Below are 144,179 nucleotides of genomic sequence, written 5' to 3' on the forward strand. Positions count from 1 at the left end.
GCTTTGCCATTTGTAGATCTTGGTGAGATGAATAGCGGAGTGAGGCTGATACTCTTACAGTGCCAAGCCACTATCTTATCACTTCCTTTTATCGGACTGATAAAGTAAATGACTTTGCTATAGGTGTGCAACTCTTCAAATTCATTATGAGCCTGCTCAGCCAGGCGACTATCGACATGGCTGGGACTGTGTGATGAATGCGCGACTGTGAAATGTGTGTGTAGGCCGCGGTAGTGACACACTCCAAAAAGAGAGACTGATAGGAGATAAAGATATTTCTAGGGGTGTGAAGTGGAATAGGCAGTGGTGGCTGGAGATTCCTTGAGCCCCCTCAAATTGAATGAAAATGCAAATTTTAAAGACTTGTTGAGGTTAATATAATGCTCAGGGAAGCTGGGATGTTAAACCAGTCATTTACATGTTTTTAATCAAGGAACTTGGAGGGAAATGTGCATAAATGAGCAACAGGATTTATTTGTGGAGCATCTCAGGAGGGAAAACATCACTTGCTTTTTAGTTAGAGGGAGAACAGTTGGGGGGGGGGGGGGGGGGGGGGGGGCAGATTGGTTCCAGGCTTTCTAATTCAGTACCAATACTTAGTAGCACCCATGAGGGTGTTTTGCAGGTACCAAGGGAGTGAGAGCTGTAGTCACCGTTTGGCACAAAAACGCACATGAAAACACTGACGTTGCCCCTCTTTGAAAGCGCACGCACTCACCTCAGTGTTGTTTTCAAAGGTAGTTAGATCAGCAAAACAGCTTAGTCAAAGAACAAGGTTTGGAGATGTCCCAGGAGAAGCATCCATCTCCATGGTGAGTGGCAGGTCTGTCAATGATCAGCAGGGCAGTAATGCACTGGTATTTGGAGCCCGGGAATGTGTAAGTGTGTGCATCTTCACCATGCAGACATTTGGCTCTTTAAACTGAGGGATGCTGTTATGGAGGATGTTGTTAAGTATAGCTGAATGAGACTGTGTTGCACCCCAATTAGAGCTCTGTCTCCTGTATTAACATTATGTGGAGCCTGATTGCACTTGCCTTCCCTGCCTCTCCACTTTCCCTGCTCTGCAACTTGTAGAGAAGGTATCTCTGTCTCTGTCTCCACTCTGCTGATAATGGTCCATAATCCCTGCTGAGCCGACCTGGCGGTATTGCCGAATTTACAGTAATAATGAGGACTAATAGAAGCAATATCCATCCATTTGACCACTAAATCAGAAATGTAGCTGAAGCAGGTGATTAATGTTGTGTCCCCCCCCAATTTTCTGAAGCATAGATGATGGAATAAGTCTCTCAGATCCAGATTAAGCTCCAGTATGAGCTTGAAATTCATGTCCACGTGGAATCCTTTTTGAAATACAGTCTTGAATCTTTCAGTTTGCCTCACATCTTTTGCATTTTGCTGACTCCTGCCATCACTAAGAGTAAAAAAAAAAGCAATAATGATTATAAAAACTGAATATTTGACAATTTATTTTTGCTTGGATTGTAGCAATCTCAGAGGTGGCAGGGATTCAGTGCTTTGCACAAGAACATACCAGAGGATGTTTATTAACACAAAACCTTAGGTTCAACGTGTCTTTGTGCATTTGGTAAAGTACAGTAAACGTGTTTTTTGGAACACTTCAATATTCACAAAACTATAAGCAGAAAAAATGATTAATTAAATACTTTTTAGGCATTTATATTTATACTAATACCCAGAGTAAAACTAGACATTTAAAACAGTAGACAGATGCTTGGTATTATTTAGTCAGTCATGAATTTTAATCTTCAAGTTTAGTGATAAAATATACAGTAACTTTGTTCAACTTCATAAAGCCTATGGAAGAAGGCCTCTTCAACAGAGCGCTTTGCTGTTGGTGCTGAAACATTTAGTTGAGTAGAAAATTCTGAAGTCAGGCCTTTTCTTATCTTCTTCTTCTTTTTCAGGCTCTACTTTAGAGATTATCACAGTGGATCATCTGTCTTCATCTAAGCCTATCCTCTCCATCCTCTTCTGTCACAACAACCATCTGAATGTCCTTTTTTATTACATCCATGAAGCTTCTCGGTGGTCCTGCCTGGCAGCTCCAGCTTTCTCCTATCCTTTGTCCACTATATCCACTATTATATTCAAACCATCTCAGCCTTGCTTCGGTAACCCATTTCTGTTTTTGCCCAGTCTGCTCTGCCATCTCCAAGTCCACTTTGTGTCCTGTTTCCCATCTCCGTCTCACCACCATCTTGTGACACAGATCTTTTGTTGCAATGAAGCATCTTTTACAAGGAAGAATTTGTAATTATAGATGAGTGAAGGAATGAACCCCTGCTAAGCTCTTGGCACTCATTATTACATCTTACTGCCCAAAATGAGGGTCAACAAGTCCTAATTCACATGAAAACTGCATTCCATAATGGATGCATGGTACACTTTTGTAAACCTCTGCAGGAAAGTCTGTCTTGCTGATTATTTTCTTGGCTAGCACTCAGACAGCAGAAGTGCCGTGCCTGCAGCAGAATGTGCCCTGCAGTGTAGAAATCCCAGCCAGCCTTCTGCATTAGTGGTGCCCCTCTGCCCTGTGGCTCCACTAAGGGTTAGGGAGGAGACAAACATGGCCATGGGTTTTGCACGGCTGTCTGCAGGCCGCAGCCACATGGTCGCACTGTAGACGCTGATACTTCCCAATGAGTGAGTGAATAGGAGACATTAGTGTAGAGGCAGACACATAAGTGGCACCAAGATGAAATCAATTAGACTGAGAGGAAGGTCATTAGGCTCCTATATGGCTAGTGGTCCAAGTGCGATGCTTGAATGCTGTGTTGTGTCAACTGTCAGTGTGCCAGTGTGTGCATTTGTCTTTACTGTGGCTCTAAGAGCAAATGCACATGTAAACCCCAATGATATACAGTCACTCAGCACATCCTGAAGTGAGTGTAAACTTGGCAGGGTCAAACCTGCTGTAATACCTTGTCGTGTTTGAGTCCCCGGCGCTGTGACGGTGGTGGTGAGTAATCACGCCGTGTCTGTGCATGCGTTGCCATTGATTTTGTCTCGGCTCCTAGCTCCCCCAATTACCTCCTACTCCAGGCTGCCAGTCCCTTTGCTGTCAGGGGGGAGGCTGGAGACTGGGGCCTCAGCGAGCTGTTTGTTTACACTGCTAATTGCTCCTGTTGTTTCCTTTCATTAGCCCAGGCTGAGCTATTGGGCTGCCTCACACAACCAAGTGCTCTTAGCCTTCTGGTCCCCATGTCTATAGTAAATATTGGTGATGTATACAGCGCCTCCTAACATATGGCTGTAAACTGGAAATGATAGGCTCTCCTGGTGCAGTAGAGTGTTTGAAACAAAACCCCCATGGAGCACTGTGCTGCTCCACTTGTGTCTGACTTACAGCGTGGTCTAACTGGAGAGCAGAGTTGTCTTTATTGATGTAAAAAGAGGCAGGGAAATCCTGCTTCACCATACTCTGGATGACCCTTAAAGAAATTCCACAGAGTATACCTGCAGGAAATTATGGGACACATTTGGTGTACATGCATTTATAATCACACTGTATGCGTGTTTGCATATGTGCTTGTGGGTCTGGTATAATGATGTGTCTTCCTATTTGCTTGGCCTCTGTGAATTATGAATCAAAGGGTTGCACGCAGGAGTCAGTCCCTGTGTCTGCAGTGCCCCCTCTCTACATCAACCCGCCCTTCTATCTGCACGCATTCACCCCCCGAGTGCACACACACACACACACACACACACACACACACACACACACACACACACACACACACACACACACACACACACACACACACACAAACAACCGTGCAGAAGCCCACAGCATCTTAGCACACACAGCCATGGCTCCTTAATGACTGCCATCCCTCTCTGTGCCACATTATTAATTAGCTCAATGATCCTTGCCGATGGGACCTGCACCGCAGATTAGAGCCCTCAGCATCCGCACCCCTGGCTGCTGCTGCTGCCTGTCCAGGAAAGGTGAAGAAGGGCTGGGGTGGGTTGGGAAATCTGTGCATACATGTATGTACGTGTTTCACAGTAAATCTAAAATTCTTTTGTTTGTCCCTTTGTAATATTTGCACATCTGTGTACACAGGAAGGATCAGGGAAAATAATAGGAATTGTGAGAGAGCGGGGATTAATCATGTGACCATGGAGCAGGAAGAAGGGTGGGTGCCACCTGGCCCAGCTCTGTGTGCAGCATGTTCAGCTCCCCAGTGCACCACAACTCCCAGCACCACCATACTCAGCAGCATCACAAGATTCATGGACTGGCGTAGGTTCCCAGTACCAGTGATCTTGGCTATATCCTGACTTGCTCTATGTAATCTATCTAAAAACAGTAGACTCCATTGCAGTCCTTATTCTTCTTGCCATGTGTAATTGCAGAGGAGTTTTTCCTCTGTGTGTTCCCAAAAATCCAACTGTTCATCAAGGGCTTAGTCACTGTGGCATGCAAATGTGTATTAATATTTTTGTCAGGACAGAAAAAAAGGAAAGAGGTGAGAGAGGAGGGGAAAAAAGGGATACAGCCTCTCCAGATGCTTCACAATTGCACAGAGCAAATGAACATAAATGTCACTGTCAAGCTGAAATGAAGAAAAAATGTGTCACGGCGGCAAACTGTGCTGGAGTTGGAGGACAGCAGGACATGTTTTGCATATGAAGAGGTGAATGCCCAAGGAGAGACAAGGAGGCTCTGCACCTGTAACAAATGACTGCCCACAATTACCCCCCGCCACCACACCCAAAAAGCCCATCCCCTTCAAAAAAAAAAAAAAAAAAAAAAAAAGTGGAGGGAGCAAAGAGTAGATATGATCTTCTGTATGTCAGACTGTATGACAGAGTAAGAATAAGAATACTTTTGGATTTGGGGATGGTCCAAACTCACTTATTACCCAACTCATTTAAACAGCAGGTTCTTTGGGTCCACACTCTTCACCAGTGGAGCAGAATCACCTCTTCCTCTACCTTGCATGTTTCTTACACTACTGCTTTACCTCTGGCCACAACTTCTACCTTAGCGACTGTGCACAGTGCTGGTTACGAGGCAGTAAAGTCAACGAGCAGTTTGGGCATACATGAGAATAGATATGCAGGGCATGTAGTCGCTCCAAGGTGACAGTGAGGTGTGTTGTGATTATTGACTGTGTGACCTCACACTGACCCTGGCTGTGAGCGAGTAAAGGGCAGGGAGTTAGTGTGTGCCGCACTGCCTGTCATGCCTGTCAATACGCTGATGAATGGAGCTGGCGGTTATTAAAGCAGAATTAGAACGGGGAGGGGGGAGCGGGATAAATGATGGCGCAAATGGTTGTGCAGTGGAGACTGTGGAGCCGGATGGCACAGCATCAGTGTCATCAGTCTTTATTACCCTCCAGGGAACAGAGGGGGAGAGAGACAGGGAGCGGTCAGCGCCACGCACCCCCAGCCTCCACAACACCTAGGCAGCACTTGCACATCACTGTGCTCACCAAACATCACTAGTCTTTAGCCTTATAACTGGATAAATACCTGCATGCTGACTCCAGGCCTGAACAGACTTAGTTAACCTTCATTCTTTCCAACAAGAACACATTTTACACACCTAATGAATATTTATATATATAGGCCCACATATGTACATACATGCGTACACAAATAGTGCTTCTGTTTCACTTTACCCATCACTGGCTCTCTCCAGGCTTCTTTGCTTTCTCCTGTTTTCGCTCCTCCATTTTCACTCTCACCAAGGGAGTGGAGGACCCCCACCACAATCAATCATGGTGAAGTCACAGAGCACAGCAGCACACTCAGGGCACTGTGCAGATAAGCTGGTTAAAGAGAAGAGAAGAGAAGAGAAGAGAAGAGAAGAGAAGAGAAGAGAAGAGAAGAGAAGAGAAGAGAAGAGAAGAGAAGAGAAGAGAAGAGAAGAGAAGAGAAGAGAATGTGGAAACACTGGAGCACCTGGAGGAAGCCTTGGAAGGAGGGGAGGTTGCACACTGGGTTCACTGCACAGTCAAAGAGTGGGCACGCTCTACACCAGGGCAAGATGGGAATGGATGGGTGAGCCAGTGCCATTGGTGAAGCCCCTGTGAGGCCCAGCCCCTCGTCAGAGAGCTGTGCCTGCATACAGATGTGAACGTCCCATTGATATTCTCCCCCCGTGCTGCTGCTCCTGCTTCGCTCTGCTTCTTTTTTCCTAATTAGAGGTTTATTTATTGATACCCCAGTTAATGTCTCTCCTAATTTTGTGATAGTTTTGTCTCCATTACCCAGGAGATTCATTTGCCGCAGTGTTCAGAGCAGTGCCTTCCCTAGTTGTGGGCATCTCCAAGCTAACCTTTCTCCAAAATCTGGGCCGTGCCCCATGTCATCCTTTGGGCGACTACCTCCTACATTAGTGCAGCACATGGGAGGCAGCAAATCTGTGGCCCGAGGTTGTGTGGAAATTGTAAATACAAGGAGCTTAAGTCATTAGATGGCTGCCTCCTATGTAGTAACTTCAAATTAAATGGGAGTAAAGATATTTGAATGTGTAGTTTGAATTCTGCTTTGCCTTTTAGCACTAAAAGGTTTCTGTGGTTTTTGACTGCATGTGCATGAGTTTGCATGCCCCTGTGTGTCTTTGGTAAGCTTTAAAAGCTCAGAAGTACAAATTTTAGTCAAGCCATTGCCCATTTTCTTGCAGAATGCATGATGAGAACATAATAATACTGACAGCAGACTGAAGCTTTGCATGTCAGCTTCATTGTTTTGTTCAAGCTTTTCAGAGTACCCCAGCAATGCTCGCTGAAGCAAATATTGACAAATGAGGTCCAGTGTGAGCGGTAGATGACAGTGATGCTTTTCCAAACACGCTGGATGTAATGCATTTAAGTACATACAACATTTTATCAAATGGGCTTATTGTATTACTTACCCAGAGTCAGACAAACTCATCTGTAATAATCCCATCTCTTTGGCTTCTGTAGAAAAATAGCTGTTGTGGTGCCGATAACTCCCTAGCATATTAAGAGGGGAGCTACACTGAGAGCAGCTTCATCCCTGTAGTGAGGAAATGGTCCTTCCAGCAACTTCAAGGTTGGATGGTCGGTCATTAATTTGCTTTACATAGCCTTACATGTTATGCATAAATTATGAGTTCATTATTTTCTCTTGAATAGTGATTCCTAGAGTGTAGGCTACCTTGTTGTTTTGCTGTTTTTGTTTCGTATGAGGTGTGGATGAAACACAGATCTCTGCTTGATTTTGTGCATTTTACAGCTTGTTTTGGGAAGCAATAAAAGTCCTACAGTTTGGGGATAAACAGGTTTTTCTTATGTGATGTTTACTCCTTTGGGTTTGGAGAATGACTCAGCTTGCTTAAGTTGCTGTGTGAGGCCCTAAAGTTCTAACTGAAATTTGACCTGCATTATCTGGCAAATCAATCATTGGCTCAAAGTGGCAGTCCTTTGAGTCTGCATTCTGAGGTGTTTATGTCCCACAAGGTTTAGTTTGAGGTAAACCTAACTATGGCTTGAGAAAAAGCTCCTTTGTTATCACTTGCCAGGGTCATGTTGTCTGAATAGTTTCTTTTTCTTCCTTTTATGTATTTTTATTCATAGCTATGATCCCGTACTACACTGTCAAAGAGCAGAAAATAAGGAGTGGAAGTCAAATGTCTCTTTTATTGTGGAAATAAGTTCCCAGTAAGCTGAATCCCGCTTTTCAGCCATCTTTATTTACACAAACACAGTGAGGCTGTAGACAGAGCTGCACACTGTGCCAGAAAGACACAAGACCTCTTTGTACTATTTATCTCAACTTCTTTCAATTCTGGAAAATTCCAGAAGAAGATGCCATTATTAGACTACACCATAACATCAATATTTCCCAGTGTCCTTAACTTGCACACACTTCTCAAACCATGAAAACACAGTCATACACATAATTCAATTATAAAACACACTGAAATAAATATAAATAAAGCAAGTGAGATCACAACACTTGTTTGTTTTCAGATTTGATTTATTCTTGACTTGTTTGCTTTCATGGAGTCTTGAAGCTTAACTGCATATGAATGTGTCTGAAAGGTATAGTTTATATGAATAAAGATTTGGAAAGCTGCCTTTAATATTTAAAAGATAAGCTGTGAAAAAGAAATCTACATAACTATTCCTTCCATAAAATTCACATTCCTGGTTTGAAGGGTTACATTTGTATTTTCTAATGCTGGCTACAACCCTTGCTTGTAAAAAAGCTGTCTAAAAATTTAAACCACCAACTACACCTCACCAAGCATGTCAATATGAGCTGATGGTATCATCCCTCTCAGTTTGAACCCACCCTGTGTCTCTGTACGCTGCTACTCCAAGCCCAGGTGCTGCTACACTGACTAGCTCATGGATCACAATCAGCCCCCTCGTTCAACCTAGGAACATCCCTGTCAGTCTCTTCTGTCTCCCCAGGGCTCAGTCTGATCCCATTTTAGTCATAACACTGGCTACAGCTGCCTCTGGCGCCGCACTGGAATTGGATGGTCTGATGACTAGTGCGAATGGTCGATAAATGTCCGTGCAAAGTGCACACAAGACAATGAAACGTACAACCGTGGATGTAATTTTGTGGCAGGGGCATATGGTTGCTTTTCCAAATTTGCCAATAGATTAGGAAAAGATGCTAACAAGATACAAAAACACTTCACCAGGTCTCTTTATCATAATGGTCTAATGCCCTTCAAATAGGGAGGATGAGCTTTTTGTGCACCAGGCATCGACACCAATGGGTTAACTAATGATGGCATTAGAGTGTGTGTTGGTGTGTGAATGACTGTGCCGATGTGCACATGTGGCTTTGTGCATTAGTGTCTGCGTGCTGTCATTTGTGTGTATATGTGTGCATGTGCCTTTCACAGGTGATCAGTCAAGGCTATCCACTCAGCCTTTCTCTTGCAGCCCCCTCATTACAGCTCACTATCTCCTCTAAACACCTGCAGCCCCACAGCCCACCTTCAGCTCCCGGGCCCACACGTTGCCTCTTTTTTGTCCCAGTGCAGAAAGAGCCTGCCCATCACATCAATCTACTGCACTGTTTATATTTATGTACAAGAGAGAGGCTAAAAAAGGCCCCTCTTACTGTGGGCTTTATTGACTAAGCATTAAGCGGACATTATCAGGCGATAGCCTCGTTATTTATGAGGCGGTGATAAAGGCTGCAGGACTGAGTTATGTGAGAACCAGGAGCAGGATGAAAGCTGCTCATACAGAAGCACAGATACCCGACACTTGCCTCTCTCAGTCTGGGTAGAGAGGCACTGCAAATGCGCCAAACAGAGCTGAAACTCTCAGGGATTTATGGGTGGTAAATTTATGCTCTCCATAGGTCAAACGAGGGGCTGTTTATCTGAGTTTCATTGTCACTGTCCTCGTGGCACTGCGCCGCAGGTACTGAAATTTTCATATTTGCTTTAGGCATGTAGCCAAACAAGAAATGGGAGGGAAAGGGAGGGCAGGGGGGGACCTCTAGGTGCAATATTCCACTGACCTTCTGAACTTAGCTTTAATTTTTCACCTTTGAGATGTTGTCATAAATTATGCATGACAGAACATACTCCTCGGTGACTGTGCATGCCAAACATGTGTGTATTTTAGTGTTGCATGCGGTAACCTTGCACAGGAGGTCTGTGGCTGTCTTTGGAGTTCTGTGCAAAGGTTGTAGATCTGTTGTTGACATTTTGTGGCTAAATACCGTTCCACTTTTATTTTGTGTTAAGAAGTGCATTTGTGGTACAAAACCAGTCTAAAGTGACTTTGTATCCTGCCACATTTGTATCTCCTCCTGCTCACAACTGAGGTACACGTCCTCTCTCTCCTGGCTTACATAAATCTCTACCATGCAATGACACCAAAAAATTTTGACATACATATTATTGTCACCTCTGTATACTGTACATAGCACCATCTTACCCAGCCAAAGCCATCTTTTTCCTCAATAAACCAGGTCAACAAACAAAAAGCAATTACGTTGGGCAGCTGCCGCCTGGGAGTGGGTAATTACAGTGCGGTGTGGACAGCTTCATTCTAAACAGGTACTAAAAGCATCATTAATCATCCTCCCTCTGACGCCTCACACTGGTCATGTGACACAGGCTGCCGAAGAGCTGGGGAGGGGGATCCGCCTTAGGGGGGAAGGAGCAAGATCCGATTGGCTCCTTCCAGAAGTCCTTTTAGAGGTCAGCCAGTCAGCAGAGATGACCTGCCAATGACCTTGTATCACTTGACCCCTGAGGGCCCAAGGGTCACTCTCTCGTATCAGTTGGAGAGCAGGCAGCAGAGGGGCAGAATGGAAGACGAATGACACAGAGAGGGAAGAGGAAGAGAAGAATGGTGTGAGGGTAGAGGGAAGGCACACAGAAGGTTTGTGCAGAGAAGCACTGGGAGGGGTGAAGATGAAAAATAAAACAGTGGGCGTGAGGTTTGATTGAGCACCTGGTCTTTCCCTTTTGCATAAAATGTCTGATGAAAAAATATGTTTTTACAGCACCAAGGCCAGCCCTGATGGCCGCTGCAAACCTACACCCCTTTCCTTTCACTCTCTCTTTTTTAGTTCCCTTTCTTCTCCCTTTCCTTGTCCATTGTCAAGCTGTCCTCAGGTTAGCCGAAAACATCATCCAAATCTAATTAGTGAGATGCAAAAACATCTGTATGTTTGTCTCCCTAATGCTCATTAGTCATTAGCATAAGGAACAAAACGACAAGAGACTGCAATATGCGGACACAAATTTGCAAGTCAATTTAATAATGCACATTTTGCTGCCTCCACACGTAGCCTATCATGTTTTCTTTCTTTCTTCTTTTTTTTGGGGGGGGGGGGGGGGGGGGGGGTGAAGATGCTTGAAAATCAATCCCGCCCCCTGTGAAATACAGCCAAGATGGCGTCTGGCAGAGTAAAAGTTCATGAACTGCTCCCTCGCCGAGCACAAACTGCCACGGATGGCTGATTGACAGATGAAACACAAAGACACATCTGAAAGACAGAGCGCCAGCGTCCTCAAACTGGTACCCATCCCCTTCTCCTCTGTCTTCTCTCCACCTCACCCCTTCAGCCCCACCCCTTCAGCCAAGCTCCTCTTCTCCTCTCTCTCCATATGTCTATGAATCTGTCACTATGGCAACCTCACCCCAAGGGCAGAAGAGGAGGGTGTGGTGGGGGGTTACTTTCGCTCAGACAAATAAGCATGGCAGGGCTCATTTATGATGGTTTGTTTAGGGATTATAATACACTGATGAGAGGTCAAAATGTGTCTTCTCGCATGCACAAGTAAAAGTGTATGCTTGTGTGTGTGTGTTTGAGCTAATTGTGTGCAGCATATTGACGAGCATATGCGGTAAAGCTGCACTGTAAATATTTTGGAATGGATGAAAAGGGCACAAAATATTTATTTAAGTGCAAAATAATACTGTCATTTTCATAAGCGATCTCGAGAACTTACGTTTAGTGATCTTTTGAAATAAATATAAAATGCTACTTTTCTATAGAAGGCAAACAAAAGAGAGCACGGGTAGCATACTGCCACAGGACCAGCACCTTTAAATCAATGCATTATATCGGTGGCATCATTAGCAGAACTGGTCCCATGTTGTAGCTGATGTCTTAGATGCAATATCAGCAATATTTGCGGCGACTTACTACATTGTTTCCCCCCTTTTTCCCTCCATTTTATGCTTGTCTGCAACTTTTCAAAGGGCAATCCAAACTAGTGAGCAGACAGAACTGCACTGGAGAGGTCATGTAGACACAATCAGATATGTAGCTTGATTTTCCTGATGATGTCACACAGGGGTACTAAGTATACCAGCCAGGATGCTGCCCTGCACTGCTTCGACACACAGCAGCACATGTCTCGGGAAATTGGGGGGACTTTCCTATGCAAGCCACTTGTAACCTTGACACAGTTTCACCTCTGCGTGTACCCTCCTTCTCACTCTTTTTGCCCCTCTCCACCCATCCTCATGATACCTTACAGTGACTCAAAGGCCACCCCTCCCCCCACTTCAAGAGCACATTTCCCATTGCAGCCAGAAGTGCTGAGTGCTGCTGTTTGCTTTGTACACAGAAATTCGCTGAGGCTGTAAGCTGTCCCCAAACATCTGCTCCCTGGAGTGGAGCACGAGAGGAGAGGCAAGGACTGGACTGGTGTGCATGTTGTTCAGCGCCGCTCTGTCAGAATGTATGGATTTGTATGTGCGCGTGTGTACGCATGCGAGTGAACAATTATTCAAATAGGTGCTTTGTATCTTTTTTGAGCGCATTATTAGCAGCACCTAGGAAACCAAACACATATTTGTGTAATTGTACACAGAACATCCAAACATGCATTGGCACGCGCTCGTGCACACACAGGTGCGCTTCATTTCTACTTTTCTTGATGTACAAATAGTTTGGTAGTCAAATATGTGAATAACGCCGATCAAAAAGACTAATAGTGCATGAAAGTCTTTGCAAATAAAGAAAAACAGTAAAATCAGACAAGCAGAAAAAAAAACTAAAGGGAGGAGAGCATTCAAATGGCCTATAATTAAAACAACAACCAAGCTATCTGTTCTGTAAGTGCTTCACATAAAGTTAGAAAAAGCTTAACGTGATCAATTGATTTTATTCCCTCGAGCTTGGTGAAAATATTACATGCATATTATGCATTAAGTTAATTTCAGGTTAACTTAGCATTAATTAGTGCAAGCTCAGAAAGAACCCACTTATATATGTTCATTTTAAAAAAGTAGTGTAAGGTATTCTGTAAGGCACACATTGCTCACGCCTCAGTGTTCCTCGGGAGGATTGTAACAGCTGCCCACACCAGCCAGCTTACAATAGAGAAGAGAAGAAACGAGAGACTGCCAATAGCCTCATTCATTATACACTAATACATCAGTGGATTTGCTTTATTCTCAGCTGTGTGTTTTCTGTTCAGGAATACTTTAGCAAAACAAGTGGAACTATTCATTAAACAAATGATTATACTTATTTTAAATATGAATAGCTTTCTTGCTGAATTAATGAGAAGAATAAAACTGATTTTAGATTGATTTTCATCATGAGAAATAACCACTGTATTTAAAGAGGAAAAAAATGAAGGTGAGGAAAGCTTGCTCCAAGATGATGATGATGATGCTGGTGCTACCTGTGGCAGCAATATATCTGGATTTGAGTAATTTTGGCTTTAACTTTCTTCCCACTTGCCACGTGTTTACGTGTGTCTAAGCACAGCACAGCTGTCAGTCTTCCGAACCAACCGTACATCTTCAGGAAGGAATTACAGGAGAGTACAAATTCATCAGAGCAGTCACGCTCAAATGCTTTCGAACTAAATGTCAGGTCTGAACAAACAATGCAGTTCTGCTTTCATCAATTGAGACGCAAACACTGAAGCTGCCACACAATGAAATGAAGGTGATGGTTCAAACAAAATAAAGCAGCTCTTTTTTCTACATTTACCTCTTCTTTCTAATTTACATTAGGTTTTTCCCTCTTTTCTTTCCCCTCTCCTTATTACTGAGCCCGCTGTGTGTTTTAGGTGTATCTATTATGCAGAAGAACATGTGATTAAGTAAGTTTGGATTTAAAAAAAAAAGTCAGAGTGCACACGTGCTGCAAGGGTCTGCTGTGCACATTACAACCTGCTACATGGAGCCCTGTCACTACATGATAAGATGATAAGAGTTCCTAAAAAGGTCAACATAAACAACACATTGCTGTAATAACAGTGGACATTTTTATAGTTGATGGCTTTAAACTGACATGATCCCAACATCGCTGTGCCCATCATTATCCCTGTGACCTTCACGTGCGCGCACTTTGCATTAACGAGACAAACACATTTGATGGTTTTGTTAAACATTCCAATTTGTGCTATTTTGTTTAGAGAAAGGCAGCCTTAATGGTGTGTGTTTTGTTTAAATGCAAATTCTAGATAAATTGGGCTCAACATATTTTGGCCCTGCTTGCATGTAAAATCATTCATATCAATTCCGAGAAAAGAAAAGAAAAAGAAAACTTTTAAATGTTTGTAAAGTTGGCCCCTCTTCTTTAACTTTAAACTTCTTTTCTTTTCTGGCTTTCACTAATGAGATGCACATTAAAAACATATTGTTTGGGGGTTGGAGAAAAATAGGTGTGTGTAGGGGTTTTTTGTAATTCTTCAAGCAAATATGCATAAAATATATAAACTGCAAACTTCTAATGAATAGTTGTTCCAAATATTGTTTATGCTGGCTCTGACATGGAATCATATTAACTGTTGAGCATGCTCAAGTAACTCTAATATTTCAACTTTGCTATTAAAAATAGGTCTGTAGTTTATATCCAAAAACTTATTGGGTGAAAAGACTCTTTCATCCGGTTTATAAACTGAGCCAGTAGCATATTTTTTTGGCTTATTAAAATAAGAGACGGGGCAAAAATTAGGTTACCTCTAGGTGTAGGAGAAAAAAATCCATTATCTGGCCTGGTATGGAATTATAATATGAACAATTATCATATGGCCTACTCGCCCTTCTATTCAGCTCGATGAAATATTGTTGTGTGGACACACACACCCCACACCAGAACAAAAGCATTTGGAGTTGCTTGTTGAAAAAAAGAAGAAGAGAAAACGAAAGAAAGGAAGAGAAAAGCTCAGACTTCGAGGTCACCCAAATTAATGGTGCATCTTGCTCTCTCAGAGCCGCTGACCGGGTCATCGTTGTTCCGAGGCAAGGCAAAGGTCAGGAGGTGAGAGGTGAACTCTGGTGTAACTGCATATATTAGCTTGGCCTTGCAGCCTCCATGTCTACTCTTGTGCCCTACAAAGGCGCAATTGTATTACTTTAAATGAGTATTACCAGTAGCATTTTACTTACATGATACAAATACAAATTCAAACGAGAACGCTCGTCAGAGGTTTGAAACCGACCCAATTTCTTCCTCCTCCTCCTCCTCTTCTTCTTCATCTTTTTTTTTTTTATCCTAGCACTTTATTTCTAATCTCCAACACTCAAGTTTAATTCCTTTGTTATGATTAATATCCGTTTTGGATCCAGTAACCTCCATACCCAGTGCAAACACGCTAATTGAAAGCTAAACAAAAATATTCCCTTACACAAAATTAATGTGCCTGATGGCCCATATCTTGATATTAAAGTAGACATTAACATGATAGAAACGCAGTGTGATACCGGAAACATAACAGTGTTTAAGGGCCGTGTTTACCATCATTTACTTTATATGAGATGAGATGTGAATCTGGAAGGAATATTTAGCTGCTCGAACTGCTGGGGCCACACAGTTTATTGGTTGATCTGCAAAACAGCACAGGCACCGTTTTATTGTCTCTTCTCCCGCATGAGTCTTTCAGCTAAATTATCATTTTCTGATGCATATATAGAAGCAATAAAAGACGCAACAGCTCCCGATCGCGACGTTTCTACATTCCATTAACATGCAGTTACACATGCATGCAAATGCTCACATATTTGTGCCTCAAATGGATGGATCACCACGGATCAATACTCCAATACGAGCCCGTCAATAAATCTCTCCATCAATCATGGCATTTTAATCGTTCCGTGGATAAAGGAAACAGTGGGAGTGGATAAAACACACGACACGAAGGCAGGATTCAAAGCGAAGCTAAATTAGCTTGATAAATATTTGGTAACATAACGCGTGGGCTCTGCCTACAACAGGTGTATCTCCTCCTGTCCTCAAATGTGAGCCGTCAGAAGCAAACAGCTTAAACAGAAACAATTCCACATAATTGTGGACTTTAATTTGTCTGAGACGGCAGCTATGGCATAATGTGAATAAATGCTGTAAAAATATCAGAATAAATAATAATCATAAATAGATCTTCAATAAATAGAAATAATACATTTTACATAGAAACTGGGAAGCACGAGTTAAAATGTGTTCAAGTTTGCCGAATAAATTGTCCAAAAAAAAAAGTAAAAAACAAAAACAAAAAAAAGAAACACAAAAAACACAAAAAGAAAATACGCAAATGGACTTCCACAGTTTCTATGGGCAATTAATATGAGTTTGTATCTTCGTTTACATTGTGTAGATAGGAGCGCAATGGGATGAGTTGAATTTTAATATTCAAATCAGAGCACCAGTCTGAAGCCGGAGAGAATGACAAATCGTCTGGGCCCGTTCTTGCATGAAGAAACTTGCCTTTGCGCTTCTTGCGTTAAGCATCCGTCGTTGTAAGCAAATAAAGGTGAAGCCTGATTGAAAACGATGCAAACGCCAATCAAAACATTTGCAGACTTGCCGTGTAACGCACGATGCAGTTCAGGAGTTCAGGGGCAGGTGTTTGTTTGTTTGTTTTGATTTTTTTTTTTTTTTTTGGCTAGGTCGGTCCGTGGAAGGGGCAGGTGTCCAAAGTGTCGGCGTGTGAGTGCGGAGCCGCGGGCCTTGGGTCGGAGAGTAGCCCGTCTCTCTGTAATTTCTTCTCCTTCATGCGTCTGTTCTGAAACCAAACTTTCACCTGGGTCTCGCTAAGCTGCAGGGCGCCGGCGACCTCCACCCGCCTGGCCCGCGTCAGGTACTTGTTGAAGTGAAACTCCTTCTCCAGCTCGGTCAGCTGCTTGGTGCTGTAACTGATCCTCGGGGCTCCGTTCATCGTGGGATGGCCGTCCGCGCAGATGCTGCGATTTCCAGCCTCCACCACACCGAGGCCCGAGTCAACAATACTGAACCCACAGGTCATGCGCGTCCTGACTGGGGAGAGAGAGAGGACATGAAAACCTTCTTTAGCAAGATCAATGAGGCTACTAACAAAAGAAGCACAAAACCTTTCTGAATTAAATTATCCACGCCCATATCCTCGATTTAAGCTGAACCCCAAAGCTGAAAACGTGAAAGGTTCAGTTTGTTCGGCTATACGTGAAGTCATAACTTTGTTTCCAGAAAAAAATAAATTCAGTGTTTACTGAATAAATGATATGCAGTCCAATCTCAGTGATAATGGAGAATAAATAAATAATCGTTATTATATTTTTTTACTTAAAGAGTAGTTCAGTATTGAAGCATTCACCGGGGATAAAATGATATAAAACTCATTTACAGGAATTGGCTCTGTGCCAGTCTAATGATTTAAAGTGTCCCCTGTATAATGAAGATGTTTCATCAGAGGTATCAGCTTTACCAAAAAGCCTATAGGCAGGGTGCAAAATCCTGAACTGCTGTAAAGCAGAGAGGCTTGAAATGTTGTGCTATCTACATGGGACATAACAACAGAAAGACCTGTGCAGCACATTGCAGTCCACAAGCTCACAGCTTGGAAATCAGATTTAAAGTGAAACTTCTGAGTGTGAGTTTGGATGTTTTGCAGTATTACTGGGCAGTATTATATTTTAAAAGCGTGTTCATCAAAACATTCAGCGAGTTCATTAAAAACCGTATAGAAAATAATATATGCCGTATATTCTGATATAAAGCAGTCAGATGTTTGGCGATTCAACACAACTTTGTAGCATTTACAGTCCATTAACTGTATTCATCGGAATCATTAATTATTTGCCTTCGGGTCTTTCTGTGTCAATGACAGTTTAACAGTTTACAAATCCTTTCGAACGCTGCATTAATGACAAATGTCTCCATTTTTGTCCTCTGAGGTTTCTGGGTTACACATTAAAGTATCATCTGTGCTACTTATGTGCAATGAATGACAGGAAGTGCAGCTATATCTGGATTTTTCATTGCTGACATTGTGGGTAGTCGTCAGTGTGTCTTTGCCTCTGAGAAAATGGGCTGCTGCTTCTGCATAATGGAGTCAGTGTGCCAGGTGTAGAGCAATGCCTCCCACCACAATTCATAGAGAGGAAGGTTAACAGGCCTCCAGCCACTTGGAAAAGCATAGCAGATGGAAAGGTCAGTTATAGGATAAATGTCAACATCTGTGTTTTAAGAAAATGAATGCGAAGGTGACCAAGCCTGAGAATTTGAGGCCAGTGAATATGAAGAACCAATGCAGAGAAACTGTACGTAATTAAGAACTTGAGCTTTGTGGAGTGCAAATCACATGCACATTCTGATTAATGGCTCCAAAGATAATAGAATTGATGCCGGCCAGAGGGCATAAAAGAATCAAACTAAATATTTGAGGAATGACTTGCATGCTTAAAAATAGCCAGCCAGCAAAGGGAATGGAAGGGCCTTCCAAGCCAAGGAGAGGGAAGAAGAAAAGGGATAGATCAATACACATTGCCTCAGTCATCTGGGCATCCAGCCCACAGTAATTCAGGTGCTGTCAAAGCATAATTGAAGAATGACGCACTGGGAGTATATACACTGAGCCAGGAGATCAGGTTACAGCAGGTCTATGGAGGCCTTTCAACATGGAAGAATACGCAATACTTTTTTTTTTTTTTTTTTGGGGGGGGGGGGGGGTTGCAAAACCAATACAACCTCCAGAGGAAAGCATACTTTCACTAATGACTCTTTTACAAGTTACACAGTAGTCCTAATGAGTTACTCCTACAGATGATCTCCTTCAGAGAGAAACAGAAAGAGGTTACAGAGATACAAACAATACTGGCAGGAAATGTCTTTTTGCGTGGGTGGGTGTGAGCAAATGGTTTTCCCAAGCACATGGATTTGGATCATGTGAGTGTGTCTCTAATGTGTTTGATGGATAAAATGACTTTGAGATCAATCAGCAGTGTGCCTGCCACCTTCTACCTTCCTCGCTTTGGCAATATATCCGGTCTAAAGAACATGAACTGTAGGTTTTTCTATTTGTTTGTTGGTTTGTTTGTTTCTTACACCATTTCATTTTTTATAATAAATCAGCTGTGTTTATGCCACATTTCTGTTTCTGTCACAGCGACATCTTTAAAAGAATCTGCAAATGCAGATCAGTAGCTAAGCCACTAATGTAACCAAGGATTTTTTTATTGTATTTTTTTTAAATGTAGTTGTTATTTCATTAGTTTAAGCTTGACCCATTGCCACACAGTTTTTTATTCTGCGACCGTCCGGTGGACTAATCTGAATATTGAGCAAACAGTTGGGTTCTACAGATTTTATGTTTGTTGAGTCACAAAATGATCAAAATTAAAATCAAATGTGATGTCTCTCCTCTTTTGAGAGCATACAAAGGTAGCAGAAAGATTATGACATCATTTTATGTTCAGATTGTTTGTTGCGTCCCTTAAAAGACAAGCTGGGCCCTTCTACCACAAATAGTTTTTTTGTTTGTTTCAGATTTGGTCACTGGATATTTGGGTCAGCAGCATTCTTACTGCAGACACAGACTATTAAAAAGAAAAGAAAGAAAAAACAATACTGGACCACCGCTGTTGTAAATCTTCTTCCATGTAAAATTTATGAAACCCAGCCCAAGTACAGTGGCCAGTCAATCAAGTGACATTATTGATCAAATGAAGGATCTACATAAGATACTATAACTCACATAAAATTGAGGATTGATGGGCATTTTTCACATTAGTATGCTCCTGATATATATTTTTTTAAAGTCTGGGATATGCATTCTTCTGTGGGCTCTCTGCCCAGAACTCATCAGTCAGTGAAATGGTGATCTGTGACAGCAATTATGTTAAAAAGGTGGACACATGTAAAGGTGCTGCAAACTGAAATCAATACACAAGGGCTTTCATTACAAACAGACAACTAATCAATACTCAGGGAGCACTTCAGCTTACAGGAGTAAGTTTTACTCAACTTCCTGTGAGCCTCGACAGGCAGTGGTCTGTTGCATTATTCAAAGTCTGCTGGTTAGTAAGGGCAAGGGTAAATAATTGATTGTTTTCTGGGTTGAATATACACTGAGGCTAAACAGGCTTCTCACTGTACTTCACCTTCTCCCTCTGTGCACAGTCTAAACCCGGCTTGCAACAGTAGGTGGAGCAAAAAATGTTAAATAACCTAACAGACATATTAACATGAAACCGTTAAGAAAATTGCACCCGACTCCTCATGAGCATATTCAAATGTGGCGTCGAGTAGGAACAGCTATAGCTGCCTTCGAAGCGTTTTGATTTGCTTTTTAAGGTGGGAGCATTTATCTTTGAAATTCATCTTTTGTTTGTTGGTGACGGAGGAAATCGTTCACTGTGACGCATCACACACGTCAGCCCCCCCCCCCCTCCTTTTTTTTCTTTTCCTGCTCGAATAGAAAACTTCGATCAAACTTTCTCAACTATAAAGGGAAGTTATTTAAAAGCTAAAAACCGAACAAAACAAATTTACAAATTATCCCAAATTAAATTCGCGGTCATTTCACCCCTCCCTCTCTCGCTCAGTGTCCCTGAACACACACATAAAAAACTTACCCGCCCGGTGCTGACTCCTCTTTACTCTCATCCACTCAAAAGTTTTACTCCTTTCATCCGTATCAGCTCCTTTACAGTCCGGGCTCGTGGAGCTTCCCACGGTGATGTGAATCTCGGGGATATTGTGAGGGTAAATTTGAATTTCCTCCGTAAGTGACCCAAAGCGCTGTGGCTTCTCTTTATTTGACGCGCAGTATCCACGTCCTGGAGAGCCCTGCCCCTGCACCCTGCACCGCCAGGGGACACGGGACGAGTGGGGGCAGGCCAGTGTCGAGAATCCCTCCAGAGCCTCAAACCCTGGAGGAGGAGGGCTGTCCGAAGAGGTGCACAAAGTCAGACGCGGAGAATAAAATCCCGAGGCAACTTCCACCTCCACTTTCCCCTCCTCATCACGACCACCGAGTTCAGGATGAGACCTGCTGCCCAGGTCCTGGTTTATAACCTCTTTTGCTCGGCAGCAGCCCGTTAACAGAGGGCTATTCTCCCCTTCGGCCGTTAACTCTTGATAGGAAGTCATTATCACCTTTCCCCTGCATAATCATTGGACGGGCTTGCACTTCATGCCCGGCCTCTCATGCATGGTCAGGCGGCTGGACGACCGTGGGGACATTCCTCAGAGGAGAAACAGCAGTCCCTGATTGATGGAGATGACGTGCCCTCCCCTTCTCGGCCAATAGCTGGACATCTCTGTCATCAGGCTGGACAAAACTGATTAAGCCGAGCAAGCAAGTTGCGAGACTCGCTTAAGGTCAACATTTTTAATGGTGTCCGAGCACAACAAGCAGGCCCACAGAACAAAACTACAAACATCCTTAGAAAGCAGCAGGAAAGTCAATCATCATCACACTGAGGACCTCTGTGGGCCTCTCACCTTCAGACAGGTAGGACACGACGCCAAAAAACACAGTTTTTGTCCATTTAGACAAAGTCATATTCTTCCTCACTGGTTATTTTTCAAGATAACAATAAAAAAACTTTTTGTCCAAAGTCGAATTAGCATAATATAAGTCTACACTGATGTAGTTAATGGATTATGTAAAATTTTCAAGGCTTCTTGAAAAACCCAGGGCCCTCTTTAGCAAAGGGCTTAGGTCATGTGAAAGACACACTTGACGGGTTCAGAGGTCGTGACAGCTGGTATTTAGAAGTTCAGTGGCAGCAGATTTGTAATTAGTCTCGAACAAATACAAAAAATGGCTCCGCGTGAAGATCAAGAAGCTGTAAGTGGGAGAGAAGACGTGTCCAGCTCAAGTTTGACGTGCTCCTCAGCTGGGTTAGCAGCTGCTTTTACGACTGTACTTTTCTCGTGTTTAACCGGAAATGAACTGCTGTGGGACAATTTTCGCGCATGTGTAAACAGGGTTACATGGCTGAAAGTTGAAAGAGTGACAGAAAATATATTTAGATATTAAGAAGCGCAAAAAGCTGCTGGGTCTGCACCGCCCTAAAAGGCATTTGGTGCAAAAGCAGATCTACAGGCGCACAGCTACAGCAGCTCACAGATCAAGGAGCTCCACAGTGCAGCTGTTTGGGGGTTTTTTGTTTTCATTTATATATTTATTTATGCATTTATTTCTGGTGACCTACTTTCAAATTCACGCATCACTGTGACACTCAGCTTGGCCGCATACATTTAAAACCATGGGAATTAATAGAGCTGATAATGCCCTGATGCGCCAGTGCTAACGTCTAATATTCATTTGAAAACCACATTTATTTTCGCTTTCACTTTGATCCCACTTCACAGCTTCTATATATCCAATATTTTGCGAGGGTTGAAAAAAAGAATGACAAACATTAAATAGCTAGCTTGTTATTTTTAAGTTTCAACGATCATGTGATCGTTTTATTTTTTATCTCTGTAAAAAAAATGTTGTGATCCTGCAAATAAGTTGAAGACGTGTAAAGAAATTTAATAATTTTAACTTATTTACACCTGTATTTTTGTTTCCCACGGACTCTTAGTTTAATTAGTTAAAAAACCAACCTATTAATTAGTAAATTAAATTTTTATATATGCATTTTATTACTACTTAAATATAGTAACTACACGGTTATATTACCTTTTTATTATTATCATCGCTAGTGGTAGTAGTAGCAGCATAACTGTCATTAACATTATTAATATTAGTATTATGTGCTATCTAACAGGTAACATTTAATTAAAACCCTAACCTATAAAATATCTGCCTCCGTTCTTATCGCGTTATTTTAACTATATTTTCTATGTCTTTTAAGTCTGCAGTAATTACAAAATAATTCAGCGTAATGAACAACTTCTAACTGCATTCTTACAACACAGAAATATGGTCCCAGCTGTGGGAGTTAATGGGATTCTACAGGCAGCGATGTGCTGAATGACTGAGTGCAATATATCCCTTCTCTCCATGCATTTGCATGGTGCACTGATCCATCTTCATGTCAGCTCGGAGGTTACTCAGGGTTCACGCGCTAGCTTGTTTCTCTCCTCCACACTCTAAATAAATCTCTGCAGCTTTCTGTTTACCGCCTGAATATAAATTTGTTTGCAGTCGATCGAAGACCTGTGCGGAGGTATTAGAAATTGTATTTCTGTAATGGCTTTCAGCAGAGGGAGGCGGGGGACGGGAAAGGGTTGCAGAGAGGGGAAAAGAAGAGGAAGAGGGGAAAAAAACAGGTGCGGGCAATCTCGGTTTTTACATTTGCAAATGATTTTTTTCCTTCCCCTTTTTTTTGCTGCAGCCACAGACTATTGCAGCCTTTGGATGCATTCAAATTGCATTCAAAATCAAGTAACCTTTTTTTTAATCTCATAGAACAACAACAACAACAACAACAACCCATGTTTTATTCCTAGAAGTGCCATATGCTTGATTAGCATATATGAGGTGTTGTTCCACATCACTGCCCGGTGGAACAGAAGTTGCATGATTTTGTTTAGCTCAGACTCCTTCCTCTGGACAGCTTGTGTCCCCTTAACCACAAATTTTGCACAAGATTTAGAAAGAGTATAATCTCTCTGTTTAAATGAAATGGATCCTGCAAATACAATTCTGAATTTGAATCCCCCTCAAACCAAACTCTGCAGTCTTACACACATACCAGGAATGGGAATATTCTGCCCATAAACACCTGAAATACCCTCTTAAACCTGAGTGCAGACATTTTCTTCCTTTCCATCATTATCCCCGTAGTCTCTATTGTTTTGACTGGAGGTGAGGTAAACATGGCAACACTTAGGTGGCTATGTCAGGAGCCAGGAGGAGGTGGGGGGAGAATATTGACCGATGTTAATTTGTTTTGCGTCCATGTTCTGATGTGTGTCAATAGGCAGTCAAGGCCCTGGGATCAGTGCGGCCGTGCTCGGATTACCTCCTTGGTTTTGAAGTGAACTCTCATCCTGCTGCTGCTGACATAATGCTGCAACCGCAGTTGACACCAGACCCTTGTGTAGCCCTGCAACACTGTCAAGTCTCATTATGTGTCAGCTCTTGAACCTCACAAGGCTGAGAATGTTAATGCAGTTCCAAGACGGGAAGATGGCAGCTATCTATGCCATGTTCATGGTGGGAAGGTTCATCAGACATCACGATAGAGCTGTAATATGGCAGAGGGACAAAGAGAAATAATTCAAGGTACAGAGAAAGGACTGAAGAAGAAGCACACACAGAAAGCGTGGCACACTGACCAGTTGAAAGATGGCTATCTGAGTGATTGATGGTGCCTGTCGGCTTCCCCCCCCCCCCCAAATATTGACAATTTTGAAAAATCCTTAGGTCAGAAGTAAGGTTTATCTTAGCGTATACCCAGACCACACACACAATCCAGGGAATACCAGCTGAAAACAAAATAACCCATCCGCTCAGTGTGAAATTCTAATAATTGTTCTTGCTTCATTGTTGAATAGCAGAAATCTGTCTCGGCACATGAGCCATAATCATAAATCCAGTGCAACTACTTTGCAAATGGCCAGGGACATTACAGATAACTGCATTCTGCACAGGCTCAACAGTGTGACAATGAAGCAATACCTTACTAATACCAGGACTTTTCAACTATAGCCTGTAGTATGTGCTGCAGCGCTTCACAGCTTCAGTGAGCCAGGAGGCTTCGAGTCGGCAGAATCCCAAACATCATGACAACAAGCCATCAGTCATCTTCCCCCCAAGCTGCTGTGCACACTTGTGTGTTTCCGGAGTTCTTACTGTGGGAAATGAGCAGGGTTAAACATGAAACAGGAGGAAATGTTCATCATTGCAGCACACTCTGTAATATTCTCCCTCATACAGCATTGTTTTAGCTGCAGGGAAAGAGGAGTTGCTTTTATTTATTTATTTATTTTTTACTTAAACATCCCCTGCTTGTTCACAGCACAAATCAGTAGTCTACTGTGCATGCTAAGCATGGTTAATAGCAAAATGTTGATAGAACAGCGATGCCATATTAATAAAACACTAATCCTCTGTTTAAGTTAAAGATAGATTATTCTTTTAGTCTTAAGTAGGAAAATGTCAGCAATGGAAAAAACGTAAAGCTTTGAAAGAATGCTGGGTTTTTAGAATATTCATATATTCGTTATATGTCTTTTGTGTCTTATTAAGTAGTTTTAAAGTAGTGAAAACAATTTGTGTCGCCATGTCTGCCAGTCTGTCAGCTTATTCGTGCATTTAAGAAGATTTAGGTATTCAGACCTAAATCATATTTTCGTGGCTCCAGTTTTGGATTTTCATGGATCATGTTAAACAAATTTCCTTAACAGTAACCATGAAATATGTGAAAGGTTTAATTTAAAGTTCTGTTATGAAAATTACATCAGCAACATTATTACACTGCAAAATTAATACTGCAGTGAAAATGAATGTCTGTCTTTTTGAAGTATCGAATGTTTCATTAAAATTACTTTCTGATGGTTTCATTGTCCCACAGTGCTGACGTAAAAATAATATGTTTGCAAAACTAAACAAGCTACATGTCTACTCAATTTTCCTTATCACAAGTCAGGAAATAGCCATTAAATTGGGACACCTGAAAGCCACTTTATTAGGTATTCCAAGTGAAACCCAGTTGAAATAATACAAGATAAATGAAGCTGAAAAAACCTTTGGCTCAAACTGTTTTAGAAACCTGCTGTTTGTGCTGCAGTATTTTACTGTTTACAGGACTGTGTTATTACACTATTTTAATGTATTTGCTAATGAGAGTCCAGTGAAATGGAGCTGTAAAACGTCTGGAATATCTGTTGCTATCCAGGTACTTCAGCTGAACAACCTAAAAATGAACTTTACCTTAACTTGTGTATGTCCGTATTAGGCATTATGTAATTGGGATATAGCAGCATAAAATCCCACTGTGGACACCACCTACAGATGTAGCTGATATCTGAGAATCCGAGCCGAGTCTCTCCAATCTGAAACTCCTTTCTGTGTGTGTCAAAGGTCTAAAACATTACGTCAGTTTGCAAACTGTGTGTGCAGGCTGATAGGTAACACTATAAAGTATTAAGGAAAATCAATTATGTTTATTTTCTTGTGCTGTTACAGATGGTCTCCTGTCTCCAGGGGAGACTAGACACAAAGCAGTGGGATTTGAAGCTTACATACAGTTCACATTTCCAGCAGCCTGATATCACTATTCTGATAACACTGCAAATCCTTTTATGCTGTGAATATTAAAATGCTTTTTTATGTGTGAACAAAAAAAAAAAAGTCAATTGATTAGACCCTGATGAAGTCATTGGGTATTGAATAAGTCTTGGATGATCAATAATGGTCAACATGTGACATTTAGCAGGGTGACTGTTGTGATTACAAGTTCATTCAGTTAGGCAGATCTCGTCTGGGGCTGCAGTAGGTGACTCCCTCACTGCGCTGAGTGCAGCTCACCACAGCAGAGACAGTTTCATCACCAACTTACCTTTTTATTGTCACCGATCATCCTTAACTGGGAAGCATTTAAAATGCCATTGATCTTGATAATGCTGTGCCATAATATGACAGTAACAGTTGTATGAGATTCAGGAAGTCAAATTTCCAAGATTGATGAGTCGTAGCAGTTGAGTTATAATCCATCTACCTGAGTGATGCTCAGGCACTGTTCCACAAGAAGGAGCAGACAAATAAATAAAACCCATAAAGGTGACACAGGAAATTGATACTTAACAATCATCTTGAGCAACAAGCACCTGGAGAGACTGGTGGGCAGCACTTACTACTTTGGAGGGAGAAAGCTAAGAAGGTTAGCGGGTCATAAAAAGAACAAAACCTCCTAAAGGCCAATCATAAAAGTTCCACGTTATACACCAGAACTGAGCAAAGTTGTGTTTGTGACATTCACAAGTTTTTATTTTACTGATTTACTTTAAAAATTAAAAGGAAGATTTCCCAGTTTGGTCATAAACCCTACCATTATGCTTATACAAATTATTTTATAAAAGTAGATATTAGAGTCTGACCATAAGGCTGTGAGAAAACTAGGAGAACATGCAATGCGTGCCAGAAATTTTAAAGATTTTATTTAATGAAGCAGTAATTCACAGAAACCAGTCTGTAGAACATATCCCCACCAAAGCGGAAATGACTTCTAGGCCTCTGTTGGCTTTTCTCCTGCATGCAGCAGTTTTTACGTCTCTGCTTTTTTCACCAAAACCTTTCCAATAACATCTTTGTTGCTGAGTGGCATTTTCTTACACTTAACTGTTATTCTTGAGTCTTTTATATGTTGTTAAATATGTGTCAGTTATAACACACTTCCACATTATCGACACCGAAATCTACGAAAGACATAAATGACAAAAATAAGCCTTTTGGTGATATTTCATGTCTTTAAATAGTACAGCCATCCATCTGAACTCATTTATGTAAGGAGCAAAAGCAAATTCACACAAATTCCAAAGGCGTTGTTTTGTTGTCCAATGAAAAGTGTTTTAACATGAATTTTATTTCTGCAGGATGGACATCGATGCATACACGCTTTTGCACAAACTTGGTTTCATGTTTATATTGTAAAGTTTTCTGTCAGAATAAACAGCATCAAGAACAGGACTTTGGCACATGTATTCATGTTGTTTAAGAGGCACACATACTTGTGTTGTTGTTTTCTTTTCTTTTTTCATTCTTTATTCCTTGCTCGAGCTCGCCTTATGATCTGAACTCATCGGTGATTGAATAAGGCCATAAATTCAGTACATATTGAGGGTATATGCCTACTTAGAAACTGTGCCTACAGAAATATTTTCCTAAGATACTGTGTGATAATTTCAAAAGGGGATTTGAACATTTTTGTTTAATGACTTTTAAATGTAAATAATGTCCATTGTTACTACCCCTGGAGATGTTTTTTTAATCGCTATATAATGAGGAGGTTACCTTTCTTTGTGTTCTCTGATAAAGCATTGTTTGCCAAAGCAAAAACCTCATAAATAAATCAGTGCTAAATAAATGGAGGTCATTGTACTGAAAAGACATCGTGCTTTTCGGTGGACACCAAGCCCAGCTTATGAAATTTTAAAGCAGGTTAGTCATTGGCATTAATTACTGATGTAAATAACCGCATGCATGGATCGTGGCCAAGGATGGGAAAACAAATTAGCAAATGAAGAATAAACTGAGGGGAAAACCTCCTAAATGGAGCTTAGAGGATTTTTAGTTACTTTCAGGCTTTAGGAATCTCTCTTAGGCTGCAGGCCAATCAGAAAATAAACTGTTTATGGAAATATATACTAATAAACGAAAGGGTTGACTCATAAGCATTAATTATTATCATCATCATTTATTTGCTTTGATAGAGCCCCATATAATGAATGGAATTATCACTTCTCCAATGGACAGCAGCAGCTTATGGGATGGTAAAATAAGAAGCAGCTGGCATTTGTTGATTATAGTGAAAGATACTTAAAGCAGCACATCTTTGTTAAACTTAGAGCAGTTTTGTTTTCACTGCAGCTTAAGAAAAGTCTGGATGCAGGGAGCATTTTTCAAATCTAAACCCCAAATCAGTTACACAACAGCTGCAAATTGGACAGTTGCACATCAGTCACTGTAAAGGACATAATGCAAAATTTTGAAATTAATGATGGACCGTAACCAAAGCTGGTTTCACGGTACCACGGCTGGGATCATTTGTCACTTCAAAGATCTACTTAAGGCAAAGCCCAGAATCTAGAAAAACATGTAAGGATTTTTTGGCTTTCCTGATCCTCGCCCCCTAAAAACACATCTGATCAAACGGGGCAAAGAAGTCAAGTGAGTGAAAAGGAAATAATGACTTTATGCTGCTAACTAGGAGTGACCCAGCGTGTGAACAACTGGCTAACTTAATGTTGAAATGGAAGCAGTCTGTTCGCCCTTGCACTGGGGCCCTTGGGGGAGGCTTTCTTTGACCCTTGGGGACCCCCCCTCCTCCTTGACCTCATCCACAGAATTACTGCACTTCAGTGTGTGGATCCTCCAGCTTTCAGTGGCTGGAAAAAGATCATGTAGAGGAACCAGAGGTAAAAGTCCCATTGAACCTCAGCACTGTTAAAATCATAAATCACCCAGCATATGGAAGAATTTCAGGAATCCAGCGCTGTCTGCTTCTTCTTCCTTACACTCCCCTCCCCTCTTCCTGCCTCTTTGTAAATGAACATATTTTTTCGAGGAGAACTTTTCTTGCCATGTGTCTTTCTCTCTTTTGCCCTTTATTATATTTCTCCTAAATTACCCAGCTGTCACCACCTCTTCTCTACAGATGTGGTGTGGACGTGGCTTTATTTAGATCGAAATGTTCATAGACTTATAGGTGCTATATAACTCCCCTGACACCTACTGAGGCGTGCTGCAAATGGTGTCAAATATTTACCAAATGCCAGCTGATGAAGCGATGAATTAGGAGCAGGAAGGCATTCCATCCAGAACAACTAGGGGATCAACTTCCTTGTTACCCCCCCATTTCATAGCTGTCAGTGGTCATCTGTGATAGCTCATTTACAGCAACACAACTCTTATACATCACATAGCATGCTTATAACTCGTGCGCAGTATCGACACCAGGCCTCACGTTATCAAGAATAAGACAGGAATTGCTCCTTTGGAAGTTGCAATCTATCTGATAAACTCTGGAGATTCAGGAGAACATGTGACCCACTTCTATCAAATGCGTGCATAACGCCCTCCCCCCCCCCCCCCCCCCCCCATTTTAAAATCAAAAATAGATGATTAAAAATAACCCTTCCATGACTCTGTTTACATTTCAGAATCCACATGTCACAGTGACACAGTCAACGCCATTTAAAAAAGAAGTCTTCTCATTGTTCTTTAAGATAATATGTTGTCATAAGTGACTGAATGCCACTGGTCTCTGGTGCAGCCCTATAGGATGTTGGAAGGGCTTCTACGCTACACAACTAACATGCCCCCTGAGTGGGAGGCCAGCCCCAACTTGCAGCACTACAATTTGGCTATTGAAAAGGCAAAGGCTGGGAAGGAGGAGGCAAGAGATCTTGTCATGGTGCCCAATGGGTTCAGAGCTTGTGGTTGGAGTGCTGGAAAGACTGCCTTGTCTCAGTGATTAATGGTGGGGAACTCATAGGCAGAAGTGAGGGAGAGGCTTATGTGGCGGGACTGTGCAACATGAATGCACAATACTACGTAGTTTTCAGTGAATCTAAAGCACGCCTTAATTTGATTACAGAGTCGTTCTCATTTTTTCCATTTGGGATCTAATCCAGGAATCTTTAATCATAAAAATACTGCTGGAGAAAAAAAAATGTAAGTCTAATCAGCGATGAATAGGGTAAACATTGCACAAGAGCTACAGTTTTCCCACATTCATTTATTAAGCCTGTACAGTAGGTGACATCTCAATTAATCAATAGAAGTATCAAAGACTTGCCGTATCATTTAATAGTTTTAACAAAAATATAACATCATTCAAAACGAACATTAATTTGCCCATTTAACACTTACTAATATTTCACACAACCTGCTATTTAGATGAAAACAAAAATCCTAATGTAACACTTAGAAAATGACAACCACTTAGCAATTGTCTGACAACAGGAAGGCAATGGAAAACTCACTCAAAAGTCTACATCATGCATGCATTAACCATGCGCAATACACGCGTAAGATTACAGAACAAAAACGTGTAATTATTACTTCATGTCTTGTGCATGCTGTGTGTATGTACAAAAAGCACAGCAAGTTTGAGGCCCTGCAGTCTTCAGTCACTGTGTTTGAGAAACACAAAAGATATCGCTGTAGGTTTCCTTTAATTAAGATGTGTTCATATGGTTTAATTAAAATGTTCCATGAATGCTGAAAGGGTGTGTTGAGGGAACTTCAACCCTGCTGATCAGACTCATCCTCCAGTCTTTCATAAGTAAGTGAAAGTAGATGTATCATATTGAGATTTTGATGAGCACAGGAGGAGTTGGCCATTATGGGGCCCTAGGGCCACTTTGAAATGCCAGCATGGTGATGACTATCTATGCCCGTAAAGGAGGCCGATGGACCATTTGCAACAGATGGAAGTATGCAGTTCAAATGGGCCAGGTCTGATGGCTGAATATACTGACCACTATTGCTGTTGCTGAAAGAGCCAAATAGAGAGGCGTGCAAGTCTGAGGAGGAGGAAGTTCTAACAATGTTTGCATCTGGAAAATTCAGGTGGTCTGCAAAGGAGGTTGAGCTGGGGGACAGGTTGCAGGTGGCCAACTGAGATAAACTTGTCATCTTTCCATACTTCTGCTCCTTCTTGTACCTCATCCTGCGGTTTTGAAACCAGATCTTAACCTGACGATCAGTGAGCTGGAGCCCAGCAGCCATCTCCAGCCTCCTAGGACGACACAGGTAAGGGCTGAAGTGGAACTCCTTCTCCAGCTCCAGCAGCTGGTTGTTGGTAAAGGCTGTCCTCTCCCTCTTCACACTTTGCCTTCCTCGACCTGATAGACCAGCTGCCATGCCACTGCTGACTGATGATGGAGGAAGCACATAAAGAAGAGAGGGTGTTAAAAGGAAAACATCTAACAGTTCTATCCTGAAATGTATAACCTGCACATGGAAGACTTCAAGTGCCAGGGAGGCCCGTGTTAATCCTCAGACAATCAACCTGTGACCAAGTAAGAGCCCTCAGCTCTTCCTGCACATTCAGTCACGGTTGAGACGCTATACAAGACTGGCTGTCTACTGTGTCATGTGTTCAGGGAAAGTTACCTCCCGAAGAAGCAGTCTGGGGGAAACATCTGACGCCACTACGGCTGCCTGACAGAACACATTAATCAGAGCTACACACGGAAGCAGACCTGTCAAATCCTCATCTCAGTCACTTAAAAGGTACCTTGGGACCACCACTGAAAATAACCACCATTAGGGATTCAATTTGACATGTATATGAGCAGCACCAGGCTCTGTTGATAATAATGTAACAAAGCCAGGGTTAATGGATACTTAATAAGACCTATAGTGAAAACTATATAACAATAATCTGCCGCACTGGAGGACTGCTTCCTTGTTATATGTCAGCATGTCGACACAGCAAAGTTTAACTATTTCAAAGATTTAAAAAGAAAGAAAAAAACCCAGCATGATTACAACATTAAATTAAAAAAATCAAAAAGTTTTTCTCTCTCTCTTTTTTTTTTAAATATATGGAGATTTTGCTCTCAAAATAAACACACTCGCCTCTATAGTCGTGATGTGATAGAATTAATGAACTGATACAATCCATTTTGAGACCGTGTCAAGAGATGACAGATCGCAGAGTGCTGATTTTTTCTTTTTTTTTTGTGGATTAAAAGAAGTGTTTGTGCAGCATTTGTGCTGCAGCTTGTCTGTTTGGAACATCACTTTGCCTGCAGGACTGGAAAAACAGCCCCGTATGCTGTGAGCATGACAGTGGCATTTGGTTAACTGTTCAGTAACATCAGCACTCATTCATTGACAAAGCAGAAAGAGCGCTCACATTAGAACAAAGTTCTCTTAAGTGTGATCAAGCAGATGACTTTGACCACTCTTGAAAAGTTACTTTGCTGTAGCTGTTCTGCTTCCAAAGAAAGGTAACAAAGACAGTGAGTGTTTGAGTTACATATCAGTCGAAAAAAAGAAACATTTAAAAAGAGGGAAAAACGTGTTTGTAAAGAGCCTAATGAAGCTTCTTGTGTCACAAATATTTTGAACACTCAGTGTCAGCTTTAAAAAGGCACAGATAATGAACAAAACCAGTTACCAGACTGTTCAGAGCCAGTGGTCCGTGGATTCATCCAGGGAAAAATTACTTCTGAGCGGCAGATGGTAAGTAGACTGCAGCTCCTGCTCTTGATGTCCAGCTTGCCCTTGCCATGGCAGTGAACCACGGGCTCCAGTGGGCACTCAGATTGTTCATCTGGGTTCAACCTGGAACTGACACGAGAAGAGGAGGTCATGTTTTGCTGATTAAGTTCTGCTTCTTGGCCTCCTCCTCCTCCTTCATTGTATCCCGCGCTTAATTTTGGCACCTGTCCAGAGCTCATAGCAAAACTGTTGCCATGCAGCTGCAGTGGGAGGGCAAACTGTTGGGGGTCCATGGACCCAGCTCATCAAACTGTTTCAAATAAAACCAGGAGTCCCTCAACAGCAGTAAAAGGCGAGGACGTGTGTCTATCTAATATTCGATCACAATTAACCTGAATGTAAAAAGGCACGCGGGAAAGTGCACTTTGAGTAACCATTTGGAACAATTGAATAATATTTACCAGAAGGGCGCCGTGGTCACGTGTGGCAGTCCTCCAATGACGGAGCTTTGGAGTTGGAAAGTAATCCGCCGGCAACTTGGAACCCAGAGGAAGCTTCTGCCATATTTCTTCAGACATTTCTATGAGCAGCCTGCATTTCTTTACCTAGGATATTAAAAATATATATAATGGAATATGAAAAGACGCCAAACGACTGTGTAATCAGTGTAAGAGAAAGAGGGAGATGTGTTTAAACGGAGAAACAAACATTAGGAGAAAGGGGGGGAGACAGACAAAGCTTACACGCGCGGTGAGGAGCATTTCATTAGAAACTGGGCGCAGATTTCTTGTAATATTGTTACTCTTTTGACAGGACTCATTTTCTCGTTTTATTTTTGAAGGAACCGCCGCTCGCAGCCACACATCCTGAACTTTTTGGTGGTAGGTTTGAACAAATACGATGCGAGGATTTTTTTCCTCTGCGCTACAATACGCGTCTGTGAGGTGGAATAAGAGATGGTTAATAACTGGTTATAGATCACAGCTCATTATTCTGCTGAAGCTTTTCTAGGTGTAAAATTATTAAAAAGAAATTGCGCTCCTTGTTTGCTTGTTTGTTTGTTTTTTCCCCAGTCAAACGCTATTATAAATAATGGTGCTTATTCGCGTATTTTCATTCTACTAGGGGCACTAACTGGAGTAAATCTGTTTCAAGTCTGTAAAACGAAATCATTACGCTTATTTTGGATAACTTAGTCTGAAACGCATTTAAATACCTATTATAAATCGGCGGGTTTTATAAACACACAGAGCGTGTGTTTATAACAGTGTAGCTTTGGCTTAATGGGATTCACTGGGAGTGGTCAAACAAAGACATGACAGTCATTGCCACACAAAGACAAAGGAGGCAATCGTCAAAGATGTTTTTTTTCTACAGGACAATTCAACGCATTTGCATTAATCAGGCATCACTGTACAGCATCGAGTCCACTGACGGTGGCTCCAGGAGGCAACACTCAAACACTATGGACATCTTTTGGAGGAATTAAATTCCTCCTTCTGCACGAAGGCGTGAACCCAAACATGAGATGCTCAGTTAAAGGCTCTTGCGCGCCTATTTGCAGCCACAGTGTCAAACATCCAAGACAACTGGGACTTAGCTATGAAGGCGTAAAACACCTAAATAAAATATGAATTTTTCAACTTCATTTTAAAACCCATAATAAATATTTTTTTCTAGGAGAAGTTATTTGGTATAAAAGCTACATCAATTGTGGCCTAACTGAGTTATACTGTAGGGAAAAAGAACTCATAAAACGTGTTTGTTTAATTCCAGCAATGCGCAATTTTATGCAAAACGGCCACATAACGAGAATAATGAATCTATCACAAAATTATAAATAGTGCTCCCTAAAACATGTTCTAAATGAGAAGGTTTGGGAGACTATACTGAATATTCCAAGCCAGTATTAATCTTAGCTGAACCATGTTTTGGATGTAAACTCCTTCTGGTGTTTCAGTACAAAGCTGCAAAGCTGTCGAGAAAACCCTCTTTAGATGTCTCAGAGGTGATGGATTATGCACTCAGGGTTTGCGTGGAAAGAGAGGAGCCTTCCTCCTTCTCCGTTTCACCCCTGCTGCCACTATCACCGATGTTTTACCTGAACCTTTAGAGTGGTGTCACATCCTGAGATTTTTTATTTTTATTTTATTTTATTAGTTGAATTTATTTTTACGTAATGAAATATTTTATATGAAATCAAGGACACGAAACAACTGCTGCCATAGCACAATGCTTACAACATTAATATAATTTCAATTTGACTGCTGAGGCATTAAAAATGTTTGTTGACACTAAAAACTACAGTGTTGATATTTCTTTTCCGCCCTTTTGAATTGTAGCCAGTTAAATAAAGTCTGTGGAAAGGTTTAGTACTTAAATTTAAATTGGCTAAAGGTTAAATTTGTCATTTCCACTGTGAGGTAAATGTGGGCCAGCAAAACTAAATAAACTGATAAAACCCTGACATATGTTTGTGTTTTCGTCTCACGCATAAATAAATCTATTATTAGTAGTAAAAGCAGCATTAGTGTTATTATCAGCTGAATAAGGCAGTGTACATCAGGACTGACTGAAAGTGGGGAAAGTAATTAAATTCGTTTTGTTTTCCTTACCTCACACCCTTGAACATACTCTCTGAATTGGAGATAGAATCTATGATATACTAGCTCAGCAAGACCATAATTTAGCTCCTCCGCGCCTCCACCACAATTCTCCGTGAACTCTGTTTGAACCGCCTCAGTGGCAATAAATCATTTTTCTCTCTCACACAAAAGCGCGCCGGTCGCTCTGGGTGTCAACCCTTTTACAATTCCTCCTTACCTTCTCCGCTCTCTCGCCTGCTGACACAAACAACCAAGGAAATTGTCTATAAACTTTTATTTTTCACAACAATAACGCAGACAGAAAATGGTACTGCAGAATATCCGCAGCTGCGCACAAACGGTGAAATCCGGCAGATGCAACACAATTACGTTTTTCTTTTCTGTCTTTCCCCATATATATGGGCACGCGGGAAAGTGCACACACACACGCACACACACACACACACACACACACACACACACACACACACACACACACACACACACACACACACACACACACACACACACATATATATATCTTCCATATAAGAAAAAAAATCTATAAATAGCTCACAAAGCACAAGGGAAGCACGGATCAGTTAATGTATTTCCAGGGGACAGAGCTCCGCAGATAAAGGGAGACTGAGAGAGAGCTGGGGAGAAGACGTTAATGGGCAGAGGATGCTGTCGGTTAAAACGGTGCATACAAATGGCGCTGTCTTGGCAGAGCAAGGAGAAGATTTATGGGCCCGGTGCCCTATATTGCTGTAAACAATGCAGAGTGAAATGAAAAGACTAGAGTTTGCAGACTGCACTTCATAAGTGAGTAAAAGACAGACAATGACAATTTCCCAAACTAGTCCCGACTTTCCTATAAGCATGTGCATTAACATGAAGTATTAATTTGGGCCTAACTCTGATGTAAATCGTGGCCAGTCTGGAGAATAGAGACAAACCTCAGTACCGTACTGAAAAGGTGCAATTTAAAAGTGCAATAATTAAAATAACACTCAAAATATTTTTGCTTGTTTTTGAGTGTTTAGGCCTATCTATCTATCTATCTATCTATCTATCTATCTATCTATCTATCTATCTATCTATCTATCTATCTATCTATCTATCTATCTATCTATCTATCTATCTATCTATCTATCTATCTATCTATCTATCTATCTATCTATCTATCTATCTATCTATCTATCTATCTATCTATCTATCTATCTATCTATCTATCTATCTAAACCTATATACAGAACAACCTAAAGGGGAAAACCTGAACGTTAACCCCTCCAGTAAGAAGATCAGGTGGCTTCAAGCTGTGGGGTAAATTTTACTGACATTGTTTGGATCCAGTTGTTAGCTTAGAAGGAAGTGTGCAAAAGTTGTCCTAAGTAATCATCTTTATCCTTTGATTAACAATTTCTACCCAAATGGGGTCTCTTCCAACAAGATCACTCACCCATCCACTGGGCACAAGGTCACTGAATGGTTTAGTGGGTATGAGAATGGTCTGACTCAAACTTTATCATATCAGAGCTCAAATCATCTGAAGACCTATGGGAGATTTTAGTGACCTCCACCGCACCATCATCCTCAAATCAAAAACTGGGCTTATCTTTCCAGCAGAGTTCAGGAGATTTGAAGGATCGATGCCAAGTTGCATAGAATCTGTTCCGGCGACTAGTACCTTACTAAGACATTTTATGTTGTTTTTTCCTTTAATTGATAAATATACATGCTTTACGCGGTATTTATTTGTTTACTTATTGTATAGTTTATTTTAAAGTCCTGCATCTTAGATAACAGAGGTCATATGACCCTTCGCGTTAACATCCAATCAAATACAGTACACACAAAGTTAAACTGCAGCAGCAGCAGTTGTCAAAGTGCTCAAAGTTCTGCATGATATGCAACTGGTGGTCACGCAAATACACCGGATAATCGTTTTCAGAGAACAAATCAAATAAAAACCGCATTTCGCTAAACTTCTGCATAATCATGGATCTATAGTCTCAGGATCGCATATTCAGAACACTTTTGCTAATGAAAAGCGAATAACATAATCATAACTCAATCTAGTGACTGTCTGGGCCCCTTGTGATACCTCTAACGGAAGAAAATGACTGTAATTTCGAAGGTCCTCAACGATGCAGCAAATGGGCTAATTAAATATTTCTCAGCGAGGCGTTATGATGACAGAAAGTATACTCGTAAGTTTATCCAGGCCATCATTTCCTGTGCGATGTCAACTCTACAGTGGGACACCAGTCCAAGCTGCTTCGTCGTCTCCTGCTTGAAATGTTTTCCAGCGCCGACACTAAATCATTTTTAACATTTCTGATGGCTTTTTAAAATCTAGTTTTATGTAAATTAATCAAACTCTACCTCCACCACGCATGCGCGCACACACCAGGCCGACGCATTTGCTCCCTTGAGTGAACGGATAGGAGAGAGATTTACGGATTTATGACACACCCACTGCTGGTCAATGTGAGACAGCCTCTCTATCCCTGGAAAATAGCAGCATGACCCCTGTTTCAACTCTCAGCCTTTATGCAGCTGCCATGGCTGCCGTTTAAACACACTACAGGATAACAATGCACCGGCCCGGACCTTTTATGACAAACCAAAGTGACTGAAGAAGACACTCACCTGGGACGAGTTTGAAACAGTTTGCACTTAACCCGGCGCAGACAACAAAAGCAGGCAATCAAGCGCGCAAGCGTCACAACACAGGCGCTTCCGTGTTTCATATTTGGTTTTGTTCAAACATTTCGATTGGTGTTTGTGTGCAAAGTTCTTCTTTTTTCATACATATATCTTCACAGAGAAAGTCCTCGCCCGAGGTGCTCGTAAAGCACATGCAGCCTGCAGCAGTGCAATGTGAGCTGAAATTCATGTGTGATTCAACAGTCTCAAGTCAGAGACGAAACCAGTTAGCTGAGTAGAGACTGAGGAATTTATACACTCAACTTCAAACACACAAAATGCACCAGATCCCTGAAAGGCGGTGAGTTTAACAATAACTCATATCAAATGAATTCTTCAGATTCAGCCCGGGGGGCGGGGGCAAAATAATAAAGGCAAAAAAGACCATGACCTAAAAAGCTGAATGGAGTGAAACCAAAAATACTTCATTCTAAACTTAAAGAATTAAACTGCTATCCATTCGTGTAGATCTTGTCACAGGTAAGGCCATATTACTTTGAAGTTTACGCTCTTTCTTGGATCACGTGAGAAGAGAAAACGAAAATATTTGTGTACGCGATGATTCATTTTCTATCGTTAAATTTAATGCAGTTAAACATTTGTGTTGCTATGAGGAAAAGTTTCCATTGTGTATAAGAACAAAGTTAAAAAAAACAAAAAACAAAAAGCAGCAGAGTGACACTGATTTATGACTGACTGGCCTTTTGTTTGAATAGCAATAATATTAAACCGCACGTTTTGTTTATTCCCATAATAAATCAGACAACGCCTAATACAGGTGTATTAGTTAAATCCCTGGCAACGCTAAGTCAAATTGTGCATCATACACTCTCATTCCATTTAACGCAAATCTTCAGTTACAAGAGCTCAAACAAAGAGGGACATGTCGTCATTGTTCGAAGTGTAATTCGAGCTGCACCTGTACAGACACGATGAGGAGGATGAATTATCACATAAACAACTGACAGACGGTGAGATTAGTTTGGCTTTCAGTGTCAACTGTTTATCCTGGAAGACGGGCTGTTGAATATTTTTCCATCAACGTTGAATATTTGGTTCACACCAGAAAGATCAAAGCGCTCTAACACGCTGAAATCTGCCTGCAAAACCGGATAAGAGTTTTCGAATATCATTTTTAAAAAAGCGGGTAGTGATTTGCCCCATCAATAATATCTCAAGCGTTGACATCATCGCTTATATTTTCGAGCATCTTCTACTTCTAACAAAACTTAATTAGTAATCTGTTCTGAAGTTCGCTCTCCTCTGTGTCAGGGAAAAAAATGCATGTGGCTAAAAATACAAGTTTGGGGAAGTGCCGAGCCTCCATGGGAAGTTTGAAGGTTTTTGAAGGTCTTTGTCCATAAACTAATCAAAATGACCAACTGTCCCAGTACTGTCAGAAACATCTATAATTGGCAGCTCACGTCTGAATGTAAGCGCTGACCGGAGACCAGCTATTCTCTTAAGCCACACAGGAGTCATGTGACTGCATCAAGAGACACTCTTTTTAAATGCTCCTGTTTGGGTATGGGGTCTTCAGGGAACTAAAAGGGTAGTTTTGTTTACATCTTATTTATAATTTCAATTTAAAAAATAACTTTTTAAATACGTATACAAAACAATATTTCTTCCTTTCCTTCTTTTCTCAGACAGACTTAAAAAAATATTTATATATGTATGTTGCCACTCCATTAACTGCATTACCACAAAACTTTGCCACTTTGATTTGGAAACGACTTCACGGGAGATCGAAAGATTGTTAAATTAAAGAAGAAGGTGTCTGTGTGGAAATCCTGCAATTCTGCTGGATGCAAGGAAGAGAACCGTCCGAGAGTTCAGCCCTGTCCAGTGTCGTCGCCCCCACCCCGCCAAATTAACAAAAGAAGAAACACATTGAGTGATCCCCCGCAGCAGGCCTCTCTATCGGCACAACGCAGAAAAGAAAGCCGAGGCCGAAGGGGACCAGCGAGGGCGCACACAGAAGGTACACGTATAGAGAGTGAGTTGGGTCACAGGGTTGGAGAGGTCGGCCATCCAGACTGAAATGAGCCTAATGGGACAGAAAATGTGTCCCCGAGGTGAACTCGGCCTTCTACCATTTCGCCCCCAAACTTCAATAAAGTACCTTTTCAGCTTCGCGACATGGAGGCGACAGGGCCTAGAAAGAGGCTGGAGGGATGCTGGGACTGTGGCGAGCACATTAATTTCTCTAATCTGTCCAGCAACATAAAGGCTTCTGGATTCATTTTTCAGCGCCGTCTCACCACTATTCTACTGCCTATCCAAAGCCCTGTCCAAAAAGTAGGTTTGAACCTCTTTGGTCCAGCTTAAAGTCCAACTTAACTTTCACATTTGTGGGAAAAGCAGTCAAATAAAAAGAAAAGTGGCATAGGATGCGACCCCGTCTACATAATATTTGATAAGATCAAAACTGGTTGTTGTCAGAGCTGTTTTCCAGAACAGAGCACAAAGCTCTATGGGGAAAGATTGATGATGGAAAATACCTCATCCTTTTGTGCTCTTTTGCCTCCCACTACGCGAGGCATTTTATAAGGCCTATTCATGTCACAATTTCAATAATCTATCAAATTCTTGCGCGTCTTTGGACTCAAGCCATTTTTAAACCGAAATCCTTCTTCCCAAAAAAAAAAAAAAGAAAAAGAAAAAAGGGGGGGGGGGGGGGGGGGGAGAAAATGGGAGACAAAATGAAAGCACTTCAGGCACTTCAGTTGATGATTCAGTTAAAAAGACTTTCTTCAAATTATTGCATCAGTCCAGCAGGTTTTCAGCAGCAAAGAGTCCTGCAGTGAGTTGGTCCCCCTGCCAGATGAAAGTCGCACGATGACGTTGCACAGAGACGCCTTAGCGCCGTTTTTGAAGTTTCTACAGTCTCGCGAGCTGCAGCATACTACGGAGGCAAACTGCCCACTGGGGAGTCAGCAGACAAATGAGCCAAAGTGTTTATACAAGCAAGAGTCAAAGAGTGAGCAGACAAGAAAACAACAGCATTCCTTTTTGTGGAGAGGGCACTGCTTTAGATCAATTTAAAAAAAAATGTTTAAAAAACAAAACCAAAGGTAAACTAGTGTACTTCATCAGCATCTTCACTCAGATATTTAACGAAGACCACACGACGCATTATACTGAATCTATCGGCAGATCACGACTTTATTTTTTTTATTCATTTCACATTTGAAAACCCAGTCGCATGGCGCAGAGGACTATAGAAAAGCAGGGCAACCACTATTGTTACAAAATGAATAATTTCACAACAATCTAAAATCTCTAACACATTGCAAATGTACTCTAAATTAAACGCATGCATCTTTGTGTTCAAGTCAGGACGAAGGAAGCGAGTAGCTTCTTTTGTAGCACTGGCAGAGGCAGTGCAGTGTGGACTGGAGGGCCTCAGTGGCTTGTCTAATTGAATGCCCTTCAGACTGATGAGGTTCCACGTATACTGCACAGCGCAAACTATTTCATTTTCATATTTCAGAAATAACTTCAATCCATTATGAGTGAAGCTTTAACACGCACACACACACACACACACACACACACACACACACACACACACACACACACACACACACACACACACACACACACACACACACACAGTGTCTGTACACATTGCAAATATAAACACGCAAAAAAGGGAGCTGCAGGATTGACAAACACAGTTTAAAAACACAGTGATTTTTGTTTCCCTCGTGAAATGTCCAGTATTCACACATCTGTACACTTTTAAGGATCTCCTCCAATTTGCAACAGTAGACCTCACCTTACCTAAAATGAACTTGGAACAAACGTATTTAAAACTAGTAGACACTCACTGTTTTATTGACCAATATGATTAGCACAAGTACACTAAACTCCGTTTATTGCATTTCACAATAATCTGCTTTGAACGGTCTAAAACACAACATCAACACTACAAAACTAAATTGCAAAAAATTGAAAAAGAAAAAGAAAAATCCTGTTTCTGAAATACACGAGGTAATTCACACATTGTTATTCTCCTAAACATACAAGTTCAAGATCAATGGTGTGTTCCAGCTTTCTTTTTTATATACCAAAAATAACTATTATTATAGTGATTTCCTTCCAGTGTTGTTTGAAATAAATAGATTGTGCATTTCACCTTGGGCAGCAGGGCAAAAGAATGGCCCACAATAACATTTTGATAAAATGTATATTTTTTTCTACTTTTTCATCCTTCATTCAAAACATTTTTTAATAAAAAACATCATTTTAATTGAACTTCAAATAAATTAAACCCTGTGTCACGTAAAAATAATTCATCGGTATTCGCAGTAATCCATGCTATATAACATGCATTTTATATAACTTTGGACTTAAAGGAAACCGCACAAGATAGCTACGAAAACAAAATATATAAGTGTTCTATAAATAACCAGTTCTTATTCTACCCCCAGTAATGGTTCGTGGTTTTATAACCTGGTAATATCCTCGCCATGCTGAGCTCCGGTAAGTTCGTCGGGGGCCCCGGTGTTAGTGGCCGAGGCAGCGGCAACAGCGCCGGCTGCTGAGCTTGTGTTGGACCCGGAGGAAGAGGAGGAGGATCTCACTTTGGTGTTCGGGAGCCTGTGATCCTTTTTCCATTTCATCCTGCGGTTTTGAAACCAGATTTTAATCTGCCGCTCGGAGAGAACCAGGGTGTGTGCGATCTCGATGCGCCTCCGCCGAGTTAAATATCGGTTATAGTGGAATTCCTTCTCCAATTCTAAGACTTGCTGCCGGGTGTATGCTGTCCTAGACCGCTTGGGCTCCGTCCCATTGTAACCAGAGTTCACTGGAAGAAGGAGAAGAGGAGAGAAAGGGAGACAGAGAACGGAGGAAAGGAGGGGTAAACAAGAATGGCCTCAACTGAGATATGGCTGGAAAGATTTATTGGTTATGAATGTTTAGCTGTTTGAGAAATTTAAATGGGAAGTTAAGAACTTCTCAGCGTAATGAGAGGACACTCACATCCAACTATGAGCTAAATTATTAATGCAAGATTACAAAGCTCAGATTTTTTTTCTTATTCATTTCTCCCCCTCTCTCCATCGCGCAATACATAACAGCAGAAGCCACATGGTGATACGGCTGCCCTGAGTATACCTCGGCTATAAAATTTATGGTGGGTGTAATTACCAATGCCGAGTCGTAAATCCGCCTCAATTGTGCCATTTCAAAGGCTTCCCTGCTATCGGAGCAGGGGCTGGCAACGAGATGGGAGTCAGAGGGACTGATAAAGGGAGGGAAGGGGAGAGAGGAGCATGAGGAGTGCAGGGAACATAAACACACAAGTTGCCTACCAGTGCTGACGTGAATTTTCTTCATCCATGGGTACACCACAGGCTGTTTGGAGGAGGCTGTGCTGTTTGGATGCTCCGGGGTAGCTTGGTTGCAGGCGGAGGTTGCGGCCGGTGGGGTGGCGGGGGACATGGACAACTGTGGGGTTTCACATGAAGCAGGTTGCCCTTTCCCTGTCAGTAGATGCGCAGAATGGGGTATTCCATGTCCCCTTGGCGTGTCAGGTTCAGGGATGCTTGCACAGTTAAACTGGCGCTCTTGGTAGCTCGCCCGCGGAGGATATAACTCCTGATGGTGATGCTGGTAGCCAGTGTCCCTTGCGCGGCTGTAATATTCTGGACTATGCTCGGGGATGTAGTTATTTTGCGAATATTCCTCGCATGGAGGAAATTTCGGATCAATGTAGTTAGACTCCATCAAATACGAGCTCATGATCATTAATTTCTGGAGTGGAAAATAATTTTTCTAGCTTTGTCGTTTTTCTGCTCCATAAAGCCCTCCTACTTGCGAGCAGCCCTGTAAAGTTACTTTTACCACGTGACCCAATGGCCCAATAGCAGGGTAAGAGGTAGTTCCCGGATAAGGAACCAGAGGTATTTAGCATACCTACAGTCGCCATTGTGGGCACAAATCTTTCTCTCTCGCTCTCTCTCTCTTTCTCTCTTTCTCTCTCTCTCTCTCTCTGGCTGCGTTACCAAGGCAATTGATCTTGGGGACAAAACTAGTAGCTAGTTGCTGACCAAGGAAAAAATATAACAGGCAAATACAGTGGTCTCAATTATTCAAAGGGACAAGGATGAGGTGCAACAACAAACCAGTCATTGTGTTAGTTATAACACCTGATTAACAAAGACTGTCTCTGACAACAAAGCTTCAGCTGTGACACAGCCCAGGGTTGTGTCACATAAATTCTTTCTTTCTTTCTTTCTTTCTTTCTTTCTTTCTTTCTTTCTTTCTTTCTTTCTTTCTTTCTTTCTTTCTTTCTTTCTTTCTTTCTTTCTTTCTTTCTTTCTTTCTGTCTCTCCTATGAAACATTTCAGCAGTAACATAGGTAGGTCAGTGGAGAGGTGGAGAGGTGAATGGTCTCCAGCTTTTGAGGAGATGAAGACTGATCATTTGTGGTGCTGGACAGAAGTGGACAGAGAGAAACAATCTGCCTCAGTGGCAGGTTCTTCAACAATGAGAAATTTTGGTCTATCTATTTCGAATCCATATTAATTTCTTTAAAACTACACACTTGTATGGATTTTTTCAGCTTTTAAATGAAAATTGGTAAGAATAATCAGAATCAGAATGCTTTATTAATCCCTGCGGAAATTATGTGGCCACAGTAGCTCCAAGACAGTAAGAACAGTAACTAACTAAACTAAATTAAATAATACAGTATATTACAAAATTACAAAATATAACAAAAAAGATTTAAAAGATACAAATGGCTCAGTTATGAATATCCCAGTATATAGCATTAAGACTGGGACTGAATTACAGAAGGATTCTGTATCTGAGGTTGCTGCTTTAAAGTCACAGTAGCCAAAATCTGTTGGAACAAAAGCTGCAAAATGCTTTACAACATAAAAGATTTTAAGAGTGCATCCATGGTGCTTCTATTCTATCCTACAGAAAGACAAAGCTAAACTCTTTTAATCTCTAACCTTTGCTTCCATAAGGCACAACACAACAAAGCAACCATAGAAAACAAAACATTGCATAAATCCAAATTTGAATATAAACCCTGACATGCCACAGACGAAAATGTCATAGACACAACAAAACTGCAACACAAATGTGGGCTAAGCAGGCGTCAAACATCCAACTGATCAAACTTACATAATATCACTAATATGATGTCACAGATCAGGGGCACACAACCCTGCAGAGAAGCATTCACCAGGAGCTCACAAACCAGCCAGCAGTGAAACTACATCACTATTATGTCACAGAGCAGAGGGTGTAATGAGCTGCTGATTTAACTGCAGGACCAGTATTGTGTCACTGTGAAGTTGCTGCAGACAAGAGAGTCTGCTGTACACACTCTTGACTAAGTGAACATCTGTCCTAAATGCAGGATAGCAATTCATGACACGTGTAAATAGAAATCAGCTACCAGTCCTTGTGATCTTGAGTGGTGCTAATTCCCTCTTCTTCTGACTGCAGTTTTACAGCTTGAAAAAGCCCTTATCTGTTACCTGGTGCACATGTTTCTGAGCTTTGTAATGGCCCAAATAAAAGCGCAGGAACAATCAATGAACAGCATCTATGTGAGGAAAAACAACACTGTTAGGCAGATGAGACAGGCCATTGAAACTACAAGAAGTGCTGAAGAAGAACTGCAGAATGCAACATCCCGATGATTAGTAAACAAACATGGTTACGCAATGCTTCAAACTAGAATTTAAACAGTAAAATACAAACACTGAAAGTATTACAACATTTTCTTTTGTTCAGCAGCCTTTAGGCAAATCCACCCTGAAAATGTTGCATGCTAACCCTGGCTGAAGCATGACCATGAGCCAAGGCATACAGCACTGGTGGTCTGTTGTTTTATTGTAAACTGATACTGCCTGGGTGTATAAACTTGTCATGTGCTGGAAGCTTCCCATTGTTTTCTCAGAGTCAGCTGTAGGCAGACAGAGTGAAGTTAACCTCCCTATCACCTCAACACCCCCATGTTTCACATATATGTCTTCAGGTGGAGAGTAATAATAATAATAATAATAATAATAATAATAATAATAATAATAATAATAATAATAATAATAATAATAATAATAATAATACCGTAATAATAATAATAATACAATGATATATTTCCATTCAAACCATCACATTACAAGTTAAGCATCTATTTTCACAGCAGCAGTTAAATAATACGGTTAAAAACGACGTGAAATTGCTTATCATAATTCCGGCTGTACTGTTTGTAAAGAATGCGCACGACATTTCTATTACCCCTAGTGAGGATGTTAGAGGCGTTTTATAGAGCAATAAAAGCCGTAAATCAGTCACTTTTAAACGACCCCTGGTTCCTAACGTGTTTTACAGGGTCTGACACAGTAGTAGCCGCACACTGCACGTTCTCTGTGGCCTACCTACACAATCTGTGGCTGTCTGAGCTATGAATACACTTTGTGACAGCGTTATTGCACTGCCAGAGCCCGTGGATGGGGTGGATGCAGGCTGTATGTATCATCGTTGATGCTTGTATATGCAAAAGCAGGAAGAAAAAAATGCCAGAGAGACGTGAAGGGAAGCAGATGCAGAACAATTCATCGACTGGCGTGGTATTTCAGTTGCCCATGTATTCCTGTAGAGACGTATTTGCGACTGCTTGTACTTCACACAAATTCGGTTCTACAGGGTATACATATAGACAACTAATGTGTTTTAGGTTAGACACTGTAAAAGGTCATCTGCCGGGCAAATATCTGTGGCAAGCAGGTTATCGTGCATTTCACAGTCGTGTCACAAGAAGCATCAGAGTGGAAATACCACAGAAAGCGTGCGTCAAAGCGGATTCTGTTTATCAGGATTCAAGAAGCAAAGCCACAAACAACCCCACTCCTGCTATGGATACATCTACAAGCAAGGGAAAACACACATTTTAGGTCCTTTCTCTAAAAATAAAATATCCGTGAGTGCACACACACACACACACACACACACACACACACACACACACACACACACACACACACACACACACACACACACACACACACACACACAAAGCATAAAGACGCCGTACGCAGAGAACAGAAAGGGTCTCTTTTCTCAACATTCAGCCTCTGCCTTTGAGGTGCCTCCTATATGAATATTCAGCTACAAACACGAAGGATACAAAGGGACGGCGTGACAGCACACATGAAAAATAAGTTTCTATTGTTCCCAACCATTTCTTCTGCTTGCTATTACCATACTGACCGCTCGGTAACCTTTCTTGCTGCCACTCTGGAAGCTAATGAGAAAAGCCTCGGATGAAAAATGCAATATCAGACATGTGACCTGTTTCGGGGTTATTAAAAACAGCAAACATGCTCAGATTGTGAATCAATGGAATTGATTAGAGCGGTGATGCACAGGGTGCTTCAAACACTGTCAAAAAACATCTCAATCTACATATTTCTCCGCCAGCATCCCGCGCATCAATTTGATTTTTTAAAATTGATTAACAAAGCCTCCCGCCCCAACACACACAGTGAACTCCCGAGAAGTGGTAACAAAAAAATCTAACTCATATTCATTTGGATTTTTTTCATATTCTCATCAAAAGACATGCTGTTTGTCGTGCACACAACCAGTGTGAAAGGAGCTACATACACACCACCTACTCCCTCTCGCCCCATGCGCTCTGGCGGACGCATTTTAATATTAGTTAGACAGCCTGACCCGCGTTTCACCCCTCGCGTTTGACTGGTTCCAATAGTTCACTGCCAAGGATTATTGATGGAGAGACAGCAATGAATTCTTTCTCCCCACAAATGGCTTTCAGATCGTGCACCTAGTTCAATAACTAGTTATAATGTAGAAGTACAAAAAATGAGGCCCTCAGGCAGACTAATTTGATGTTTCATTTGTTCATTTGAGAAATTAAGCTTTCCCTTTTCCTCCCCTGCAAAATAACAGCCTTACAAGCGTGTTCACACATGTACATATGTAAACAAAATAAATCTGTGCAAAACTATGTGGAGGTCGTTCTGTCCACGCAGTGCTGCTCTTTTTCTTTTTTCTTTTTTTTTAATTTGGTGGCCGAGTACCTGACCTGGATGCAGACAGTGCAGCAATATTGTGCTCCCTGATGAAAACGGTTACGATGCGCTTTTAATCAAACTCTTAACCTAATAGCCTTTCCACGTTTACTCTCCCCAGGTGTAATAACGTTAAGCTGTATCGTCCAGTTAAAATAAAAAGTTTTAATGAAGTGCAGACAGACTGGAGACTAGTTGGATATGAATACTCTTTAAAAAGCAGCAGCCAAGGGAGCAGAGGCGGTTTCAGAAACCAGATTCCTCCTATAAACAGTTGGTTGGTTTCGAAGCAATGATGTGGTTCATAAGACTCACTGCGCAGTTAAATCCGGCTAACTGGCACTGCAAGAAGTTGAGAGGATAGGATGGTAATTCCATCTTAAGTTTTTGTTTAGGCGTCCAATGTTGGAAATCGTAAGAAACGAGACACAGAACATAACGCCAGAGTGTCTGGATAAATTAAGTGGAAGTGCAGATATTAAGGTGGTTGCTGTCATTGAAAAAGCAACTCCGCCAGACAAGCTTTACTCTCAAATAAAGGTAGGCAGATAAGCGTGGGGCAATGCGTAACACTTACTATTAAATCCGCAGTCTCACTCACGTTGGCTCGTTGAAATGCCTGAAAAATAGAGAGAAAGAACGAAAAGAATTAAAAGGGTAATCATGACAAAATGGTTCATAAAGGTCCATAAAAAATTTCCTCATTAAGTGACAAAATGAATTTTTGCACCCAAACTGCAAAAATAAAATTCTCGAGGAAGAAATTAGCTTTATAATTTGTTCAATTAATATTTTATTTTTAAAACATGTATTAGACACCCCCCCCCCCCTCAAAAAAAAAAAAAAAAGAATAGAAAGAAAATGTTACTCAGTGTTCTCTAAATTAACGAAGCAACCTATTTGTCACGCATTTGAAGATGGCATAAACATATGCGGTGTCCGTACCATATTTCCGGTTTTTTGCTCCAATTTTAAAAAGCCACTGTATAATCTAAAAATAAATCTAAATATATAAATTGGCCACATACAAATATGAAAAGGAGATTATATAATACAATCGAAAGCCACAAATGTATTTCATTATAATGATTCCCTTCGTGTTTCCTACAGTAAATCACTCAAAGTTCAAATACAGAAAGAAACTGTTTGCATGTGTTTCCTTTTTTCCTAATGACCCGTCAGTCCGTCCCTTTGCCTCTCATATCCTCTGCTATCTACTTAAGCGAGGCTGTCCTAGAAAAGCTCTGACATGTGTAGGGCTGCTGCAGAACTGGGACCGAGGGCGAAAATTTAGGACGGGTCATTTTCAGACAGTAAAAGTAAATTTACAACCATTTTGGTATTTCCTTGGGCAAATTTTCTAAGAATAGAAATCCCAGGACTTCCAGAGCGCTGTGGAATTATGGCGGAGAGTCAATGATAATTCAAAAAAAACAAAACAACTAGTTTGTCTTCACATTGTAAATCAATTCTTGCTGAGTTAAACAAAACAACCGATGTAATAGGACTTTATGGTTTTTATTTGGGCTCAGACAAAAGGATGTTTGTGTTCACCCGGAAATGACCTCCGAGGTTTGAATGATGACAATGTCAGCTCCACAGGTCAAAGAAAGGAATACGACAGCTCAGAACATGGCAGTGAAAACGGATGTTTGTGCCATTTCACTTTTATTGCGATGCTATAAGAGTGTTTTTGGAAAGGTCTGTCCTAGTTTTTGTGAGGTTAAACCAGGTCTTTAATTCAAAGTGACTAAAAAGTACTGAGAGTAAAATTAGTTCGATTGTAATAAGCGCCCTGTAGCCCCATGAATGTGGCAAAACACACGTTAATATTTGTTTCTAATTTATTGTAAAAGAAAAAATATATTTACTAGTCATTTCTGCAGGAAAACAAATATTTTCCTTTTGTTTTGTTTCATTTTAGTGCGAGAGTTATGGGAGTTAATGGGATATGACAAATGTCTGTATTACGTAAAAAAGCAGCGAAATTGCTTTTGAAAAAAGGAGGAAATAAAAAATAATAATGAGAAGAAAGAGGAACTAACAATGCCCTGACTTGGACATGTTGCCCCCGCAGTGTATCACCCACACAGCAGCGTGTTATACAGTGCCCCCTATTGAAAGTGTATAATTTTTCCCTTGCACACCTGAAAGCAAACCAGGACAGACTTTACGTATTCCACATAAAGAAAATATTAAAAATAGGTTTGTAAAGCCAGGACTGGAGAGATGCGGTAAGTGGTCAGCCTTCAGTGCATTTGTGCACAACCTAAAGCCTCGAAACTCCTCATTTGGAAGAAAGCTGACTCAAATACTTTGTTTTGTGATTTTTAATTCTCACATTATGCAGCATTTACAGCCTGTAAATTCCTGATTCACCTTGTGCCTAACAGCATAGCTGAACACACCCAAAAAGTCTTACTGTTAGATTCATCCATTCGCAGTTTCACACATTGAGCAGCTTTTCTAAGCTGAACTACTTTCTAGGACGTTTTTAAAATAATGTAGCCTAAAGAAAAGCAGAAACTCGTTTAGGTTATAAGATCACATAGTTTTAAGACTGATAACACATTTCTGCAAAACATGCACATGCACGCCTCGAGCTAACACTAGTGCTGCCTTTCGTAATATTTCAGTTTGGATAATGGCATATTTGAACTGCAAAAATGCCTTTGACTCAAGCCTGTTCCTTTGGCCCAGACATGACCCTAAAACAATATGATGATGAGTGCAAACAGTAACTTCGAGTCATGGTAGTCAGGTGGTTTTGCACTAATAAGCCTCTTTTTGTGGACTAATGCATTCTTTTAACCATCAGAGCCACCTTTTAGCACAACACAGAACAGCACAGAACAAATGTCACAAAATATGCTTCGAAACGTTGTGTATATTTTCAAAAAAGCGCATTTTCTTCCATCCAAGCGTCTGAAACCACGGCGCTTTTATTTAGAATTTCCGTATGTCACATGGAGGTAAGAGTACGAGGGGGATATTGGAAATGAGAGGGAGAGAGAGGGTGTAGTGGTTAGTGAGACGGGACGCCAGATTATTTTTGATAGTTCTGCCTGAACTTTGCATTTTCCTCACAGTCACCTTTCTCTCTCTCCCTCTCTCTCTCCCTCTCTCTCCCTCTCTCTCTCTCTCTCTCTCTCTCTCTCTCTATCACACACACACACACACACACACACACACACACACACACACACACACACACACACACACACACACACACATATATATATATATATATATATTATTTTCTCACTCTGACATTAAGAAGAAAACTGTTGAATCAAATCACATCCACCGCATGAAAATGTGCGTAGGCCTATATTCTGTTATTTGCCAAGAATAAAATGCAACAGCCTTCAAATAAAAGGCTAATAATGGTTTAAAACGTGGCTCCTTAACACAAAATATCAGTGATCGATATATCCGTACGAGACACTTTTTGAATATTAAAAAAGAGCAAAGATACAATAAAACGTGTGAAAACAATCATTTTTCCGGGTGCTTAAAAATATGGCACAGTTTCATAAATACTCGCTGCGAATTAGTACATAGCGTCAATTTAGGCTCTAATCTGTTTAACAGTCACACATTCAGTTACAATATATATACAACAAAAACTACGCAGTTCAGTGAGCTAACGGCACAGCGCGCAGGCCTGTAGGCAAAGTAAAAACCAACTTACTGCAACAGCTCTCAGTCCTCCGCACCACTCGACTACACAGTCCAAAGAAAGGTACTGCATCCTCACTGCCACAAAGCCCTTTCTTCCTCCGATAAGGGGAAGCAGGCAGCTGCGATTCCGGACAGTTAAGATTATATATGATGTGTATATATCGAAGGTTTGTCAGCTCTTCCAGGCCATAAAACCCACTTAAATGACACCACGTGCTTCCTATGCACCATTCACAGGCCCTGCTTGAGGCAATTGGCATATGTAACCTTGTAAACTTTAAAATACCCTAAAAGAAAGACATACAAAAAGGGATTGAATGCGTTGTCCATGTATAGGTTAGGCCCAACACAGCGCAGAGAAAGTGGACGCTGCGCTGACCGGTTCTCATAACCGTCAAGGAAGTCAATAGGAAGCTATTAGTTTAAGAGGTGAGTTGATTTTTATTTTCTTTAAGTAGTGCTAGACAGAATTACCTCATAACCTTGGGCTATTCTGCGTCACGCCACTTCTTCTACTAAAACTGCCGCTACATTCAACAATGGCGTGATTTTATGTCCGCTATGCTACAGCGCTACCACATAGCGATGTTTTAACAGCAGTGTAATGATAGCAGGATTAAAGAGCAAGGCGACATGACAAAAGTAGCCATATGGCCTCAGCGGTGATGACGCGCCAGTGTGCGGTCACAGGAAACCAAAGTTTTGCATCCACGTTGTGTCGTGGGTGAGTGTTATCACAGGCAAGTGCGTCCCTTCCTTCCCTGACAAAACAGGAAACGGAGTGTGCGTGTGGTGGAGTGCTGGAGAAGGGGGCAATAAAGTTTTATGGGGGCTTTAGACTTCCGAGCGCGTTTGTGAGTCAATGAAAATCTGTTGATTTCGTGGCTCAAATGGGACAACGCATTTATAAATGGCTTTGATAGTGAACTGAATTCCGCCAGCCAACCCTCGAAATGTGTTTTAAATAATAATAATAATAATAATAATAATAATAATAATAATAATAATAATAATAATAATAATAATAAATAATAATAAACGTGCATGCTGACAGCAGGGAATTCCCTTACTTTTAATGAGTCTTTATTGGTTACAATCAACGAACAGGCCATCTATCAGTTATTGTAGGCCCAGTGTTAATCAGGCACCTTAAGTTTACAAAGGAGGGAAGAGAAATTGTTCCATTGCACATTACAACATTATCACAAACAGCCACTGAATTGTACATAATGATTCAAGAGTCACAAGAATATGACAGACAACAGGGATGGTGTCTTCACACGAAATCCACTCACGAGGACATTGCTTATTGAACACACATTCAACAGCATCCTAAATGCAACATGTCACAGAGTAAATTTCAAAGAAAAAGAAAAAAATGGAGAGAAGTGGTATTTGTAAGACAACTTAACTGTTGCTAAGGATTTTCAGATAAGTCAGAATTAGTATTTATTTTGACTTTATTTGATTCACTGACCCCTTTGATGCATGGTGATATAAAGATGGGAGCTATTCAGGTTACCTCTCGCTTACATAATTTAAAAACATTTTATTTTTTTTCTTCTTTTAGTGTTTGTGTGCACCTTTTCAGTGTACTGCAGACCAAAGCTTTGCAGCGGGACGGTTCCAGCTAACCCTCGACCCCCTGTTCCTCTCGTGCAGTAAAGTGAGGCTATCATCGCATGGGCAGCAAATTAATTTAGAAATGTAAACCGATTGATCAAAGTGAGCGATATTCAATACATTAGGTCCCAAACTGCAGCAAGTGACACATAATTGGTGATGAAGCACACAGAGCGGTGTCGTGATGTCATTGCTCCTAGCAGTTCATCCGAAGGTCAGGCGGCACTCCAGCATTGTGCAGTGAGGGGCTGAAAACGTGCTGCATGCACCGCGTTCGCTGATGCCATTTTTACTCCTTCACTTTGATTTTTGAGTCCTTCTTCCACTTCATTCGTCTGTTCTGGAACCAGATTTTGATCTGCCTCTCGTTTAGACACAGAGTGTGGGCGATCTCTATGCGCCTGCGGCGGCTCAGGTACCGGTTGAAGTGAAACTCTTTCTCCAGCTCCAGAGTCTGATAGCGGGTGTAACTGGTCCTGGACCGCTTACCCTCCGATTCTGAAGTGGTATTAAAATAAGTTAGCTTTCAGCAGCATTAGAGTGGAAAAAAATAAGTGGAATATAAATAATAGGCTAATAATATCATTACATTCATTACTATTACATGTTATTACAAAGCCTGGATACCCATAAGCACTACAAGCAAGGATCCATTAATTTAAATCCCCTTCAACCCCCATTTAAAAGATCAAAAATCTTTATATGACCTAATTTTAACCTGATATTACTTACTGTGGACTTGTGCAATAAAAATTTATGTTCATGCAGATAAGGATGGTTAACTAGACCCTTAATATAAATATGCTCAGTGCAGGGGAAGAGGGCCCACTTAATCCTTTCACAGCAAAACATAAAAAATACAAAATATTACTTAATGCATCTTATCATGATTTAATGCTTAGAAGTTGATAACTAAAAATATGTGGGCCTCTCGATAAAACCCTGGCCTCGGTTTAATAACGATGCACTGGAGTAGGATGTTGTGGGGGAGAAGCAGATATGTAAACTATAAAAAAAAAAAGAGGGGGGCGGGGGGGGGGGGGGGGGGGGGGGGGAGAAAAAGTGGGTTGAAGAAAGTGATGTTTTCCAGATACTTTTTTCAGATTTCCGTGGGTACATGCGTGCAAAGCAACAGAGCTGTGCTTTTGGAAAAAATAAAATAATTTCAACAACCCTGCAGTGTGTTTCTAGATATTTGCATATGGAGGCTCATAATAAAAACAGCATCTTTTGCAGCAAATGTGCTCCCTGTACGTCTCGCTGCCTCAACAGTACGCCAGTGGTTTGAAGGCATAGAGAAGAAGCATGCCTATTCAGATCTTTTAGAGGTGAAAAGTTCATGATTGGGTCAGGGCATTGGTGTTTGACAGAGTTCAATTTAAGGCTAAAGCTCCTCTCTCACAGTGTGTGTGCTGATGCAAAACACATAGCTAGACCAAGTCTATAAACGAAGCATGGCAAAAACTAATACTTAATGCTGCATTTGTAATATTATTCCATAGTTTTATCGCATTTTTGTTCTCTTATCCAATTATGCCACCATAAATCACAGCGCAGATCACATCTTCACCGTAACAGAGCAGGTTTACGAGCAATGGATGCCTTTGTCATAAAATTTATGACCGCGAGTTTTTATTATTTCCTGCGTTTGGCCTATAAAACTCAAGAGGGACACTGGAACGGGCAAAAAGAAGTGTTGTAGCGTTAAGGGTGAATAAGGGAAAGCATCTTAGCTGCACTTTAGAAAATATGCAAACTTTACCGTGGCTCATGTGCAGTTTTGTCATCCATGGATAAATCTGTGGTCGCTGCTCACTATCCTCAGGCTGGTTCACGTTTGTGTTTCGTTTCACGGACTGCGTGTTATCCGCGTTTCTGTCGCTCTCCTGGCTCATGTTGCCGCCGGATTTTGCGCTTCTCTCCGGGTCTCTGCCAGCCCCACGTCCGAGCAGCTTACTGCTGCCGTAGCTGAGCCCGCTGGCGTCCACAGACGAGCTACTGGAGACCATGGTTATTTGTGGTCCTGACGGGAGTGGAATATCCGTATTGCCACGCAGGCTAGTTTTCATCTCCTCCCGTTGAACAGAGGTCGTGGGGACGGGACAAGAGAATATCCCGTTCACATTAACACCCTCATAATGGCTGGACACGCGCCCAGATAGATCGAAACTAAACATAGTGTTAGGAGAACTTGTCTCGCTTGTTTGCCTGAGACTGGAGCTGTCAACAGAGCTCATTTCAAACTACCACTGACACTTTCTTTTTAAACTAGACAGGGCTGCGGGCTACACGTTGCGGGTATTTCCTTGTTTTTGTTGATCATTGCTTTTCTTTGTTGCCGCTTTTGGAAAATTCACAGCTGTCTGCCCTAAAAAATAATCCAGGATTTATAGGTGGAGTAGGCTTTGGTATCTTTTTTTAATTCTTGATCCGACGTGGGCTGCCCAAATATGGGGTATTTGTACGGGATCACGTGCGCATGTTGGCCAGTCATAAATTGGCTTTGATACTCAATGGGGATATTGATGAATAGGAGAAACGTGTCCGGTAAACTTTGAGCTGTTGGTTGTTGAGGACCAGGCAGGGATCTTTAGCGCAAAAAGGGCAGGACAGTAAGACAAGAGCGTCATCTGGTGTCTGGTATGGGGCAAGACGGTCAAGACCGGTCAGCTCTGTGCCCTGGACCGGCTGCCAGTCCACCATCACCAATAATAATAATAATAATAATAATAATAATAATAATAATAATAATAATAATAATAATAATAATAATAATAATAATAATAATAATAATAATAAAGCTAGGTTAAAATATATCTACGCGGATGGACTTGAAACGTGAACGTTGTTGGGAGTTTATATTACTACAGCTACGGGGATGTTATCGTGTTTAACAGTAGCTTAACAGTAGCTAATTCCTGTGCCATACCAATATCGGCGTCGAACAAACAGGTCTCATGTTTTGGAGAAACAAAAATTGCTTAAAAATATATGTTTAACGTCAAATCCTCCCTTTCTTGCCTACACAGCCTCCGGACCAAACAGGCCACGACAAAAAAATCTTTAAAATTTAAAGAAAAGCATAAGAAGAAAGAAATAGCAAACTTTCACAGTCCACGTTTAGGAAATCTCTTCGTATTTTTATTACGTATTTAAGGGATCTGTCTTCATCTGACTCATGAAACAGACAAGACAAAGGTGAAAGTTTTACAAACATTTTATTCCGTGATACACAGTTATGACAAAACATTAATGTTTGACTCTCAAACAAAGGTGAAGAATTACTAGTGTACAAATCTATCTCACGAGGAAGCATGTTGTGTCAAATGGTCAATGATCTTATGTTATGCAGCGTCTACCAAAGCGGCTAAATGCACATTACGTTTCCACGGGATTTACGTTATATACCGTTACTTTTATCATGTACAGACATTATGGTTTTTGTTTGTTTGTGTGTGTTTGCGCGCGCGTGTGTGTGCGTGTGTCTGTGCGTGTCTGTGTGTGCATGTGTGTGTTCGGACTGGAGACTACTACTTTTAGTTTGATGCAGGGCCCATTTTCCTGCGGACGATTCAAGTAATAGATTACATTGTGATCAAGTGTCCGCCCGCTCTTTTGCCTCCATGGAATGTGCATGTACAGTAATGAGTTTAGTCAGATCAACACTGTATTATAGTGAGGTGATCAAAGAGTTTCACAGTGATGGATGGGGTGTGTGAGAGGGGGGTAGGTAAATATACAGATTTCCTGGCATAGGAAGATAGGTAGAAATTAATACTTCTTTTTATTTCCACAATACAAGTGTGATATTTGCAATAAAAAACAAAACAAAAACAAAAAACCCTCAGTTCTCCACACAACACAGCGGCCAAACTGTGGCTGAAATAATTTTGGATTTCTAAGGATCAACACTCCTGTGGTCCAACACGAAATAAAATTGGTGAGAGCTGCGTGGTAGCAATCATGCGGTGAAGTCGCTCTCGAGTCCATGTAGATTTTTAGGTAGTTATGTTGGTTTGTAATGGTCATCGTGTGGTTTTTTATAATTTTTTATTATTATTATTATTTTGAGCTATTCTTTCTTCTTGTCTTCATCTTTCCCTTCTTCCATTGCGCCATTGCGTTCCTGCTCTTGAGACGCTCCTGTCTGTTCAGTTCCTGTCACCGTGGAGGTCAGGTTGCTCTCTTTCTTCCATTTCATGCGTCGGTTCTGAAACCAGATTTTGATCTGCCGCTCTGTTAAACAAAGCGCATTCGCGATCTCGATGCGTCTGCGCCTGGTCAGGTAGCGATTGAAATGAAATTCCTTCTCCAGCTCAAGCGTTTGGTAACGAGAGTATATTTGTCGTCCTCTGCGTCTGTCTGTCCCGTAGCCGACTCCTGCTGGGAGACAAAGTAAAGTCACTCATTTAAGCGTTAACAGCGCGAAGTCACGTTTGGATTTCAAATAAAACGTGCCTCTGCCTGGAGTCTGTTCATACTTGGAGGCAACTGAGCATAAGTTGGTTTTTTTTTTTTTTTGCCTCGTTGTTAGATTCATAATTGCAATCTAAATCCACAGAGAAAAATAAACGCATTTTAACTGGAAGGGGAAAATATATCTCAAAGGATATCTTTGCTGTATTATCTAAAATTATTAAAGCTTCTTAAGTAGTCTCTCTATCTCACTCTACTGATTATGGCTACTATATCATTCTTAAAATGAAAGCTGTTTGTTTGCACATGTTAAGGCCCATCTACAAGTCGAGGGGATACAGTAATGTTTTATGGGGCCATAAAAAGTAACTTGCTCTCTTGGTAAGACATATCGTAAAACTGGCCCATTTCCTTAATTTATTTGTCGTAGTAAAACTCACCGCCGTGTGAGTTCATTCGCTGCATCCACGGGTAGATCGGGATGTTACTTTTCTGCTCCTGAGCTGCTGCTCTTCCTTGATCCAGACTGTACTCTTGAGCAATGTGGCTTTGTGTATTGAGTCCCATATTTGTTTGTCTGCAGCTGGGAAGCACGTCCTTGTCTTGAAGAAACACGTTTGATCCATACTCATACTGTGCCCTGCCAGACCCAAACACCACATTATCTTGAGGAGAGTAGAAAGGTGCATATATCCGATTCTGGGTCACAGCGGCACCGTACGACGAAAAATGTCTAACTGTGTCATAGGTGGTGGAGTTTAGGGGTACGTTAGGCAAAACATCTTGACCACCGGATAAATGGCAGGAGAGCGACGGGTTCGCGAAATAAGAATTCATACCTTGCTTGTAACCCTCTCTCCAACTCTCCCCACTTCTTTATCGGTCTCTTTTCAATCTCCTTCTCAGTAAATCTCTGTGTCAACCAACCACACCTTTCTCCAAGGTCTTCTTTTTTTCCTCGACTTTCTGCCTCTGTAACTGGACGTGAGCTACTTTGAGGATTCAATATTATTAATTTCCAATCTCCGGTTAAGACGCACAAACCCGAGTGTTATAGCCGAGGCTTGGCTCGGTGAGAGACAATATGACAATGTCAGCTGACCATTCTCAACCAATTGAGAGGCAGGAGTTGAGGAGAAACTGTAGCTTTTAGCTCAGAGCTTGAACATTACGGCTAAATGTCGATAAACACAACGTAGACTTGGAGTGGCACACTATACAGCTTGGCTGAGTGAGAAGTTTTTGGCTTGAAGTTTATGAGCATGTGTCGTTTAAGCAGAAAGCAAGATGGAAAGCGTGGCCAATGTCATTCAGGACAGAGACCACATTCAGAGGAAGGAAGGAGATGGAGAATTCTAATGAAAAACACGTGAAATATTATACAAAATGCCTATTAAATAGTGACCAATAGAAAAAATAACACGGATATTAAAGCTGTTTACTAATGCAAAGCCATGAACTGTCATACTAAGTTTTCGTGTGAGTGATCTTGTGTGCGCATGTGTGTGTCCTATACCCAGTTTTAATCCATAATACAACATACACTGCTGTTTATCTCAGCCATATCAACAACTTTCCAATTTCCATGCTTTTGCAGTGACCTGGGGGAGGGTGTCGGCGGTAAGAATGCGTTTATGGTCTCTCTTCTGTGAGGGCAATAAAACAAGTGACGTTCCCCAGCTCACCAACAACTATCTCTGCAGCAAAGCCTTGAAACACAGGCAGCAATCTCTCCCGCTAAGAATCAAAAAAGCACTGCACAGCGTGTGGAGGCAAAGCAAAGACAAAATCGCGTGCAGGACAGGTATGGCACAGAAAGGGGAAAAAAGAATGAAAAAAATGCTCCTGTGAAGATGACTTCTGCCACCATCTTGAAAAAAGAATCCAATCAGTTGTGCGATCGTGCAAACCTGCTCATCAATGCTCACTGCTATTTCTCAGGTATAGTCTGTTCAAACTCACAACAAAGAACACTTTACTTCAAATTAATTAAGCAAAAAAATGTAATAGGCAACATGTTAAAATGCTTATGCAGATGTTCCAGTCTCTTTTTTCTCTCTCTCCTTGTGATCGTGCTTTGACATTCCTGTGACACACACAGAGGAAACGGGAACCGATTATTATCTCAGCACCAAATGATGGGTTTGGAAATTACTTTAGAGGCGTTTTGCAGAATTCTAGAAAAACTTGATCACGTGTTTTGACCTAAACGAGCTGCCTCCAAAATCTGCATTAGACGAGATCGCAGTGCGCTAATTTTCATTTTCATTTTAGAAAAACTTTTCAGATGAATTAAAACTAAAACGCCACACGTGCTTTCGAAGTAGTTTTCCAAATTAATGTGGCCGGTTTTTGTTTTGTTTTTTAATTTACTTTAATTAAAAAAAATTTTTAAACAAGCCGCATCAGATAGCAATATAATAATAATAACAACAACAATCAACAACGCTATTGAAAAAGTCTGTTAAACGCAGCCCCACTGGCTGCAACAGCCTATTGGTTCACCTCATTGATTTCTTCAATGGAGTGAATTCGTGCAGCCTAAACGTGCAACAGTGTTTGGTCTGTTGTTTGGGATCCTGAATAGCCCATAAAAGAGACAAGAACAAAGAGAAGGAAGTAGCTGGTGCAGTAAAAGTTTCCCTTCAACTATTTGTGACCATATGTGACATCCGCGTCGCACAGATTTGAGGCAAATAAAGCGCAAAAGTTGGAGCCTGCAGTTTTCCTAAATTTCCGTCCTGGGACTGTTCTTTTTCCCCTCTTCTTTTTGATATCCAGAAACGAAATCACTTGATGACGGAGGTTAAACCAACACTTATAGCAGGAGTAAACTACTCGGGGTCCCAGTTTGTTTAGTGAACTTCTACCCTTCAGTGTGGTGTAATTTCAAAGGAGACCAAATTGTTGCAAACATTAAAAAAGTCAGTTCCCCCACTTTGACTGGAACTTGAATCCCACCAAAGTAAATATGAACAAAACGCAAATAAAATTGAAGTTTGTGATATTATATTTTTAGTCAATCCGCCCTCATGGTGGCAGAAACGGAATGTGCAATAGATTTGTGAAAGCTTTCCTTTGTTTAACCATTTCTGCTGTCGTCACCAAGTAGTCGGCATAATTTATTCCACACTGCAAAGTGTTTCAGATTAACACAATTTTCAGCAATCTCTATTCCATCAAAATCCACTCGAATTATTTGAGTTCTCAACCACAGATTTTCCTTATTGTTATTTACAGACAGACACACACACACACACACACACACACACACACACACACACACACACACACACACACACACACACACACACACACACACACACACACGAAGAACAGAGCGGTCTGTAAACTTTGGGTTGTAAATAAAAGCTGAACAGTAAAGCCAATGTGTGGACTGGAGAGACTGGAATGCAGGAGAGCTTGTGTCAGTGTGCAGAATTAGAAAGGTCATTCTTTCCCTTGTGTTTTAGTGTTTTATTGCGGCCCGTGAGGCAAATTACACGCACGGCATTTGATGCAGGGAGGAGAGGAACCGTTTGGTGCGCGTTTCCACAATTTTTAAAAGAACATTATGTCCAGCGACGAATGCGTGAACCAGGAAAAGTAAAAATATAAAATACTATCAATACCCTAACATCCTGTTTCTAACCATGGGAATTAATAAAGATCATTCATAATTAATTCCTCAGTGTTATATGCCCTGAATTTGTAGTTTTATATGGTGATGCGCAACCAAGGCATAAACTAAGCTATTATTATTATTATTATTATTATTATTATTATTATTATTATTATTATTATTATTATTATTATTATTACTGGTTGAATTCTTACGCTTTGATGTGTTCTTGTGCTGAAGGCCTAACTTTGATAGCCCGCGCTCTGCAGCACAACATGGCCCATCAACATCTACGGTTGCTTCTATTTTTTTCTTAAACACAGCTTTCAATATCCAACATCACAACATCACTCAGCATTAGTTATACGGGACCCTTAAAATTTCTACATTATCGGCCATGATTAAAAACGCAGCAAGAGGGGCAAAGTCTGGTCATCCTCTGATGCTTTTTCCTCTCCCCCGCTTCTAACCTTACTAATAAGGAGTAATTCACATACTAACAATGTAAAGCCCTCTATAAGCACTTTACCATCGCTGGCTAGCCCAATTAATGTCCGGAAGTGTTCGACTTTATGCTCGTTAAGCACTCAGGAAGCTGTTGCCCAATGAGCGCATGTTGATCCACACATCATAAATTATGGCCATTAGTAGGCAAAATTTTGGTCCTGTCGGGATTTGTAAGTGAGGTTCTAAATGTGGTGATGCGGACAGATTCATGACTTCATGGAGTTTAATGCGAGCCTATCTCTGGGTTTAAAAAACACTGCAGGGCAAAACAATGGGCTGTGGTTTTCCCTTATTATTTCAACCAAGATTTACCTAACAACTCAAATGGCATCTATTAAATGGGCCCTCTTTCGCTCTCTCCCTCTGTCTTTCTCTCTCTCTTCTGCAGGCATAGTGCTGGGCAGCAGCGGACACGATCCATTGCAACAGCAATGTTTCATAAGGGAAAAACAAACAACGTGTTTAACAGTAGGTTATAAGAATTTAAAGGCTTTCACAACGAGGCTTTGCCAATAATTGTATTTTACAAGATTGAAACGCTGGACTGCTGAGACAGAAACAGATCACGTCGCTTTATTACATAAAAAATATTTAGTCTCTACACAGAGAAGAGAGGACAATTCCTCAAGCTAAGCTTTGATGAAACAACATCGCCAAACTTCAAATGCACAGCCTGCAGTCTCCCACACACACACACACACACACACACACACACACACACACACACACACACACACACACACACACACGCACACACACACACACACACACACACACACACACACACACACACACACACCGTGTTATTTAAGATGTCTTTGGATACTTGTGCAATGGATACACTTCGTATATATTTTGTCTTACACTGATACTCCAATTCATTATCCTTCTGTTTTTTACTGAGGCTTTCGTGGTTTCTGTCTCTCCCACACAAACACACACACGCACACACTTGACGAGTTTAAACCTCATTCTGTGCTTTTTTTCATATGAAGTCCAGAATAACGTAAAATAATTGATCTGGATTTATTTTAATCAATACATTTATTTAATTGTTTTAGTATTTTTAGACGTGTTTGAAAGAAATTTGGGGAAGTGAAATGTATATGATGCAATGTCCCACCATTCATGCACAATATGCTATAAACAATGCACTGTATACACTCATTCTGTCTCACTTATGACGACACATTTGCTACTGTTAAATGTCCACTGCTGTTGCTCTTGGTGTTGTTGATATTGTGCATATTTGATACAATTTTGAACTTATTACTTACTCGTCCTATTTTATTTTTTTTCCCGGTGGTGTAAATAAAATGAAATGTTAACTCTCACGAATGTCGTGGCGTGCTTATGTGACAAAGCAATATCTTCTACAAATCACTTCATCTCATCATGCTAAAACGAAAACAATAAAACAGACGAATCTCATTCTCCAAAGTGACAACAACAAATCAGAAACACTCCTCGGTGTCAGGTCGAGCAGTTACTCGCTGGCAGCAGTGTATCAGCTGACATCCGCAGTGAACCGCCGCCGAAAACCAGCAGCCATAAACATCAAGCCTCAACACCCGCCCACCTCCACATATAACGCCTCTTGTCGCTAGGGGGCACTGCCGGGAGACACCAGTGTGTCACTGTGTACATACTGTGAGCCTATGTGTTTCTCGTGTGTGCGTGTGACATAGGGATGTGTGAAATTGCTTATAGATGTTATGCAGGCTTCTGGCAGAAACTGGGTTAAACGTGTGGCAGCAGATGTGAAAACAAACCATAATTAGAGAACATCAGCCAGAAATTAATATCATTCGTCACTGCCTGGTGAGAAGGGCCTATGTGAGTGATGAGAAAGTTTACTATCACAAGGCAATCAATTACATCGGGTTGGCACAGCGCCTTTAAAAATACACACTGGATGTAGGCTGAAGCAGCCACTACCCACACAGGTGCTGCCACATCAGCCAGAAAGAAATAATGACAACCGCCCCGGGCTTCAGCACCCTCCCAGGCTACAGGTCAGGTCACAACTACACTGAATAGACACCTTCAGTTCTCATGATCTCACACGTTCATAATTTTCACAATCATCTCAACGCCACAAGGACCAGCCGATTGAGAAACAGATCATTAAACAGTTAAGAAAAGCAGCTAGTAAAGTGTATAATCTTACCCCCAGCAGGCTCTCCACAATTTCGAGCGTCACTGTGGTCCAACAAAGCAGCTGAAGGGTCACGATGGCGAGTGGGATATATCAACACAACGCACATCTCCTCTGTGCTGCTGGCTGTGTTCACATTCCGGCGATAAGCAGCTTATGGAGACAGGGTGTCTGCCGGGAAAAGTCTTTTCTAGCAGGCTTTCTTCTTCCATTTGCTGTCCCAGTGGTTTTATTGCCTCCGGTGGGGGAATAAACGCAGGCAGCGGCTGGTAGAGGCGGTGACTGTCCCGAAGATCTCACTGTCAGGAAGTCGGGGATCGGGTGAATAACACGCGCGGCAGTGCCAAGATGACTGTGCAGCATTTTTTTTTCTTTAAATATTACAATAAAGGGAAATAATATGTTTCTACGCCCCAGCTTAGTCTGCTGCTGATACAGGGGAAGGACCAGAGAATAGACAACAGCATAAAGTTCATGTTCATAGCGCCTGTGCCACGTGGCTCGCTTCAGCCAATGGCAGAAAGGATTCAGTCGTAAACTTTTATTACTCAGCTGTAAATTTCTCCTTTTAACAACCAGGAATGTTTGCACCCATCTTGTCTTTCCTCTCTTTTTTCTTCTTCTTTTTTTCGATTGAACAAAACTAAACCACCAATAATATAATACATGACAGCGAAATTCCCCATATGTCACATATCAGACATGTGTCAAAATATGACAGTTCCCCTGGTGGATGAGCTCTATGCCAAGATGTCCCCCAGACAAGTTGGGAACGTGGAAATAAAAGTGTGTGAGTGCGAAGGCGAGGTAGGGGAGTAAGAAAAGGACAGAAAGCGACGGAGACGCAACTAATTAAACTTCAATTAGGCTAAACTCTACTTCCATATAAGGGCCTGTGCTTCTCATACGGAAGCAAACAGATGTCAGGATAGTATGCACCTCACATCCAATATCAAATACGCAGACACACCAGGTGCAAGCATAATATCAAAAATTATGCCTGCTGCAAGTCATTTGTAACAAAATATACATTTTAAAAAGCAGTTGAGATTTGAGCTGGAAAAGAGAACACTATGTTATGAAAAGAAATATACATACACTGCAAATGTTGTGCAAACCTTTAACGAAAGCTAACATCAGCACACGCAGAAAGAAAGCAAAATATCTAATCGCTGCGCGTAAAATTCCTCACGCATAAAAAGTTAGGAGGTTAGGTGTTTTTTTCTTGACCTTCAGCAAATATACTGTATCCTAATACTTGCGTAATAACAGAGAGACACGGATCAAGATGAGAACAACAGCAGACGTATTATTTAATTTAACACTAACACGCAGCTTTGTATCTCGTAAATCCTTTTACAGGAAGTCCTCTGGCTTCGCCTTGAAATAATCACCTGATGTGTCGTTTGATGGCGAGTAAAGCGCATTCTCTACAAGCTAAATAACTAACAAAATTTCCCTCACTTACTAGTTTGAGTGGTGCATCTTGTCCTTGCAGGCCGTCATCGCCACACGGAGCTGAGGCACACAAAAGATGCAGGCCGAGCCGCGTCTTTACCACCGCCAATAAAGTTTACAGCAGGTACACTTAACTTTATTGGTAATGTCAACCCTCTGTTAAAACTACACACACACACACACACACACACACACACACACACACACACACACACACACACACACACACACACACACACACACACACACACACACACACACACAGAGAGAGAGAGAGAGAGAGAGAGAGAGAGAGAGAGAGAAACACACACACACATTCACACAAAGGGGTAATACGGGATGCTGGATAGCTGTGACTAAGGGACACTTCCGGAAATTTTCTAGAGACAAAGCGCACGTAAACAGAGAAATAAACACCCTGAATTAAAAGGTTGCGCTTTGGCGCAACACTGTTTGATCCGAGAGAGAGAGAAAAAGTCACTGTTAGGGGGAAAGCCATAAAAAGAGGAGACGTGAAAGACTCCGACATCTTTTGGTCTCAGTCTGGATTGAGATGAAATGGGAATGTTTGATTGAAAAATAAGTTTCCAGTTAATGTGGATAAGTTTGCGTTTTTGCGAATAATGTTCACATAAAAAGCCTTGAACACTGCTTTCGTTCTGTCTTCCTTCGTTAGGCTGTGTTATGTTGTTACCCTTCAACACTATTTATTTATATTTATTAATTCATTTTGTTCAAATAAAAGAGGTCTGAAGCACAACAAGAGGTTAGTTCGTTTTTTGTTTTTTCCTTTTCTTTACAAAAGAATTCTTAGATGAGGATAATTTTCCAATTACGAGTGTGGGCTTAAATATAAATAGTTTCAATCGCACATTTCAATATGGACACTTTTTAACTACACATTATAAAATCCCCTAACACTTACTCCTTGGCATTGCATTTGTGTCCACAATGTTCCATATATGCACTGAAGCTTATTTGAACCGTTTACAAGTGAGCAAATAAAAAGCAACAGACTTTGAATAATTTAGCTGCCTAACGCTGAAATTCGGCAGCTAAATTATTCAAGTCCCGGGTCATGTTACGGTGTATTTACTACTATTATTTACTTTGAAATTACGTCTAATATTGCATTAAACTTGCAATAAATGCATTTTTTAAAGAAACAATATGTTGAAAATCATTCTGTTCTCAATTTGAAAAATTCAGATCCGGTTAAAAAAAGGGGGGTGAGGGGGGAATCAAACCGAGAGAAGGGTGAGGTCGAATTTCATGTTTTGAAAAAGAGGGTTCAAATTTCTGTTGAGGGCTAATATGATAGAGCAAGTACTGGTATTTTACCCCGTTAACAGCACGTTCAGAGACCCACATTGGTGTACCGTTTGATATTTATCGCAGTTTAGTCCTACTTGAGTGTGTTACTCAGATTTCACGCTGTCTGTTCACGTCCTCTGTCTATTACAACCCGTCATCATGAAAACCAGCTGGACTGCCGAAGAGAGATGTTACCTGTTACCTGCACTTGGCCTCCCCCGTTCGCTTTGATTTCAGCGCTCTGGTGCTTTTCCGGCGGATTGTCTGGACACAAGATTCACGCAACACCTTGCAAATGTATGGCCTCTGACAGATAAAGCCTCCCTCAAGCTCTGCCATTACTTTGTTTGATTATTAACATAGCACGTCAAATGTTTGCTCATCTCATCTCTCAAACAGCAATCAGTCATCCCGAGATTCATTAAGGAAAGCTTCGTGTCCTCCCCGAAGAGAGGAAGTTTCTTATTAAGAGGATGAATCAAATACGACTCAGGCTTTGGAGAGTAGGCCTGCTGTGAATGGGATTCGCTGTCTTTCCTTAAAAGGTAAAGGGATACATCCGCAAACGCGTGTCTGGCGCTTTTTTAATCGAACTGTTCTGAAAGTTTAAATTGGGAAAACTTTATTTAGGAGGCTTCTGCACTATCTTCCCTCCTGCCGAAGCACTTTTTGGATGCACAGGCTGAAAATCGAGGCATCATCAAATCATCAGTTTTGAATTATTCAGGGGGCTTTTCTGTTGCACGTTATCTACTTACTGTTGTCCGTGCATGAAAACAGGGGTTCATATTGAACTCTTTACAGTGTGTAAAAAAGAAAATACTACCCTGCATATTTTCACTTCACCTATGTCTGCATGCATTTGTTTTGTGTACACGGAGAAAGGGTGGTGATGATGTTTGTTCTAACAACAGAGTGCACAGTCTTAATAAAACCAGAAATGATAGTGAGCCATCTTGTTTATTCGTGATTTTACATCAACAATGGCGGGGACACACAATTCCGTCTTTCACAGGAGAAACACCAGAAAACGAGCATATTGTTAACATCAATATATAACAAGACGTACATAAAGATTATATTCAGTGCAAAACAACTACGCTATGTCACCAGCACATTAAAATAAAAATTCCCTTACTTTAAAATCGTTGTAATTGTAGCTGTTGTTATCATACACAGTACATGTGCGTTATAGGCAGTTTTAGTTGTTGGGGAAATAGCTTGCGATCAAATCAGAGCGATGCCATAAATGTGGAACTGTAAATTCTGCAAAGGCAAAGCTCTGAGTTTTTAGGTAGTGCTGTGGTACAATCTCAAAAGTGTTTACTTGGCTTTGAGCTAAGTGTCTTCCCAAGACTCGCAAATTGTCTTCAACAAGTGTATACTGTTTGTTGGGTAAATGCTACATACATAACTTAATAATATAAGGTCGATATAGAACACTTTAAAATTAAAACCATATGAAATCTCTATATTCAGAAATCTCTATTGCAATTTCCCCAGGTTTAGGTAGCATCAAAGGATTCCAAACGATTGCATTTCCCTGGTAATCCTAGAGAAAGATGTCTGAGGAGCTAATGGCTGTCACATGAAAACGAGTAAAACAGTAACAGTAACAATTATAATAATAAAACTTGTGGTTTATACAGAGGCTGCTAGCCAATGCAACTGTTGCGATGATGTTTTAACACTTACTACTAAGTTATAGGCCTACATTTTTTTTACAATTTCAGAAAGGCTACTTTGAAGTGATGTCTTTTTTTATGTAGGCTATAATCTATTTACAACACAGGTCGGCGTTGGTCATGTTTTGATCTTATTTGGCTACGTTTTTGATACAATTATTATTAAAAGCAAATTTGTAAAAAATAGCTAAGCCATTTTCCATCCAACATGCGTTTTAATTTACCCTCCCTTATTTTTTTAAAACAATGGCCAGAGTTCTATGGAGAAAAAAAACGCTACAAGCGTTTGTAGCTTCTACAGAAAAATCCAAATGGTAATGCGCATCATGTTAGGATAAACGAAAGAATGGAGAATTTTGTCTATTTATGACAGCAATATTGGTGGGATTCCTGATCCCTCTTGACAAAATAGAAGGGTGGTCATAAAGTTGACGCTCTCTGCCTCCTTGTGACTCTTCGTCTGTTTATGGGACCTCTCCTTTTTTCCTCTTTTTCACCCATATAACCATAAAAGGACCATAAAATCACTCCTTGGTCTCTTCTTTCTCTTCCGCTTCTTTCTCTTCTGCCTCTTCCCCTTCACCGTCCTCGTTCCCCTCTTCTTCGGCCTCGGCTTCGGCCTCTCCTCTTTGACCCGGAAACTTGTCTTTGTTGTTCTCTTTTTTCCACTTCATCCTTCTGTTCTGAAACCAAATTTTCACCTGTCGCTCGGTGAGGCTCAGGGCGTGAGACACCTCGATCCTTCTCTTACGGGTCAGGTAAGGGTTGAACAGAAACTCCTTCTCCAGTTCAAGAGTTTGGTAGCGACTGTAGGTTTGCCTCCCATTCCGTCTTCCTGGGGCTTGAAATATGAAATAAAGCCAGAGGTTAACAGGGCTCACCACGATCTCCCCATAAAGACATTCAGATGGCTGATAATTCTTTCTGAATTTACTCATTTCCTCTGCACAATCACTAACCCATTTCAGCTCTCACACATGCCAGATCACACTCAATGAAAAGAAAGAGCGAGTAGATGTCTTCTTGCAGTGTTAAGCTGGGTAAGTTAGATTTTCCATTAGCAGGAACATATATCAGTGTACACACAGACCACCCACAATAGAGTCCGTAGTTTGCTTGGGATCTGCAAATAAATGTCTTCAAAGTAATAATAATTTACACACATGTCTGCTTCATTTATAGTTCATTCTGCAGGTCTGATGCAACTTTACAACCACATCCCCCAAGAGTTAGTGGAGTAGGATATAGTATTATTACTTTGAAGTTCAATTTTTAATCTGTACACGAAGGTAAAATTGCTCTACATCCCCCATCAATTTAATGATGTTAAAACTCTACGAACAAAATCTATATACTCCTCCATGTCAGATTGGGAGGGGTGTTTACAGAAACTACACTGTTTCCTCTTGCAGCAGAGCCCATATAAACTTGACTGACATTTTCATTCATACTCATACAGGAGGACAATAACTAGGTAGGTAAAAGTATGAGAAGACAGAGATAAAGTTGGGGACGATATTGGGATGCATGTCTCTGAGCAGAAATGAAAAATGAAGCGCACACCTGTGTGGAGCTAAAGTAGCCTTATAGCCTGGACAGAGAGATCCATGAATGGAAGGGGTAATATCTACAAAGCCCTTATGATTATGGCTGTATGTGTCTGAGCCTACAGTGGGCCTGTGGGTCAAATTACCCCCAAAACTCTAAAACCCGGATTCTGGATAATCGTGGTATGTTGTGTTTTAGCTAACCCCCCTGTCACTCTGCATGCTGCTAGTGTGCATGGTATTATCGTATTTTAGACTACGACTTATCCATCCATTCTCATAGCTCTATTAGAGTTTGTGAAATATCTTATGTGAACGATAATTGACTTCAAAGAGCGTGTCATGTGGCTGTAATCAGCAATTCAGCGTTTAAAGGCACTTTGGAAAGCAACCATTCAGCCCTGTATGGGCATGTGCTGCAGAGTAACAGCAGCCTGCACTTCAGGTTCTATGTGCCCCATCATGTTCTCTGACTTATTTCGTTTTATAGTTTAGAGACATACTCTTGTACACCCTATGTATTTAGCACACATGCACAATCACACACACATACACACACACACGCACAGACAGGCGGATACACAGTGACACGCGCGCACTACACGGCAACACTGAAAGAATAGGAAAAATTTGTATGATTCTGACCGTGGGGTCTCATCCAAGGAAACATAAGACTGGGAGAGGAGTTTTGATTTAAGTGGCCTTGTCCTTCTCCGGGGTTAGAGCTGCTCGACGATTTACAGTCTGGGTATTGCGCTAGGCTTGCGTCTTGTTGGGTACCATAAAGCGTTTGCCTTGGAAGGGCTTCATATCCATAAAATTTCGTTGCGTCTCCGTGGCAAGCCAAAGCGCAGGGGTTTTGCTGGTATCCGGGGTTGGAGATCCCCGTGGTCCCGTGGTGAAAAAAGTCCTGCACATGATGGGATGGGTGCTGAAAGCCCGGTGCGGCTGCTCCGGGTCCGTAAACTAGCGTGTGGCTGCGGGCAACGCTTTGTGGAAACCTGCAGTCGTAGTAAGTTGGCTCCAGTGACTCGCTGCCTTTGTATTTAGAAAAAAGAGGGTTAACAAAATAGGAGCTCATGTTTAGTTAGCATCAAGCAGACGGGCTCTCTCGCAGCAGAATATCTCCTTTAGGATGATGGCAGCCTTTTGTTTAGGGTCCCAACTCGCACAGCGCACACAAGCAGACAAACCGGAACTAGGAGAAACGCTGCCCCTTTGGACAATCTACGGCAGCTCACTCTCTCTGAGCCGTTCCTCTCATCGGATTTCTCCTCGCAGTCGTGAGTGGGTTTTTTTTCCAGGTTTTGCAGTCTCAAACCCGGCTCATGGCATGAGCTTTGGATGTGTGTTAGCTAAGGTTACAGCTGGCTCGCTCGACCGGCACAGTCACAGGCGCTGCTCTTTTCTTTCTTTTTCCTTTTTTTAGATTCCCACCCAACCACCCCCACCACAGGCTCCCTCACCCTCCTCCAACCTCACCCCCCCCCCCCCCCCCCCCCCCCCCCACCCCTTCATCTTTCCATGACCGGTCAGACGTGGGCCCTACGTATATCCACCTTGAGAAAGGCTTCACTAATCATAACCAACAATCTAAGAGGCTGTAAATATGATCAATGTTAAGTTTATCACACAAAAAAACCTTTCTAACAAGCTGAACAATTCAGTTGTGAAATGGTTACGATATAAAGACGATGAAGCATGATACATTTCCTGTGTAGTCTGAATTTATAGTTTTGCTTCTTTGTATGGGGGTTATGAGGTGTTTAAAGCAGGGAGGATTTCCCCTCTTTCTAAGCGGATTAAGCTGCTGTGATGAGGTATTTTTATTTTTTTATTTTTTTTCTATCTAGCCCTGAAGGTTATATACAAGTTCCCAGAAAACAGTTGGCCTTTCTTGGGCTCCATTGGGTCGGGATGATATTTGGGAGTTTATCAACAGCATTAAAACGGTATTAAAAATAAAAACAACACAGATTCGGAGCTATTCAGTCCCCCGAGCAAAACACCGAATTGAAGACAAAACATTCCTCGATGCAAAACCGTGTAGAGGCCAAGGCGACAGATTTCCGCCAGGCCTCCAAAGCACCGATGCACGCAAATATAAACACGACCTATGAATGCTATAGGTGCCATTTACTGACCCCGTAAAACCGACGAGGATGGGCAGTAAATCTCACACGGGGGAGTTCATAAAATGTAACATTGAATGTTTAGGTGCAATCAACTCGCACGATTCCCAGCTCAGTACTCGCGTGGTCTCTATGCCTGTGTGGGTTTTTGTGGGGTTACTGACGGTTTCTACACATCATCGTAAAATATGAAAGGCGCACTGGACGAATTTATAGACCTTTCACACTCTATAAATATGCAGATTGCTAATCACTTGTTGGAGAATTTGAATTGTTGGTACAGACGTTACAACCGACACGGACTGAGGACTAAAATGGTACAGGTAGCCCTTTCTTTACTGGACATATTATTATTATCATTATTATTATTATCATTATTATTGTTATTATTATTGTTATTATTATTATTGATGCAGCGGTTTATGCTTTTGCTGCTTTTGTTATCGATGTGTTGCTTTGTTGCCATTTATTTATTGCACTGATTTTATGTTACAGATGCAACTGTTTAAAAACTGCTAATAAAGGAGTCTCTGGCTGAATGTGATTTTCGGCTCTTTATTAATTGTGGATTTTTTAAATACTTTTTAAAATAAAGTGTCTCAGTCTGGTTTGAATTTACAGCTTGAAAAGCAGAGGCAGCAAATATAAAAAACACACAGATTATGCATTATTATGTATTATGCTTAATTAAGTTTTTGTAAAAGGCTATGAACATGTACTGCATGTATATTGCAGATATGATTTTGCGTTTTTAGAATTGAGCACACAACTACCACCCACAAAACAGCCGTATTAACTCATGAATCCACAGACAATGAAAGAAGCTACAAAAAAAAAACGAGTGAATAACAAAAGCATAATCTTTTTTTCTGAAGTGAAAAAAAGATTACTATATTTGCACAGATTGTTTGGCCAGCACAACAACCAGCTGGCTGCATTCCGGATTGCTGTTCTGTGGCCTATTACACAAAATGTGGTTGGTGGCCATATCTGTCATTTTGTCATCGATAGGTTACTCTTCACTCTTCAGCCAAGCCACAGAGCTGTAAAAAAGCTCTTCAACGCAGACACACTCCTCAAAACGTGGACATACAGCGTCATCTAGTGTCGAAATGTGTCATTAAACCTGAATAACTCCACCAATCAGCGACAACTGCTATGTGGCCAGAAAGGGTTGAATGTATAGAGGATGTGTGCACCCTGTATTTTTCTTTAAATAAAGTTAAAGCAGTTAATTACCGTGGAATCTATAAAACACGCGCCTTCTGTCTTCGTCTTGCTTGTCTGTAGACTTGAAATAGTTGCTGTGCTGTCGTTTCCTGTCGTGGCAGCTGATCACTTTTATACAAGAGATAATAGCGCTCTGCAGCACTCACATTTATGCACAATGGTTATTGACTTTTCCCATCTAATTGTAGACTAATAGACGACTCATATGATGAAGTGCAGGGGGTTTTGCGGCTGGCCCAGTCAGGCAAAAGTCCCCAGAACAGTGCGCATGCTTCTCCTTTGAACGAGTCCACCACCAGCGTCCATTAAAACCATAAAGTAATTTAGCCCAGACGTCTAGCCAGTTAGTCGAGTTTACTTTGTTGGTCTGCATTTGAGACAAACAGCCGAGCTCCAACAGGGGCTGTAAAACTGGGATTTTTGTCCAAGCAGAGCGGAAATGCACTGGATTGGGCTTTGAAATTACAGCATCCTGCCCGTATTGTTTGCCACCACAAAAAGGCAATTTAGGTCTATCCCAGGAAACAAATGCGAGACATGGGAAACTGTCTCTCGCTTAAAACGAAACTTTTCAAATCTGGTCTCAGATTTTCTGATCGCCAATGAGCCTGGCAATGCAATTAACATTTAGTTAGAAATTGTGTTTAATTGGTGGTTAATGGGTTTTTTAGTACTCTTTCGGAAACTGCACAAATGTGGTTGATGGGCTACTTTCAACTCATATAGGGCATTGACCTAATAAAGAAATAAATATGGTAAAAACCTCGTGCATTCATCTCTGTCCCTATAAGAATATTATATGAACAATTTAAAAAGGATCGCCTATTTTAAGCCAGCATTTAAAATGTTTTGGTACATTTATAACCTTAAAGAGACGTGCTTTTGGGAGAAATTTATATAAAAAAATTACTATGTATTTTGTTATTGATATAAAACATAATCAATTCTGCGTTGAGAGTTTTTTTCAGGTCTATTTACTCTCCTAAAATGGATAACGTATAAAACGGTATGAATGTGAATGTTTGCGACTAAGAAGCTGTAATTAAGACACAAGTGCAAAGCGATGCCAAGCAAAATTAAAACAATGCTGTCCCAGTAAAGCTTTAAATAGGCTACGCCAAACTTTCTATTTCGCCATTATTTGTAATAGCAGAGCTCATTTAGGCCTGTAATGGGGGCACACTCAGCGGCCAAAACAGTGCGTACTAAAAAATGTGAAGGAACTTTTATTAATAAATCAACCGTCTTTTGCGTTTGTAGTTTTGGTTGGGTCCGTTTTCCTGTTGTTTTGAATTTCAGAAATTTTTGTATCCATTTACTTATTTTCTAGTACGGGGTAATACTGCTTTGGATTCCCCTGTACAGCCGTGTAGTCTGCTAAATCCGATCGCAAATACAGTCTGCAAAGCCACAATAAACACAGAAAACAAGAGCTTGGGATTATGGTTATATTTGCAGAGGTCTATATCTACACTCTATAATTAAACTCGTAGGCTACAGTCAAAAAAAGGAGAAAGAAAATGTGCACAAATACAGCTACAACTATAACAAAAATACAAGACAGACATGTCGACCGCAGATGTTGCTGTACAAAATACTACACCTGCACAACAGCGTACAAAGAAAATAAACATGAAAGAAAACATTCACAGCATAAATTATGGTTTTTGTGAAATTCAAAGGAATTCAAGTATTCTCTTTCTCCGGACAGTTTAAGCGTATCCAAACTGCGCTTCTTTAATTTCTTTTACAAAACCACATATCTCGAAGTGAAAGCAAAGTGTAATTCTCTCCTTAGAGGTTTTCCGTTTTCTTTTTTCTTTCTTTTTTTCCTACTTAAACGCTCGACACATAAATGTACACTAAAAAATAATATTCGGCATCAAACAGTCTGGAAGTTAAGGTTAATACAAAAAAATCCAACAAAGGTGATAAATATAAGGAGGAGAGGGGCGCTTGTCGTGTGTTTTGGTACATCTGTGCTGTCCATTAGACTAGTGGTTATTGTTGGTTGTTGTGTCACTGTAGTCCACATTATTGGTCTTTGCTGTCGGTCTTTTCTTTGTTCATCTTCTTCATCTTCATTCTCCGGTTCTGAAACCAGATTTTGACCTGCCTCTCAGTCAGATTCAGCACTCTGGCGACCTCGTATCGGCGGTCTCTTGTAAGGTACATATTGAACAGAAACTCCTTTTCCAGTTCGAGAGTCTGGTACTTTGTGTAAGGACATCGCTTCTTCCTTGTGGAGCGGGCGTGTATCCAATTTGCCACAGGGTTATCTGCAAATACAAACAACAGCAATGATAAAGACAGAATAACAATATAAAGCTAAATTGTGAAACAGATGACATCAGCATTAACTGTTCGGCCTTTAAAAAAAATAAATTGAATGAGCCCCTGGATTTATAGGAAATCTGTGGACTCATCAGAAAGTGCAACAAACTGAAAACAGTGCCAAGGCACACACAAGTTTGGGTGTACGTCGTTAAAGCTAAACTGCCAGTTAACATTTTAAGGAAAGATTCTCAGTCTTACACTTTCCAAGCCTCCACTGATTTGCTTCCTTGTCCCCTTAACTTGTGAGTAACACCGTCGTAAAATACTCAATGCGCTTATTCACTTTATTGGCCCATAAAATGGCCCGTGGTTCAAGCCTTTACAGGTCCGTGGTGAAAGTCCTCGAGTATGTCCCTACATTCCTCAAGTTGTCTGAAAAAAAGAGTCATGTGAATTTGTTTTGGACCCAGAGAAGAGAGCAGATAGTCATATGCATGCATCTCTTCACTATGTGAGAACCGTTTTTATTTCCTTTTATTCCATCTGGGGGTCAAACAGAGCCAGAATGTGGCTTTTCCACACGGAAAGGGCCCATCTAACAATACAGGACTTAAATTCGGCTTACAAGGTTTGCTGTGCCATCTTTAATAGCACGGGGTCAACATAAAGTCGTAACAATGCACCATATGACGAATATGGATTCTTAAGTGAGTTTAGGCCACCTTTAGAACACCTTGCATGTGTTTTAAGCTTATGCAACATCCTCCCAAATTCAACGTCTTCCTGTAGGTTTGAGTCCATGTTAACAACCCCGTCTGGTTTTATTGCCCCAATATTAGCCCAGAAGCATTTGTCTTTTATAGTTCCTAAAGCTTGCTCCCTATAGCAAGGAGCGATTCAGAGCTGAGCTGAAAGGAAGAATGCAGCAGTTTATAATTTTACTTTTAAGCAGGACGTTCAAATGGCTCTGAGCAAAAGCATATTTAAAGCTATCCCAAAAAAAAAAAACACCCACCGGGTTGTAAAAAGATCGTATAGGCGCATGAACTTACTCGGATCTAGCTCCGGTTTCTCATCTTTATGTTTTCCTGAAGCCATGAGCTCCGACTCAGGAGAGGGGAGATTCTGCTGCGTCTTGTCTCGCGTGTCAGTGGATGAGCAGTACAGATAATCCGTGTAGGTCCGTCCGCTGGAGCCGAGACACTCGCCGGCTCTGTGTTCTTGAAATGCATCGGGCTTCAACCCGTAGTGCCTGTTGTTCCCCGGATAGCCATGGAAAGGCACGGCGCCTGATATCGGCTCCAGCCATGACCGCACATATCTCGAGTCTGTGCCTAAGTGAGGTTGGTGACTGTATGGATGGTAAACCACTGATGACTGGGAGTGTACAGGGGCCCAGGAGGTGGAGAAGACGGGTGGCTTGGGTGCGAAGCTGCAGGAAGGATAGTCAGCACACTCCGGTACTAGCGACGTCGGACGAGGACCGGCTGGGTGCGAACCGGGCGCCGAAAAACGAGTTGCAGTAAGGACATCGTCGTTTTCATGGTTGATCAAGGAGTCCACATAATAATTACTTATGGGACCCGTGGTCGACATGTCGAAGCTTCACCGACTCTTTTACATGCATCCGATTATTATATGGAGTGTATGTGTACTTTTTTTTATCTAGCCATAGAACAATCAAGGCAGGTAATTATTTCTCAACGCTTCCCGGGCTGCTATTGGCTGCCTCACCAACACGTGATTATATTTACCCCCACAAAAATTGTACAGTGGATCAATGCGCCACTTATCTTGGGATACCAGTACACATAAATCGGATTAAAGAATATAATCTTTTACTATTTTTTCTCGGAGGCACAGAGGCAATTCCAAAAACTATGTTCTTTCATGAAGAAAATACGCATTTGTAGTTCTAGTAGTGGATCTACCTCTAGTCGCACAACAGACCTGCGCACATTACGTCTAAGAGCAAGGCACTATTTGATGGTGTAATCAATCTTTGTCTGGCAAAATCTACCGTAGCGCCATGCTGTTGCAAGGGATAGTATTACAGCAAAGTGTTTACCGAATCGTTTACTCTTATATCTTTATCAAACCACGCTTTAAAGCACGTTTGATAAAGCGGAGGTGTTAGAGTTTCCTGCGGCATGAGGTTTATTTCTTAGGAGAAAAGCCTCCACGGTGGCTAGATATAGCTGGATTGGATACTGGAGAGACTGAATCAAAAATACGAGGATGTAGCATACGCCACTAATAAAGTTTGCACTGTTTTAACGAGGATACAGCAAACATTTCCTAAATGGGATCTGCAGAGATAGGAGAGGTGGGGATTCAGATTCTTGACAAGCAGCCCACTACGGCGCGCTATATTCGGCTAGTGACCGTTCATGTTTTTATGCCCATCAATAAATTTTAACGAGGACCATTTGATTGTTCATAAATGTGTCGTTAATAAGACTGCATCCGAGTTCCTCGCTCAACATTAAACCGGCACCACCACCACCACTATGAGTATCTGAAACAATTCATATGAAACAAGAAGGGCCGAAGACAGCAGAGCGGACTTTGGAAGCAGAAGAGGTAAAATGGTTCATTAAAAGGCTAACTGTGAAAGCTTTAATGACAGGGGTAATGTTACTGTTGTATCCAGTGGCATGAGTCTGCTGTTTTTGCCCTGCAATGCACATGGGTAGCTTGTCAGTTAGCAGGCAGTGAAACAAGAATTGATTCTTAAATAGAGATGCAGAGACACAGCAAATAGAAGAGGATCAACTATACGGTGATACAGGAGCAACTAAAGTAGCCACCGGCGTCATACAGAAGAAAATATAATGCATTTGCGGAGGGTGGATGAGGTAGATAGTATAGATGTTGAATTATTAATTCCTAAAAGCTGCACACGTTCCAATGTGTGTGTGTGTGTGTGTGTGTGTGTGTGTGTGTGTGTGTGTGTGCGCGCGCGCGCGCGCGCGCGCTTTTACCCACACTGTTATATTTTGCCCATATGTTGTATTTGGACTATTTAATCTGTTTTATGCAGTATTTATTCTTTTATGTGCAACTGCAGGTTTAATGTTTCAGATAATATCGTCTCTGCTGTGGACTAGTTGTTTATAAAAGGAATTGAACTGGCAAAAAAAAGGTTAACTGATTGCAACCTTTAAGACAAGAAATCCATTTTGGGACGTGCAAAGCTGACAGTTATGTGCAAACGAGAAAATATGTGGTGTGGAAGAACAAGTCACACTTCACTGTGGCAAACATTATCTCAAACTGGGCTAAAATACAGTTTCATGCACTGAAATATACGAAACAAGAGTTTAACAACAAAGAAAGAAAGAAAAAAGAGCGAAAAGAATGATTGTAATAAAATGATAATTATCCCAATTTGCAACATCTGTAGCGTTGGCGTTTAAAAACGAGCCTTTGTCAGCGCCAGCAATTATCCTAGATCAGCTAGAGTCAAAATACAGTTTTACATTTGTTGATTAACCGACATGATATTCAACATTTTGGCTTCGTGGTGTAAAACAACGTGCATCAAATCATATACGCAGTAGGAAGTCCTACGTTTGTGCTCGCTGCTGAGTTCAGATTCAACCATGAAATTTAAAAGACCAGACGGCGGACCTTAACCCGGATAACTCCAAACGGTGTCCTGGTGTGTGCTGATGAATGCGCAGCTCTGAGCCTAGTTATTGTTCACCCGCAGGTTAATCGAGACAAAGAAATTTACCAAATGTGCTAATCAGTTCTTTTATTCATTTGTTTTTCTGGAGGTTTAACATTTGCAGTCTGCTGATTTCAGATATTCCCAGTATAATGAAATAGTACTCAATGAGCAATTATTACAATCCGATCGTAAAGACGAATTCGAATATATCCTGTATCGATGTCTGCAACAATGCACTAATATCATTTTTATTGTTTTGAAGTGTGCTTTTGTTTCCGTGTGTGCGTGTGTGTATGTGTCATTAATGAGAAGTAACTTCTGTTCAATTATCTTCCATCATCCATTTCACTCTTGTATCCGTCTTATTTTGCAATAAATAAAAAAGTATTTTTTATATAAACCATTTGTTGTTCGTCGTTTCTTTTTTCTTTTGATGAATGTCTGTCCTTAATCTCTATTCTTCCAGGGCACAACTACACTTGCAGCTGAACCAGCTGATAATATACTGTCGCAGAAAATCCCCTTTTGTTGCATGACCAAACACTGTCCTACTTTAGTTCCATAACATTTTATAGAGAAACACAACCTCGTGTAGCAGAAGTGACTGTTTTTGTTGAACACGTGCACTCTAAAATCAACAAATCAAGAGTGAAACTTGACAAATCAAAAGTATACGGCTAAAAGTTTAACTGGAGAAAAATACAGAACCGTCTGTTTGGCTTGTTTATGGGATTTGTAGTCGTCTGTGGCACAGTTGGTTTTATATCTGAGGTTTCAAAAAATCTCATATTGGTCTAATAACGATTTGTAATCTATGCAATATATGACACTGTCTATTACAGCGAGTCTACGTTTTCATTTTACTACAGTCGTTTGTCCTTCTGACATGCAAAATAATTTATCCAAAAAACGGCTTCTTGAATCAATGATGACAATAGACTAACTATAACTCCGCCAACATATGTACGTCAGATTCTGACATGTATCACTTACACACATTTCCCATGGACAAAAATACACACAAATACAGGTGTTGTAGCAATTTTCAAAAAGCCTATTTGTGCCGCATGAACCAAAGCGTGTGTTTGCAGTGCACTGATGCTTCTTATTAATACGGACTCACAGGCATGTAATCAGTGTTTGCTCCGTCAAAATAATCTTCGCGCCCGCGTTTTTAATTCAGCAGCCACCTTTCACCGTAAAAAATGATTGTAGATGAATACAGCAACATGCTTCTCGTGATAATATTAGAAGGGGAACTTCAGCTAAGATCATTAGTACACTTGCATGAAAATCGCCGTGTGTGCGGATTGCGAATTTCTCTGTAAGTGTATCTTTATAAACCCGCAAGGCTACTCAAGCTGATATTACACCCAATGCTTATTCAGATAAACTGACTCATCTTGATTGTCAAGTGAGTCAGAACTCTGTATCTGAGTCTGCTTTTATCAGCAAAACCGGTCCGGAGAAGATAATAAACATGGATACGTGCGTTGGAACATGACTTTCTTTTATTAGACATGCCAGTGCCAGAATGGAAGCGCATTATTTTTCCTGTTTAGAGCAGAGATACTGAAAGTAATTATTCTGTCAAATGAATGGTAAGAGCAAGATAACTACTGCAAAATTGACAAGACATCACAAGTTCTAACTCACACGCGCGCGCGCACACACACACACACACACAAATACGAAATAAACGCGTCTCATTTCTCTTTTCCAAAATTAGTTAGTCACGTTCAAATACGACATCTAGGCTATGTTATCTGTTTAAACTACACATAAAGATAATTCAAAGAAACGTTAACACAATGTGTTCATAACGCCCCAAACGCTGAATATTAAGGACCACAGAGTTGTACTATGATCTACTGAAAGGCCAAAAACTACAATAATAATTTCTCCTCCTGTATTGGATGGAAATCCCAAGATAACCGCTGCACGCCAGTGTTTCAGAGAATCAATAAATGACATTCTTATTCTAATAAATTAGCTTTAAAAATGTCTTTCAAACGCATTTTGTGTCAAAACAGCCCGTAAAGTGATCAGTTCTGAAGCTGATCAATTACAGTGCTGGTGAGCAGGCCTGTGACAGTTTGAATTTTTCGCGCAGTTAATATATAAAACAGCGTAAGTCGCTTTCTCTCTCTCCCCCCCCCCCCCCCCCCCTTTTTCTAAGGCCACGAGTGTCACTTATTTACAGAAAAATTCTATTCTTATTGAGGCTTTCCTTTATAATCCATCCTGAGGCTGGAAAGCGTTCTCAGTTATTAAATGTCATTCAACAAATCCAAAAAAGTCGCATTTTAAGAGTCATTCCTGCACCGCACAAATTGGCAATAGAGCAGTCTTCACATTTTCCATTCCAAAGAAAGAAGGATAACACCCCTTCTGAATTCAAACCCTAATCAATCTTCTTGGTAAAATGGTAAAAATAAAATAAATTTCGAAGTGCTACTTTTTCCTCTCTATCATAAAATAAACATAATGAATGTGGAAAATGACAGTAGAAAAAAGGTAAAGGGGGAAACAAAGAAAGAAAGAAAAGCTGTTAGCATATTTGGTTCATGTCTGATCATGCCAGCAGCAGTGAGACATCTTGAGCTGTCCCAAAGGAAGCGGCTGTGTAAAGGCTTCAGTTCCTGTGCGCAACTACAAAGTGGAATAAATTACTTTATGTGTATATGGTTTTAGGGTGAATCTGTGCAGCTCTCGGGGCTGTTTTCGGCGCTGTAAAGTCTTTGTCAGTGGTGCATTCCAAGAGAGACACTCATTCACTGAGCTGAATGAAAGTGACTTTGGATTCCAGACTGTCTCTTCCACTGGTGCTACCGCTACAAGGAGGGGGCTGAGAAAACAAGGGGAGATAGTGACTAGCATAAACACTGGACTGCCTTTCCAAAAAAAAAAAGTGCTTGCAGAATAAGCAGCTCTTTCATCAATAAGTTATTGTGTTTCATTGACCGCTGACGTAAGCTAAAACCCCTTTCCTGACAGATATCTAGTCATTTTTGAGAGTTTCTTTTCTATTGTCCTTCTCCCCTTTTCATTAATTTTAACTATGATAAAACAATGTTTATTACAAGACATAAAGTTTTGCCAACTATCGGTGACCGTCAGTGAGTTTAGATTCAAACATAAATATCATTCATTTCTAAATTCACGCTAGAAATGAATGGTTACTCTGATAATTTAATTAATTTAAGTGCCATTAGTCCAAAAATGTACACTGAAAGTGTTGCGGGTCGACTCCAATAAAGATATAATGTGTGCCCATTATGTTTTGGAAACTTAGCCACAACACATAACAGATGAAACCGTGTAAAACCCAGGATATTCTTCCGCATAGTGGTCCGTGGAAAGACAAAATAAAGTTTCAAACATTTAAGTAGAACCAGAGGGAACACAACTGAAAGACATAAAAGACCCAAACACACAAAGATTTTTGTAGGAATTTGTACTAAAAATGTAACATTTTGAATCTTCAATGCAAAATGTGGCTAACGGAGCGATTGTTGTTTGTGTGTATTCTAATGTTTTCTAGTAAACAGTCATCAGTAGCTATTGCTGGAAATGACAAAGTAGCTTTTTGTGTTGACGTTAGGGAGCCTATCGCTGCAAAACCTCCCAGCAAATTGGAAGTTGGAACTGAACGGCCTTTTGGTTTTAAACACTTAAAAGAAGTTGTGCATTAGCAGAAGAGAGAGCTCAGATGAAGTCATAGAAGTGTCATTAGCATAAATGTCCTGTTACACATTTAATTAGTTAAGTCCGCCACCTATGTATCCATGTCTCTTTCTATCTCATCATAAAACAGCTGAAACAACGAAACCTAAACGGACAGCCAGTGATGACAGATGCACCACTACGCAGTCTAAAACTTTACCCCATGTTGTTTACAACCTATTCTCCTTCTGAGAGCCTCTGGGAGGTTTTACAGCCCACCACAAAAATAACAGCAAAGAAAGAAAACGTCTCTGTCCAAGGTATTGCAACTCAGTTCATTTACAATGCCATTTGCGGGGACCTGTGTGACTATAGGGGGTAATTCGGCGGAAATTGTGCCCTTGATGAAGACGAACTGACGTAATCAAGGCAGTTTCTTGTTGCCGAGCCAGGAAGCCAACCCCAACAACATGAAACTACCTAAACCACGCTTCAGCTTCGCGCAAAGGGGTTTACAAAAAATATCCATGGAAAGGACAATGCATGAAAAGCCAAGTGGGGATTAACACTATCCAGCACTAAGGGAAAAGGCGAGTATGATACACACTGTGGTCTGCAATCATGCTGCTTTTTACGCTGCCTGTAGACACATTAGATGTGCCATGACTTTTAATTGTATCGTCTCAAAAACCGCATCCATCTAATTTTGCTACTCTTCTAAATTCATAAATATTATTGTGTCAGCGCAGCGTAAATTTAGTCCATTCGTTAAGTAAACATAGCCTAAAAATCCAGTCCAGCAAATCTCCAGAGCTAATCCAAAAAACAAACAAACAAAGAAAACAATCAGCAACCAGCATCGTGATTCGAGAAAGAAACTGAGTAGCAATCAGCAGCACGCTGAAACAACTTCATTCAAACTACGGACGCGAGCAGGCGTGCACCGTGCGTGCCAAATGAGCTGTCAGGCAAAGTTCTCTGACAGATGCGCCACACTTCCCGAAACAGGAAATAAAAATATTACGTAAAACCGGGTCCTACCTTCACTTGCCTTCGGTAGACGCCTTCCAGATGCGCTTTGTTATCCACGTGTTTGCCGTGACGCTTGTTATTATTGTCACTGGAGCCGTCGCGGTCGCTGTCCTTTTATCCACCATCCTCCTTATCTCCTGCGCCCATGAAGCTCCACTATCCCCGGGGTGGAGGCGCCTGCTCCTGCCAGCCCAGCGCCTCTCGGCTGGGTCCTGCACACTGCAGTCTCTGCTGTGTGGATTAGCCCTCCTCCACACACACCTTTAAACGCATCTTTACTGCTGCAGCACATTATATTTGCAGATCATAAAATCCACCCCCAACGCTTTCCAGGGCGAACCTGACATTAGAATTTTATGACCTTGACTTACTGTGGTCACCTGGATAATATTTAAATCAACGTTATGGTCTCTCACTTCTATTAAAACTGCCATGATCTCCTTCTCTCATCCGCAGTGTCTCTCCCTCCCTCTCATTTTCATTGCTATGCTAGGGGAAGGACAAAGTTGGAAATAGCTTTTTATCTAATTCGCCCTCCTTTCTTTCTTTTTTATTGTTTTGGAATCGTTCGCCATGACATAGTTTAATATCATCGCGTGCATGCACATTACACACCAAGGAAGAAGCAGCAGCACAAGTGGCATTTCATTCATTGAAGCTCAGCAAAATGAAACCGCTTACATGCCACTAGTTATTTATAGACTGCGTGAATGTCGCCTCCTCTTTTCCTTTGGTTCATGTTATTACAATTAAAATGACAAGCTAATAGCACCTTACTGTCCCAGTGTCGCTACAACTGTTTACCTGGAAAGCTCAGGTCTGGTCTGCAAGTTGCAGCGTTTAGATCGTTCATATAGGAAGGCACGATGTGTGCACGTGTGCTTAGTGTGCACATAAGGAGAAAGATCACTAAATAATTGCTGGGTGTATCATTTATAGACACATGCATATCTGTTGATATCTTTGCCTGGGCTGTGATGTATGATGTGTGTGTGTGTGTGTGTGTGTGTGTGTGTGTGTGTGTGTGTGTGTGTGTGTGTGTGTGTGTGTGTGTGTGTGTGTGTGTGTGTGTGTGTGTGTGTTAAATATCTGCTCAGGAGTAGTTGTAGACTGCGCTCTGTTCCCTTTCTCGGCTCTCCCTGTTTAGCTTCTTGAGCTTCATGCGTCTGTTTTGGAACCAGATCTTGACCTGTCTGTCGGTCAGGTTGATACTCCGGCTGATCTCCAGGCGGCGCTCCCGAGACAGATACATGTTGAACAAGAACTCCTTTTCCAGCTCCAGCGTCTGATGCTTTGTGTAGGGACAGCGCTTCTTCCTTCCACTTTTGGCTTTTAACCAGCTTCCCGTTGTCTTTTCCGCGGACAAATCATCTAGCGGAGCGAGAGAAATAAGACAGTGAGAAAACAGGCGGCCAAATCCCGACATTTTGCGCGGAGATCTTCAAGGCGTTGATCAGTACAGTAGATGCTAGGTACACGCCCACATCTTCTAAATGCACATTCAATACCGTTCAAAGAAATCCAAATTAGTAGTTTAAGAGAACAGCTTCACCTGGGTGCTTCACCTCCGCTCTTACTCGAACAAATGAACTACATCGAGCATCGCACCTTTTCTAACAACTCCTACTGCTTGCAAATTGCTTCTGTAAGATGTACAACTATAATTAGATGGAATCAAACGAGGGTGTGCAGACACTTCCTTTGTCTATGTTGGACCTCAGACTCCCATAAAACTTTATTACCTTTGCACACCGGAGCCAGATATATTTTTTCTTTTTTTTTTAGCTTCATCTTAAAACAAGAGGCGGTCTCTGCAGCATGATACCAGATTTAGGGGGGGGGGGGGGGGGGGGGGGGGGGGGGGGGGGGGTAAGGACAAAGAAACAACGCATCGAAGTACCAGCAGCGGAAAAAATCACACTGCTGCGCTGCACACTCACTTAATTTCTTGATTAGCTCGCAGACTCTAGGGAATAACCCCCCCCCCCCTCCCCCAACGCCACACACGTATAAACACAGGCAGATTATTTTAATAATTACCCTAATGTGAACAGTCTCTGTGTGCCCAACATTTAATCATTACCAAAACATTTAATTCCGTAATTTAATTCTCACGAACACGCGCAAACACACAGACAAACACACCCACCCACCCACCCACACACACACACACACACACACACACACACACACACACACACACACACACACACACACACACACACACACTCTCCCCCTCCCAAATCCAAATATACACAAACACAGACCCTACAGCATTGTCCAATTAAATTAAAAATAAAAGCATAGTGTTGATCTTCATCTATAAATAACAAGGTGAAATTCACTTTAAATAAGCTAATGAAAAATATGTAATAACTTTAAGATTCATTACGGGTGTTATACCAGTGCCATTACGACTAATACTACTAATACTAATGCTGCTGCTATTACTATAACTACTAATATTACTACTAATAATAAGGATAATAATAATAACTAGAAATACAAAAAAACGATCAACAGATTGTGTTCTTACAGAATTAATTTACCTCTGCATATTTTGTCAAATATAACGTGTCAGCTTTCTTTCCTGAAAAAGCAAAAGTATTGTCCAACGTGTTCTTTTAATTGTTTTACGTACACCGTACAATTAGTGGCCTTTCATGAGCTTACATTCTGTCTATTATTATTATTATTATTATTATTATTATTATTATTATTATTATTATTATTATTATTATTATTATTATTATTATTATTATTATATCCTCAATAATTTGGGTCGAAAAGTTTAAAACTTTGGAGACAACCCGTACAATTTAATACTGCCTCAATGCCGGAATTTTGAGGTATGAAATGGTGCTGTTACTTCTGTCAATAAATAACCAGAGCTTGTATGAAAGAGAGAGCGGCGGCGGAGGGGGGGGGCTGTTTATTCTAATGATAACTCCCCATCTCAAGTTGTCACATTAATGGAACTGTGTTAAATGCCACGAGCACCGTACCCCCTCCTAGGCCAGGCTATCAAATCCCCATGCAGACCATATGACTGATATCAAACACAAAGCTACATTAAAGTTATTAATTATTGCATCTGTGCGATCCTTTTAGTAACACCGTCAACAACCCGCCTGCGTGTGCGCGTGAGCATTGTACTGACACATATGCACGTGTCTGAGTTAAAGTTGGGGGTGGGGGGTGAGGTGGGGTGGGGGTGGGCGTAAATTAGCCTTCTACCTTTTAATTCCCCGTCCGAGATATCTGTGCAGCTGTCACTCTTGGCCTTCTCTTCCTTCCTGCTCTGACTCTCCTCTGTTTTGGAAAGCTCTCTCGCTGTCTCCTTCGCTTTGCTGCGACTTATTGTCGATTCTGCTGATGGTTCAACAGATATCGCCAAGTGGGTCAGAGAGAAACTGGAGGGGAACTGCCGACCATCCTGTGGCGGCCTCTCTCCGCTGTACACCTTGAAACATCCGCTGGAAGAGGAGGCAGTTTGCTGAGGCCGGCAGCTATTGTCCCCAAGCCGGATGTAAGTGGCTGACTCTGTTGTCTGTTTCCCCTTATTGCTGTCATCCTGGTAGAGGCAACAAAACGCCTCCTCTTTGACGCTACCCATTGGAAACGAGCAGGGTTGTAAACACTGGGCAACAGGTTGCTCGTCCCTGGAGGTTTTGGAGCCTGGGGTCCATGTGGCCAGTTGTGTTGACAGGTAGGCCTCATCCTGGAAGCCGCTGAGCGACACACCGCCCGGAGTAAGAATCTCGTCTCCTTTCGAGAGTGAAGACAGTCCAACCTTCCCACTGTTTCTCATCACTGAATATCCGTACTCTGCAGCTGAGTGGATGTACATTCCGGGGTTGCTGGAATAACTGTCACCCCTGAAGGAAGATGATCCTCCCATTAAGGAATCCATGAGGAAGTTACCGGGAGCTATGTTATTCGGACATGACATTTTTGCATTTGGTAACACAGTAATCGTTTGGTGTGTTCCACTGGTCTAAACTACGGGATTCTCCGGGAGAAAAATGACAGTAGGATGCTGACATCTTTTGGAGGGGGGTGCAAAAATATCAGTAACATAATTATGGATGCTCGGAGACATGTCATGTGAGTTTCAGACCAATGGCTGCGTGGAAGTGGCCTTGATGCTCCAGACTGACGTGACGTCAGCGCGGTCAAGTTGGGAAGAGTAAGGGTTTTTTGGTAGAGCAAGAGCGCCACCTAGTGACCATCTGGGGGTCAGACCAGCAGGCCCATACCAGGAAGAACAAAGGACGGCAGCTCTTGCTGCAGTGATTTTAAAGGCTCTTACTACGTGGCTTTTGGATGTTTTATTTCTAGTTCAGCACAAACTTTTAGATGCTTCAAAGCAAATTAACTCAGCCATGCCTCGAGTTTCTGTTCGCCTCGGAGCTTATGCTGTGGAGACGAAGCCGCCTGGATTTGATCCAAATGGTACAATTTGTGTATTTTCTTTTTGTTTTCTTCTTTTTAAAACTCCAACCGCTTTGTTGTTGTCACAGGTTTAGCGAGAAAAGCTGTAAGCGGGAAAGAAGATGTGTTGTTTTCTTAAACAAAGCCTCAGCAGGAATGAGGACATTTTTTTACGGTGGGAAATTTAAAGAAATAGTACAGATGAATGTGTGGAGCAGCCCAAAAAGTAATTGGCCAGTAATCTTTTTCTTTTTGCTTTTTTTCCTTTTGATCTGCTTAATATAAAACTGTCATCTTTTGGGAAAAGGCTTTTTGACTGATTGTGTAGCATTACCACCATAATTTGTATTCTCTGATTATTAATTTGGATTTGTTTTGTATTACCATTGTGCTCCAGCTGAAATGCACCAGAATTCATTAGACTAATCATAATAATAGTGCCACATCTTTTTAAAGCAATTGGTCAACTTCAAGTAGACTGAAATAACCAACGAAGCAGCACTTGGTTGTTTAACGGGGTGTCGCCTTATAATGTGTTCAACTGTACGGGGAAATTGCAAATGGATGGCCTACAAGGATATTTATGTTGTGGTGTACAGAATTATATTAAGTGTCTTTTACGTGTATATATAGCCTAATAAATAGGTATTTGCTTACTTGAGCACATATAGTATTTCTATAAATGTTTCAATTCCTTTGCACATGTTTGGTTGTGTTATTATTAGTACTTTAACTGTTTTTTTAATAGTTTGTTGTTTTGCTTTGTTTTTATTACCATTATTATTGTCATCATTATTTCACACGCGGAGTAGCAGTGGAAACAAGGATTTGAAAATAATTTCCTCTATTCAATATGAGCTTTGAAAGTGTTTACGCACAGAAAGTTTTTTTAATGTGATTTTGTTTCTTCTGTCCTCAACGCTAATTAGATCATGTCTAAATTATAATAACAGTTATCATGTAAAAAGCATAAAAACATGGGGAAAAAACATGCCGTTTTATTCAACAAAGTAGAATAAAACGGATATAAAACAAATATAAATGTAGGCTGTTGTCCAACTTTCATATCACGTAATTTAAAGCCTACATTAAAAGTCAGAAGAACAACAGCGTTATATTTTATACCCACTGGATTGAAACTGAACCGTAGTTTAGCTAATTGTTGACTTTTCCTCGTTAACATAGAAAAGCTGGCTAGAACGAGTTAGACCTCAGCATATTTTGTATTTCAGCAACTGTAAAACTTGGCTGCTAAAGCAGGCTATGTTTAAACGCTTTAAAATGTTTCTTAAAATGCTTTAACCACGGAGACGGTTAGCCTGCTTGTTTACTCTGTGAAAGAAAATGCACGCGAGGCTGTTTCCAGTTCAGAATCATTTCCAAAGGCAAGGGCAACATATTTTGTATCACTTTGCGCTTTTGGTTATGTGTCGGTGTGTAATGTGTATAAAATGAATACACACACACACACACACACACACACACACACACACACACACACACACACACACACATAGTCAATGTAGGTGAAATAAATACTCAGAGTAAATGATGGTTGTTTTGTGTGTTTTTTTTTCCAAACACGCGCCGAACACAATCTTGGCCGTGTGGATACATTACTGTAGTGAACGTGTTCATCAAACACCACAGCATAAACAATACCCTGGTGTTTGGCAATGAGGAGACAATATAGACAACATAGAGAACGAATAGAAATGTAGCCAATTTTCACACCTAAAAATTGTGTAACAAAAGCAGGTTTTTGCTTCATAGAAGGACACAACACCCACACGTTATATTGTCAGCTCATTTCACAAAGTCACACCACTGACAAACACGCACAAAAATGCTTTATGACACATTCCCACCTAGCCCGCAGGGTAACAGCGACTCAGCACAAAGCCTGAAACAGTCACGAGTAAAAGCAAATTATATGCGCACTAGTTAGATTTAATAACAGACGCATTTCACAAAAGACGCAAAGAAACCTCACAAACCTGGCAAAAGTGCATACTGGAGTGATATATCTGAAATGATAAAGTAAAATGACACAACGCCTGTTGTTATGGTAGTACCCAAAATGTGTGCTGGGATGCCACAGATGGGACAGTAATGTGCTGTTGCAGAGCTGCCAGCAGCATGGAAAATGTGCAGTGATTTCAGAACAGAAAAACACGAGCGTATGACTTGATTGTTTTTTTGTTGTTTATTTTTTTCTTACAGCAGAATGCACATTCACCCTGCACATGATGGCAGAAGAGCTCCACTTGAAACAATCAGATTTGCGTGACTGTGACTATCATAAGCTAGAAGTGAGGGGAGCTAACTGTTGTACTTGCTGTAGAGCCCAAAGATTGCGGTAGTTAAAGCAAAGCTATGTAGCAGGGTTATTATCCCCACCTTTATGCTTTTCTTAAAAAGAAACTGAGGAAAACTTTCAATGGGCATTCATTCTTCTCTGCTTCCATAACAGAATGTTGTTTGTTTATACAGATCCATTTCTCCCATGGAAACGCGAGAACCACCTTATTTCCCAATAAGTGGTCCCTGAAAATTTCTGGATTTTTTCCTTTTTCCTTTTTTTCAATTTTTTTCTTTTTTGCAAGACGCCTAAAGCCGGTTTTGTTGTCTGGCTAAACATTTTGAAGAAAAAGCTGCCCCCCCCCCCCCCCCCCACACACACACACACACACACACACACACGCACTTTACTGGCACTGTTTTTTGTTTTGTTTTTACCATGCTCTTTACACTTGTCTAAATTTCAGCCAGCAACCAACACTACTGCAATAATTTATCGTATAAATTATTGCAAACCTGGAGGTTGTTATGATAATGCCAGCAGGTATGGGTGGTGAATGCTGCGAGACAGCCTACATGGTAGTGGGTTTCCTGCACTAATCAGGAGCCACTGGGGCGACATAACTAATTTGCTCCTGGCGGCCACTTTAAAATATCTTTCCAGTTGCAAGTAGGCAGGCTGTGCTTTGTGAGCTCTTTCATGCTGTTGTCCACTCCGTGGCTAACTTCAAATTTATGGTGCCAGGATCACGCAAGCGCTTAATTAAATAGCAAAGCGATAACCACCATCAAAGTACAGCAGGATTACATTATTACCTTTTTACCGAATACCTTACACCAGATGCCATGTGCATGGGATTTAAACTTTCGATAAGTTTTACCAAAACTAATTTTGGTGACAACAATCCATAAATGGCAGCCTACAAAAGCGCTAATGTAAATGAAGGCGCTTTGCAAGCTAGTTGGTTGCAGCAATAGGTGCTCGTTTTACAGCGACGAACTGGTTTATGGCCCAATAGAACCGGTTAGGTGCTGAGATGTAAGTACAACATCGTAGTATAAAAGCATTCAATAGCCTATAATCACTTGATTAGAATTTGCAGGAGGCGGGTAACAAAATACCGCCAAGTATACTTACAAGAAAAATAAAGCAAATTTAAAGTCAGAACAGTTTAGAGATGAAAACAGCAACAACAAAAAAACAAATGTCTGCCTTAAATTTGTAACAAAATGGAAGAAAAAAATGAACCAGAAAGGAAAATGTAACCGTTTTTTCCCTGTATTTAACTTTTTTTTTTTTATTAACTTTTTAGTTTTTTACTGGTGTGAAATGTTTTCTTTTTTCTAAGTTTATGAGGGGAAAAGACACACACAAACACGCACAAGACGAAGACACCCTCCGGTGTTATTTTATAATTTAGTTTTTGTGCATAATAAATAAAAACATGATCTTATTACCAGTTTTCTGGCACAAAAATATTACTTATTATGTAGGCGAATTAAATAAATTTCCTCGTGCATAATAATGGACCCAGGCTACATCGTCTCCATTCTCTTTCCTCTGCTCTAAATGAAACAAACCGCCATGTTTTTCATCACCGCAACACCCAAGTGCACAAGCCAGACTGACGCATGGCGAGAGCCGCATTCCAGCACAGTGGACGGTCCTTTTGTCACACATCGCCAAAACTGATGTCTGCTACTACTACACCTAATAATACTACAGTGATGTCACCGAGGCATCTATATCAGGAAACGTTTTCAAGATCCCGTTGAGGAAACAAAGCAGTTCTCAGAGGCCGGGAGAGTCCTGGCCCCCGTGTGGCTGAGAGACAACATCTGCAGAAGACTCTGCAGCACTCTCTGTTAGTGACGTTGGGTGTTGGAGAAACCTACAAATTACCACGTCACTGTCCCAGGGCCAAGGTTGGTGGGTGTGGCGACGAGGGGCTGGTATAGCCTTGATCTGGTCGGCTAGCGTGCTTCGTCTTTCTTGAGTCAGAACAGCCCCCTGTCATCCCTGATGATATACTAAGACGGGCAGATTAAGTCTGATTTCACTTCATGCAGATAAAATACATGACCTTCTAAAGAGATGCACAAAAAAGCGCCGGTCATCCCTTTTACCCCCCCCCCCCCCCCCCTTTTCCCACTTTAAACCGTTTAACTTGAAGAAAAACCTTATTTCCGAAAATAACCAAATTCACACCAATGGGAGGAAACACAACAACGTGCAAACGGTGCGGTAATATTTCTGTTGATCAGAACAGCCCGTGCAGTCTTTTGTTAAGTCAAGAATCAAAGGGTAGACTGACTCACAAGGACCACACACCCACGCACTCACAAACCGTCATATTTGCACTTACAGAACCTCCCATTACGACAAATACACTGGCACAGCCACACACCAGCACGTTTTCTTTTCTTAGAGAATACAAATCCAGATGTTTACACCAAAATGTTTTAAAACGCCTCATGCGTGAAAACGTATACATTTTACAAGGACAATAAAGTGTATTTACTGGACGTGCTAAAGCTGGTAAAGTTACCTGCTGTAGTTTAATGCGAGGGGTCAAAGTTGTTCTCTGTACACATTCCATTTTCTGTTCCCACTCACTCTTATTGGCCCATTCCGCCGCTGCACACATTTCCGGGCTAAAGGGGCTCCTTGATTCCACTTTATTGCATCGGGTTAAAGGTGAAGGCCTTGACATTATGGAAGTTCAAAGACTACATTTAATTATAAATTGTACTTAATGCACACGTGCAATCATCATGCGCATATGTTTAGCGTACAAACTAAACACACATGCGCACACATAATCCACACACCCGCATATATATATATATATATATATATATATATATATATATATATATATATATATATATATATATATATATATATATATATATATATATATATATATATATATATAGACACAGTCGGTCTATGTCTGTCTCATGTCGAAACCTCTTTGCAACGTTCCTCGGACATGTAGTCCTGCTTGTTTACTATTTACTGCGGAAGTGAACGCCATTTCCCCCGAACAGACGGTGCAATTAAGAGAAAAAATAGGCATTTAGTGCCTGTGTCTTTATGGCAGTGTCTAGACTACAAGAGTGGCGATTCCATTTAGTGGGCACTAAAAGAGGATATCATTGAACCCTTCTTCTCTACATTTCTAAGATCTGAGCTTCACCTCTCTTTTCTTTTCTTTTTTTTAACAGTTGTGCTAAAATTCAAACATAATCCTTTTTACACCGATGTAACCTTAAAATTGTCAAAAAGCCCTCAAGTGTAGCCACTATTCCTTATTTTCCCAATCGACACCAAATCCACCGCACCAAATGCGTGTAGACTCGTGAACTGGCATTTAACAGAGGTTTAAAGTGTGCACATGTTATGTGTGCAAGCCAGCAGCGTTAGGTTATACACGCATTTATGAGCAGTTGGTATTTCCAAAAGGTTTTGACTCACGACCAACACAAAGTAACAAATAAATGCACACAGAACCACTGGTAAGGGTAGTAATTAAAAAGACAAACAGCACAAAGTCATTGTGATTTGCCTATAGATTTTCTGTTTATTTCATAGGTATTATGTTAATGATACACAGGCCGACAATCTGCTCTCTGGAATCGAAAGCAGCAATGCTTTAAGCAAATAATTTAACAAGTGTTGGCGTTAAAGCTGTTAGAGTTGAATGGGCACTGTACTGAAAAATAGCAGCAGGGATAGCGGAAAGGAAATTCAACATACGGTTATTTACAGTCATGATAGCACATTGCATAGGCTACTCTGTACAGTTGGATATACTTTTTTTTCACAGATTGGACGTCACAGTTCTCAATGGCGAAATATGCAGCTTAATTAAAGATTTCGTATAATTTGCTCGTACTCCGGTAAAGAAATAATTAGATGGGAATAAGCTATATACAAAGACCAGAGCTGGGGATGAGAGCTAAAAGTTGTCTGCGCAATAAAGGATTCAAAATGCTTGTTATATTTCATATTGTTTTTAACAAATATGTGAACAATAGAATAAACACAATGAAGAATCATGATAAATAGAGGGACATATTCAAGAACAGCATATAAATGATTATTCTAATCGTGTAGGCCTTTTTCTGGGGACCAGCTAGAAATTCAACGCCGCCCGTAGGGCTATAAGAAAATGGCGATTTTTATCCCATGCAGGCCTATTTCTGCCACTGTCCACTTTAGCATTGCACTGTTGGTGATGTGGGCTGCCTTAGAAAATGGGTATGCCCACAGTGACAACTCAGTGAGATAAGAGGGGGCCTAAATGCCACCGTCCCACACTGTGACACTCTCTGCTCCTGCTCACAATAGGGGATTTCCAGAGAAGTACTGGAGGCGATCTCTGCTCAGCTTCTTCTCTTTCATTCTTCTATTCTGAAACCAAATTTTAACCTGGCGGTCGGTGAGGTTTAACATTCGGGAAAGTTGAAGCCTTTTCTCTTTGTTGATGTAAACGTTAAAGAAGAATTCCCGCTCCAGCTCTCGAATCTGAAACTTGGAATATGGACACCGCTTCTTCCTTGTTCGAGGAGCGCCTGGAGAAGAAATAAAAGTGAAAAATAAAATTCAAAATAAAGTCGAGCTGCTACGGAAAATGATCAGCGGCGTTACATTAATTAACAACAACAGCAATGCGTTTTTAAAGGGGGTCACAGCGAGCTTAAGTGCTGAAGAGGCGCCAGATGCTAAGAATTCAGTTTCAGTGGCATTAGTACTGATAACATTTCAGTCAGCATTCATCTAGTGAACTGGCTGAAGCTATCAGATAAACCAACCATAAAGAGTGTTAAATATCCGAATCGCTTGGAGTAAATAATATCAACTTACAGCCTTTAAGTACGTGTTTATCTGTTATAAATATACAACAACAAAAGTATTTCACCGCATTATGTGCGCCACATTCCCCTGGAGCTAAACTAACAATTTACACAATCTTTTGGCAGTGGGTTTAAATGCACTGCCCTTGCCTGCAATGCCATACCAAGACCTCTGTGGCCCTGTAACGTCTTATCAAACAGGTGACCAGGGAAATGTGTGTGTTTTTTATTGTTTTTTATGTGTGTGTGAAAGAGGGCTAAACACCGGTCTCAGCTTGTGTCTGTTCCCTAGCTGAGCTAAAACAATGCACATGAGGCTAAATATGTTCTGAACACAAGCACCCAATCTCTAAAATTTCCTTTTAAAAATAAAATCCATTTTTAGATTTTTTTATTTTATTTATTTCTTTAGATAAAGTTAGTCATTAATAGAAATGACAGGCGACCTCATACAAATCATAGGAGAAAAGAAGCCTAATGTGCGGAAGGAAACATGCACATTAATGAATTTAAGCTTTTTCAGCGGATTGTGGGGAAGTGGAATACTGTGCAGCCTATGCAATCTCCACATACAAGGGAAAACACGATTAAGTGTGCTCGTAAATGAAGGAAACGCTTCATTTAGATAGATAGATAGATAGATAGATAGATAGATAGATAGATAGATAGATAGATAGATAGATAGATAGATAGATAGATAGATAGATAGATAGATAGATAGATAGATAGATAGATAGATAGATAGATAGATAGATAGATGCATTTAACCGTAAAGTGTGTAATACTCTTCGCAGCATGTGTTTTGCGAGCAAACCGTGTACTAAAAGAAAATTCACAAGACGCCAAAAGCAATGTTCTGCCCAATTGGTTTTTACTCTCGACAGCCCAACGAGAAAATCCCTTAAAATGCCCAACGCAAGTTCATGATCAAAGTTAACATTTGTCACAATAGCTCTCTCTTAAAAATTTCACAGACTCTCACCATAGAGGCGTCTGTGTATAACATCCCCTTTTTTTCAAAGCGCTTTCCCATCGTAAAAATTCTTCTCGTTGCAAGAAAGAGCGTTGTAGGGTTATAATAAAATCGTTTGAATGCTTATAAAACTCCACATAAAATCTGACCGACAAAACACCGGGTTAGTCCCCTTAACCTTCCCCCATTTTACAGCTCGGTATACCTACTCGAGTGGCTGCTCTTGCTGGCGTTGCCGTCCTTGGTTGTTGCAGAGGAAGACGTACATGAGCCTGAATTTGTGTGTTCCTCCTCATCTTCTGGGTCTTTTTCCTGCTCCGCGGCTCCGGGTACAGACGCCGTGGGCTGCTGTTGCTGTTGCTGTTGGGAGTCGCTTTCCAGCTTCTCCCCTTCGCCCTTTTGTAAACAATTGTCTGACTGATTGTCCGTGCTGCTGCAGTACGCCGTCTCAAAAAAGCGATCGAAACCTTGCGGGAGGACATTGTTTTTCCCCACGCCGGAATAAAAACCTGTGGAAGGGTGATTGGAGCCCGGATGGGTGTGATGGTGATGGTGGTGGCTGTACACACTCTCGTTCTTCATAAGCATTTCTGTCATGGTGGATGGTGGAAGACAGTCTCTATGCACCAGATCCTCTCCCGAGTAGCACGACGCATAGTTGCTTCTGTGGTGCCATTTACTAGCAGGGTCCAAGCCGTAAGAAACTTCCCGTACCGGCTGCACTTGAGACAGATTTGTGGAATAGGGGTAGCTGATTTGTCTGGACGGGGCCTGTGGAAGAAACGAGGAGACGGCAGAAAACTCGGGGACGTAGTAGGTGCAGCTGGGGAGGTAGATATTGGACGCACAGCCCGTCCTGTCCCCAAACTCGGATGTCCGGTCTTTGCGCGTCTGGGAGCAGAAGTTGCCCAGATTCACCGAGTTAAACATCTTTCTCTCTCTCTCGTGCTCCGTACTATAGATAGATGTTTTGGATAGGAGCTGCAGCAGAAGGGGAAAATTTGGGAAGGCGAGATGACGCGCAATCCGTCTAAGTCGCCCCGCAGACACGTGATCGAAAGTAGATATTGTCATATATCAATTTGGAAGAGTTGGATGTGTAGGAGTGGTTGGCTTTAGGTAAGATCGAGGAGGTTCAAATGAATAATTTCCAAACACCACGGGACCACTAAGAAAACCAGTAACAGATTCCTGTTTGTTGGCTTATGACAATTAGAAAGATATGTGCTGTGCATGTTTATGTTTATGGGCTGCTGGTAGGCTAGCTAAACAGCTACAGCTCCTTAAAAAGGCATAGCACAAACTGCAGAGTCCACTCAATGGCATGATTTTCATAGTGTTATGGTTTTACAGGTAAGATTATTGCAATTAATATTATCATTGCAATAATTACGCTCACTCTTACGAGTGAGTACTACTGGATTACTAGCAATGTAAAAGTGTTGACCAATGAATTGCAAATTATGAATACTGATCTTGCACACAACACAAAAGAAAGGAGGATAGTGATTAGCAATCACAGAGAATATAGCCCATATAAAGCATAAGCCCGTTAAAAAGCAGCCCCATGAGCTCCGTCAGCGCTTCAGGATTTATAAAAAGTTGCACAAATCACAGCAAATGACTCGTCTTTTTACGCTTTTTAAGAAGATTATGAGCTATTATTTATTTTTGATGCATTTCCACTCGTAAGTGCTTATCCGAGTTCGCTGCACATAAAATCGTGATTAATAAACACATGTCTGAATCATTCATAGTTATGTTTTTAAAATTATGCAGCAGCCTATTGCATTACTTTGCCGTTACGTTATTTAGGGTTCATCAAATGAAAAACGGGGAAGGAAACCGTAATTACACTGCAAGGTGAAGCATGTTGGTTGAGCAAATTATTCGGTCCACACTAATTATTCCATTTGACTCTGGATAGTGACAGAGTTCATAGAAGACAATCAGACAATTCAAGACCTCGATCCTGGAATCCCTGCAGAACCATGGGCCATGCATCTAACCCAGACCAAAAGTGTGCCCCAATATATATAAACACACACACACACACACACACACACACACACACACACACACACACACACACACACACACACACACACACACACACACACACACACACACACACAAATAATTAGTACCTCAAATGACTGGCTTTAGTATTACTCCAGTTTGGAGTGGTTATTGGCAACACTCCTCAGAATATTCAATGTGTTGAATAGCTTACACTTTCAAAATGTTCTGATTTATAAGTTTGGAAAAGGTGTGGTTGGACTTTATTGGCATGAAAATCCTTCTATAAGTATCTATAAGATGCAGAGCAGAGCAAGTATTAGTCCTTTCAGTAATGCGCTGCGCTACTTAAAGGCCTATCGACCGAGTAGTAGGAGTGCATCCGACGTTTCCTTCTAAAATTAAATAAGTCCCAGCTGATGGTCCAAGCTGCTCTGATTATTTTATTTTCACCAGGATGTCGACATTCATCCGTGCGTGACAGACAGGGACGTGTTCCTCGAACTTTAAAAAAAATTCCAATAAAATGAATTGTTTGGAGAAAAGATGCGCCTGCGTGTGATTTCCTGCGTCATTGTAAACTTTTAATTGTACTGTTGAGGGCCATCTCAGAATCTTTATAGACTAACTGATACTATCTCAAGGTGAAATTAATATGATGGCCCATTGTTTATGATTATAGGCTGCTTCCTAAACGCTGCAATATACTCTCAAATTATTACCCAATTTTCCAATAACACAATATCGTCCTGTTGCAGTATCTTCGGGGACACCTGTGTTGCTATACATATATAAATTCAAAGAAAGTTAGTGACTTCGGTGATTCCCGACAGCAATGGGAAGAAGAAGCAACATCATCCGACCTCAAGCATTGGAAGTGAGATTCCACTGCAGGCGAATTTGTGAAAACGTGGCAATGGCATTAGCTTGTTTACTACCCCTACAGACAAAAGGTTGCCTCACATGATGCATCCTGAATCCAAGTACAAAGAAAGCAGACAGCTGTCCAGACACAGCACTTGAATTTGACCACTAAAATCCTCTCTACGTCCACCATAAAACTGCGAATGGCTGTAGTAACGCTAAATCCCTTTGTTCCATAGAAAACCATAAACGCTGAGAATGAGAGGAATTTGGATTTCAGGAAGTGGATATTGTGCAACCTTTCTACAAAGAGGCAGCGATATTAATTTCAGTTTGATTTTTTATTTATGTTTGGGTTGTTTGTTTTTTTTACTTCGAGCCGTCAAACGCACTTAAGAAATATTTAAGAAATCTGGTCTTTTGTTCCACGAATATCGGAATAAAAGTTTCAAATCTGGCGTTTGGGACGTTTGCGAGGCAAAATATCTACTCAAAGTTACTCGGAATAAAATATACTGAGATAAGCAAAAAGAAAAAGACAATAAGAATTTATTTGTGATGCGTGAAGCCCGGCTGCTGTATTTATTTATTTTGTTTTTCTCATTAACAATGACAGCTCTGGAAATATTTGTGTAAACACACTGGCCCTGTGGCCTATATGGACACATGTTTGACACATGCTGCTCCATTACTGTTGTGCTGCTGTGCAGCAACAATAATAATTCCCGCATCAAAATGTCATTGCCAATATTAACACTATGAAATACATAGTGCACTGTGTGATTAAAAATAATAATAAAAATAAACCCGAGACTTGCATTTGAAGTTGAATTTCTAAAACCCGAAAAACCGCCATACTAATTGGCCTTGGCTGTAATAAGGGTTCTGAATTGTGACATTTAAAATGCATCCTTGTGTGAGCATCGCTCTGATCATAATATCATCCAAGAAATAAAGAATAAATAATAATAATAAAAAACAATAAATAAAAACTCCAAACTTTCCTTTCAGCGGGCAATAACAGAATCGAGGCAGACAGTCCAAAACAATACTGGCAATTCATTTCTTCATCATAATCATTTCAATGATGCGTAATAGCCCGGCATAAATAAGTAATGCGAGGGTATGAATAAGCGATGCACTAATAAAATTTAAAGGTTAAAGCTGCTGATCTCGACAACAGAAACACTGAAAGGCTTCTCTGGACTCTGAAGTATTTCTACATTTAAACAAATGGAAAATGGCACTCCTGGTTGCATTTAAGTTGCGGTAATTGTCATAATATGGAAAAATATGACCAGCCAGCGTACATCACTTGGCAATATCCGCTTCCTGTGGGTTCAAACACTGACTGCTTTCACCTTGGTGCGCAAGGAACAAAAGTGAAAGAATAGGATTTACCATGTGTTTATTTCACTGGATGTGGGAGCCGGAGCAGAAATTCCGCTAGCAGTAGGACCCAGGAAAGTTTGATAAGGCTGCACCAAATGAGCAGGCAAAGCGTATGCAGAGTTTTAAAGCAAAATGGCCTGTATCCCAGATATGTCTCCTTATAATTCTAATTAAAAATAACTCAGACAATGAAAACATTTTAAGTGCACGTTCCAGTAGTCTTCAGACACAATGTTCAGTTTGGTGCTTTGCTAATACTCCCTTAAATATCACTGTCAAAGCACTGTTAGCTGTCTGAGGAATTTAAGCTATGTGTTGCTACCTAGCACCAAAATTACAGCTGTTAGCCTAGGCGTCACCTTCTTGTAAAAAAAGAAAGAAAGAAAGGGGTTGCGCCAAAGTGTCGATAAAGCCATTGCCAAAAGATACAAGTTTCACCACAGACACAGAGCTACACACACACACAAATACACAATGGGTGCAGTTTACCAGGACACTGCTCTACAGTTAGCTGAAGTCAAGGCTAAATGTGGGAAGCCTGCGTAATCATATTACTGTCCCCTCATGGCCTAGATAAGTTTAATTGGATGTAAGCCGGGCAGTTAAACTTGCCTGTATGAGCTGTGAAGAGTTCCAGGCAACACTAAAGAGGCTTGTTTTTCTTGTCTCTCTCTCTCTCACTCTTTTTTCTTTTTTTAAACTAAGATCTTCGTGAGTGCACCTAGCGTAAAGCGTTTGTGGTGACAACAATAGCTGACAAGATAAGGCTGTGTGTTGCTGTTACATTTAGAGCAATCTCCAGAGTGTATTTCACTTTCAACCACAAGGACATAAAGCTTTCACAACAATGTGTTAACGCTCTTTTTTATTAGAAGTATTAAATGATTGCACATCACAAGAAATCGCTCAGTATAGTGACTACTGGATTCAGCTCCCATGTGTTATTTCGACGCCCTAAAAAGCACAGAGAGAGAGAAAGAGAGAGAGACCTGGAAACCATTTAAGCAGAGGAACAGTGAAGCGAGTCTATCTGAACAAATTCTAGAGGAACTAAACGTGAGCTTCTATTTGTGTTTTGCTAGAGGGACACTCGGCTTCACGGTTAATACTATTCTACAAAAGTCAGAATAAAGAGCATTTTATTTGAAGAGCCTACTTGAGGCTATGGTCTGTCACATGCTGATGTATTTAGAAGGATATTTTTAGGCTCGGCGTGCACTGGAATCTTCTATTTACTAGAGTTAATCTTCTAAAATACCTAAATTATCTTTTTTTTTTTTAAATCACATCACATAATAAGAAGGGGCATTTAAAAGGTGAAGAAATGAATAAATACGTTTTCTTTTCTTTCCTTTTTTTTTTTTTTACCGCGCTTACGATATTACGCATTGGACGGACCCAAGCGTGACGCATGTGTTTATTTTGAATTTGCTAACTTAGAGATAATGCATTTTGTTTGGTTTCGTCATATTTTGACATAACTCAACTTTAGTGTAATAATTATACTATTTTCTTTTCTTTTCTTTTTTTTCAAGCGTTACAAGGAAATTCCTGAGGTTATTGTTTTGTTTTGTTTTTAATATTTGATCTAATCTTTTCTGATGTTACCAAGCCCAAATGAGAAAATGTACATATCCACGCATACAGCAGGGTAATCGTGATAAAGTTTTGAACGTTAATGCAAACTGGTGGCTGATTTCTGCGTGGGTGTCAAAAGTCGGTTTTGTTTGCGTTAGTCTTGCGAAAAATGGTTCAGTATGCCCAAACTAAAAGCGACGAGTTTCCTGCTGTCATCTCAGATATGCTTGAAATACTTGCTTAAACTTAGTGCTAATGTTGTGTTAGCTCTGATATATGTTTGCTTTTTAAGGAGCCCTTACATTTACACCGTGCCAATGCATATAAAATAATAGACGGTAATATAGCTGAAGCTACACCACACATGACTTGAACCAACGCTGATCAAACTTGAACAGGTGACGCAAAAATTTTCACCATGTATGAAACAGTTAATGCAGTTCCATGCTTGCATACTTGACCTTCAGTGGACACTTTAAGGCCCTTGGAAAGAGTCGCCCTTGGAAAGACAAGTCCTCTATCAAAAATACGGAATGCCAATTAAAAACGCCTTAAGTGTCCTCGTCAGAGAGAAAATCAAACAATTTGTCAAGAAAAAAGAAAGAAAGTTCAATCAAAATACCGGCATTATATAGCGCCATACTGCATAAACACGAGCTGACCAGCGCTGTGCACAATGTTTACATTCTTTATATTATTGCGAAAATATAACATAAAGCCCTGCCGTGATAATACAACTGGCTGATCGAGAAACATTACAATGATTTCAATCGATTCTGAAATGTTTTGCCTTTCTTTACACCAGGGACAACTGGTCTAAAAGGAATTCGGCTCTTTTGAGAGAGCAATGAAACCTTCACACCCCGTATTAAGGGCTGTTGGAGGCGCGATGCTATTGAAAAACAAATTGATACGGGCGTGCATTTCAGAAAAAAAGCAGCTAGTGGCGAACTCATTTCAAATCATGTCAAAATCAATATATAATAGTTCTGAAAGACGTAAAACGATATAGATCTCTTACGTTGAGCATCCTACCTATCTTCTCTTTATCACATTAACAGTCTCCTTTAAAACACACACATTCACACTCACGCACGTCCACACACTCCACACTCCCCCTCTGCCACACACTTTAGTAGGAATAACAGAGCTTTCTATTTCTCAGGCCAGCTTTGTACCATAAACGACAGTGGGGTGACGGGGGACGTAGACCACACTCCACACAAGTTCTCTGCGAAGGGCACTGTGAAGCTCAGTGACCTTTGGGACGCGGAGACAGGCTGCCATAAACAGATTTAGCCAGTCTCAAAGTCAAAAGTGCTCAAGAGCTGTGAAAGACCTATTGTAAAACCCTGCAACGCCAAATATCACCAGATTGTCTGGAAACGCAAAGCATATCTTTGATTGTTTTTGGTTTTTTTAACTCATCATTTTGTAGAAAGGGAATTCGATCACTTTAGAATGCAGACAAGACATGTAAAGGCAAACTAAAATTAGATATTACGCAGTAATCATTTTTAGCCTTAGAAGAACAGAGTGGCAGGTAATGGCGTCGTGAACTGGTGTTTCCGGACGTGGAAAACCTTCCAAGCAATGATAAAGTGAAGCAAAGATCCTCTGTCTAAATAAACAAGTTACAAAAAGTAATAAATAATATTAACAGATAACTCTGGCTTGAAGTTCAAGTTAAAATTCCGTGTTCGGCATTTGATTCGACACAGTTCAAAGGCTTGATTGTCAAGTTAATGAGTCCCAAAAAAATCCAACCATTTCACAAATGACGCATTGAACTAGCCTCTAAATACACACGAGTGTTTGTGTCATTTAGTCATGACACTAATCGCATTCACGCTGTGCTGAAAGTAGACTTGTTTGGGTGCTTAGTCTAATTACGTAGCTGTCAAAATACATTCGAATTAAGGTGTCATGCAAATTGTTGCTGCTGTGAATTGCACTTTACTCTTTCTTTGTTAAGTGAGCGTTAATCTACCGCAGTTTGTTACAAACCATGGATCCTGGTTCACATCTATTGCTTCTCGCCCTCGTTTTCATGTCAATAGGTTCTTTTGCGGGTTATAGAAGCAGATCCATGGAACCTTAATGAGTTTCTGCCAGTGTTGTCAGCGCTTCATGACAGGTTTTTCTGACTCCTTCTAAAATATATATTTGTATATTTGTAACATAGTATGGCCACGGAGGTTTGCGATTAAACAAAAAGCAAGAAAGACGATTGTGCTTTTTCCGTATGCCATTCTCTTCTTACCAATTTAACAAGGCAACGCACAAACATAAGATACAATTTTATCTCCTTTCATGGTCAACAACGCGTTTGATGACCTGAAAAGGCTGGAGCTGTTATGAACGACGTCCTCTCGGTGATCAAATTCAATAAAGCCACTTTAAGATCGCCTGGCATTATTTCATAGTCTTAGTTAATTATTGCAACAAATACTAGGTGCGCTTAACGAGTAATGTTTTGCATCAGATTGGCGTCGCTTTGTGGATATGATGCACTGTGTATTCATTAAAACATACACGGACACATGTGTGTTGTCATCGCTGCGTAAAAAGGAAAATATGTGAATATTACGCACTGCTTTCTTGTTTTAAAGGTAAAGAAATGATTAAAATTCAGTTGCCGTGATATATCGAAACGATTTCAAATGTAGATTTTGCTTAGGCCTACCGTTTTATCAGGTAGGCCAAAGCAAAATCAACATGATGCCAGCATGTGTCTTTCATTTACGCCTTCCCTTGAAGTGTCATGTATTTAAATCCATAAACAATTGGAGAAGTGTTAATTACATTTACTAGGGTTACTTAAAAAATCAGCATTTAGATTTTTGTTTTCGTATCCGTACATACATCGTGCCGTTTTTGAAGCAGTGTGTACAGACAACCTCACGGAGGACCGTACAGCCGTTATATTTATTAAATCATATGTAGCACATAAAAGTACAAAAATAATTCTGAATTGATGAAAATACTAGAAAGGCTTTTGTTGCGGTTTAAGATCCGCCTAACTAAGGAAGGTGGTTGTCGGTATTAAGGTAAACAGACACACATATCAGCTTCTTTTACTTGCGTAAACAGCAATATGATATAGCTCCGGTAACACTCCTGCAAGACTTTTATCAACTCAAAATAAACGTTTCGAAATTTCAAAAGCTCGCTGATATATCTTAAATCATAAATATCCGAGGCAATAGTTAATCGAACACCAAGGGGATTGTGCCAAGCAATGAGCTCACGCAATCTTACATTTGTACATGTATGCCTGATCACGCACAGACCAAGTCAGGAATGTCATTCAGTCAGGCGGCTGCAAGGAGCAGACGTTCACAGTTCACTGAAATGGCAACATCTGATTCCAAATGCAGACAGCACAGCAGTTTCCAGTGAACATAGCCTACTTCACCATAACTCAGACTGCAAACTGTTGAAGACTGCGTGCATGTTATAATAAACTTTACTTTGATATATAATTAGCACACTTATAAATCCGCACTGCAAGGCAGAAGATGGGATACACAAGGAAAAGGCAGTCCAAAGGGCTCGACTATATGGAGCACTGGGGTGTAACCCCATTACTGCTTTACAGAGCTATTGCGTGTTTAGCTGCGCCGTTATAGGCTTGTAGCATACCAGTGACATTGATTAGGTCGAACTTCAAGAGAAACCACAAGGACGGAAAAGGGAATTTTACTTTAAACCAGTCTAGGTGTTTTGTAGTTGTTGTTGTGTCCCAGGCTTTATAAACACAATATTCAGTGTTAGTTTAAAATATGCACCTGGATGCAATTTTGCATTTTTACCTATTTGTCTATAACCTACCTTTGCATCTGTTGCGGCAACAATAAAATAAATAAATAAATGGGCTCTATTTTCTTACGTTTCACAGCATGTGTAATTAATGTGCCAACAAAACACTCTTTCAAATGCTTTCAAATGTCCTATTAATGTTCAAATCTTTATTTCAGTGTGGTGGACGCGTGTAGCTTTTAAACCGTGTTACAGGTCACGTCCAATAAAATAATCCCCACAGTTATCATTGGTGTTGAAGCAGAAAATTCAGATAAGCAACATAATAACAGGCTAATACCAGTAACCTTTTCAATACTGTGTTTTATTGAAGACCTTACGCATATACATTCATATCATTATTACTTTTACAAGACAACGTAGCAATCCTTACAAGCGCAAAGAAAGGAATGCAATCGGAGTGACATAAAATAACGATAATAAACAACTACTACATTGAAACGTCGTTTTTTTAAATGTCATGAATGGTAAAACAATAATAATAATAATAATAATAATAATGATGATGATAATAATATTAAAAAAATAAAAACATTTGTAAAATTTTAAAAAATTAAACAAACCTTACATACCATTTCTTACCATTCTTGACACTATACACTTTTGGTCTACATTTCCAGCCCTTACAACCACAAATAGGCTATAGCCTATGGAATGCGATATTGTTACAAGACGGTCAATAACATAAAGCACTAGCCTATTACATAGCGATAAGGCCTCCTCAAATAGGATGCAAATACCAACATATGTCATTTCATTGAACAAAGTTGTACACAAGTACAGGGTAAAGAAAGGGGCAACACTGAGCACATTGCAAAAAGCAAGTACATTAATAGGTCTAATAGACCGTCCTCCCTCTCTAATAATAATTCTAGTAATAATAATTCTAATAATAATAATAATAATACTAATACATTCTTTGAAGACGTTTGAGTCCAAAAAGTTTTAGTTTGTTGGCATTTGTTTGGAAGAAAAAATATAAAAGTCACCTACAGAAAAAGTATCCTGCAGAACATGACTTATGATTATTTCACATCAATAACATGCTGAGAACATTTCACTGCTATAGCTTACTCGTTGTACATGACGGATAATGCACTGCATTCACTCTGAATTAAGGGAGCACACACATAAGCCTATGATTACATTTTTTTTAATTCTACATATTGATTTAAAAAAAATCATAAGCACCGAGTTTCTGAAATGCGCTTTCCCCAAAAAACAACTTATTCTCCCGCTGTTGCGAGTTTAGGCGGGTCCCTCGCTGTAACCGAGTTGGCCTTGAACACAGTTGTGTAGTACTGTTCAATCTTTCCATTACAGGTCCTCGCTAGTTCATTGTAAAATACACTTTTTTTGACTGGTACAGTCTGGACTTAAACTTTTTATAGCAGCTCAAACCCGTTTTCTAACGGTGACCTCACTAAACGAAAGAAACGCAACCCATGCAGGATTCAGTGGTTGATGTTAAGACACGTAAAAAAGCAATAAAAGTAGGGGTGAAAGTGGAAAATACCTTCAGAAATCTATTTGCACATGAACAAAGTCATGGCAATCAATTTTCAATGCGCAGTCATAAAAACATTGATATGAATTACACTGCGGTTTTAGTTCTCGCCTCCTCACGCAGACTCCCAGACTTCCAGATCTGCCGCCCGTGACCGTGAACGTGCCCATAAACGTGGCGAAAACTATGGAGACAAGATAAAGGCGTTGTTCCTCTTGCCTAACAAAGTATGGCATGTGGAGGTAAAGGCGACCGAAACCGAGATTCTTCTTTATCACTTCATAACTTCAGACATTTCTTTTTGCACTGATTCACCCCAGTCAGGCTTCCCTGTCTGACTTCAGTATTATTTTTAGGCCTATTTCGAGGGCTCGCCGACTCTCCCGCCTTATTTTCTCTGACTAAAACGGTAACAATCCTGATGTCGTCACTATGTGTCAACCGAAAAGATGTTACACTAAAGACACATTTAGGCCGTACACTAATGTCATGACAGATCGGGATAAAGTAAAACACACGCACACAAACACATTCTCACAGCTTCTTCTGTGCGATTATACCAAAACGTGAAGACTCACTGACGTGTATAGCTTTGGATGCCAGGCAGCGGCTTGTTTAGGGTTTTTGCAACCCGCACCTTTGATATAAAAATATTAGAAATAAAGTAGGGTAATAAATGCTTGCAATGTAAAAGATGGGTAGATGGTTGCATGCACTAAAAGAAGACCTAAGGGAGCGTAGAAGGCTTGCCTTTTTCTTCTCTTTTTTTTTCTTTTTCTTTTTTACTGCCTATCGATTCACCTTCTGCCGCATCTCTAAAAGTAGGCCAAAGCTTGCTCCCTCAGCATGAGTCTCTTCTTCTTCATCCTGCGGTTCTGGAACCAGATCTTGACTTGTTGGTCACTGAGGTTCAGACGATCGGAGAGTTCCCTCCGCCGCTGCCTGGTGATGAATTCGTTCAGCATAAATTCACCTTCTAACTCAGCCAGCTGAAGCTTGGAATAAGGTTTGCGCTTCTTTCTGGTCCGAGTGTGCATCGGGTACCACGGGGCACCTGGAGAAGAGGGGAGAGGAGGGGAGCACACAGTGGATTAGTCACCACGGTTGCAAAATCACGGTCACCTCCAAGGTTATGGGGAACCTACTGGGGCATCAGCTGTCCAAGTCAAGTTGCCTCTCTAGTTAAGTCAGTATGCAATGCGCCATGTTAGAGCAAACCTGTTAAATAGCATTGTGATAAGGCGCTTTTCTAAATATGTGTATATGTAAATAAATGTATTATTTTGGTTTAGCTGGAGTAAGCTGATGTGATTTGCTAAACATCCATGATGTGGGGCTTGTGCTTTATCTTAAACTGAGAAAACGAATGCCCCTGGAAGCTGTCATTCCCTGCACATGTACCACGAATTTGTTTTGGTCTCTGACTCAAATCCCAATATTTGTAAATCAGGACTTGTCCAGTTTCGTTTCATTTTTGTTCCCCACGTATAAAAAAAATCAGCCACCTTTATGGAGCCCACCAATATACCGCGGTTTGTGTCACAGGAAGTTTTATTGTTGCAGTTAAAGCAGCATTAACGTGGTAATTGAGCCGTGCTTGCAAATACCCTGTACTTATTTGCGACTTTCAAAGCATATTAAATGACTCCTGAGTCTACAGCGACAGAGATTAATTCGGTTTACGAGTCATTAAAAAGAAAACTGTCTCTATTCGATGCAGTCAACCAAAGCGACTCACTTCTTTAAATCACTGCACTGATCTGTGTGAGTGCGAACAAAATAGACCAAAGTCAACCGTTTATATGTCTAAGTAACAGAACCTCGCCTGAGCTATAAAAAATAGAAGGCGGAACTGAATTGTTTACTCAAACGCTGCTTGTGATATGGATTGTTGGGGGTTATCGCTAACTGTACACACACACATGGCGCATGGAGTATTTTAGGGCAACCCCTAGTGGCGTTTGCACACCACGCAAGTACCCTGCAGGCTAACCTAAGCTGCATGTTGTGCATCAAGATAACGAGCTCTAATGACGGTTTAATACGGTAAATGTACGCTGTGCGCAGCCTGTTCTTTCTTATAAATAATGTGAAGGTGCGATTGTGAGAACTGTGGTTAAAAACAAAATACGCTCACCTCCGCCTGCGGCTATGTTGCTGGAATGGCTTCCCGGTGACACCAGGGTCTGTGTGTCGCTGGATGAAGGCTTGCTGCCCTCGTTGAGCAGAGAGGAGCTGGAATCGGACTCCATTGACTGACAGGATGGCGGGTCTTGCGTTAGCTGCTCGGTCCCATAATCGTATTTAGAAAAGGCAACCGTGCTGCCAATTCCACTGTGCATCCCGTGGTCAGATGCTAGGGATGATGTGTCTCTCGCCCTATCCTCTCGTTTGAGACTGCTGCCACCTGAACAGGTCTCCCTATTCCCGTTGCCATTGTTGTAATAGCATTTGCCTTCCTCTGGTCTGGTAATTTCACACGACCGATTGAAGGAAGGGTTAATAGACACGGGGCTGCTAAAGTAGGATTGAGAGTATCCATTGCACGGCTCCGAAGGATTCCACGGGAGGGAGCAAACGTTGTCCCTTCTCGGGTACGAGAGAGACGGTAGCCCCGCCAGTTGTCCCCCTGAGGCTCTAAAATTCGGAAAGTAAAATGTGTCTCCAGTGTGGATGTTTACCAAAGGTCCCACAAACCCTGGATTAAGGAGATTATGCTCGCCCATTTCCGCGGGCCCGACCAACAGCTTCTAGTTTATTGCAATCTGACATTTAACGTAGTTAAACCTGGAGGAGCGCCTGATTGGTCATTCTCAGACCACGTGTCCAGGCTAAATTCTGCTACACATGGTACCACCCACTTGGTCCATCTCAGACAAAACAAAACATTAACTTCTGTATTACTGAGGTTTATATGCTTTTTAAAAATACTATAAACCTTTTATTAAAAATGTAGAATCTTGTTTTTGCTCACTCGAGCAACGCCGCGTCCAAAAGGAGCCCAGACTGTTTCTCCTTTTACACTCGTGGAACTGTCCATGGCCTCGTTTAATATCTTTATAAGCTGGCAAAAGTTTTTTAAATGCTATTTCTTATGAAAACTATTTTTTCTTGAAGGAGAGGGTGCATATGACATCTTGTTTTCTAGCAAATTATGGTCGAATTCCGTGTCATATAAAGCTGTGATGTCCCAATTTTACAAGCTTGTTTTAAGAAAAGACTGATGCTCATTGCCGCACTCTACTCATATTTACAGTAACGGGGTCAGCAGGTTGAAGCCACTGGCTCTGTAAAGGAGGACGATATTCTACAAGGTTACTTTAAGAGGGTATATTTCACATAATATTCTCTAGTACACCTCACATGAACAACTTTAACAGATACCACCAATAAACGTTCGCAGCCAAACTCTGGTGGGATTGTTATACCTCTCACAATTCTTTTATATGAATTTTACAAGATATCAGAGGGCCCTTAGCTGATTCAATCAGCCGAGAGTCTCTCTGCTTTATAACGCACTAATTAGTTGATTTGTGGATGCAGCTCGGAAGACACTGAACAAATATGAGATATTCTGTGATACCGTCATCCTATTTTCTGACAAAAGCGCTCTGTTTACGCACGCACACACACACACGCAAACTTTTCAGAGTCCGCCAAAGTGCAGTTTCTTTCAAAAAAAATATTAAAAAAATCACTATCATATGCACGTGATTTAGGTATTCTGCAAACAGCTGGCCCAACTATTTCTAATGTGGTCCGTGGTCATCAAATGACCATAATCCTCGTACATATTCTTATAAGTGATCCATGGCTTTTGCATTCCCCTCAAGGATACACAGGCTTCTTATTCTTGAAAATAAATAAATAAATCTAAGAAGACTGCACAGTCGTTTAAACTCTTTCAGTATTATACGAGTCCAGCAACAGTTTATTGCAATCGCCCTGCAAATTCAAATTTTGCTACCACCACCACTACCAAAAATCAATTTATATAATTACTAAAGTTGTCATAATCCAGTCTCCGCTTATTTCAATCAAGGTGGTTTAAAAAGTCCGACGACATATATTTAAAAAAAAAAATCATAGCTATAACATAGCCCACTTATGTCATCGTCAGCCTACTCAAGTTCACGACACAAGGTGGGATGAACTTGATGTTGAACTTTAATACTCCATTAAAATAAAGGAATAGATATGAGGTTCAGCAAACTGCAGTATGTATTGTGAGAGTTGATATCTCCATTAAATTTAAAGATATATAATCCGTATATTTGATAATGCAAAACAAATGTAAAAATATCAGCCTTGTTAACATAGCACCAAGAAAAGAAAATCTGTTGTAAAGGTCCAAATATAAAATACATTAATATTCCCTTTATTTATTGACAGCAGCACTATGAATTTATGCATTAACAGAAATGCGCCGGCTTACAGAAGCCTGCACATGCGGCGTGCTGAATGTCGCTAGTTGCCAATTAGAAATTTGCCAATGAGGTGTTATGTGAGAACATTAGCATTCACCTAAACACTGGTTTGGGAACGATTTGCAAGTCAGCCGATATCTGATAGCTGTGTCCGTAACTTGTGACCATGTATCCAATCTAACCGAAAGGCACCGGGCCTCGCTCTAGCCTTAAATAGAAAGAACAAATATCAAATGTTTAAACTGGAGAAGCTCTTGGGGATCTGTCGGGGTTTATCTCTCTCCCTTGGTCTCACTGCCTCTCCTATCACTGCACATTCTTGCATCTAGTTAGGGAGTCTCGCAATGCAGCACAACATCAATCCAGTATAATATCTTAGGCCTCGGTCTTATGAAAAGCATTTGGGTGCCTCGCTATCACTTCACAGCTTCTCATGTTATTATAACAGTTGACAAAAGCAAAACAGCACAGTGTGATGTTTACAACAAAATGTCCCGGACGTCCATGCGTTAAGTAATGTGCAGGCTTAAGTCGCCACTTTACCTCGGAGAAAGAGGCCATGTGTTGCGCCTCCTTGCCTCGTCTCTCCACGCCTCTGATCCAAAGTATCCCACAGATCCGGATTTCACGTGCAAACAACTGCACGTCTGTTCTGTGCATCTTTAGCTCGACGATGATGTCATATGTGACCGTGGGCTATAGGCCTTGTGCTCTAGCATAACGAAAATCTATTATTTAAAATAAAGAACTTAAAGCATATAGCACTGTCAAGGTCACTGTCTAGTACACTGTCTGCTCGATATTGAAAACAGTCTCGTGCAATCCCCTGGTCCCTGTCCAGACAGGGCAATAGCCTAAACAAAGGGCTTTTCTTCCCCTTTTCTCTCTTTGATTCTCGGCAGGCAGGTTGCCACAGTTATAGCTATGTGCAACCCCTTAAAAGCCTCCTTCAAGAAAAACTAACCACCAAGGGAAGTATAAGGAACCACAAAGTGGTAACGTTTTAGATTAAATGTTTTGGAAGAGCTTTTTTGGTTTGTTTGTTTGTTTGTTTACAGCAACACACTATGTTTTATGTGGTTTTCTTGCAAAAATAACTATATGCATTCTTTTGATAAAATACGAATTCTGCTACTTATATCTCTAAGAACAGCGCATATCATTCCGAGGGAAAATGATATTATTATTATTTTGAATTTCAAATTAAGGAAGCTAAAAAACAACCCAAATAGAATACGTATTCATTATAATTTAACCCGGAGATTGTTGTGTAAAAATTAAAAATTAAAAAATTAAAATACGCAAACTAAGGATCAATAGTAAAGCTTCACTTTATAGAAATCAATATCTGAACCTGACCGTCACTTTGTGCTCAGCTGTATCGAAAGAAACTGTCAAAAAATGTTAGACAAGAATATTTTTTCTTTGATTTCTTTATTTTATTAGCTGGATTAATTTTTAATCCAAACTTGACAACTTTAGTATCCTGTGCGCCTGTATAGTAAAATGTTTAATCAAAAAATTTGACTATAAAGTGTTAATTAACTAGGGCTGTTTATGACTATTAGAGTATGAATTTTCGAACAAAACTTGGCTTGTATGCCTAGCAAGATTTAATTCACTTGTAACATGTTTGAACAGTGTGCAACTTTTAAAAAATATGAAGTCGCCTTTTTTTCCAGTGAGGTCAACAAATAAATGCATAAATAAATAAAACAACTAAACGCTGAAAGTCTCGGTAGCCTTCTGCGTCTTACATTGATCGAGCATATTATGCCTAGAATACATCAAATAACACATTTACAGACATCAAATAATTTTGCACTGATGGTATAATATAAGGTTTAATTCAGACAGCAGTGCCCTTGCAAAATAACTAAGATAAAAATGGCATTCTGTCAGCTTTAAACGTCAGGCTTCAACTTTAAATGCTGACAGAAAACTTTCCTTTTTTAAAAATCTTTTTTACTTTAAAATAATTGGACAAAATGAAACAAAGGTAAGCTCCGTGTTCCGCAAATATTGTCAAAAGCACTGGAAAAAATGTCAACCAGGCGCTAAAACTAGACATGAACGAAAACACATTAAGAAAAATGCTGTTGCAACACTTCCTGATATTTTCCTCTGGTCACCACCAGAGGTTATCAGCCCCCTTTTTCATAGCTGACGGTGGCCTGCTGCTTTCACACCTCCACATACAGCAAAACGCAAGGGCTACTTTTTTCTTTTAGTTTTGAAGCAGTTTTGTATGGTTTAATATGCTGCATAATTCCCCGTTTGGCACATAAACTACTAATCTGGCTATTTAACATATTTGGCATAGATGTCGATTTGGGCCTAAAACTGAGCAGATGAAAAAAGGGGAACCGTGTAGCTTATTGCGACGCTGATACATTTACACATGAGTTTACGTACTGTACCATTTCTCGTTCTTCATATATGTATATGTAAAACGCTTTAAAAACATGGTTGTTACAGCATTACACACGCGTATGTTTTAAAGCGCATTTTCCGCTCGTTTCACTGCATTTTGCTGGTGTAGATTAGCCAATTTATGTGGCAAATTACTGGTCGGACTTTAAATACACAGCTAAAGAAAAAATACGTAGCGCATACTTTTGTTCTGAAACAAAATACATATAAACAGCTGTGCATTTTTACATATGAAAACGTTCACGTCGTCGCTGTACGAAGTGTAGCTCATCGACAGAAATAAACCACATTTAAAAATTAAGGTTATGCTTGTCACAGCATATTCTTCCTTACTTTTGTTTTTTCAGTGTACTTTTTTTTGAAAGCTACAAAATGTCCTAAAACAAAGTCCATGTAGGCCTACTGCCATATTAGGAAGAAAACAGCCGTACCTTTAATTGTTTTATTGTGGGCGACGTCGTATAATTATTTCCTCTTGCTGTGTAGGCAGTATGGCTGCTTGCTGAGGGTTACTGATGTTGGTGTGAGGCGTCAAAAGTTCTACCTGTCCTCCGTGGTCAATAACACACACACCTCATGATGAGTGCATGAAACCATTGGTGGTTTGGGAGGTACGGGCTAGAACAAGTACTTTTAGATGACTTCTTAAAAAAAGAGGGGGGGGGGGGGGGTGAAAGAAAAGAAAAAAACAACTGAGTCAAAATGTTAATGCACCGCTCTTAGAGATGGTCAGAGTCGCAGGTCAGAGGATATCGCTACACTTCCCCTTTTTATGTATTTATGGCATGTCATTAAGCCCGTCTGTCTAGACTGGGAAATAACACCTTGTTTGCCTACAAACAAACCGTCAGCAGTGGTGTCCAACCCCCTATTTATTATTCACAATCCGCTGTGATGTCAAGGTCAAAGTGACTGCATAGTCATGGTCAAGGGTAAATTAGAGGAGCCAGAACTTTCTACAGGGACTGAAAATCCAGGAAACGAACGAACAAAAGTTGAAATCTGGCGGCTTAGAGCCTCAAGTCTGACACAGCGCGCCAGAAATTGGCACATAAAGAAATGAAAGTGCACAGCAAAACTTAGACTAATGATCAATTCGGTTGGATTTGTTTGTTTGTTTTTTTAGGGATTAGCTTTAACGTTAGATTTAATATGAAAGGCCTCAGGCGTAAAATGCTAAGACTAAAGAAAGGCACAGAAACCGTTTTCACGCTTTACATCTCACACGAAGAGTCATATACCTGGGTTTTAATTCAGATAAAACATTTAATCACAGACTTGATGTGGGCTAGTCACCAGGAGCTTAAAATAAACTGACCGCATCTTCAATTATTCTCAGGACACTCGTGTCTAACCGTTTATGTCCGCGTATTATTCTTCTCCCGTCATTTCCTGTTGCACAAGTAGCCTAGCCTAACTTACCTTTGAGAAATTCATGACTAAAGTCTGCATGTGAAACAAGTGGATGCGTGTAAAATACAACAAAACCTTCTCCTTAAACACATAAAAAACATGTACATAAACAAAACCACACAGACTTGTTGCATAATGTTGCCTTGGTGGGGAATTGTGTTTTTAGCGTCAGTGCGTAATTGACCTACTATTAAGACGCAGATAGACCGTGTGTGTGTGTGTGTGTGTGTGTGTGTGTGTGTGTGTGTGTGTGTGTGTGTGTGTGTGTGTGTGTGTGTGTGTGTGTGTGTGTGTGTGTGGCTGGGTGAAATGGCTTCTCAACTTAAATACAACTGCAACCTGTGTATAGGTTTACCTGGAACAACTCCGTACTGCAATTACAGCAGGCTCGAGCCTGTACACCGAATCCAGCGAAGGACTAAAACTACATTTACCAAAGCAAATGCTTTGCCTTTTAAATCTACTCAGGTTTTGTCAGTATGTTGGAAAATATTAATCAGCAAAATATGTTCTGAATAAATACTCTCAGTACAGATGGTGTCTAATTAAGACAATGTTTCTTGCCCTCTTAAAGGTTGCCGGTTTTTACGTTTCCGTTAGACCCACAACAAAACACTTTTGTACCTGTGGATGGAAAATAATAAGGATTGAAAATAATAACCCGCTAAATGTTCGCGTGAGAGCGGGTAGATAAGCCATTTGATTCGCTGAATGCCAGTTATTCTGAAACTTGAACGAATGCTAAATAACAGAAAAAAATGCACTGCCTTTAACTTTGATGGAAATTGCGGTGGAATTTTGCGGTACAAACTTCATGAGCACATTTCTCCGTTTCTCAAAGCTGATCTATGTAAATAAACGGGTCCTGTAAGTCTCAACATTGTAGTTCTCTGTGGAAGAAAGAAGTAAATTCCAGCATAGTTATTCATTTATGTTTTTCTGACTTTGCAAGTGCCAGTATGCCTTGTTGCGCACTAATCGTGACTAATCACTGTATCATCCCTGCTTGCCAACAAGATGACTCCAGGTTGCCCAGTTATTCTTAATCGAGTATTGTGCGAAATAAAAATCTGGACTCGCCCATCCGTTGCTGGGATGTTGTAGAGGAAAAGCGATAGAGGTCTGGGTCTCTGCTACTTAGTAGCACCGGTGTAACTTGAAACGAAAGGAAATGCTGCGAGGAGGGTGGCTGATTGACTTGGATATTTGAGCATTTTCATAATCATCATTTATTTATGAAACACGTTATCAGTACGTAATTCAACACCACAAAACAGTTCACATACTGCACCAAAGTAGAAATTACAGGCGTCGTACAAGGCGTGTGATCATCTCCAATGTTACACCAACGAAGTCAAAACAAGATAGAAACGATTGTGCATTTATGTGTAATACTCACTGACTTTAATGGTTTACAATCATTCCGGTTGCATGACAGAATCCTTCACTGATAAAAGGAAAAAATACAGGTTTGGGGGATATTCCAGTTTACATTTCCGCCATACTAGATAATATGAATTAAATAAGAAAGGCATTGCACTGTACAGATTAACGACATAGCAGCCTTTGTTTTACCCCAGGCTTTACATATCCCACACACATAGCTTTTGAAATTCAGATGTAACATTTTTTTCTTTTTCTTTCTTTTTCCTTTTTTTATTTAGAAAATTATTCTTTCTTCCGAAAGTCTTTTGTTGAAGACGATAAAGTCTCAAGTTCAGCATGTCTTTTCGCCACCGCAACCATTGTCCATGCGGCGACTACAGTTCAAAAATGACATTAAACCGTGTCCTCTGTTTTGATCAGTTGCAAGTATTGAAATATCATCAGTCCTTTTGAAATCTTAGAAAAAGGAAACAGGAAAAGAAACACACAATACTTGTCTTTGAAATACTAATATCGTTTTAAATATTATATATTTATATATGTACATTCCTATAAAACAAAATGTGAAGTGAATTTTTATATTTTCACAGTTTTTAGAGCATTATCTCTAAATTGAAATCGGAGACCTTGGTTGCGTGGTCGGTGGAGTTGATGATGGAACTTAAATTAAAAATACAAAAGAAATTTCTTCAACTACGATTGGAAGAGGTAAATATATGGCAAGATGATTTGGAAAGTGTGACTTGCAGTTTCAAGAAAGTCGCTCATCCATTCAAGTGGTGTGCATATGACTGTTCTTGGATTTACTGACAAATTTCTTCTCCTTGACTCGTCGGTTTTGGAACCAGATGGTGACTTGACGCTCTGAAAGGTTGGTGGCGGCCGAGATCCGCCTTCTCTTGTCTTTGGTGATGAACTTGCTCGCTGCATACTCTTTCTCCAGTTCCTTGAGCTGGATTTTGGTGTAAGGGACACGCTTTTTACGCCCTCGACGATAACTGCTGACCTCAGGCTGCAATGGCACAACATCTGCAAGAAAATAGGAACAGTTCCAGGAAAATATTAGTCGCTGTGCAAAATAGCACAATGTTTCATTTCACAAAACCAGCAATGCTGCGTTTGACAAGGCCGGTCAAATTTGGATGGACTCTACTGGAGTGAAAATAGGAAAATACAATCTCTTTGAGTGTGTGTGTGTGTGTGTGTGTGTGTGTGTGTGTGTGTGTGTGTGTGTGTGTGTGTGTGTGTGTGTGTGTGTGTGTGTGTGTGTGTGTGTGTGTGTGTGTGTGGTGACGGGAATGGGCTACAGAGTTAAAATTTTCTGGAAGTCAGAATCTCTGGTGTGCTGCACCTGACATGTGGAGAGGTGACTGAATAACTTCCAGTTGTTGTAAATGATCTTTCAATATCAAGTGACAGTTATGGTTCATACTAACACTTTATCTGATCTCACTGATAATCTGTGGACCAACGTAACTGCGGTTATTGTTATCTTAAACGAATCTCCCATTGACATGTAATCAAGCTGTGGGGTAAGACTGATAAGTGTAATTATATTTGGTCCGGTTGTGTGTGCCACACACCAGTCACCAGTAAGACACAGGAATCACAATCTGGCATCTAACTTGAAGACAGCTGGCAACTTTAAGTTTTTAATTCTTACAATAAAGTTATACATGTTTAACATATTTTATACTTTTCTTTAAAGGCTTTCTTGAAAGATTCTAGTTTTATTCATAATATAAAGCAATTTTCTTTTTTATACTCTATTCACTTTTTTTTGTTAATTCCCCGTAGTTCTTTTTTTTTAAGTTAACCTAACTTTTGTGACTAGTCTCTTTCTTCAAGAGTAAAGCTAAATGCAAAACAGCCGTGCAAAAACATGACAGGACAAGCATGGCAATCTTAACACAAATACTGGCAAGCTGTAATACATGCAGTTTTTCGCCCCCTATAATTGGCAGCAAGAGATTGTTACGATACACTATTCTTGTTTAAACATGAAATTGGGGGGAAATCCACATTATTTAAGCTAAAGGATTTTAAAGCTATGTCCTATTATTTGACTCACTGTCCTCAAGCATTCAGTTATATCTTGTCATTAAATTGAGGATAACTGACTGGATATGAGAGTCACTGCATGTGTTTTTAGTTGCAAGAAAATCAGTTGATGCGCGTGAGAGGACGTCAGTCTGTGTGTGTGGCTGAAACAGCACAGAAAGGCAGCGCGCACTTGTGTGTTCGTACATGTGTACGCGCGTAACTGTCTGCGTGCCCGTGCTTGCGTGGCTTGCTCTTGTAACATTTATAACATTTAAAAAGCAATGGGGTCCCTACCAGAAATTAAAAATAGCTACAGATTTCAAAAAGATAATAAAGTCATAAGCTAAACAAAGTAGCCTAAACACTCTGTAAAGTGCATACTGGCGCATGCTATTGATATGAGGCATGCTGTGTGATGGCAAACAACGTAAAAGGTGAGCCTGTCCGTCTTTTTGAACCATTTATACGACATGATGCAAAGATCTGTATGTAATGCAAATGTTATAAATGAATCCTAATATATGCAAAAGACGCACCACGGGGGCGCTAAGATTTATTGGCACCATCCAAACGCAGCAGGCTAGCTAAGCCACTATATTGTCATACAAGGGGCAAAGGTATGCAGTGCTGTTCCTCTCTGTTCTACGTGACGAAACTTAACTATTGTCATCATATGACTGTCAAAAGCAAATACTCAGAAAGGATGGGCTCCAGAAAACCCACCTTAACGTGGAATTCCAATTTACTTTCAATTTATGCATATTTCAAAGAAATGCATGGGGATTTGTTGAACTTCAAACCATATGAATATCTCCGCATAAAATGAGAGATGCAGGAAAATTACACGTGATGACAGACATGGGAATTTACAGTTGTGTGTTTTTTCATCAGATTTAGTTTCCCGTGGCTCATTGGTAAGTTGATACGGAGACTTTAACACAATAAAATTAGATGACCACAGTACGAAAGCAAAGTAAACTATCTGCCTGCTTTTTAATAGCCCTAATGCGTATTAAAATGCTGCAAGCAGCTGGACTACTACAGAAATTCCAATCTGCCGGAACACTTTAAAAATCATTATACTTTTCCATACCTGGGAAAGGTGATTTCCAAATATGAGTTGGTTGTGTTGGCTCTTTGTAGCCATCCCAGCTATTAGGGAGAGCCCAGTGCTGGTAGCCCTCCATGGGAATCAAGGCGTCGTGGCGCGGTTCAGGGTGGGCACTGATACTGGGCACCACCGACACGTCGAGATATCCGGGAACAGCCTGATACGAGCTGGCGAAACTCGGGTAGAAGGCAAACTCTTTCGCCCTGGTAGACAGCTCTTCCGTAGGCAGCGCTGTGCTGGGCTCGGCATATTTCTCTGCGGGATGGTACGAGCAAGGCTTCTGCTGCAAGTTCACGTTGTGCGAGTGAGATAATCTGCAGCCGTAATATGGGTTTCCAAAGGGATAACCGTAACTCAAAGATGCACTTGATGATGTTTGAGAAGCGGGACACTGTCGGCCAGTGTCTGTGGAGGAAATATCCGAGTAGACGGAGCCCTGGTGGGTCGCTATGGTGCCAGAATGTCGTCCCAGCGCGGGGTGCGACATCAGGTCCCTGCAGTGGGTCGCAGGGCAATTACCGCTCAGTCCCTCCATTGTTTGGCTTTTATTCTGGTTGTTTTCATTCGGGCTTTTTTCATAAACGTACATCAAGGTGTCCGCCCAGCGTGGATGCAGAACTAGCGAAGTCGTCATATCACGGGCTGCCGATGCTTTTTAAAAGTCGACTACTCCAAGACGGACACCTCATTTCCAACTACAGTTTACACCGAGCGCATGCGCACATAGTGCTCTTGTGTGTCCACTTCATTAAGAATCTGGCACGTGATACGCTAACAAGTCCTACGAGATTGAGCTTGTGAGCAGGAGCAGAGCAGCCCTTTAAAGACCCACTGCCTCAAGTGTCACCGTTTTTCCTGCAGAACACCGAGTCATATCATTGGCTTAAATCACCTAGACCCACACCCTTAAAGGGGAGTTTGGATACGTTCACGATCTGGAGCAAACGAAAGCAACCTGTGAAGTTTAGCCGATTTCTGAAGATGCCAGGGCATATAACATTGTGCAAAGAAAAAATTAAAATAAAATATTTGTATTTACATTTGTGAATAGTATTTTCAGCTTCATATGACACAAACTCTTATCTCTGTCCATTACTTTGTGGTGGATATGTTGCGTCTGGGGTTTTGTTTGAAATATAAAAATATATAATATTACAGAACGATAATGTAATATGGAATCTTAATTATGTAGTCAACTTAATCTTTAATATCGCACACTGGTCTTAGGTATATGTGGGACACTATATATGCATATTCAAACCTCTTATCAAGGCTCCTTCCTAGAAGTGCGCATTTAGATCCGTATCTTCTACTAATTCGCACATCAATATAATGAAGAAATTCTGTTTTGTTTTGTTTTTTTGCAGCAGGGAATAATCAGGATGTTACTAATATTACATTTAAGATGTTGATATTGTGAAAACTATAATATTTCATTTTATGTATTTCTTTTCTTTTATTTAGTTATTTTTTAGAATGAGGTAATTATTTTTTGCAGCATATTGTTCTTAATTAAGTAAGTATCTACAGGTTGGCCGGGTGTGTGCGCGCCGTGTGTATGTGATGCAGACCTACCAGGCTGAGTTTTAGGATTATCAACCGTGAATGTGCTGAATGACAGTCACTGCACCGCAGTACCAGCCGCCACAGGACGAGATGAAAGTCATAGCAGGTAAGACGCCGTCATTACAAAATAAGCGAACAGTGTTTTGGTATTTAAATATATAAATGCCGTAATTGCCCATACTGACTGATAGCGTTTAGTTTTTATAGAGTTTAATCCGTTATATGTTTAAGTAAGGATATATTTAGTTTAAAGATTCACTCTCAGGCCCAAAGTGAGTTTCAACGACAAGAAGACAAAGTCACCAGTAAGCGAATTCATGTGATGATTCCGTTTCACTGTGCACTTCATTCATACTCTATAAGTGGATGCTGACGCTACCAGGGGAAAATAAGAACAAGGGCCGCTTTGAGCTGGACTGTATTTTGGCTAAAGAGCTTATTTAATTATACTCCATGATAGATATGCGGACCTATTTCTTCCAACAACTCTTCCTCTGTTGTTTTATCTGCGTCTTCCTTTAGATTTGTAAGACTATTCAAAAAGTTTTAGTTCTTCTTATTACCACCAGGTTCTATACCCCCCCCTCCCCCCCCCCCCCCCACACACACACGCACGCACACACACTTTCTTCTGTTCTGCATTTCAAAAATTACTTCTGAGCTAATATATAAAACTTTACTGTATTTTCAAGTTTCAAATATGGCCGATAGGCTAGGCCCACAGTGAATCCATAAAGGCTTTTTGTAATGCCTATTCCATGAGTCACTCATAAAGCAGGCTACAAGCTACCCTGTAAAGGGCGGATAGTTTATCAACATTTTTGCTCTTCTGAGTTGTCTTAGGAATAATCGAGCAACCGTTGCGCATTTGCAAACAGCACTGGGGAAGCCGGACCCCTGTTGTTCCTCGGACGGAGACTTTAGCTCTTTTGTCTCAAGGAAATTACAACTGCGAAAAGCTCATCCAAGCGGCAGCTGCACGGAAGTCCAAGGTCAAGGTAAAAAAACGCAGACAAACAAGGTCGTAATCAGAGTCTAGACAGGCAAGAATGAACTTCACACTGAAGTATGCAGCAAACTAGAAGTTATTTGGAGACCCTTACTCTAAAATATTTGCTATGTGCGAAGAGGGGGAAAGAATTCCAAATACTATTTAGTTTCTGCTTGAAAATCAGGAATTTGACAACATTTGCGCGGCAGAAAACCGGCACCTTCCAAACTAAGAATTTAGCTCCTTTTTATTATTAATGACCGTATATTAAAAATCTTCTTTAATTGTTAGTATTTTTAATCAATGCTGTCTACTATAACAGATGCAAGTGCATATTTCTTGCTGATTGTAGAAACAGTTCCTCCAGACTGATGATGTAGCGTTGGTCGAATAGGCAGCCTGATAGTTTAACATTAAACAAAGCAAAGCCAAAAAAAAAAGAGAAGGAAAATTGCAATCCACTATCTTTTTTCGTATACAAATATATAAATCACGTGTTAATCTGACCTGTACATTTCTCTAAAATAGACTGGAAATGTCCGTTTCTGATTTTATCAATCATTTCTGAAAAACTAGACTACACTACATTATCACAACAGATTAACATCTTAAATATACGGGTAACTATTGAATTTGCCTTCTTTAACCCTTTGTAAGTAGAAGTAAGTATTATGACTATCACGTTTATGGTTAGGAGAGGGAAAAAAGCAAAAAATATATATAGATTGGATAGTATGTAGGCGTTTAAGGAAAAGTAGCAAAGATACCAGTAACTCCATGTTAGCTATAGTGTTTAATTAGCCCCACAGAAAATATGTTAACGTGAACTTCAGAATTCATTATCTTTCATTAACCCTCAACCTGCTTAAGATACACAGATTCTTATAAATATTTCCCGCAAGTTTCCGCATGCCCAAGTTTCACATTGTATTTAAAAATTCAAATTAATATCATCCGAACTACCCATTCACAGCGAGATTTATAAATAATTAATTGTAAAATGAAGATTGCTATTTTCTTGCCCACACTGAACCCTGAACTTGAGTTTAGGGTTCAAATGAGTTGCTCTGGGTAAGTACGCAAACTTGTCTCTTATGCTGGGAAATCAGACTAAAATTCATTCGCCTAAGTGGGTTTACTTTTTTTGTCACCGCATATTATAGTTCTTAAATTTGCGTATAATGACAAGAAAGAAGGAAACGCTTTCAATCAAAGTCGCGATGCTTGAAGGGGTATTAACCAAACTACAAAAAAATAAATGACTAAATAAATTACGCAAATACATTTGCAGTCAGAGACAATAGTGAAAAACTCTCACTGCTCAGTTTTAAGCAAAGTATTTTAGAGAGGTTCTGGATACTTCTCCTTATTCGGTTTATGGGAACTTCGACCAGAAAATTTAAAAAAAACATGTAATTTTACAAACATTCATCCATCTTAAATATTAAAACTTTTGTTTAAAAACTTAGAATGATCTGCAAGGATGAATCAAATACTCTTCACTGCGAAAGCGGAGGAAGTGTTAATAGAAACGACTATCCTGACCACCAGCAATGATGCCTCGCAGTAAATACATTGACAACCAGACATCACGTCCTGCCAGACAGGCCCTGTCAGGCGGGGAGAGCGCCTGTCTGGTGCATTGGTTTGTGGGGGAGGGGAACCTTCCATCCTCATACAACGGCTCCCTACCTGCAGCTTCCGCTGTCAACTCACTGCATATGCACAAGACTTAGCCGATGGCTATTAAGCCAGAAGAATATGCGTTTACATCATGCACCGAGCGCCATTTTGACTCTGCAGTACAAGGCTGTAGTGTGTTATTGTACAGCCCCATTCAACCCAATCCCATTTCCCGCAGGCCCATATCTTATTCAAATAATAATGACACTGCCATCATAACCTACAAATTAATCTTTTGAGGTAGAGACAAATTAACCTAAAGCTAAGCCTAAGTGAATTATTTTTCATCTATCTATGAAATAGTATTTTAACAGTTTCATTATGATGCAAATCCTTGGATATATTTAAGAGTTTGCAATCAGCTGCAGGCTGAACCAATGTTATAATGAAGTTAAAATCACTGGTAATTCAACTGAAAACCACACGTAGACAAACCAAAAAACCAAATAGATGTGCGCAATATAGTAAGGAGCCCATGGAGACTTTTAGCGGCTTTAAGTATACTGTATATGGACGAAGCAATTGGACCCAAACTGGATCGTGATACATAAACATGACAGGAAACTGAGGCTCATATTAACTTGAAAACATCGTGTAAGTCACACGTTACTGCTTGAGTCGCAACATGTACTTCCATGCTTGCATTAATCTTTGTTCGTGCAACATTTTCATCTGAAAAATACAGCACTTCTCCTCCTCCTAGGAATCGCATGTGTGTGTGAAGGTGGACTATTGTTCTGGAAGCAGGACAATGCTTTCCTGTCATGAAAGCATTCCTACAAAACTAAAACACCATCTCAATCTGGTGTTTTTCTCTCCGAGCTGCATTTAATTTACGATCAGAAGAGTTCGTAAGCATATAGCCATCATCACTGACTTTCTATGCCAACTGTCAGGGCATAGGGCAGCATGTGATTTTTGCCAAGGTCTGAAATATATAACTAGGCGGTGCAGTGCTTGGTGCGTGACAAAGAATTAATTTTCAAGACAGTAACAAAAAATGTTAATTTAAACGCAATGCGTAAATAGATCAGGGTACAGCTTTTAGTTTGCTAGAACCTAGGTCAACAAATTAGCCTGGTTGTTGCATTTTCTGTGTCTTGCCGCATAAGGATGAGCAGCTGATACTAGCAGCCGAACCTGGATAAGGCATTTGTGACCCCAATCTAATGTAAACTACGTGGCAGTCGCCTATACGTTTTCAGGAGATAAATCTACTGCAAAATCGTAGTCTAATTTCAGTGGTAGGAAGACATGTTTGCCAGGCAAACTTAAATTACATTTAGTATTCGTGAAACAGCACACAGTGAACAGAAGACACAAGTGTATTGAGTTTAGACAATACGGTGCAGGGAGTGTCCCAGCCCTTTAGATTCAAACCACTAATACTTTCTTAAATAGACTCTTACCAACTTAAGGTTAAAGATGTAAACTACTGCAAAGCCAAGTAACAAAATATGGCGGACGTTTGAAAATTAGTACGTTTAGCTTGAAGTTGGTCATCTTCAGGATAATCACCGACAGGTTTGGCCATTTTACGCGTCAGGGATAGCACAGTGTAGAGAGTGGCTGTATGTCATGACTCTTTCAAACACGCTGCATGAAAAGGACTACATACACATACATATACATTAGGCGTAATTTACTTCAGATTTGACTCTTTTAATTTCACCCAAAGCAGGTAGACTATGAGAGCATGGCCGTGGACTAACCGCAAACTAAAGGAGGCCAAGCAGAGCCGCGCCCACAGAACAGAGGGTATGGCTGGCAGACCACCGCTCCAGCTAGGCCAGATGGATTTACAAAATACAACGCAGGCTTTACAACCTTTTTTTAAAAGTGTACTTATCATATTCTTATTACATTGTCCATTGTTCATCATTCGTTCACTGCACTGAACTGATAACAGGGTCTTTTACAAAATTCGAGAATAAGAAATTGTGCAGGTCATCAAGTTGCAATGCAAAGTGTATTTCTGAAATGCAATAAATTCGTCAGGAATACAGCACCGATTTAATGGGGAGCATGTAAGCCGCAAACATTTGTAGAATTTCGCACAATTCAGATGACAAGCTACACCAGCATCACCACAAAAACAGACGGATAAATAGATCTGATAAGGTGGTTGGTGTAGTGACACAACAATTTATGATTTTAGACACATATCTTGCTGTATATTAGGCTTCCTGACGTGGATAAAGGCAGTTTAGCGTAGCCTTGCGCAATTATCTCTTAAACTCATCACAAAATGAGTACTGCCACTATAGACTTAAGGTTTTTATTTTAACTTCTGCAATGCATTATTTGATTTGATATTTACTTTTATAACGACACATGACACCAACACGTTACTAAGTCTTATCTCGTCCAACACTGCAGGCCCAAATTTTGTCCAAGTTTTGCTTTTATGTGCGCCGTTGTTGATAAAATATTCTTTTGTATATGCCAAATCTTTGATTTACCACTGTTTAAGTGGTAAATCAAGTTTTGCAAGAGTCACTGCTTAGTGTTCCTGCTGCAGTCTAGAGGGTGGACCGGTGAGAAAGCTGGCAAAATAAATCCACAGTTTGACGCGTCTCGTCGGAAGTCCAAGTTCAAGTTAAGAGAGGCCGTCGCTCCATCTGTCCAGACAGCAAAACAAAAGACACACACGTTCATCATTAATCACCTCACTCCTTCTCTCAAAGAATAAAGCCCTTAAAACTTTTTTCTGCACATTTCAGACTTTCACTACACAAGCTGTCCCTTAAATGAGTTCTACCCACGCCAGAAGTGTGTTTAATATGTTTGAAGCTTCCCACTTGTTGCCGAAAAAGATCTTTGAGAAGCTATTTTTCTGTTGAAGAGCTATTCTCCTTAACAGCAGGTCTGAAAAAAGAACAACACAGTCATCTGAGGTTAAGCACGTTTATTTCGAAAGTGTTTATCGCGACGAAACTGATCCAAAATATGTTTGGCCATTTAAGATATAGAAATCTGTATTGAAATAATCTTCAAGGATATCTTGCGGTTTTTCTTGTAGTAGTTTCTGTAGCCTAGTTTCTGTGCCACCAGAGTTCATTACAGTTTCTAACACTATGCAGTCTTCAAAGAGTTCTTATGTGTCAGCATGCAAACAGAGTTCCGCGGACACGCGCTCGGAATATTTTTGCGCTTAAGACGCCACTATATCAACTACTGAGAGGGCTGCCAGTTGAATTAAAAACTGTTTCTAAACAAAGTTTATACAGAAAAGCCGAATAAAAATAATCGCTTTCTGATCAGTAACTAGTGAGGAAACGTGCACAAAGAACAGAACACTGCAGATCCAACTCTGCGTGAAGTGTTTCTTTATAAGTATGTAGCTAAAATAACATATTTTACTTTTTGCTCCACTTAAAGTCCAAGTATCCAGACTAAGATGCAAATATTTAATTTGAAGTCCTAAATGTACCCACACGTTCCTTATCATTTTCACTGTGAAATCCATGCAACATGTGAAATGCACTATATACTGTAGTATTACTTATTTTCAAAAGGCGAAACATGCAGATTGCATTTTGAGGTACAAAATGTAAGCAGTGGACTCGGTTGTAACATGCACACGGCTTGTTTGGATAACCCACCCTGTGAAGCTCACTTTACTCTAGCACACCAAATAAAAATGCGGGAAATTTACTGGAAGAGATTTTTAGAATAACTTCCTCACCTAGTCTGCAGCAGTTCAACGGTGACTGTATCAAGAGCTTAAAATCAAATAGGCTGTTGGTTTGGAGGAGCTGCGGACTGGAAAATGATGTCAGCACCTGCATGATGTTGTGATGAAGAAAATCTTGAAGTGAAACGGTGCACTTGAAACCAAACGGAATCATATGTGTAAACCAACAAATATGTATGTAGGTAACTACTATATAGATTTAGTTTAATTATGAGTTCTTATGAAAGGAGTGAATCATAATCTAATACACCAGAAGCGCGCGGCTGTGTGTTTTTGATGCCGAGGTAACAGATTAGATGTGCAGAGGTGGTTATTTTTGCCCAAGTTTGTCATCTGAATTTGAGAAACTGACATTAAACTACTAAAATTACTCTAAAATCAGTCATTTATCTTTGATTATACAAAGCAAAGTTTTTCAGTTTCACTGAAGGGGTAGCTTAGTAGAGTTTATAGGGGTTAAAGTGCTTTTTATTTGCGGTTAAACCAATAGCTAATTTGTGAATTTTGAAATATTGAACAGTCCTTTTTAACAAAAATAATAATAATTAAAAAAATTGAACAATTGAACAACTGCCGCAGTTTCGATGAGCTATACCTGAAATAACATTGCTTAAAATAACTCCAGAAAAGATTTTGTGTGGAGTGCGTGCGATCTCTTTCATCGCTTCTACCTGCAACCTACCCCCTGTCTTTACATCAACAGGATTACTTTGCTGTGCTGATATATTGGCGAAAACAGCTCGGAAATCTAAATAGTGAACATGTAATGAACACAGACATTTTTTTTAATTATGACGGAAATCTTTTACACAGCTCCCTCTTTATGATAAACAGATACTAAGTTGAATATGTCACAAGTGTGACTATTTGAATTCTGCTCAGTCAAATGATCTTTTCTGCAGAACTACCGCTGACCCTCGTTCTATACATACTGGTCCATTTGACCGTTTAAGAGATAAACATAGCTGTCCCTGAGAATGGTTGTTCGTGCAAAACTAACATTAAGCCACACCTGGAGCATAACAGAGAAGAAATTATAAGGCAAACCATAGATAACCAAAGAATAATTGATGGAGTTACACATTGACTATGTCGTTCACTGTCTAGGTGCGTTTTTCGGCTTCAAGTACATAGCCTGGATGGGCGGTGGAAAGGATAAAGGAGAGAGGCAGATCAATTCATGGACCAAAATCAGTTCTGGCTCATTTGTTCCGGTGTATTGCGCACATAAAGATGAGCAAGGCGAAGTTCAAGTTCAAAGTCCCCGTGCTCAGACAGAGCTGTGTGTGCTCAGGAGAGGACACTCCACCTCTCTCATAAACCAAAACAGTAGCCGTGTGCATAAACAGGGTCCAAATTCGAGAAAGAAATGTCTCTCATATAACTCGTCAAAAATATAATAAAACAAAAATAAAATATAAAAAAGGAAACGAAACTGCAAACAATCTTATCAACCCCGTCATAAGGGGTTAATCTATTTTTTGATCTGTCCTTGACTCGCTTTTATCTTATCTGTAGTGATATTTTAAAGCTGTTGGCTGTAGAGAGAATGTCTTCTTATCAGCTCGGTGCTAGGGCATCTTATTGACTCGGGTTTTCTTTTTAAGTCTGAATGATATTACGAATTCTGGCTGAATTGGGTCACCCCTTTCACCCAACTACTTAAAATTAAAATAATAATAATAATAATAATAATAATAACACACCGGTTATCAAACTTAAATCTGCAAATTTGATCACCTGTCCAATCACGTCCTCATCTAATATTTCAAAAGTCAAAGCACATACTTTGTCAGGCATCATATCTCAGCAGATGAGGATGCCAAACCTTCTGAACCTTGTGGTGTTAATATTAATTCTGGAATTCATTCATTATCCCCGTTTGAACCCATTAAAAAGTCGTGCATAAAAATAAAATTTATCAAATATGTCGATATCAAGATATTTGTGGAATGTAACCCACGTAAATAAACGAAAAGAAAATAGAAATAAAGTAAAAGGAGCTCTATTTTCATAAAAACCAAAATTATTTAAAATAATAATAATAACACTTTGCAACCAGATCTCTTTGGCGCTGATTTCTTGCCATTTTCTTTTATAATGTTTGGCTTAAAAACGTGTGCCTCCTTTAAGACACGAATTACTTCATACAAATCACGAAATACAAACCAAACTTAAGAGTTTATAACACTTTTATTAACATATTCGAGGACTAATATAAGGGATACATGACCACATTCTCACACTTTTCTTCGCGTGGGATTTTTATGAAGAAACCAGCAAATTCCAAAATTTCGGACCTTGAACTGCACCTCTGTATCACCAGAGGACTGCATCGGCTTAAGGGCTTTAATTAATTTTTAATTTAATTGCACAATTAACGACCGGAGAAGCTGTAAAATAATCCGTATCGCTAAGATATTAAATGCGTGAGAGCATTTTACATGTTGTTATGGTGATTATTTTGAGAGTCGGATACAGCGTACAGATTAATATAAATATCAGGCCGGCTGACTGACTGTGAACAGTTGACTAACAATGTTCAACGCAAACAACAAAAACACGCTTCGGCAACATTTAGTTCTGATATTATCTCTAACTAAGAGGAAAACATGGCATACGAAGAAAAATGTAAAAAGTCTGTTTCTAGTGGTATAAATGCAGTCAAAATAGTAAATACAAATAAACAATTGAAAATCAACGCATTCAAAACATGCTTAACAATAGGATCGTGGGTGGGGGTCATATTCACTTAAGAAATTGGAATTATGTATCCCTGTTGCACCTGCTATCGATGCTGTTTGTTTGTTGATGGAACTTTTTGACTTTTTGAATGTATTTTTTTCCAGCTTTTTTTTTTTCCTTCATTGTTCTACAATTACAGCTTTCATATTAAGCAGCTCTTTATTATACAGCACCCCAGAAGAGAAAATCTGGTAAAGCCTGAGTGACTGCATCAACACACCAACCTATAGTTTCATATAATAACATTTAATTGCAATATCTAAGCATCTATGGAACTTTTTAGTCAGGATTCCTAAAGCCCACAAATGTAATTTCACAATATAACCAGGAGTTTAACCCCAGTTTTGGAAAACATGTTTTCAAAAATCTTTTTTTTTCTCAGTAAAACCAGGTGAAAACACCTCACTGAATCACCTCCCTTGCACATTCCCGTGTGTAAATGGTTCTCCCAAGCCTACGTTGACTGTTGTGGAATCCTGGAAATGACCCAAGGTAGAAACATTTGGTCACAGCCTTGCTCAAGGTCAGAACAAACACAAAAAGACCATTTAGTTTGGCTGAATTTGGGCCAGTGTGCGAAGAAGTCTATCCCAAGAACCTGTAGAGATGTACAACACATCAGAGGCAATTCAGTGTTTATTTATCCAACCTTTCCATAGGAACTGCAATTAACTGGCATTCCTGAAACAGCTAACTGACTGCATGCGCTAGCCCTTAAAGCTAAGAAATTGGTCCAGGCTTCAGTTTTAAGCTGGAGCCAGATGTGCCCTGGAGGCAGCTAAACGAGCCTCACTGTTTTAATTCTGTGACTTGCCCTGTCCTCATATGATGCAGTTTTTTGTTCATATCATTCCTTTAGCAATGTTTAAATTACAACAGGAATAACTAGAAACTGTATACACATAGGGCTAGTGCACCATTTTTCTTTTTTATGTTAGTTAGTCTTTGAGTAATACTGTTACTATGATGATTACACAATAACAAACAATATAATAAGAGCCATAAGCAACAGCATTTCATCTTTAATACTATAAAATTAAGAAAATTATGGCATTTCTGAATAATCTAATAATTCCCCTATTTTGCCCTTGGAAAAACTGCATCATTAATGCCACGCATCCAGTAATGAGGAAAGCAACATCATAAACTACTAGTAGTTTTTGTCCTCTGACATTACTTACAGCAGAAGAATGTTTCAGATCTTACATCGGTATTTTGTTTATGCATGAAAATGGACAATCAATAAATAACAGTGACACATTTTAGACAACGCTAAAAACATTGTTTCAGACACAGTACATGTCTGAAAATCCAAAATACCTATTTTCAGTGTGACAAACTAAATAAATAAAAAATAACAGTAAATTGTGGAATTTACAACAGTTACCAAATATTACAAAGAGTGAAAAGACTGTTGGTATAGTATTTGTCAAATCTGTACTGTTTTCAGTTTTGTCTGCTGTAAAAAGCTGTATTCATTATATAAGTATGTTCTGTTGAAAAAAAAAAAGATTTGCAAATACATATAAACTTTTCAAATAAAGGTCTGGATTATTTTTAGAAAAGAAGGCTGGGGGGGGGTGCTTTTTTTAACTAACAAATTAAAATTCCACATTCCATCCTTACTCGTATTGCTAAAATAAAAAACTATTACAACAATAATGACAGATATTTTAGAGTCGGCTGGGGAAGGAACTTGGTGGGATAAAACAAAATTACATGACATTTGGCACATACTTTTTGATGAATGAATGTTTTGATTTGCAGCACAACACTAAAGAAAGCAAATTATATTTTTTTAAAAACATAGCAATTTTCGAGACCACAATGGAGATCCACACAGTTCTTACAGCCACGGTATTGCTGTGTGTGAATGCCCTGAGATGACAGAGCCGTCTAAAGGACCCTGATGGATACTGTGCATGTATGTTTCTGAAAATCAACTCAGAAAAGGACAATGCCGTGCTCTCATTCTACATGAGGGTGCATGTTTAATATTCAGGAGAAAAATAAGTCCCACAGTTTTTCAACATGTGGCAAGAAAAAGAAACAGCTGATGTAACACTTTTAATAAAAAGTTCAAAAGTCGCAGTTTTGTTTCGTGTAGCACAATTTTGCCATTGTCTGCATCTATCCCCGTCAAGCATTCTGTATAGGATGTTCTTTCACCTTAATACCAAAACACAAGTAGCTAAAAGAATAAACATAAGTCTTTGCCAGCTATAACTTTTCCTTGTACTTCTATTTTCTTTTTGTATGTGTTAAGAAGATTAAAACAAAGATGTATTTCACATCTTTTAACATCCTGTATTTCACTTCTCAAACTATTTAATATAGTGATAGTTTTTATGTGTACAATTTTGTTATGCAAACCTATACAAGTATTTAATGCACATACAGGAACCCTGCAAACCCAAATAAAATCCCTTCATATTAGCCGATTTACTGCACGCTACAGTAAGTGCCGTAACAAAAGAAAAACGTTTAAGCTTTTAAAAAATCTGCATCATTTTTAAAATGTTATCATATTTTGATTCTAGTTCAACTAGAATCAACCTTTTTTCCAGTGTGTCTTATATCTCTCTTACATTTCAGGATTTTTAACATGAATTGCTTTTCAAACAATAAACCCTATCTTTCCTATTAGATTTTTCTCATCATCATTTAGCATATTCTAAAGAAAATATTAATGATAATTTCTACTCTGTGAAACTGATACTTAACTAAACAATTTACATCAGACCTTTAGTACTCAAAGTCCAGCTGAGTCAGTTTCGCTGACAACGCCTTCCAAGTGGCTACAGCAGGTTTTACATCCATTTTATGGTCCAAAGACAAATAAATCCTGACTGGGTTTTTCTCCCCCTTCTTTACCTTACCTTGCAGTCTTCTATGCTTTTGTTTCTTCTCCCTGTTAGGTGCAGACGTCAAAACAAGTCTAGGAGTCTGCCTTCTTTGTCACTGATATCCTGGGCTGTGAGTTTGAGCGGGTTCACTTTATGAGTAGCGGATTTATAAAAAGTGCACTCCAAAGCCTCCAAAACTGCAGTTCTAGCAATAAAGCATTTGTGAAAAGAAAGTTTGTTTTCTGTTTTTTTGTTTTAAAAAAAAAGATCTTTTCCAGTGCGCTGGTCAGTGTTTGAAGTGCGTCTCTTAGTACCTTTAACTTGAGGGAAGCAAATTGAGATTGTGACGGTGAGGTGTGGACACAAATGCTCAGACTGAAAAAAACAAAAAAACTAAAGGTAAGCCCTTTTATTCTTATACTCTTATATCAGTGTACAAAATAAGCAAACTATAAACTCTGAAACTAACAGAACAAAACACAGGAGCTCACTGACCCTTGCAGGATATAGGGAAGCAACGACAGCAGACTCTTTGACTACAGATACAGGGAAGAGAGGGCTATATACAGACAGACCAATTACTAATAAAAATAAAAACAGGAAGGAGAGGAACGCACATGAACACAATTAACAACAGGTGAAACTAATCTGGGAATCCGTGGAACACATACAGGAAATAAAACTGACACAGGCCACAAAATAAAATAAACCTTCAAAGTAAAACAGGAAAAGTCAAAGGAGACATGAACACTAACACTAAACAAAATGTAAAGACAAGGAAACAAAAGAGACCAAGGTACAAACAGCATATGAAACAAATGGATGTGTAACAGAAACCAAAGAGGCAACTTCTAGTGAACACACACACACACACACACACACACACACACACACACACACACACACACACACACACACACACACACTAACAAAAATGCAAGAAACCTCTCTGGAATTGATATAAAGTAAACATAATAAGCAAAGACTGAAATGGAAGAAGATCCAGACAATAGTAGGATAATAAGAAATCAGAAAAAAAAATCAAGTGTAAAATCAGACTCTCAAACACTTCAGAAGATAAATAATGTAAGATAAAAGATTGTGTAAATAACAACTCAGAACCATAAAAAAATGTATTCTTTGAGCCGATCTGGGGCAGTTCAAAGGTGAAATGTCTCAGCTGAACATTTTTGTCCCAGGCCTTCAGTAACAACAGGAGCAGCAGCTTAAAAACATTATCAAACATTTAGACAGAATATACTGATTTACTGGACATTTTTTAAAGTGAAGCAAACCATGAGGACATATACATGCTACTGAAATGAACTGAGATCACAAACATCATTTTAACCATGGAAAAGGGCAAAAACAGAACGGGCAAAGAAGAATGGGAATGGAAAGCACAGCTGGAGCACGATGGTCATGTTGTATTTACAGTTCTTTAAGCATATTATAGTACACTACAAATTACTAGCATACAAGTTCATACAATTAATTACAGAAGAGCCATCGCTTTATGTTAAAAAAAAAAGCACTATTAACTTGCAAACTATAAGTTAAAACTATGGGGTTGTATCTGTGCTATTCCACAGTCATATGCATTTCAGCTGTTCCCTAGCAGTAGGAGGTAACAATGGTTTTCCAACATAATTACAAAGGGAGACAGCATAGAAAATGTCTCTGGATGCAACCAGGCTGTTCTGTCACCAGAAATGTGCTGATTCAGTGTACATGTCTCAATGAAAAAAAAAACTGTTCATTTGTTGAAATCTTACTACATTTGGTTGTCAGAACATTTGTATTTTCTAATTCTGCAAATTAAGTGGAGTTTTGTTTTTACAACTCTATTAGATGTTGTATTGCATTTAATATTTTTGTACAGAAAATAGTGACTTTAGTGATACTTTCCCTATAGCCGCACCAGCAAGTTAACATGATTGGATTTTAGAGAAATGTCACCACAAATATTGCATAGACTGGCATTATATTCAAAGCTATCCATTGCACCAAGTGGAAATACCATTGCAATTCTTATATGTGCATGCCAATTGCTCTCTGATTATCTTATGAGTTTGCCCTTAAACGTTTTCAGAACCTTCGACCTTCAGCATTTATTGCTGTTTTAAACTGCATAGTTTCAGACTGTTCACTATGGGCTGGCAAGGACAAGTTGATCCTGTTCATCTGGACATAACGTCTTTAGCAGAAGAAAAGTTTCGTGACTCATCCGAGTGACTTCTTCAGTCTCAGCTGACTGCAGGTTCCCCCCCCCCCCCCCCCTTATAAACTGTATAATGCATAATGCATAATGAATGATATAATTTGCATAATGAATGAAACTAGCACCACTGTTGAGCAATGTGAGGCTGTGAGGTTGGTTTCTTGATCATTAATATGCAAACTGTCATCACCATTGATCAACAATCGCTGATCAAAGACTATTGATCAATGAACATAAGTACCATTCACAGAGAGTTGGGGAATGTCTGCAATCACAGCATTGTAAGATGCTGAAAGATCTACCTTTAGGCCCCCTCCTCTATTCAGAGATGGTCTTTCCTTTTTCACATATATTGCCTCCTTGACTCCACACTCAAACCAGAGTTCCTCATCACTGAATGGGTGGCCACTGGGCTGTAGGTGTAAATAGACTAAGTTAGCTCTTCTGTGTTGTGCCATCCACTTAGCCAGAGGTTGTTTGGTTTCCCTGATATAAATCATGGCAATCCTCCTGGCTATATTACTCTGTGCCGGGGGACCGGATCCTTGGGGTGGACCAATTTTTGGTGCAATGAGTTTTAGGGTTTGAAAGCCACAGAGATGTAGTGTTTAGAGAAAATGTGTCTCAGTTGTTCTGATAGTCCTGAAACATACAGGATCTCTAAGGGTTTTTGCATAGGCACCAGTTGTCCTCCTCACCTGGAGCATTCTTTAGTTGCTTTCCCAGCTTTGATATATGTTCAGCTGGGATAACCACATTTATTCAGGACCTTCTTGACATGATGTTCTTCTGCTTCACTGGCCTTACCTGGCCAGGATGATAAAACACAAAGAGAACAACAAAACTGAAGAAGCTTCTCGGATGAGAGGTGAAACATCTTCAAGCAACTTAAAGAAGTCCAGACGCTTTTCTTTCCAAGCTCCTTAGACAAAGAGAACAACATCCTCACCGTCCTTGCTTTCACCAATATAAATCTGTTTTTGACTAAAAAAAAAATCTTGCAGATCACTATTGAAAGTGGAAGTCAAAATCTCAACAAGTCCTTAGATAGCTTCAACGAAAGCAAATTTTCACAACTAGAGTGTTTGAAATTATCAAAGCAAACAACCTTTTGTATCTGTTTCTACAGGAAAGCAGCAGGCTCTGCTGTTGAAGTAATACTTTGTAATGGTATTAGGAGAGCTATAAAAGTGTCAGAGACCTGTAAACAGGCAATCAGAGAATGAGCCATGGTCTGTTGCTTTCACGGGCATCAATCACTAAGTAATGAATGTGAAGTCTGAAAAACAGGCATTTGACGTAATGGAATAGGTCTACACTGTAAAAAATATAAATATATATATTGGTATTTTAACAGAATGTTTTCTATTAATTTTAGAGAATTTTGCTGTTATCTTTCAATACATGAAAAATCAATAAAATTACAAAAATACACAAGTAATCTACTGTTTTTAAATTATTTTAAAAACCTATCATTTTGAAAAATGTACTGTACTTTAACAAATATGCAATGTTTATTAAACAGATAATTAAATAATAAATACTGTAAATATATATGCAAATTTTTTATTCACTAAGACAAAATTAAAAACAAAACAAGTTAAAATTAGTTAAAGACACAGACAAGATGGCGCCGAGTATGGCACACAGCAAATCCAGCATGTCCAAATTAACACTGTCGGATTTGATTTCAACACTATTAAAGTGTCTATATGGGTCCACACCAGAGAGTGTTAATTTAACTCTTTTTGGAGAGTTGGTACGTTAACTCTGATTTAGTGTTAAACACCAAATCTGTCTGGAGTTGATAATTTAACACTTGGTGTTAAGAGTTTATATATTAACTCTCAAAGAGTATTTTAGTTTAACTACGTAAGAGTTATCTTCTAATTCATTCTAAAAAGCGGGAATTTTACTGTTCTGAACTTCTAGACATTTCTTTTGGAAATAAACATTTACTAAAAAGACGCAATGGTTTTTGAAAAACATTTATTCTGAACTGTGCACCACAATTTCAAAACATTATCTGAAAGATGTAACAGTGTACATGTTCTCACTTTCATTAGAATTTTGTTTATCAAAAGGTCTGACATGGTAAATGCAAATAACAGCATCTCATCACTTATTTCTTCAATACAATATGCATGTCCTTCATTCATCCCTTTGTGGAACTTCAGCGCACTTCTGCTCTCCCCCATATTCCATCTTCACAAGCATATCCTGTGTGGAGATTGAATAAAAATTAGTTGACACTAATTAATGGCACAAATAATCCAGTAAACAATTGCAGCACAGTAAAAAAAAAAAAAGGAATCCTCTTTGAGTCATTACTTGTGTAAAGTATTTTCCCAAAAGACAAGGACACAGGCAACAGGTAATACTGAACTAAATGTAAAACCTCAACCTTTTTCATTTTTACCTAAACCGTGTGCACAAAACTCTGGAGGGATCTATGCTAACGTAGAATCCAGTCAGGACGTCTGCTACTGCTGTTTGCTCGTTTGTTTGTTTGTTTTTATGGGCGATCGTTTTCAGGCTTCAAGTAGCACCATTATACCAACATTTCACATTCTAGACATTGTTTTAGGTGTATTTGACCAAAAGTTTGACTGAAAATTCACATGCAAGCTTTTTTCAAGGCTGTGGTATTTGCCCGCAAACGATACCTTTCAGCTAGCTAAAACAGAATATTATGCTATCAGCGAGCAACATGGCTAACGCCTTTCACACAGCTTTGTCTCAACTCCAAAGAGCCACAGAAGTAAAAGTTAATAATAATAATTGAAACAATCTTTGAAAGAATGACTTACCAAGCATGGCAAACAACTCAAATATGTAGAGCAAAATGTTCTGAAACGGCTTCACTTCAGCTTCGATTGGAGCCGTGCTGGGGGCGGAGTCTGTGAATTTACTCTGTTGGTGTCATAGCCCCTGTAGGAGTTCAGAGTTAAGAGGTCAAGAGTTAATGTTTCCATTGTAACACCTCCAGATTTGACAGAGAAACACTCATTTTTAACACTCGATTTTAACTACTATCATTTTACACCTCAGAGTTACATTAAAAGAATGTGACTCTACTTAGAGTAAAATTAACTCTACTTTTGCAAGAAGACTATTAACACCAAAACATTTAACACTTTTGAATTTGCTGTGCAGCCTCGTCGCGAGCTCCCCCAAGCAACGGCTTTCTTCTGTGTTTAATTTTACTTTTCCTTTATTTTTTCACGAGCAGCACTTGTCTCCTTGTGTACGACCGACAAACCTTACTGGACATAAAAGACGGTCTTTCTTATAACTTTCCGGAGTTCAAGTTTTGCAACACGGACGCTCCGTTTGCAGACCCCCCATTCATCTCACCTGAGACGCCTTTGTTCTCTGGCCCTGGAGGCCGCAAACGCCGACGCAGAGGGAGAAGATCTGGCGTTCTGGTTCGACTGAGACGGCGCACTTACAGACCACCGTTACCCAGTTTATTACTGGCTAATGTGCAGTCTCTGGAGAACAAGCTGTGCGAGCTTCGGGCACGGATCTCATTCCAGCGAGAGATGCGGGACTGCTGCGTGGTCTGCCTCACAGAAACCTGGCTATCGGACAAAGTACCGGACTCCGCAATACAACTACCGGGGTTCTCCGTGCACCGCGCGGACAGGTCACAGGATCTTACTGGGAAAAGCAGAGGCGGTGGTGTATGTTTCATGATCAACAACAGCTGGTGTGATTATGCGAACGTGCACCCGGTCAAATCCTTCTGCTCACCGGACCTGGAGTACCTGATGATTAAGTGCCGGCCATTCTGGCTACCGAGGGAATTTACAGCAGTGATTATTACGGCTGTTTACATTCCCCCACAAGCCGACACTGACCATGCACTCAGGGAACTGTACAGCGCGATCAGCAGTGAGGAAACCGCACACCCAGAGGCAGCGTTTATCACAGCCGGAGACTTTAATAAGGGAAACCTGAAGAAAGTCTCACCAAAACTCCATCAACACATCCTTTTCAACACACGTGGAAACCGGCTACTCGACCACTGTTACACCTCTTTCCGGGATGCGTACAAAGCCCTCCCCCGCGCCCCATTCGGCCAATCAGATCACTGCTCCATCCTGCTCCTGCCCGCCTACAGGCAGAAGCTGAGACAGGAAGCTCCAACCCGGAGGGCGGTGCACTGTTGGACGGACCAATCGGAGTCTGCGCTGCGGGACTGTTTTGATCACGCGGACTGGGAAATGTTTCACGTGGCCGCCAGAGACATTGATGAGTACACAGACTCAGTCTGCGGATTTATCAGGAAATGCGTGGAAGATGTTGTCCCATCCAGAACAGTTAAATCCTTCCCAAATCAAAAACCCTGGATTAACGGAGATGTTCGCGCGGCACGGAACACCACCTTTGCCTCCGCGAACACATCGGACTACAAACACGCACATTACCAACTCCGGAAGACGATCAAAGCAGCCAAACGTGAGTACAGGGACAGGGTGGAGCAACAGTTTGACAACCCTCGGAGTATGTGGCAGGGACTAAACACGATCACAGACTTTAGAGGGAAAACCAGCACACCGCAGACCACGGCCTCTCTGTGTGAGGATCTAAACGTATTCTACGCTAGATTCGACGCAGCGAACACCATGAGACCGGACAGTGTGCGCACCGCGGATGACGTCAGTGCGCACACTGTGTCTGAGGAGGATGTGCGGAAGTGCTTCAGGAAGGTGAACGCGCGCAAAGCTACTGGTCCGGACGGGATTCCCGGCCGCGTCCTCAAGTCATGCGCGGCTCAGCTGGCTGGAGTGTTCACACACATCTTCAACCTTTCCCTCTCTCTGTCTGTAGTCCCAGCCTGCTTCAAAATGGCCACCATCGTCCCTGTACCCAAATCCTCCACCATCTCCTCATTGAACGACTGGCGACCTGTAGCCCTGACCCCCATCGTAAGCAAATGCTTCGAGAAGCTGGTCAGGGACTTCATCTGCTCTGCACTACCCGACTCACTGGACCCTCTACAGTTTGCATACCGCCACAACAGGTCCACTGATGATGCCATAGCCCTGACACTACACACTGCCCTGTCACACCTGGAGAAGAGAGACACGTATGTGAGAATGCTGTTTGTAGATTACAGCTCAGCATTCAATACCATCGTTCCCTCGAAGCTGGACAGGAAACTGCAGGATCTAGGACTGAGCAGCTCCCTCTGCAGCTGGATCCTTAGCTTCCTGTCTGACAGACGCCAAGTGGTCAGACTGGGCAGCATCACCTCATCCCCCATCACACTGAACACTGGTGCTCCACAGGGGTGTGTACTGAGCCCTCTCCTGTACTCACTCTACACCTACGACTGCACAGCCACTAACAGCTCCAACATCATTGTGAAGTTTGCGGACGACACTACAGTGGTGGGTCTTATCACCAACGGTGATGAGACGGCTTACAGGGAGGAGGTCAGCGCCCTGACCCACTGGTGTCAAGACAACCATCTCACCCTCAACGTCGCAAAGACAAAGGAGTTGATAGTGGACTTCCGGAGGTGCAGAGAAGTACACACCCCCATCACCATCAACGGCGCTGCTGTGGAGAGAGTGAGCAGCTTCCGGTTCCTTGGAGTACATCTGGCTGAGGATCTTACGTGGTCAGTACACACAAACAAAACAGTGAAGAAGGCGCAGCAGCGCCTCTTCTTTCTCAGGAGACTGAAAAGATTCGGCATGAGCCCCCACATCCTCAGGACCTTCTATCACTGTGCCATTGAGAGCATCCTCACTGGATGCATCACCACCTGGTATGGCAACAGCACCGCCTACAACTGCAAAGCTCTCCAGAGAGTAGTGCGGTGCTCTGAACGGATAATTGGAGGTGAGCTTCCCTCCCTCCAAGACATCTACAGGAAGCGCTGCCTGAGGAAAGCGGGGAGGATCATCAAGGACTCCAGTCACCCCAGCCATAAACTGTTCAGACTGCTTCCATCAGGAAGGAGGTTCTGCAGCATCCGGTCCCGTACCAGCAGACTGAGAGACAGCTTTTTCCATCAGGCCATCAGACTGCTGAACACGTCATAGACACCTCAGCTTCACTACTGGAACTTTAACATTATGCACTCCATACTGTATATAAATGCCACTTGTTTTGCACACATTCAACTCTGTATATTTTATATATTTTATATATTTTATTATTATTATTATTATTATTATTATTATTATTATTATTATTATTATTTTATTTTTATTTTTTTTACTATTTAATTTGTAAAAATGTGTATACACACACACACACGTAGGAAAATATTTAGTATACACATCCAGAAATGCATACACTATTATATATTGTACATATATTTATTAGTTTCAGGTTGGCCATTCTTGTATTTTGCTCGTTTGTGTTGTTGTGTTTGCACATCTCTGTTGCTTGTGAAGCTCGCACACAAGAATTTCACTCGCATGTGCTGTGCCAGTGTGCCTGCACATGTGATGTGACAATAAAAGTGATTTGATTTGATTTTGATTTGATTTAAAGTAAAAGCAGAAAATGGGTCTTCTACATAGATTTATATTTAAGGTTAAGAGTTTGAAGAATAAAATGTTAAATGTCTGTAAAAATTAAGTTCCTATAAGTAAAAACACAATTAATAGCATCTTTTCAGATACTTCCATTTGTTTTCTATGCTTATCCAATTCCTTGTCGTGGGGGTCTTTTCAGATATTTCTCGAGTAGCACTGAGTAGCATTAGCTGGCTAATATAAGAAACAAAGCTCATTTGAGCACGGTATTAAACATCTATGACCAGACATATTGCATATAGTTAACAGAAGAGTCAGCTAACTATTAAGCAATTAAACTAGCGCTTAATGGGCGTAGCTTATGTGCTGATTAAATTCCCCCCCAAAAATTACCTCAGTAAAATTTATTTATATAGAATTTTTCACAGACAATTCACAAAATACTTTACAGAGAGAAATAACAAGTAAGTCAAGTATGTAGTGGATTCTACATTTAATTACTGATTGCTGATTGAGTTTTTGCATTGAGTTTAACATGTGGAAAGATGTACTCCAATCAAAAGAGAAGAACATTTCAAGAAAGAGGATTGTACCACACTCATGCAAGCCACTATTCTCCTAATTTTTTTTTAAAAAAGGCAGAGACCCACTGAGCTGCACATCTTATTGGCCAATATCACTCCTCCCGTAGACGTTAAAATTCTCGCAAAAATTCTAGCCCGGCGATTAGAATCAATCATGCCCTCAAATATTTCAGAGGATCAGAAGATAACAAAGGGAAGATGTTTACATTCCAACATAAGAAGACTTCTTGGTGTCATTCTTTCTTCATCATCTTCTAATGTTCCAGAAGCCATAATATCTCTTGACACCGAGAAGGCTTTCGATAGAGTGGAGTGGGTCTATCTTTTCTTCTCTCTAAGACAGTTTGGTTTTAATAATAATTTTGTCTCATGGGTCAAACTACTCTTCTCCTCTCCCTGTGCCTCTGTCTGTACAAATAATCAACGCTCCACTCCTTTCCCACTTTTTCGGGGAACAAGACGGGGGTGCCCATTATCCCCGTTACTATTTGCATTAGCGATTGAACCAGTTATTTCAGTAGCTTTAAAAATGGTGGAAAGATTCGGAGGGATTAATAGATGGGGTATAAAACATCAGGTGTCGCTTTATGCAGATGACTTGCTTCTTTATGTGAATGATCCTTTATTAAATATCCCACACATTTTGTCAGTATTAAACTCCTTCGGATACCTATCGGGATATAGGCTTAACATTTCCAAAAGCGAATACTTTCCAGTTAACCAAATGGCTGCAGACATACCTACATCAACTATACCCTTTAAAATGGCTAAGTCAGGGTTCAAATATCTCGGCATTGCAATTACATGACCTCTGCGATTAATGCGAGAACAGAATTTTACCTTACTTACAATGAAAGCTAAAACATTTTTT

The 144,179-nt window shown here is 40.5% G+C and overlaps 11 protein-coding genes and 1 long non-coding RNA gene across 16 annotated transcripts; 1 reads left to right on the plus strand and 11 right to left on the minus strand.

Annotated features, from left to right (window-relative positions):
• Positions 1-16,308: 16,308 nt before the first annotated feature.
• Positions 16,309-20,928, minus strand: LOC146644586 (homeobox protein Hox-C1a-like). The gene is made up of 2 exons (XM_085394608.1): positions 20,292-20,928; positions 16,309-16,716 (listed from the first exon to the last, which is right to left on the minus strand). The coding sequence occupies exons 1-2, from the start codon at positions 20,806-20,808 to the stop codon at positions 16,346-16,348; spliced, it is 888 nt and encodes a 295-aa protein (XP_085250734.1). The 5' UTR covers positions 20,809-20,928; the 3' UTR covers positions 16,309-16,345.
• Positions 20,929-21,032: 104 nt separating this feature from the next.
• On the plus strand, positions 21,033-29,967 carry LOC146644587 (uncharacterized). Its single transcript, XR_014909142.1, has 2 exons — positions 21,033-21,172; positions 23,601-29,967. It is a non-coding gene; the product is annotated as an uncharacterized LOC146644587 (long non-coding RNA).
• Positions 29,968-30,081: 114 nt separating this feature from the next.
• On the minus strand, positions 30,082-32,934 carry LOC146644588 (uncharacterized). The gene is made up of 2 exons (XM_085394610.1): positions 32,475-32,934; positions 30,082-31,221 (listed from the first exon to the last, which is right to left on the minus strand). Exons 1-2 carry the CDS (start codon positions 32,809-32,811, stop codon positions 30,698-30,700), a joined length of 861 nt encoding a protein of 286 aa, XP_085250736.1. The 5' UTR covers positions 32,812-32,934; the 3' UTR covers positions 30,082-30,697.
• On the minus strand, positions 32,507-84,757 carry LOC146644589 (homeobox protein Hox-C4a). Of its 4 annotated transcripts, XR_014909141.1 has the most exons (7): positions 83,919-84,757; positions 63,905-64,191; positions 48,460-48,501; positions 43,140-45,391; positions 42,277-42,631; positions 32,980-33,123; positions 32,507-32,647 (listed from the first exon to the last, which is right to left on the minus strand). XR_014909141.1 is itself a non-coding variant. In XM_085394612.1 (5 exons), exons 4-5 carry the CDS (start codon positions 43,573-43,575, stop codon positions 42,270-42,272), a joined length of 798 nt encoding a protein of 265 aa, XP_085250738.1. In that variant the 5' UTR covers positions 43,576-45,391; positions 48,460-48,501; positions 63,905-64,191; positions 83,919-84,757; the 3' UTR covers positions 41,341-42,269. The 4 variants fall into 4 exon arrangements, 3 of the variants coding, with proteins under 3 accessions (XP_085250738.1, XP_085250739.1, XP_085250740.1); XM_085394612.1 differs by lacking the exons at positions 32,507-32,647; positions 32,980-33,123 and having other exon boundaries at positions 41,341-42,631; XM_085394613.1 differs by lacking the exons at positions 32,507-32,647; positions 32,980-33,123; positions 83,919-84,757 and adding an exon at positions 65,361-65,515 and having other exon boundaries at positions 41,341-42,631.
• On the minus strand, positions 52,591-55,880 carry hoxc5a (homeobox C5a). Its single transcript, XM_085394620.1, has 2 exons — positions 54,952-55,880; positions 52,591-53,687 (listed from the first exon to the last, which is right to left on the minus strand). The coding sequence occupies exons 1-2, from the start codon at positions 55,424-55,426 to the stop codon at positions 53,479-53,481; spliced, it is 684 nt and encodes a 227-aa protein (XP_085250746.1). The 5' UTR covers positions 55,427-55,880; the 3' UTR covers positions 52,591-53,478.
• Positions 56,400-63,898, minus strand: hoxc6a (homeobox C6a). 2 transcript variants are annotated; one of them, XM_085394618.1, is made up of 2 exons: positions 58,046-63,898; positions 56,400-57,572 (listed from the first exon to the last, which is right to left on the minus strand). In XM_085394618.1, the coding sequence occupies exons 1-2, from the start codon at positions 58,440-58,442 to the stop codon at positions 57,262-57,264; spliced, it is 708 nt and encodes a 235-aa protein (XP_085250744.1). In that variant the 5' UTR covers positions 58,443-63,898; the 3' UTR covers positions 56,400-57,261. The 2 variants fall into 2 exon arrangements, with proteins under 2 accessions (XP_085250744.1, XP_085250745.1); XM_085394619.1 differs by having other exon boundaries at positions 56,404-57,569.
• On the minus strand, positions 67,606-71,314 carry hoxc8a (homeobox C8a). Its single transcript, XM_085394616.1, has 2 exons — positions 70,542-71,314; positions 67,606-69,190 (listed from the first exon to the last, which is right to left on the minus strand). Exons 1-2 carry the CDS (start codon positions 70,975-70,977, stop codon positions 68,874-68,876), a joined length of 753 nt encoding a protein of 250 aa, XP_085250742.1. The 5' UTR covers positions 70,978-71,314; the 3' UTR covers positions 67,606-68,873.
• hoxc9a (homeobox C9a) lies at positions 74,992-78,242 on the minus strand. The gene is made up of 2 exons (XM_085394615.1): positions 76,588-78,242; positions 74,992-75,537 (listed from the first exon to the last, which is right to left on the minus strand). The coding sequence occupies exons 1-2, from the start codon at positions 77,129-77,131 to the stop codon at positions 75,293-75,295; spliced, it is 789 nt and encodes a 262-aa protein (XP_085250741.1). The 5' UTR covers positions 77,132-78,242; the 3' UTR covers positions 74,992-75,292.
• A 141-nt stretch (positions 84,758-84,898) lies between the features above and the next one.
• LOC146644594 (homeobox protein Hox-C10a-like) lies at positions 84,899-88,262 on the minus strand. The gene is made up of 2 exons (XM_085394607.1): positions 87,147-88,262; positions 84,899-85,280 (listed from the first exon to the last, which is right to left on the minus strand). Exons 1-2 carry the CDS (start codon positions 87,859-87,861, stop codon positions 85,003-85,005), a joined length of 993 nt encoding a protein of 330 aa, XP_085250733.1. The 5' UTR covers positions 87,862-88,262; the 3' UTR covers positions 84,899-85,002.
• A 5,929-nt stretch (positions 88,263-94,191) lies between these two features.
• Positions 94,192-99,150, minus strand: hoxc11a (homeobox C11a). The gene is made up of 2 exons (XM_085394606.1): positions 96,690-99,150; positions 94,192-95,225 (listed from the first exon to the last, which is right to left on the minus strand). Exons 1-2 carry the CDS (start codon positions 97,552-97,554, stop codon positions 94,993-94,995), a joined length of 1,098 nt encoding a protein of 365 aa, XP_085250732.1. The 5' UTR covers positions 97,555-99,150; the 3' UTR covers positions 94,192-94,992.
• Positions 99,151-108,282: 9,132 nt separating this feature from the next.
• hoxc12a (homeobox C12a) lies at positions 108,283-112,597 on the minus strand. The gene is made up of 2 exons (XM_085394611.1): positions 109,800-112,597; positions 108,283-108,716 (listed from the first exon to the last, which is right to left on the minus strand). The coding sequence occupies exons 1-2, from the start codon at positions 110,386-110,388 to the stop codon at positions 108,478-108,480; spliced, it is 828 nt and encodes a 275-aa protein (XP_085250737.1). The 5' UTR covers positions 110,389-112,597; the 3' UTR covers positions 108,283-108,477.
• A 4,567-nt stretch (positions 112,598-117,164) lies between these two features.
• Positions 117,165-121,284, minus strand: hoxc13a (homeobox C13a). The gene is made up of 2 exons (XM_085393384.1): positions 120,458-121,284; positions 117,165-118,350 (listed from the first exon to the last, which is right to left on the minus strand). The coding sequence occupies exons 1-2, from the start codon at positions 121,107-121,109 to the stop codon at positions 118,094-118,096; spliced, it is 909 nt and encodes a 302-aa protein (XP_085249510.1). The 5' UTR covers positions 121,110-121,284; the 3' UTR covers positions 117,165-118,093.
• Between the last annotated feature and the right edge of the window lie 22,895 nt (positions 121,285-144,179).

Source organism: Rhamphochromis longiceps, linkage group LG20 (genome assembly GCF_057381845.1).
Source record: "Rhamphochromis longiceps isolate RC_006_pf linkage group LG20, R_longiceps_female_GT1.1, whole genome shotgun sequence".
NCBI lineage: Eukaryota > Metazoa > Chordata > Actinopteri > Cichliformes > Cichlidae > Rhamphochromis > Rhamphochromis longiceps.

Coding starts and splice junctions, on each gene's coding strand:
- LOC146644589 (XM_085394612.1), bottom strand. CDS start 43,575: ATGATCATGAGCTCGTATTTGATGGAGTCTAACTACATTGATCCGAAA. Junction 42,632..43,139: donor GAAAATTCACGTCAGCACTG/GTAGGCAACTTG, acceptor TCCTTCTTCCAG/TGAACTCTGGTTACAATGGG.
- hoxc8a (XM_085394616.1), bottom strand. CDS start 70,977: ATGAGCTCCTATTTTGTTAACCCTCTTTTTTCTAAATACAAAGGCAGC. Junction 69,191..70,541: donor TCCTTGGATGAGACCCCACG/GTCAGAATCATA, acceptor TCATATTTCAAG/CCCCAGGAAGACGGAATGGG.
- hoxc9a (XM_085394615.1), bottom strand. CDS start 77,131: ATGTCGACCACGGGTCCCATAAGTAATTATTATGTGGACTCCTTGATC. Junction 75,538..76,587: donor GAAACCGGAGCTAGATCCGA/GTAAGTTCATGC, acceptor TTGTATTTGCAG/ATAACCCTGTGGCAAATTGG.
- hoxc6a (XM_085394618.1), bottom strand. CDS start 58,442: ATGAATTCTTATTTCGCGAACCCGTCGCTCTCCTGCCATTTATCCGGT. Junction 57,573..58,045: donor GCGAATGAACTCACACGGCG/GTGAGTTTTACT, acceptor TTTGTCTCCCAG/CAGGAGTCGGCTACGGGACA.
- hoxc13a (XM_085393384.1), bottom strand. CDS start 121,109: ATGACGACTTCGCTAGTTCTGCATCCACGCTGGGCGGACACCTTGATG. Junction 118,351..120,457: donor TTGGAAATCACCTTTCCCAG/GTATGGAAAAGT, acceptor ATTTTCTTGCAG/ATGTTGTGCCATTGCAGCCT.
- hoxc12a (XM_085394611.1), bottom strand. CDS start 110,388: ATGGGCGAGCATAATCTCCTTAATCCAGGGTTTGTGGGACCTTTGGTA. Junction 108,717..109,799: donor CAACATAGCCGCAGGCGGAG/GTGAGCGTATTT, acceptor CCTCTTCTCCAG/GTGCCCCGTGGTACCCGATG.
- LOC146644588 (XM_085394610.1), bottom strand. CDS start 32,811: ATGGACCCCCAACAGTTTGCCCTCCCACTGCAGCTGCATGGCAACAGT. Junction 31,222..32,474: donor CACTGGCTCTGAACAGTCTG/GTAACTGGTTTT, acceptor CTCCATCATCAG/TCAGCAGTGGCATGGCAGCT.
- hoxc5a (XM_085394620.1), bottom strand. CDS start 55,426: ATGAGCTCTGTTGACAGCTCCAGTCTCAGGCAAACAAGCGAGACAAGT. Junction 53,688..54,951: donor AAAACTGCACATGAGCCACG/GTAAAGTTTGCA, acceptor ATACCACTTCAG/AATCGGAGGGTAAGCGGTCC.
- hoxc11a (XM_085394606.1), bottom strand. CDS start 97,554: ATGACAATATCTACTTTCGATCACGTGTCTGCGGGGCGACTTAGACGG. Junction 95,226..96,689: donor CAGCAAGAGCAGCCACTCGA/GTAGGTATACCG, acceptor TTTCTTCTCCAG/GCGCTCCTCGAACAAGGAAG.
- LOC146644586 (XM_085394608.1), bottom strand. CDS start 20,808: ATGACTTCCTATCAAGAGTTAACGGCCGAAGGGGAGAATAGCCCTCTG. Junction 16,717..20,291: donor GAGGAGTCAGCACCGGGCGG/GTAAGTTTTTTA, acceptor CTCTCTCCCCAG/TCAGGACGCGCATGACCTGT.
- LOC146644594 (XM_085394607.1), bottom strand. CDS start 87,861: ATGTCATGTCCGAATAACATAGCTCCCGGTAACTTCCTCATGGATTCC. Junction 85,281..87,146: donor CTCGGACGGGGAATTAAAAG/GTAGAAGGCTAA, acceptor TCGCTCCGCTAG/ATGATTTGTCCGCGGAAAAG.